The sequence below is a fragment of the Grus americana genome, chromosome 12 (assembly GCF_028858705.1).
Source record: "Grus americana isolate bGruAme1 chromosome 12, bGruAme1.mat, whole genome shotgun sequence".
NCBI classification, from domain to species: Eukaryota; Metazoa; Chordata; class Aves; order Gruiformes; family Gruidae; genus Grus; species Grus americana.
Genome location: NC_072863.1, coordinates 19,224,698 through 19,346,593, shown reverse-complemented (window position 1 = coordinate 19,346,593; position 121,896 = coordinate 19,224,698). Strand labels below are relative to the sequence as shown.

The 121,896-nt window shown below is 41.9% G+C and overlaps 2 protein-coding genes across 6 annotated transcripts; one reads left to right on the top strand and one right to left on the bottom strand.

The window, feature by feature from the left end:
- Nucleotides 1-1,094: 1,094 nt before the first annotated feature.
- On the bottom strand, nucleotides 1,095-81,525 carry GAB3 (GRB2 associated binding protein 3). 5 transcript variants are annotated; one of them, XM_054839730.1, is made up of 11 exons: nucleotides 80,963-81,525; nucleotides 79,068-79,132; nucleotides 22,620-22,923; nucleotides 15,295-15,511; nucleotides 14,362-14,840; nucleotides 12,214-12,269; nucleotides 10,831-11,086; nucleotides 9,589-9,670; nucleotides 8,056-8,158; nucleotides 6,694-6,807; nucleotides 1,095-5,682 (listed from the first exon to the last, which is right to left on the bottom strand). In XM_054839730.1, the coding sequence occupies exons 3-11, from the start codon at nucleotides 22,882-22,884 to the stop codon at nucleotides 5,566-5,568; spliced, it is 1,689 nt and encodes a 562-aa protein (XP_054695705.1). In that variant the 5' UTR covers nucleotides 22,885-22,923; nucleotides 79,068-79,132; nucleotides 80,963-81,525; the 3' UTR covers nucleotides 1,095-5,565. The 5 variants fall into 5 exon arrangements, with proteins under 5 accessions (XP_054695705.1, XP_054695702.1, XP_054695703.1 ...); XM_054839727.1 differs by lacking the exons at nucleotides 79,068-79,132; nucleotides 80,963-81,525 and adding an exon at nucleotides 67,673-69,070; XM_054839728.1 differs by lacking the exons at nucleotides 79,068-79,132; nucleotides 80,963-81,525 and adding an exon at nucleotides 67,673-67,936 and having other exon boundaries at nucleotides 12,214-12,266.
- A 106-nt stretch (nucleotides 81,526-81,631) lies between these two features.
- On the top strand, nucleotides 81,632-116,373 carry SMARCA1 (SWI/SNF related, matrix associated, actin dependent regulator of chromatin, subfamily a, member 1). Its single transcript, XM_054839725.1, has 24 exons — nucleotides 81,632-81,823; nucleotides 86,190-86,276; nucleotides 88,870-89,036; nucleotides 89,949-90,049; nucleotides 90,165-90,265; nucleotides 90,558-90,737; nucleotides 91,186-91,341; nucleotides 91,593-91,724; nucleotides 92,480-92,548; nucleotides 93,311-93,420; nucleotides 94,108-94,334; nucleotides 94,897-95,018; nucleotides 95,417-95,569; nucleotides 96,931-97,063; nucleotides 98,042-98,190; nucleotides 98,795-98,914; nucleotides 100,099-100,209; nucleotides 100,409-100,522; nucleotides 102,645-102,767; nucleotides 104,337-104,469; nucleotides 105,447-105,565; nucleotides 105,752-105,964; nucleotides 111,164-111,274; nucleotides 111,943-116,373. The coding sequence occupies exons 1-24, from the start codon at nucleotides 81,728-81,730 to the stop codon at nucleotides 112,012-112,014; spliced, it is 3,099 nt and encodes a 1,032-aa protein (XP_054695700.1). The 5' UTR covers nucleotides 81,632-81,727; the 3' UTR covers nucleotides 112,015-116,373.
- The last annotated feature ends 5,523 nt before the right edge of the window (nucleotides 116,374-121,896 follow it).

Genomic DNA, 121,896 nt, shown 5'->3' with positions numbered 1-121,896 from the left:
GCTCCCACGAGCCGAGCTGTCCCTGCCAGCGGGGATGCTCTGGGTGCCGGGACCCTCCGTGACAACCACCTCTGCTGCTTTCTTCCCTCCGAGGGTCTGGGAGCTGGTGCGGGAGAGGGAGGTCGCTTTTCTGGGGAGTACTCCCTGCCGAAAGGGCCGTTCCCATCTCCGCTGGCCAGAGGAGATGGAAGCAGCCTGTGAACCGGCAGTCAGACTTTATCTGACCTTTTATTTATCTGACCTGCCCTCCCTATAAGACTGAACACAAAATGTCACGCAGCTCCCTTGTATCAAGCCCCCAGGCGTAGGCTTATCTAAATTACACGTGTCTGTGCTGCTTGAGTCGCGCAGCCAAGTTTCCATCAATGGCTCTCTAAGCGCTACAAGTCCCTCGATTCACGCAGTGGGTAGCCAGCCAGGATTACAAAGCACGCAGATCCAAAAGTGACACTTGCCCGAAGCAATAAATAAACTATTTCCCAAACTACCTTGCTTGCTAGCAGCCAGACTTGCTCAGCTCTGCTCCCATGGACTGCCTCGTTTCATCTTCGAAACCCCGAGACGCGCGTGTTGAAAGGATCCCACATCCCCAGCTCGCCGCGTGTGGAAATTACATTAACAGCAACCACGCTCCTCAGCGCAGAGCAATTAAAGGATGAGGTTAAATAACAATTAGTCTTTGTATCCAAGCCCGGAGCATATGCTGAACAAATCTGGGCTCGTAGACGACGTCTTTGGTCAGTAAGCGCTGCCCCTTCCTGCTCGTTGGCTACAGCTCGGGGGGCTGCGACTTGCCCAGGCCCCCAGAGGATGCAGGCACGAGCCCAGGTCGCAACGTCATCGTTCTTTGTTTCTCAAGTCACCTGCAAGTAATTTTCCTGATACAAAAGCATATGAAATTTGCTTGCAAATTTGTTTGAATTTGCATCCAAATAATCTATATGAACAAGTCACAGCCTAATAGGAGATTAAAAACTGGAAAAAGCATGAAAGGAAAAATGTGGAAGTTTTCCCCATGAGCACTTTTGCTTATCAAAATAATTAAACATCACAGCTACATTTTATATTAATTTATTAAAAAAAAGATACACAGTCTAATGTGCAAATATATACAACAAACATTACAATGAAACATCAGGAAGGCGAGCCCCTTCCCTCTATCAGTGACTTACTCCTTCGTAACAGAGATGACTGTTTAATGCTTCCCCATAGACTTACAAATACAAAAAACGTATAATGCTTCATTTGCACAAGACCAAAGTTTGTTTTTATTTGAACAAAAAACATTCTGGCTTTGACATGGCAAAAGTCTGCTATTTTGGTGGCGTTTTTTTTTTTAAAACCTGAGCAATTTTTGCAGAACAGGGGAACAAAGGAAAGGCATTGCCCTGTGCTTCATTCTCATCACAGCATCTGATGGTCTTTGAATTACTAAACCACTGACTCACTTCAAGGAATGCAACTCCAAAATCAACATCTATGATGTAATTAGTGACATGGAAGAGAACGGGCGCTATCATTGGCGAAAGTGAGCTGGTTGAAAACACCGGGCTCAAGTGAAACGGCTGTTGACATTTCTCAGGTAAAGTGTTCCTATTTGCCAGTAAGGAATTTAATGCTGCCTCCTGTAATAAAGGAATTATAAACGGAAATTACAGTTTAGACCAAAAAGCAAACTAGTCTTGGATCCTGCTACACCTTGCTCAAATGCGTGCTCAGTGAAAGTCTGCAGAATAAGGCCATATTAAACCCAAACTGAGTACAGACCTTGGGAATGCGCGTAACTCCCAGCGAGTACTGAAATCCCGCTCGCTCCGGGAAAGCAGTTCAGATCAGACTGATTTCTTTACGATCCTTTAGGATGTATTTCAAGCAGGCATTTGACGCAGGCTATTTGTGCATTCAGTGGCCACAGACAATTTCAGTAAGAGACCCTGATGAGCTCCCTCCCGTGCCGTGCCGACAGCGGGGGGAATCCAGCTGACAGCCCTAACAATAACCACAGGACCAAGACCATTTAGCTTGTTTGTTTTCTACATCGTCCTGCAACCAAGCGTCATCTGGCTACTCCACAGAGCGACATTTCCAATTAAGCAAAACCTCTTCTGCTCATTTAGCGTTCCTCTCCATTTTAACCGAGAAAGCCCAGCGGTGCTAGAGAAGGCACTACAAGTCCTGAGCCGGGCAATGCCAGCTCCCCCAGGAGACGAGAGTTTCCTAAGGGACGGCTGGCCGCCCCATGCTCATTTAGGTGCAGAGCCTCTCTCTCTGCATCAGCTCTCACGATACTTTTTTAAAGAAATACATACAAATAACAACATAACAGACCCGCAGCAAAAAGACGCCGCCACCGGGAGCGTGCCTGGCTGGCCAGGGCTCACCAAGGGCTCTTTGCCCCGGCTACATTTTCAGACGTGACGTTGTCAAAAGCTGACTCAGTTTTCAGGTGCTTTCGCAGGTTTTCTTTCCTCTTTGGCCAAGGGATCAGTATTTAAGAACAGACTTAATTAAACAGTGACTCACAGGGGCTGCCGTGGTTCCGTTCACACCAAAAATCCTTAAGGATGGGGTGGCCACAGCAGATTCGGTGTTTGCCGTCCTCCCACCATCCTCCTCCTCATTACCCTCTTCGGAGTATTGTGGACTTTGACTAAAACAAACAAACACACAAAAAGCCTTGGGGGAGGACTGCTCTGCTTTTAAAACTTTTTTTGTGTGTTTTTTATTTAATTGCTCCTGTTTCGTGTGTTGTGCTTCCACAAGAATGCACGGCACGGACCCTGGAGCAGCGGGTAAAAAAAGACCTTAAATGAAAAATTTGAGTAAACCCTCAAAGTAGCTCTTAGTTAAAAAGTGAAAGTTAGAAACCAGTGAGCAGCATTTGATCAAGATAAGAGAGCGGTGGGGGCAAGCAGGGGACACGTGGAAGTTGAAAGGGGACCCTTCTCATCCAAGGACAGTCCCTGCCAACCTGTACGTTTATGTCCTTTTGGGGGGGGGGGGGAAATACCAACAGAGCTCTTTCTTTTCTAAACTTCTAAATGATCCATTAGCCAGGATTGTCAAAGTTGAAGTATTTTTTACAATAAACTAGAATAACAAGCAAGCCAGTCGTCTCCAATAATGTGGTGTTTTTCAGAAGAGTTTCTGACAGCGTGAAAAGAAACACTCCAGCCCGACATGAGCTGATTTGTATGCTATCGCAATCTGCATCGGAGGCTGCCATGCCATCGCTCTGCAATTTGGGATCTGCAGCAGCATAGCATAATTTTACCTGCCCCATGTTTTCTGTCCCCTATTGTAATACATGTCTTAGCTGGGCTTTTCACTCTTTCAGCACTGCAGCATACACCAAAAGCTTTCAGTAACATGTATTATTTGTACACCTTGAAAGAAAGGCAATTCTTTTGAGCAGAAAAGGCAAATGTCTCTGTAACTGCGGCTCTTTCTTGCTTACCTCTCTCTTAACGCCTCCGAGGAGGCGCAGATCTGCACCGCCTCTCCCCAAACCCACTTCCCCTGTAGCAACACCACACCCAGGGCACGGCTGCTCAGGGCGCTCCTACATCAGTTTTAGGACAAAACAGTTGGGTTTTCAACAAACTAAATTTCACACCAGACAGACAAGATTTATATGGATAAGTCTGAATTCTTTTCAAAACTTTTTTGAACATTAACTTTCATTTTAGAGCTTGTGGGGAGGAACAGAGTGGGAGGAAACAGCAGGTCAGCTATCTGCAGTATAAATCCCGCTTTTCCAAGCAGCTCTAGTCCAGGACACTTTATGCCCGAAGGGCTGGGTGCCCAGTTTGCCCCAGAGTCAATAAAGGCGCTGGTGAACCTTGTTGTTCTCACAGGGTAAGCCGCTAAGAGCCTGGTCACCACAGATTCCCCAGCTTTGTATTTGCTCCAAAGAAGCAGCGAGATTTGCAAGCGCTTCGGCTCTCTTGAGGTAGGAGAAAAACGGTGTTTCTGTTAGCTGCGCTGCCTCTCCCAGCAGGACGCGCGACTCGGCCGCGTCTCTCAGCCTCCCAGAGTGCCCAAATGGCTGAAGCAGAATGGGTGCACGGGGGACAGTAAGTAGGAGCCTTGAAACGCCAGTGGTTTCTGCAATAACATTTCTACGACCTCTGTTTGGTAAATCAGCATTTTTGGGATGTCAGATTACAGTAATACAACATGGTAGCAACAGGCACGTGAAGAGAGGCCACTGACTTGACACTGTCAAAGAGGAAATGTTCCGTTAAGTGTCCTGGCTGTCTGTCCTTGCGGGCAGGATCAGACCTCTTACGGCTAGTGGGACTTACCTGCACGAGCAGAGCCTGCAAGATCAAATCCAGTGTGGGTCACTCAGCGGTACTACGTACTTCCACGATTCAAGTGGCTGTGTGCCACCTTAAGATAAAGATTGCAGCCAAGCTTTTAAAGTTAAATATGTTATAAACTATACACATATGTGATCCTGAGATAGTGCCTGTAACAAGTCCCAAGGTAGATAAGCTTCCTGAACCCAGAGGTCCTCACGCCGCATAAGCGTATTGTTGTTTTATTTTGGCAGGCCTGCTAGCCTCTCTCGGAGCACGCTGCACTTCCTAATTCTCTTTTTTTTTTGGGGTGGGTCTAGTGAAACAATCAGTTTGAGGACTGCTACCAGCAATTCCAATGGCATTTCTTCTGCAGTTCGGATGAAAGCATTCTTGATCCTTTGCCAGTTCTCCCAAGACTTGCAGAAACAGGCTCACAGCTTCCCTTTCTATTTTTTGGCCAGCCAAGAGCTGCGCGCCTGCAGCCTCCTGCTAGAGGAGCAGCTGTGCTGTGCCAAAGACACTCCTCAAGATAGGGGAGAAAACATCAGTAGGAATCAGACAGAAAGGCGACAAGTATAAGCCACAACGGAGAGAAGCAGCTTAATACGACGACTGTCGTCCAGAGGGTCAAAGACCACGCGTTCCAGTCCCATTGGTACATAGTCTTGCTTTGAGTTTCTGACAGCAATAGCTCAGAGTCAGACCTTTTAAACCCAGGGGAAAAATATTTTCCAAAATTCTCTTTGCTTAAGCACTATATATTCAAAAAGTTCTTTTTATTGTTTCAGTATTTTAGCCCTTAGTTGATTAGTCACCAATACCTGTCAGATGCCCGCTGCCGTGAAAGCACTCTGAGCACCTGCAGTGTTTGAAAGAATATCAAAAAATAGCTTTAGCAACTAGGAATTATGCAACAGAGGAAGAAGGCAGGACTAACTAGATTAATGCAACATGTAGTGGATTTGTTAACATTAAGTGTATGACTCGTTGCAGAATCATGCCAGAAAATGGTACCATGTAGCTTACTGGTAAGGGCAGTAAAAAGGGTAATGCATTACTTTAATCATCAGTGAACCACTCGTTCAACATACTATTTCCAGCCGAAATCAAAGGTTTCCATTAAAATGCCATCCCTCTACAGACCGTAAGCATCTTACAACTCTCTCTCTGCCTTTGAACTCTACTGTGATAGCTGCTTCATTAACATTGTGGTTCCAGTGCAAAAAAAAAAATCCTCCAGATCTCAAGTCTTCTTCCTTTAAACTTTCGATTGCCTCTCATCTGTCCATTCCTGCTTAGTGTTCTGTAAAGCCTGAGTCTTCTGTTCATCTACCTGGACATAGTCCACTCTCTGCTCCTCAGAGAGAAAAGGTTTCTGTGGGAGAGAGAGGAAAAAACCAACGCATTAATTTTAGGGTTGAAAAGGGAGGCTAGTGAATCTTTGCTTGATTTTCTGTTTTCCCTTTCCCTTGTTCCTTGATTGCTTCGCTTCACCTTGAAGCTCACAGTGACATCCACTGACAAAAGCATTGCTTTACAGCCTGCTTTAGCTATAATTATCCATCTGTCACCCTGTCACTCAGCCCAGCACAGCGAGCGAGGGAAACGTGCTGTTCTGGCTATTTCCATGCAGATAATCATTCTCTTCTCATCCAAGTGATCCTGCTGCAGGGATAACCTAACTGCATTTTAACTACAGGGAGGTTTTAAATAAGAAAGCTTAGGGATTTTGAGTCTTTTGCATCCAGGAGTATTAGCTGATGGGGAAAGATGATACACGGGACATAAACCGGCCCAAATCGACAACAGTTCATTGCTTTGCAGTGGTACCTACCCACCACCTGGGCAGGTTATAAGCTCTTTGGAACAAGGACTGTATTTTCTCAGCATTGCTAAGGAAATTGAAATGCTTTTGGTGATGCAAGAATAAAGATGCACATTTTGCCATGTTACAAGAGATGGTACAGTTTTATCCTGTGAATTTATCATGGGCTGTAAACTTGTTACTGGAAAGAGATTTGGGGAAAAACTAGCAGGAAAGGGTTTGTGGAGACTTGATGAAAGTGAAAGAGCATGCAGAGATCCTGCGAGCACCAACAAGCTTGCCCACAAGTCCTCATGGCTGCACATCCCAGTGCAGTCTTGTGCCCTCTGCCGAGCTCGTGTTAATGGCATCCCTATGAGTCACATTAAGGACACCTTGTCAGCACTCTAATAGTGCTTTTATTATATTAATCTTGAGCCTGCCACAAATGCAGTCTGCTGGAAACACAACTGGCTTCATCACGATACTTGGGACAGCTAGCAGAGTGGTAACTCTCGGTCTTGGTTTCCTCCCAGCAGACAAAAAAAGAGGAGGCTGTGGGGTTTTTCAAATGACTCATACCTTCTGTACAGGGGATGGGGAAGCAGAATTAAAATCCAATGCTAAGTAATCAAGGTTAGATTTCCTTGTCCATGGAAAAGCACCACTGTATGGAGATGTTGCCTGTCTGTGTTCCTGTCGGGAAAGAAGAGAAACTTTTAAAGCTCTTAAAACAGGATCCTAAAAGGAAGCAGGACTACAACTGTGAGGTGGGAGACTCATCTGGCAGAATGCAAGTGAGGAGGGTCAGCACCCACATAATTTTCTCTGCCAAGGGTGTATTTGGTGACTAACCATAGTATAACACTGATTAATTGTGGGATGACATAAAGAAACTGTGAGAACCTTTTTCTCCTGGTAATTATGGCAAAAGAAGCAAACCAGGCTGATTTTCATTCAACGTTATCAGGAAGGACTTGTGTCCAGCTTCTCATCCCAGGCCCTTGGAAGGCTCGGATCTGCAGGGGTGCCCTCTTAACCATCATCGTTCTATGAATTTTAAGAAATGGCAATAATTGTTCAAATCTAGCAACTGAAAATTAATCTCAGGAAAATCACAGATGACCACAAACGTAGGGAAGGTTTTATTTGACTAGAAAAATCAGCTGGGGAGTAGTTACAAATGGAACTGCCCTCCTGAGCAGATTTTGATCTAGTAGAGGTGTGGGTTAAAATTTGAGACTATGGTTCATGGAGATTGTGGTCAGTTTTGCAATATATTTCTATAGCCATTGCCATTGGGCTTTGGCTATGGAGCCAAATCTGTAGACATGGGCTCAGATCAAGGGATTTGCGATCCATTTCCACCTAAAATTCAGAGGAAACTGAGATTCTGGTCTTTTGCAAGATATGGCTAAAGAGTGAATGAAGAAAAGGAAGCCACAAAGCCAGATGTTCTTCTTTCATGGGATGGGAAGTGGGGTTAGTGCCACCAGCCAAAGCAGAAGCAATAAGAGACTTTAATGGGAGTTCTGTTTCTGCACAATATTTGGTGTGTTTCTTTAGGAAGTGCACTAACGGCTTTCTGTCATTTCCTAGGAGATTTTGCAGGGCACACTTTTAAAAGGTGAAAAGATTTAATTTTCATTTGCATTAATGAGTTCTCATGTAAATATGGCTGATCCCTGTGATCTCTTGGAACTGCTCAGCAACATTCGTGGGCGAACAGCTGAGTTCTGCAGAGCAGAAGAAGGGCTTCCCTTATCTCTCTGTAAATTGGTCCCAGTGTCTTTGGTTTAAAACCGTTTCATCATTTTTTTAAAAAACAGAAGGCAAAGGACAAACCTCCTCAACATTTTTTCTTAGAAAACAAACTTCTGCATTCTCCATCAATGTGACAGAGCAGAATAAAGCAAAGGATGGCTGTGTGAAAATGAAGATTACCATATGAATGTAACTTTCTTCCTCTTCTCCGGAAACTGAATTGGCAAATATTCTTGCTGAATTAATACCGTCTCTTTCTGGTGAGATAAAGCTCATTCGATTGCTATGAAGAAAAACACAGGAGAGGTTAAGGAAGCATCTTACAGATGCTCTGAAATGAAGCCAAAGCCTGACACAGTCCATATGGTGAATAAACTCACACTAACGCTGCAGCCTTTATGGAGAGGATGTCAAAAACCACTCCTTAGTTCTCAAAAAAGTGTGTTATATTGCTATGAGTGGTTTTGTTGATTTTTTTCCCCTGGAATTTATGAAAGTTTACCATCTCTGGTGTGACAGAAAGCATAAAACATTGGAGCAATTCTCCAACAAGGGGCACAGAGACAGATATCATTCATCCGGGTAATATGTGCCGATGGGGCAGTTACTCAGTTGTGCGGGTATCCTCATTTTGGAGATTGATGTGAATTAATTAGCTACTGGATGTGCATGCAGAGGAACTTGTCTGGCTTTGAACACAGGGTAAACACATGCTATCTGTGCTATGGAGATGGCTGCGACTCAGCCCTTGTACAAGGAAATCCCTTCCACTAACATAACTGGCAGAGGTAAATCGTGAGTAAATTATTGCAGGCTAGCACAATGGGGTTAGTTATTAGGAAATTAGATGGCCACTTTGTGCAGCATGAACAGTATAGTTCCTTTTGCTTTATTAGTTCTGGTCATACTTCTTTTTTAGTTTTGTTAATGTAAAACATGCAAACTCCCTCTGAGCTCGTTATCCTTCAGGACTCTGCACTGTGTCAGCACTAATTAACCACAGCACTCTGGCAGGGATGCTTGGGAGGCAGGCTACTGGGTTTCCCTAACAGGCAGCACTGAAGGGCTTAACCAGCTTTGGAGTGTACAGCTGAGGGAGGGGTCTGCAGTTGAGAAACTACCCATCTCATGTCCCTTTTGCCCTCCAAATGACTACCTGAGGCAGGGGAGCGGAAATACTACCTGGGCTTTGGGACCAAAAGCATTTGTTTTACCCCACAACTAATTTCCAGCGACAAAAGGTCACACCAGCAGATCAAGTTTGAATTGCTGTGTGGCAGTACAGAAGTCTACACCCAGGATACAACTCAGGCAGATCTTTATCTTATCTGGTTCTCCTTTGCTATATTAATTTTCAGGAACAAAAATAGCTCTATCATATTAAAAAAAATAATTAAGGCATGCGAAGCTTTTAGCCATCGCAGCAGCTACACCAGAGTGCAGAGCAGCATCAGTCTTTTCAAAAGGAAACTTCAGAACAGACCGAGTATCACTGCATGATGCTGAACGCACTGGAGCTGCCCATCGTGAAAGGGAGCCCTGCTTTTTAGAGACAGCAAAAGCCTGGGGGATGCTGGAAGGAGCCCTGGGGAATTTTTGTTTGTGGACTTTGCCAGGAAACTGTTTCTTGTGGGATGTGATAAGATATTTTTAACTCCACTCCACAATGTTAATGCTTAAAAGATTGGAATGGCAGGTTTCTTGTTGACTTACTAAGGCACAGTCCACATCCTGGTCACAGCAGCATGCTCCCGGATTGTGGAGAGGTTCCTCAAGTCCAGAGGAGGTGGCCGTGCTGCAAGTAGATACAAAAGGAACTACATTTCCAATAGCAGAGCTAATGAAAAGTACAGACTGTTTAGAAAAATGCAGTTTTGTATTAACAGCAAGAAACTAACAGAGTATTTCACAGACCATAACTGATATAACCAAGACATAAATCAGTAACAAATGACCACTTCAGTCAGCACTGGAAAGTTAAGTCCCTCATTTACCCTAAAATAACAGAATAAATACAATGGGCATAAGGAGAGCAAATGCCCCACCAGGTCCATGTGCTTGCCTCAAATCTGCTCTGCATATGCTGCCTTCAAGAGGAGAGGCCAGTTCAGCCTACAGGTCTAAACAGGTTTTGGGCTGTCTTCTAAACAAAAAGGTCCTACAAGTGGAGATCAAGATCATTCCACCCCCCAGTCAATGTACATTTTCCACTCCATTCTCAAAACCCTCAAAGAAAGGACCTGAGCTTGCTTTGCTTCCTGGCAATGGTCTAAATTCCTGTCCCCACGTCACAGTAGCAGTTCCTGAACCAATTTCTGAGTAGCCCTGTGGCTCTGCAGCCCAAAGAGGTTTAATGTAGGCTTGGTTTAGGCAATTTTTCCACTGCAAAGCTAAATTTTGTCCCCAGTATATCCTCTGGAAGTGCAACCCAGATTTTGGAGATGCCATGAAAAGGAGTGGAAAATTACCATCAGTAAAAGCATCTGCAGGAAATTCCTAATTAAACCAAGACAGCTGCATCTACCCAACAAAGGTTTAACCAACAGCCCACACATCAAGTTTGAGTGTTTGAGCATCCTGTTCCTGGAAGGTCAGGGAGCTGGTGAGACAGCAGTACACGTACTTCAGAGCTGCAGGACTTAGTCTGCTGTCTCTCCAAGGCTACGTCCATTTGGTCATTTGCAGTCAGAGTGGATCTGAAGCCACGCACCATGCTAATGCAGCCACCTGGTCTTCAACTGCAAAAGTGGGGATGGACACTCTTTCTCTGCTCACAAATGACCCTGCAGATGCATCCTGTGTTACAGTACTATAAGCCACTTACACAACAATTCAATCCCTCTTCTAGAGCAGAAAGTGCTTTAAAATGTGCCAAGGACACTATCAAAGCAGGTCACCTGTGTCCCCCCTATCAGGACCCCCTGACTGCCCACTGCACTTTAGGTCTGGGCTTACATTTCCTACGAGGCTTGAGGTCTCGGTTCACCGGAGGGGGCTCCAGGTCTGAGGGAAGTTCAGGTAAAGGGCTGGTGAGTTTTTCAGTGCTGACGACAGGGAAGGTAAATGTGGCTGAGCCGGGGCTCATGGGGATGTAGCCATCGGGTGAACAGTCGGAGCCGGGCGCAGAGGGGGAGGTGCTGGGGCGCATGGGTACGTAGCTGTCCTCTGTGCCGTCCGAAGCAGTTGAGTAGAGCGGGGAGAACCGGCAGGGCTTAAAAAGCAAAGGAAGAAAAGAAAGAGAAACAGGTCAATAAATGAATAGTTAACCCCCTGCAAGCTGGGAGGTGCTGTGAGCTGGCAACAGATCTGAGCCGAGTCCCAGGCCCAGAGAGTCCTGACATGACCTGAGATGTGCAAGTTGGAAAGACACGAGACAAAGGCATGTGTTCAGATGCACGCTCCAGCTTTGGGGAAGTCCACTTCTGAGCTTTGCAAGTCACTGCTGGAAACTAGGACCAAATTTATGGGTGACTTAAGTAGGTTAAATACTCCAACTTCAGTGAGGCTGCACTTGCCTCTCCCAGCAGTAATTCTGACCTATAAAACGAAGGAGGCTCCTTCCTACAAAACGACATCTGAAAGGAGAACATCTGATCAACTAGATTTTTGCAAATGTGGAAGCTGAGAGAACAGACACATAGACCTACAAGTTGCTCCTGGTAGCTGAGAATAAACACTGAAAATTCATTTCATGTAGGTTAGTGCTGGCTAAGTGGTAAGAGGGACTGATTACAAACCTTGCAAGCTTTCAAAGGGGAGAAAAATATAAGTTGCTCACCACCAGAACTTACATGCAAGCAGCAAAGGGTCTCCCACACAGAAGGCAGTATCCAGCACCAGGCAGAAGACCAGCTACGTGATGTGTGATGGTGCTACATCTAACCCTGTCTGTCAAAGGCAGAGTCAGGAAGCTTTGGAGTGACAGAGCCCTGAATCACAGGCGCTTTGAGAGCAAAGACTTTCCTATGTCCTAAAGAGGAGATATCCCTCAGGATCATGAAGTGATAGGCTTCTCTAGACCTTTTTTTCAAGAGATAAGCAGTTTTCTCAGGTGCTCTTGGCCAACAGTTTAATTCGTGAGGCTTTCACAACAGACCTGGCTTCATCTGCTTTAAAAACTGGTCAGTGTTGTGGCCTCCTCCTCCCTCCTCTCTCAAAGGCTTCCTGCAGCCGTGAAGAAGCGGCACAGAAGTTGCCCAAAGCCAACTGCTTCTTCCATTTTTTAATTCTTCTGCTGAACGCAGGAGAGGAATGATTGAATATCAGGATGTGAAATGATTTACTTTCTGAAGTTTGTCATGTGCCAGTGTTTTAAATTTGTGCAAGCTGAGTACTTACCAAATTCAAGCTAAGCCTCTTATCCCGACTTCTTAAGGAACTGCCTTCCATGTCTGCTGCAAGGAAAAAAAAGTGATTAAAAATGTGATAAGGCAGTGCAACCTTACGGACATAATTCTGGAATAAAGCATACGGCTCTAAAATAATTAGCACTTTATAAAGATTCCATAACTCCTAGTATTTATCCTAAATGAGGAAATCCCATGACACTTAAGACCAGAACCTACTTAGTAGCATTTCAAGAGTGATTACATCTATTTTAAGTATGATGAAACCAAGAACATGTTCATGTATAATCCAGCTGTAACTTATGCTTCCTGTAACACAAATAGTTGGGAAAAAGACTTGCATGGTGAGCAAGCAACCAAGCAAAAATTTAAACCCAGCTCCCACTCTAGTCCCAACTCTGTTTTCCCATCTGTCAAAGTGGGGAAATTATATGAAAAGGGACTCCAGGGAATATTAATTCATAACTGTTTGGAAAGTTATTTAGAAGCCTCATATGTAAGGTGCCAGGGAAGCACATGTTATTGTACAGGGGGGGTGCATGGGGGAACTTAATGGTAGGAGAGAAATTCTTCTCTTTGTCACCCAGAAATGCTGATGTGGTGCAAGTGCCTTACACATGCACAGCTCATTCCCCTTCATGGCACTGCAACCAGCGTACGCTGCCTTTGCACTGGGTTAATTACATCTCTTCAGCTTTTACAGGTTGCCAAGGGCAAAAAAAATGAAGTAAATAACTCGAGTGGGCTCACTCTGGGAGCTGGTGAGGAACAGCTGCTTTCTCCCTGTTTCTTTTTCTGATCTTTCTTGTTAAACACATTTTAATTCCGACTTTAACCTTTCAAATGGTTTCAGCTGCACTTAGGGTAAGAAAAAATAGCAGCACTTATTAATTCATTGCTGCCCCCTGTCAGACAGAGATAACCTTGCAGCACGGTAGCAGAACATGACATTTGGCCACTTAATCCTCTTAAAAACATCTTGGCGTAAACTGGGCTGGAGGAACATTAACTGTCTCAAGCACATTGGCAGTGTTAGAGCTGCACACATGCTGAAGCAAGAGCGGCACCTTTCAGGGAGCAACCAAACGTAACTGATAATTAAGAATTATCAATTCTACTGATGGGTGTTTCTCCACAAACCTTCCAAGAATTCTTTGTACACTGATAAACAGGCTGGACAGAGGTCTCCTTGCTTTAGCTTCTGAGCTTTAAGAGCAAGATCTAACAGCCCTAAACACCAGTTGGTCATTCAAACTACAGGAGTCTGAAGGACGCTTGTCCTTAAAAACCTACATTTTCTTCTCCATCAAAAATGACACATCACTGCAAAACACTTGATGATTTCCAGCCGCCTCCCTCTGTTCTGTGGCTCCACAGAATAAAACCTTCTCATACTGGATACGCTGTTTTTTGACACCTTGATGTTCTGGGTTTTTGACTGTTATTTGTGTTTGTGATGATGTTGTTTCAAAAACAACTGGAAAAATCACCCCAGCTCAGACCAGAACTTGCTCTGCAGCAGAGCCTCGCTGTGCGGCGGGTTTTCAGGCTACCCTGACTGAAGTGCAAGGACAGAGCGGGATTTGCTCAAGGACACACAAAGTCCCCAGTTCAGCCGGGATTACATCCCATCCCCAGCGTCTCCCTGGCTTCCCGTTCTTTAAGCTGCGAAAAGACGTGCTGCTGCTATGGAAAGGTCTGGCTCTAGCGAAGCAGCACAGCTACAAAGACAATTCCTACGTGCAAGCCCACATTTTCACCTGCATAAATAGAGAGTTTGGCATTGCCCGATTCAGTGAGCTAGCTTTTAATTTTTGTTTTTCTACTGCTTTCTTTTTTTGAGAGGGAGAGGGCATAGAAAACTTGCAAGTCATGAGGCACCCTGAAGAGATCACAGCCAAATTGCTGCCCACGTGTACACACTGAGGGCCTTTTACAGAGCAGGAGCTAAATGTGAGGGACGAGTCTGAATCCTGCTCATAACTAATTTGAAACAAGCATTTCAGGTTGCTTTGGATGGTGAAGATTTCGCAGGGGGGAGGACAGGGAGGCACAGCTGGAGGTGAGCACCCACTCTGCTTGTGCACGGCTCCATCCCTCACACCGGTCCTGCTTCGCTGGCTCTTGGAAATGCACTCACCTTTCCAGTTCCTCACATTGTCTAAGCTGGACAAGGAGATCCTCCTGGGCACCAGAGCGACCTGAGCCCGGCTGATCCCTGCGTGCCCGTTCTGGAGGGTGCTGCTGCCCACTTCATCCCCTCTCCTGTCTGAGAAGTGGGTTGGCTTGGGCGGCCGCGGCGGGGGCGTGTTGGACAGGATGTCCAGCTGGGTTACACCATAGGGCAGCGCGTTTTGGCTCTTGTCAATTTGAAAGGTTGGTGTCAGTGGTGTCCCCAGCAGTGGAGAAGAGGAGGAAAAGTCACTGGGTGACCCACTAATGTCTATGTTCCTGGACACGGTGCTGGGATTTGCCAACGGAGCCCCATCCTGGTGCACAGTGCCAGTGCTGGACAGCTGCACAAGGTACAAGGAGGGCTGGGACTGCAAGGAGTCGACAAAAACATCGTCTGATGAGGTTTGCTCCAGAGATCTGTCTGAATTCGACCAGCTGTCACACCTGCACAGAGACAGAGGTTAAGACCCGTGCTTTCTTTTTCATCTGGTTGCAACTGAGCAAGATCAGAGCAAAAAAAACCCAAACCACCCCACAGTTGGGACAAACATCTATCCCTTCCCTGTGGCTGTGGAAGGTCCCCCTAGAGCTGGACAGGGGCACTTTGTGGAGCACCTTGGGCAGCAGCAGGCAGAAAGGGTGTCTGGAGAGATGCCGTATGTGAGATCCCCAGCCACCCTCCCTGGAAAGGGACAGGACCAACATATGACGCTTACCCACTAATCTGTGCAATGAAAAGCCTCGTGTAAATTGGATTAGGCTGATGGTCCCCTGTTGTGCCTGGGAGCCTACCCTGAGTGGCAGGGTTCAAGGACCAGTTTGCCCCAGTTTCCCAGGGCATCACTGGGCAGGCAGAGTGTGGCTCCAGCCTGATGCATCTGGCAGACCCCAGACCTACCTGTTATGGCTGAGCTTGCCCGACTCGCAGTTGGAGAGGAAGAGGTAATCAGGGAGGAAGACCGACTCTGACTCGCTGGGGGTCTCCTCTGTGGCAGACGCATCAGCAGCAGCGTGGTCGACCGAGAAGGAGGGATCGGCGATGTGGGAGGCATGGGTGGAGGCGGCTGGTGATGGCTGCGGGGACGAGGTTGTGTGAGACAGGCTCTCCACTGAACCTGCAATGGGAATGGATGGCCCCAGCTGAGGAACGGCTCTGACTCAGCCTGGTCCACTGCGCTCCTGGCCATCACCACCTTTTGCACCAGGGATACTTTACCCCAGAGCAGCAGTGGGTCAAGGCAAAAACTGATTCTGGGGACAGGGAAGCCTGATTTTGCAGCTGCTACCCTTGCCCAGGCTGGGCAAGCCAGCTGCCAAATCAAGGGGCTGCAGGAGGTGCAGACCTCCCTTGCTCTGGGGTCCCCCACTCCTGCAGGGCTGTAGCATCCCTCCTGCAGACACCCTCTGCTGAGGAGAGTGCTGAGGCAAAGCAGTTTGTTTTATCAAGTATTTTTTAGGACCTAGCACAAATAATTATTAACCTCCAACACTTCAAATTAATGGTGGCAAGGAAAGGGATTGATTTCTTCCCACCTTCTAGATCTCATTGGACAAAATTGAACTTGGCGGCTCATGGAGTAGCCAGATTTGTTGCACATCTGAACTTGTCTGCAAACTCCTTAGGCCTCTCTAGGCTGGACATCAAAGCCATGAGAGCTATGGTGTAGCTGTTACTGCCCATCTGGAGGCTTGCTGGCTCTGCTGAGAAAAGCAACGCTACTTTTCTGAAGGCCACAAGACACAGGGGAACCTGTGCTCAGAGACACCTTCCCTGGGCATAACACTCCGGTCCCCCTGACACGGAGAGGGGTGGTGGTGGGGAGAGGAGCAGGTTTGGGCTGCAGGCAGTAGGGCTGGCCCAGGCTGCACAGAGCTGGCCACCTCGTCAGCTCCGGGTTCACCTCCAGCCACCAAGGCCACCCTTCACTGGCAGCACTTGGCCAAGGCATTCGTACCCATCTGGCCCGAGCATTGCCAGGCAGCAGAGACAAGTCTGGTTCTGCTGCTCTCCCAGGCTCTGTCCCTGCTAGAGAGCTGGAGACACTGGGCAGGAGAGATGGAGTGATGGCTGAGCCACACAGAGGTAAGGCTAAGCACAGTCTCTGGCCCAGCTTTTGGGGCATTTTGACTCAAAAATAGAGTCCTCAGTGCAACTTGGATCTCCCACCATGGGTAGCTGTGGAGTGCGAAAGGCCTGGGGTGTCTTCGCAGATCAGCTCCCCAAAGGCATCTGCTCCTGGCAGCAAGCTCAGACAGCGGCACCAGGAGCACAAGCCCTCAGTTGCAGAATATGATTTTTCTAATGAAGATTCAGTTTGCTGCGTGGCAGTTCCCTCACCAGGGCTGTGCGGGGACCAGACAGTGCTTGCTGGGCACCCCAGCTGTCCCCAACATCTGCAGGGCTCGGCAGTGGGTACCCATGTCTCTGGCTGAAGCGCAGACACTGCCTGAGTCAAAGCTGCAAAATCCTTCTTCAAAATGAAGAACTCCACAGCAAAAACACACACAAGAAACCAGCTACTGCTGATAAAACCAAACCAAGCATAAACACACCTTCAAAGTGCAGTAAGGCGGCAGACTTCTTTAACACTGATACCCAGAGTTTGCTGGAAATGCTGCAGGCCAGATCCTGCACTATGCAGTGAGGTCCTGAGATCCTCTAGCAGGTTCTAGCTAGTCCTCAGCTCAACACAGCAACAAGCCTTGGGGCTGTACTGGGTTGTTGTAGTCACTTCTCAACCCTGGGAGGTGCTAGGTATATGTGCAAGCAGGTCAGGAGGGACAGAGCGAGCTGCCAAAACTTGGGTGGTTAGACAGCAACATTGCTAAACACAAACCCCTCCAGTGACCCAGACTTCCACACCAGCCACAGAGGGCTTCACCCCATCATCTTTCTGATGTCAGTCAGAAGATTAAAACAGCTGATCTGTTCTCCCTGCACTACCCCACACCTCATCCCTTTAAACTGGGGAAGGAGCCACCTCTACTAGTACTGACTTCTAGTTGCTTCCTCCTGTTGGCTTTGGAGGTCTGGTACAGTGGTGGATCCCAGGTCACCAAAGCACATAAGCATGTGCTTAAATTCCAGCTTAAGCAAAGCATTTGCTTAATTTTGAGCAGGTGCTTATAGCAGCAGGATTTCAGCAGTAAGCATCTGGAAGGAATGGCTTTTACAGGGTTTCACATTCACAAAGCAGAGCTGAGAGCTGCAGCCTTCCCATCTGAAAAATAACTTTTCTCTTGTTCATTGTGCTGGCTCAGAGGGTAACTCTGCTTTCAAACCTTCGACTCTGAGAGCTGTCTTGCAAGCTGAGGATGATCAAATATGCACAGGGCTAACTCCATAGGGATCTCAGAAAAGCATGTTCACATCACCATCTGACCACTTTTTTTTTTTTAAACCCCAACAACTAAAACCTACCACAATGCATAAGAAAGAGAAAGGAATGACATTCTGGATTATTAACACAGAGAACGAACAGGCCTGAACTCCATCTGGTACTCGCAGGGTTTAGCCATGGATTATCCCATCAGGAAAGGCTGCAAGCTGCAGACCACATGGCAACCGTTGCAAGCAGGAGGGAGGGATGGGGACAGTGCAGACCTGCCCTTTTTCTAACCTTCAGGGGCTCAGGGACCTGTAGCCAGCTCCTAACAGACTGGCCCTGGCCCTGCCAGCTCTGCTGGTAACCGAATCAGCATGCATTAAAGTTGTACTGCGGCAGCAGCTGGGTAGAATAAATTATGCATGGCCATTTTCAACAGCAAGAAGGCAGAGAATAGGTTTGGTGCCTGCCCTCCCCTTTGCCAGAGAGACAGTGGGCAGCTTCGGCTGCCAAAATAACTGTTTCAGTCAGTACTAACCCAAAAAGCCTCTGCCCTGCATTGATGGGGAAAGTGACCAAGGAGGATGTGGAGCATCCTCTGCTGTGACTTTCCCCACCAATGCAGGGTCATTGCTTGGAGAAACAGAGGGCTTCTCCCTCCTGCTACAGAATTCCCCAAGAATTATTACACTGCCACAGCAGTGCAGGGACACAGTGGAATAAGGGGATCCTGCTCAGAGCAACCCCCCACCAGGCTGCATGGCCATACCAAGGAGGTAGAAATGCCACCCACCCCTCCTGGCCAGGGGCCAGAGCCTGACAGAGCAGCTTTGAGTACATGTGGCTGAGAAGGGATTTCCTCCCATGGAGAAGGGAGCTTGGAGAGAGTAGCCCCAGTGCCTGTCCTCCAGCATGAGCTGAGAAGCCCTCACCCCTGCCCTGTGCAAGGGCCAGGTGCTGCCATGAGCAAGCCCGCCGGGATGCTGCCTGCCCCGCTTTATATGGGAACAGAGAGGGGAAAATAAAGATGCTCAGGAGAAAGCATCTCTCCAAGGAGAGCACAGTCCCTCCTGGTAGCCCCTCAGTGTGGTGCTTCTGGTTTTCCTTGCCCCAGCACACTGCCCTGGCTGGGGGAGATGCTCCCTGGGGTGACTACCACAGGGTCCTGGAGAATCAAACCATTCCCATGCCATGGCAGGGTCTGTGCACATTGGCAAAAGAAAAAAAAAAAAGGAGAAACATTTGAGGAGGCAAAGAAACCATCAGAAGAGCAGACAGAAAGGGAGAAGGTCCCAGCATGGGGTGAGGATGGGTGTAAAAAGAGTAACCAGAGGTGAGGGAGAGGTGGAAGAGCAGAAATGCTCTAATCCAATCTTGCTGGCAACCAAGAGGGACCCGAGGGTCACCTGTCACTTCAGGTGACCCTGCCAATGTCCTGGTCCATGCACCATGCAGGGAGGGCACCAGCGAGGGGGCCTCCCAGGGGACATCAGGCTCCACTGTGGCCCTGGCTGCTGTGGGAGACAGCAGAGCAACAGGGGAGCAAATGGAGATCAGCAGGGATCTTCCGGTAAGGGCTGCATCCAGAAGGAGCAAGGCATTTACATGGGATGTTGAACAATACCTGGAGCCTGTGGAAGAAGCGAAGAGGGAACCAAAGATGAAAGGTCCTTCCTGGGCTGAGGAGCTGCCTGCCAAGGCACTGCCCCGGGGGGAGCATTCAGTGCACAGCTACAGTCTTTAAAAGTAAGGCTTCCTAATGAAAAAGGCTAAACAACTTTCACAGCAGTTCCTCCAATGAAAAGCTGCTATATTGCATTGTGTCAATTAATCATAGTTTCAGCTTACATATGGATGAAATGTGCCCATGATGTCGCATAGCCACCTCATTTCATCCTCTCCCCTGCCTAGCCACTTGGCCCATGCTTCCTCTCAGTCCCCTGCATGGCCATGTGTCCCGTGGGATTGGGGAATGACTGCTCCACCGGGAGACTTCACCAGAGGTGGAAGCAAGATTTTACATAGGAATGGTAGGAAAATAGGAAGGGAGGCCTCTTCTCTCCTCCAGCTGACTCCCCTGAAGGTACCAGCTTCCCCATTGTTTTCAGCACAGCCAGCAGCACAGTTTCTTGTGGCCGTCGAGTGTCACAGCACAATGGTTGCTGTTGGCAAGTCCTTCCCAACAGCCATCCTCCCAGGTGCTTCCTGACATTTGCCTGGAGCTTGCACTTCACCTCCATCTCTCAGCCATCCCCTCTTGTTGACTAAAAAACCGTCCTCACGGGGTCAGACGTGGTTTCGCTAACTTTGGTCTGTGTCTGGCTGATTACATGTCAGACCAGAGGCCGCTGGCGACTAGGATCTGGCTGTTCATCCAGCTTCTTTGCTACTGGAAGGGACTAGCTGGGAACAACGGGACAGTGTTTACAGCTGAGTCACCGTGTAAACCTGTGGCTATAGTTTCTGTGCATTAAGCAGAGAGAAGCAGATTTGATTTTGGCCTCAAATTCACAGCAAATTTTCAGAGATGCAAGGATTAAGAATGATTGATTTCACAATATAATATTGGTTTTGAGATTCATTTTAATACACAGAGCAGTTTATTAAAGTTTCCTGCAATTGATGTGTCTTTCTTTTGATGATTCATTTCAGGGACTATTATTTTTTTTAACAGAGTAGCATTCAAGTTAAAAAAGCATATGGCATTTAATAGAGCTTTTCTCTTCTTATGTTAATTTTTAAGGGTAATTTGTTTAAACCTACAGGCTCTTGGGGGACTTACGTGCTTCCAAAAAGCTGAAGCAATTAGCAACTGTTTGAAATGTGATGTGCAACCTGTGAAACCATGCAGATTTAAATCAGAGGATCTGAATGTGCCCTGCAGCCTGACCTGAATACAGTCCAGACCTGACCGGCATGAACTGCAGGATAAATGGAAGATCTTAGGAGCTATTTGCCATTAGAGATATCATAAGTGCATGTCTGGAAGCTTAGCTTACACGGTCTGTGATGAGAGCTGTAAGTTCAGGTGCCAGACTTTATACTGAACCAAGGCAAATGCTCTGCACTGTTGAATTTCTTGGGGGATAATATCCACTTTGAATGGAGCAGAAAGCTGGGATGTCAGCTTTCCCCAACTGCCGCACCAAGAGCTGTCAGTTCTCGTCCATCAGTGTCTACGCTGGCAATCTTTGCTGGGAGAGAAATACCACTGTGTAATACTCTGAGCATTGCCCATGTGTAAGTCTTACAAGCAATGCAGCGCTGTACCAGCATAACAGAACAGACATTTCCCAGTATAAATGCATTTATCCTGGGGACAGCCGCTGCATTAGCTCCTCTGCCATGGATCACATCTCCCTGTGCACATCCTCAGCACAGTGCCAGCAGAAGTCTGCATACACATTTGAGACAAGAAATATTTTCCTCTTTTCTGTTTGCATGGAAAGACTTACCCTCATTTCAGAGTAATTGATAAAATTCTATCTAAAATAATACTGCACCAGAAGTAGCAATGCAAGAGCAACATCTCAGTGTCAATAAGGGCAGATCAATAGGCAGGGGGTTACTGAATATCCCTAATTACATCCAAGCTCCAAAGGGCTATTGACTCCAATCCCTCAAAGCTACCAGCTCTAGTTCACAAGTTGCATTCATGGGAAGTTTGTACTGGCACATAAAAATATGCCAGCACATTTTCCTGGTGGTCTCTAAAGTGAATGGAAAGAGGGCAGACATCACATTTCTAACAGGACCACTGCAGTACTCCTTCCACTCCTATTTCCCCTCAGAAGAAACTACTGAAGAGAAGATTAAAGAAGGTGAGGAACCACAATAGATTAAAATAAGACACCTCACCATAGCCTTTTGTTTCAAGGTACAAGGTAACGGTGTGGCTATGGGGCAGTCGCAGACACCAGTAGCAGTCTGAGTGCAGCAGCACAGGGACCACAGCAGGATAGTCTGCCTCGCCACACGATGATACCCCCAAACATATAACTGTCCTTGGGGTCCAGTCCCTCCATCACCACCCTTTTCTGCTCTTGCACTGCCTTTTATCACAGCAAAGGACTTCATTCTGACTCACTTCCTATGAAGCTCTCAAATTGCTGTGTATCTGCCCCTTGGAAATGTCAAGGGAAAGACAGATTGCTGTTATCTGATCCCGATTGTCTCATTTGAAAGGTAAGTTAATGATGATACAGGTCCCAACTTTAATTACTGGCTACATCCATCCTGGAGTGGTTACTTCTTGGAAGCTTTCCAAGAAATTCACCCTACTGAGTATATGCAGGTGTAGGTCCTGGCAAAACAGGCTGACTTTATGCTTCACTGGCAGGACCATCTCTTAAGTCTAGACACACACTTCTAACACTCTCCTATCCTCTGCCTTTTCTTTATTTTTCTTCTCATTAATAGACTAAGACAGCTCAGTATTTTTGTCATTGATTTATGTATGTGCATATACACCCAAGTCTGTGCACATTCCATATACAGCAAAGCCTGAGAAAATGTGAGTTTTGCAGGACACTTTCCTGGAACAGGTGCCTTACATTAAGCCAAACTAAATAAATATGGGACATGTAATGAAATAAACGGCCCCAAAAGATAACAGTCAGTCAGCTTTTCACATAAACAGTACCTTTTCTTATTAAGGATTTGCTGTTTATTCTAGCAGGAATCGCTTCATCGAAGTGAGACCAAGCGGCCAGCTATTATTTCTACCCTGATAACTTGCAAATCAGGGTCTAACAGTGTTTCAGAAATAAATTCCCACACCACCTGCCCAGACCAGCCAGCAAGGTCCATGCTCCCTCTCACCCCGGGTGCTGCTGTGGAGGAGCCCAGAGGCAGACCATCTTCCCAATCCCCAAGATGAGCATAAGCAGGATCCTACCTGTGCCATCTTCTAGATGTCCAAAGTTACAGATCTGGCTGATGTTGTGCACCCAGATCTGCATCTCCTCCTCGGTTTTGGCTACCAGGTAGAAGGTGCGGTAGGTGGTTCTCACAATGAAGACAAAGTTGTTCTGAAATTCTTTCTTGATGAAGTTGGGCCCTGAGTGCTTCAGCACTTCACATTCGTTGAGGTCGATGATCCGAATGGGCTTTTTGGAGTGGTTGTTCCTGTAGTACTCCAGCACGTCCGGGTTCCCGCTCATACGGCCTCTGCGCAGCACGAACCAGCGCTTCCGCCATGCCTGCAAATGGCACAAACAGGGCCCTTTTAGTGCCAACCACATAATATATCAATCAGCCCACAAATGCTTATTTTCTTTTAGGTTTTATAGTCGTTTTGATAAGCTGGCCAAATTGGGACTTTGATTTGAAGTGCTCGCTATCAGGTTGCATTTGTGACAGGAAAAAAGGCTGAGGGTGGTCCCTTTGGAAGTCAAGAGGAACAAGATTACTCCCCTCATCTTGCCTTCAGCCTGCCAGCACATTGTAATTGAAATGATCTGATACTTCATCTATGAAGAGATTATGACACGTTTTTCTTTGTGAAATGAAAACACCTAGGACTGCACCCTGTGTACATGAGCTAATATCTGGCAACAAGCACCTTTTGCCCAGCAAAACCAAGGGCTCCAGATGACCTGGGTGGCTTCCCTCCAATGATTTTCAGTGCTAATAAAAAGCTGTTAATGAGCTGCCACTTTTGAAAGCCCAGAACAAACCTTGTGGGAGTTGCAGTCCTAAAAAGTTAAACAGGAAACTTCCAAACCTTACAGAGGACATCTGTTTGCACAGACACTGCTTCGAGTGACCGTCAACCCAAACCAAACCTGGTAAGCACTGATGTCTTTTAGACCCTCGTGATTGAAGATATGGGTCCCATTCAGGCTTCAATGAAGTCCTGGCAGGACTAAGGTGCATCATCACTTTTTATAAAGCTATATGCAAGTTTCTAGGAACAAAATAACATATTTTCCCTTTTTTTCCAGCAGCTGCTTTTGTTCATCAACAGCCTCTGTGTTGATTACAGCTGTCACCAATGCACTTACTCTGAGGGCCAGAAGAAATCCACCTTGAGCTCTGTTCCACAGAGAAAAGCTGAAATAAGACATTAGGAGATTCCTGCTTACTAAACTCCATAAAAACAATGTTGGATAAAGTCATGCCCAAACCAGCAAGGCCTGGGCAGCTGCCAGGGAGCAACCAAAACTAAGGCTGCAGCTGCCCCAGCACTGATGGCAGCCTGAGAAAGGTGCAGGGGCTCAGCACTGCCCAGCTACCTGCAATAGTGATACAGCCACTGGCTATTTTAATTGCCTTTATAAGAGTTAAAAGTTCATTAACGAAACATCTGAACAACCACCTCCCTACCTGAAGCTTATTCAAGTGCTCTTTGCAAAATGATCTATCACAACAACATCAACCTGGGGGATAGCTTATGCCCAAGTTAAAAATCATGCTCATTTTGCACAGAGCAGACCTATCTGTCAGTTTAAAGACAGCCAACCATTCGGCTTTAAGGCAAAATAACAGCTCAGGATATTTTCAGTAAGATGTAAGAGTCCTTACTGGCAGGGTTTAGGATCAATACAGGCACTACAGATTTCCCTGACACTGAGTTCCCATGGGCATGGTGATAGTTAAAATAATCAACAAAAAAATAGCAGCAATCATTTGTCAAGAAGAAGCATTTTTTTTTCCTACTCAGAAGATACTTCCTTGTAGTACATCAAGGCTTTCACAGGCTGTTAATATTAATCCAAAAATTTATCTAGAACTAAGTCTGTTCAGCCTGTCAGTACCTTGATCTATTTTGAAAGCAAAAGATTCTTCGAAAACAACATACAGGGACCAGAGAATGAAATATCATAGAGGGAGCTCTTGCAAGGCTGAACAAGCACATATCAGCCTGTGTAAAGGACGGGTTTACATCAGAAATAAGCAGGAAGTAGAGATGAGGTGCAAATTGTATTGCATAAAGAAAATTAAGTCTTGCCCTTATGACCTGTTGAGGTTCAAAAATGATTTGGTCTTTACTGAAAGTAGCTAGAGGTAACAAATTACTAAAATCTCAGACAAGTCCAATTTGTGACAGCCAGGAAAAAAGACACACAGCCCCAAACATGAAATAGAAACACAGGAAAAATGTTTAATGGAGAAAACACTTTCTTCACTAGCAAGCTCCAACTGTGGAAAACAGCCCAGCAGGTATCTCAGATATATAGTCCCAAAAAGAGTCCGCACCTCTACCCCTGCAATCCAAGTGCTGCACAGAGTTAATACACACCCCACAGAAGCATCAGGACAGAAGGATCACCCCCTAATGCACTCTCAGCCCTACACAACAAACAAGAAAGGCTTCAGAAGGTCTAAGCCAAACAGGACCTGCTCCCTTGCCTCCAAGGAGAGCAGGCCACTAAAGCAGAGAGAAGAAGGAACCACAAAACTGCAAAACCACACCTCACTCCTCTTCCCAAAGCTGCCAGCCCTGCAGCTTAAATACACTTGGCTCCTTCTGATGGAAATTGGATGGAAATCACCTGCATGTGAGCAAGCCGAGGGGATGGGATGGGGAGCAGCTGGGGACACTAGCTAGTACCCACGCAGCTGTGGGGAGGTGGGAGCTCAGCCCCAAGACCAGGGCAGGATTGCCTAGTACCTGTCACCATTTCTTCAGCATTTTAATTTTTGTGAGTCTAAAGGGGTCCGTAGTTTCAGCACAACCTGGGCAGTCAGTGAGAGGAAAGAGAAAACTGCAGCTGTGCTTTGTGGAAAAGCTGATGGTCCCTCTGCTTGGAGATATGAAGGCTGGCTTTGGCATGGCGTGAGTGGCTGTGGCTCTGCTGGCTTTGGTTTTGTCCTAGCCGAGAAGCTGCCTGATAATCTGTTTCCCTGCAGATACGCAATTGCATCAGGCTTATCGTCTGGCTGACGCTGTGAGACTGGAGACGGAGAGGTGCCCTGTCAGTGCTGCTTATGATGGGAGAGGAGAGCAGGGCTGAGGCTGTGTGAGAAAACACTGGCTATCATAGCTGGGCAGCCATGAAAACAGGGCTGAGGGGAAATAATGCCAGATAGCTGCCCAAATCCGCACTGCCCTTGGGAAGGGTGGGCCTCTCCTCTCCACCTCATGCACGGCTGCCCTCACTGCCTTCCCCAGGCTCGCAGGGGGGGCTGGTGCAGCCAGCCAGCCCCCCTGTCCTGCTGAAAACAGTTGGGTTTTTTTGTGGGGGTAACACATGAGCTGTAGGAAACATGCAGGAAGGTGAGGGGCAGAAAGGGACAGAGGAACTGCAAGCTCAGACAAGCTAACAGCCCTCGGCTGCTGCCGTTCATTGCCCCAAATATTCAGGTGCTCTGAAACCAACGGTGGTATCTCGCTCTGAGCTGCAGGGACAAGAGCAAATGCCCTGCCCGTGCCGCTGACGCGCCACTGGACGGCAGCCTTTAAATAGGCACAGCCTGAGTCAGCAGGGCAGGTGAATCAGCGCTTGCAGGCTCAGACATTTAAGCACTCAACCCCCCTTGAAACCAGTGCAGGTGCCACAGCAGGGTGGCAGTGGTGCAGGGCCATGGATGGTGTAGCTTGGCCGATGGGGAGATTGCCAGTACCTCCCAGCGGGCTTACCTGCTGCCCCGTGCCAGGGCTGCTCCTTGCCTGCCACCAAAGGGAGCAAAACTAGCGAAAACCACCTCATCCCACACTGGGAAACAGGGAGCACTGACAGCGCGGTGCCCCAGCACTCAGCCTTGCCCGGGCACAGGCAGGCCAGCACCAGGAAAGGGGTAGGAGAGTGGGAGAGGATGGGACCAGCTCTTCCCTGGGTGCTCGCTGTTAACATCAACTTCATTGTACCATTAAACTGCATCCACACATACAATGCACTTGCACCTTGCCTCCCTGGGCTCCATTTTTTTCCCCTCCGCTCTCCAGGAGGAAAGTGGCATCGGCTACTGACATAGCTACCTGCATGGGTAGGGCTGAAAGACCATCTTCTGCACCTCCTCTCCCATTTGACACATCCAGTCCCATCACTGTCTCCACTCAACGGCTGATTCCCATTCTGAAATCTTCACTGATATGCCTTTACTTGCAAAATGTTGTACTCTGAAACATTTTTGCTTATCCTACAATGCTGAGTGTACAATGTGCTGAGTTTCTGAGACACTCGCAGCTCGCCTGCAAATCGACACTCGCAGGTTTGTCATTGCCAACACGCAGGACTCACCCCACTCCGTGGCATAGGCAAAGCAGGGGTTTTGACACACCTTTCAGCATGAGGCTTTTATCTCCGAGAATCAAATATCCTCTCCTCATTTTCCTGGCATTTGCTTGCAATGAGCTACGTGTCTCCTTTCCCCAGGGGACGGGGATGCAGCACACTGGAGTCACTGGGAGCCCAGCTGTGGCACGCCTTGGCCAGACAAGACGGCGGCAGCAGCTTTTAGCTCGCAGGGACCCAGGCAGCTCGTGTACTACCCAGTTCACTCTCTGGAGCAGAAGCTGGAGCTCCTCAGCCCCGGGCCAGAGATGCAGAGGGTGCCTGGCACCTCCCAGCCCCTGTCAAGTTCAAGGTGAAAAATTACGCTCCCATGGTTGAGATGAAGTAACCTATATCCTTAAATAGGAACCAATTCCTGGGATTCAGCCTAGGCTCCTCACTTACACTGTGGAAAGGATCTATGCATCCAGAAGAATTATTACATTTATTTGGGGACCTCTTGAATTTAGTTCTTTCTTGAAGGAATGATGCGATGATGATGCGTTTACATGTCCTCCAAAGCTTTGCTGGCATCAGAGAGAAGGCTTTATCAGAAAAGCACAACTACAATCAGAGCCAACATAAATCTAGAACAATTTTCATCTGCCCTTCGTAAGTGGAATAGATTGGTGCCAAAATGAAGAAAGAATTTGCAGCAGTGTTGGTTGGATGCCAGCACGTTGCTTTGTGCAACACAAGCTATCAGTGTTTTCGTCTTGCTGCTGAATTTTTCACTTTGGGAATTCCAGAGCCACTTCTGAAGGGAAGAGGAATAGCTCTGTTTCCATTTCAGTAGGGTTTCTAAGAAAGCAATCGCTACTTCCACAATCTGACGCCTCTGCTTCTGCTGAATAAGTGGTGTGAGGTTTAAAAAGGGCTGCTCTCACATGCAAACGTTTGCTCTGCCGTGGCAATGTCAGCTAAAACAGGCCACGAGCAAACCTATTATGTGCTGAAAAAACAGCTAGCTGTTAAACAAGGTCAGAATGAGAGCCAAGCGCCTGCCTTGAAAGGTTTAGCCAAGGACCTTTATCGCTCACCTTCTGTCTGAGGACCATGTTTTCATTTGTATGTACAAAATATCCAGTATCTGTGATCTAAATAATTAATTAGAGCACATACAAGCTAAATGAGGTAAATTGGCCTGAAATATAATTTGTCCTGTGGGGTTTGAATTTTTTCTGGTTTTAATAACAAAACACAGAAGAGCCAACAAACTCGAAATTCTTTACCAGCTAAATTAATGCTCACGACTCCCCCATGAAGGTAATCTTCATTTTACAGAATGCAGCAAAGGGGATGGCAAGGAGAAGCAGAATGCACAGCGGATGTCTAGCGATTCCTGTGCTTCTGGGCAAAGGACATGTCCTCGTCCTTGTCCCCAGGCCTGCCCTGGGGAGGTCTGACACTGAAAGAAGAGTTTAAGAGCTCAGTGATGGGAAGACTGGGAAAGGTTGGAACATTTTGGGGTTGCACTCATCCTGCAAACTCCCTTGGAAAGAGAAAACAGCAAATCCCACAAGAGAAGGGTCTGGCATGGCTTCCCTCCTGTGGCTGGCTGAGGGCTGGCAGCGCCTGTGTGCACAGTGCTCCTCCCGCTACTCACTGCGGTTCTGCCACCTTGAGCTGCAAGGCATCCCTGGGGCTACAAAACTAGCAGAGCTGCAGGATAATAGTCCCGCAGGAGTGCCAGCACTTGACACACAAGTTTTCAAAGCTTTTTTTAAAGAATAATTTTTAAATATTTTTTGGGGGGGGGGGAAAATTAGGCGGAACTTTATAACATTTCCTATAAATGACTTAAAAGAGGAAGTTAAAATTCCTATGTAGACAGGTTTGTAAGCAGCCGATGTTTAAGCCCATTAAGACCATCTAAGAGTCTCCCCAGCCTGCACAGAGCAGGAGGTGTTGGGACCGCAGAGTACGGTCCCTGCAAGAGGGACCTGTGCATTGGGAAGGAGTCAGGACCAGCTCCCAGCAAGCATCCTTGTGTTCAAAGAGCCGAGGACGTTGTTGGGAGCTCTTTATGCCACTCCATCAAGAGAAAAGGGCCAGCCCTGTGCAGCTGGTGCTCCTTGGACTGTAAGACCCTTGCAGAAGGGCTCACGTCTTCTGCTCCGCAGCCTGCATTGCTCAGTAATAGCGCTCAATAACTCACTCGCAGAAATCTGAGATGAAAAAGACCTCTTAAACCACCCAGCCTGCCTCCCAGCTGGAGTTATGGTTTTGCTATTTCAGTTTGTGGCTGTTGGTTTGCAGCTCCCATCGGCTCAGCATAATAAACCTCTCCCTAATAAGGCTGCCTGCTTGTCCCTTCCAGTGAGTCCCCGTGCAGGGCTCTGGGAGCAGCTGAGCTCATTGCCCATCACCCACTGCTTTAATGCTTCTCTTGGATTTTTTCTCCCTTGCTGTCTGATTTCCCTTATTTTCTCCTTAGATATCACAAACTTCTTTGTTGGTGAGAGGCTGAAACTCATGGTTTACGGTCCGGAAAGAAAAATCAATAAATATTCAATTTCAAAGAGGAATACTTCTCCCTTAGGGCCTTCCTCTGCCTCCATAGCCATGCAATTCTATTTAACCTGGAGAATAGAAGGAGAAATTTTCTGTAGCAGTTTTTCTCCCTTTGCTTGGGTGCCTGGAAGCTGAGGTGCATTCTTCTGGGTGCTGGAAAGGCATCAGCTCTCCCTTCCCCTGCCTGTTCATGCCCGCTACAGCTTTGTTTTCTCAAGGTTAGGGCTCAGCTATGGTGGGAAAAAGCTCTGAGCTAACCAGTGTTCCCATACAAAACAACTTTCAACACAGACCAGCACAAATGGTCGGGCTCATCCTGTGCAAAGGACCATCACACCACGAGTTCAGGACAGACTACAGTGTAACACTGTATTTCCATCTGCTAAGTCGTGAGTCATTTATTGAGTCACTTGTCTTTCTGACTGTGGTAGTTTCAGTATGACTCTAAATGAAACTTGTTTCAAGAAAGTCACCACGAGTCTTCCTTGGAGGAGATGCAACGGGTGCACGGTGGAAGGGGAAATACCTTCTTCCTTTCAAGGTGATACAGATACATTAATTGACTAAAAACACTAACCAAAAAATTTCCTGCACTATAAGTACAATGCAAGCTTTGTAATAAAGCATCTCAGATGACGTGCTGTAGAAGGAGAGAGGTTTCCTTTGTTTCTGTTTCTCACAAAAAAAGAAGCTTGTGGTTTGTGAAGAAAAAATTACACACACTAAAAAAAGGAGAAAAGGTCCCAGAGTTGTGTGTTGCCTGCTAACCTACACACATTCCCATTGCCTGGCCTACTCCTAATCCATAATATTTATGGTGCTTTACATATACAAACATCTGCAACAGAATGAGTCATTACTATTTCATAAACATGCAGATTCTTCGTAAAGCTAATGGGTTCGTTTGGGCATGAAGGGTCAAAGTCATAGTGACCCAAAAACTTGGGAGTTCTAAATTCTTAAAAACCTTGTGGAAGATAAGAAAACAAGTTCTGGAAGTAAAATTAATAACACCACTACTGCTTTTTAAGGAGGGAGGAAGGAGGCAGATGCTTGGATAAAGACATGTCATTTCGCTCATGTCCCCCAACCTTTAGTAAGAGCAGCAAAGAAATGAGAACTGTGCTTCTCACAAACATTTTGATTAGAGGTTTCCCCCGAGGACACTGGCAAGTTGACAGAGCATCTCCTTGCTGCTCATGCAAGTAGGAATTGCTTGACAAGATGCTGCTGGCTGGAGTAGAGCAGCGCTGCTGTCCGCTCCTCACTTTCCCCGTGGTTCCCGGCAGGTGGGTCTCAAGGGGCTCTCCCGCAGAAAAGAAATGCTGGTGCTGCAGTCATGCCTGCTGGATGGGTCCCTGAGCTTTGCAGGGGAAGATGCTGATGGGGCATCTCATCCCACAAGATCTTGCTGTGGGGAAGAATTCCCTGGCTTTGCAACAAACCTTGCCACACCAGAAAAACACCATGGCTCCATGTCGCCTGGGGGGGACTGAAATGCGTCAAATGGCTTCACAGCGCTGCCTGCCTGCCCTGCCCTGGGGCACGCGGTGCAGGCAGGACCGGACTGTCCCTGCCAACGCTTCACAGAGCTCTCTGCTTCCTAGTGTCCCGCAGCTACAGAAATGCCTCTGGGCCGATAAAGCTTTACCTTGAAATCCATAGCAACAAAACACAGAAGAAGAGACGGCAGGATAGCAGTCCTAGTTCAGTGGATTCATCTAACAGTGAAACCCTGACACAGGCATGAAGTAAATAAGCTGCCCTCCCCACTGTCAGCCCAGGGCACGACTTCTCTATTCTTCCTCCTATTTTGACAGCAGTGGTGCTGAAAGCTTGGAGCTTTTCTTGTTAACAGCTGCCCTGCAAGTATGTGCAGGCCCCTTTGAGCTCATTTATAGAAAGCATAAGGATCAGCCATTCTGAAATTACAGCTAACTGCCACCACAGGGAAGACACCGAGCCGTGTCCTGGAGGGCTGCACCTCCCAGGGAGAGACTTGTGGCCAAGTGGGGTTTGTCAGGAGCACCAAGCGACCAGGGCCAGCCAGCAATCTCGACAGATCTGCAGGGCGCCAGTAAAAAGACACAGTTGATATTAATAAATATAAATAAATAAATAAAGTAACTCCCCCACTGCGCTTGGCTGTGTTTCATTGGGACTACCAAGATGGTAAAGACAGTCTCACACGCTTTCAGGAAGCAACCGAAGTATTTGTGACTCGGCATCATTATAAAGCAGTACCCAAAGAGATGTGGAGAACCGATGAAAAATCAAGCTAAAGGAAAAGAAAGCCAGCTGCGGTGCGAGATCCACACGAGCTCGGGAAGGCTCCAGGTGGGGCAGAGACGGGGCAGCCACAATGCCCTTAGTACAGCCTTGGTCCCGGGCTGGCCACCCGCCACTGGGCTGCCGGCACTTCCACCGGGCCACCAGCTCTCTCAAAATAATCCTGCGATGGGTGAGCAAAAGCCTCGGGTGGCGGGAGGCTGATTTTGGCCTCGCCCCTGTCCGAGGCAGGCAGGCGGACCCCGTCCCACCTGGATCCCTGCATGCTGCAGCCCGAGCAGCCGTGACGCCGGGTGGGGGGTATCAAACTGCTGGGGTGGCCAGGGGTGGACATTGCCTCACATTGTGAGCATCCTCATACTCTCTGTTTCATTTTGTCTTTTTCATTTTTAATAGGGATGTAAAGTAGGTGGCAGCTCAGAGTAGAGGTCCCAGCAAAGGCAGCACTGAAATGATCTCCTCCCACCAAGAGCCCTCCTCTCCTCTGGCACATGTTTTCCTTCCTGAGGGCAGGCACAGTGAAACATTAATTCCTTTAAGCTGACCCCCAAATTACACCTTCTGACTGCTGCTACAGTTTTTCAGGCATTTAAGCTCCCTGACAGTGAAGACTTACAGGCAAGACTCTTTACATGAGGATGTTTACAGCCTCGCCAGCTAGCCAAGAGTTTTAGTTCCATATTCCCTCAAAGCAAGTTTATGTGTAATATCTAAAATGACATTATTATTATCATCCTGAATGCAGCTTAAATTTCTGGAGTGCTTTTTTTCACCTTTAAATTCTAAAGCACTTGACAACTGTTACCTGCTCATTACATGCCACATATGTTGTGATTCATTCACCTGCCACAGGGATACACCTGCCTCTGAAGTTACGCTGCGTTCCTGATAATCAGGATGCTTATCCGTACGCCCACAGGTATGGAGTCACAGCTGTGCGTTTGGCTTCAACCAAGCTGTGGTGCAACTTCTTCATCTGAAATCCTTATTTACCTGTTTAAGGTGGCAGAGGTCGATGGACAGAAAACCGCCGGTCTGGCTTAGTGCCACTCCTCTGGTCAGTTAGAAAATAAAATTCTGATTTCTCAGGATGCAGGATTGGGCTTTTTACAGAAACGAGTTGAAAACAGGGAAAAAGGAGAAACTAACACATGGACACACGTCTTCCTGGATTTAACAACCTAACTGTGTTTTCTGTTAGTGGGAAAGGTGCCACTGAAACCAACCTCATGCCGCAGGATAGGGATTCCTGCTGTTACATGAAAACTGCTTGTGTAAAATGGCCTGGAAACCCAGGGCGGGCAGCGCTGTGAAGCCATTTGACACATTTCAATCCCCCCCAGGTTGTTTAAGGAACAACAGTTCTGACATACAAATGCTGGGTATAATCATCTGCTAGATGACTGAAGCTATTTAAGTCTCAGGCGTTTTCAGTAATTTCTGGAAGCAAGTATAGGAAAATGTATATACCAAAGGGACTTAAGTTTGGACAAATTTTGAGCAAATTTGCTAAACTAATAGCTTTTATGGAAGGACTCCAAACCTGCTTTGCTAAGGAAAGAAACAGAGTCGGGGCTAATCCCCTTTCTTCTAACTCGCATGCACGATGTAAATACAGATGTGCAAAGCAGTTAAAGACCAGAAAGAACTGCCTGGCGATTGCGCCCTGCCTTGGGCTATCGGGAGTCCCTCTCCCTCTATTTTACTTGGAACTGGCAGTTTTCTCAGTATTCTTTACACAAACAGAACAAATTTTGCTGTTTCACCTTGTTAACTGAACATGTGGTGTGAGGTCAGCAACAGTCACGCAGCCTATCTATAACTGTCTGTGCTCACATGATGCGACGGCTCTGAAGAGAAGGAACATAAACAGGAAATTGGGCAAAGTGACTCTTTTAGTAGGGGACCACAACACCACTTTTCTTAATTTTATTTTTTTTTTTAAACTAAACCCTTCAACAACACCCTGTCAGATCCTATGAAGAAAACCAGAGTAGCCCGCAGGATCAGAATAAAAGCCGCAAATGTTTACGCTGTAACACTTTTGCCTGATCATAACAATGTGGTTCAATGTAGGGAAATAAACCCGCGTTCAGGGTTTTGCTCAGCAGCTCAGCTGATCTCTCAGCTCGGTGCACGCAGGAATAAAAAGACGTATGCTCCACATCCATTTCTGTCCAAATCTGGATTGTTCTTTGTTACATCCTTGTTGAATTGACGGCTACATGCTGCAAAGGCTTTGACCTTTGCACTTCATTTCACTCCTAAAATTGCCTGGAGAAAGGAAGTGTGCAGGAGGCACGCAGAAAAACAGGGAGGAGGCGCACATGTGTGGGAGGACTTGTCTTAGAGAACAGGTCACAGTTGTTGAAAAGAAGAAGCAACCTTTCTGGACATACGTACAAAGATAGAAAGAAAAATAGAAATAGGTCCAATATCCTAACAGCAATTATCTAGTATGCAGATGAGCTCTGGATTTAGGCATGTGGAGGGGAGCACTGATTTCACCGCATGCTCCTAGCTATAAAGACTCTGAAGATCTCTGCTGGGATCTGTACGTACTGGCTTGAAATCAGTCCCACGGGAACCACCCGGACTCTGCGGTGACATTTAAACTCCACTGATGCAAATGGCAAAGCTCCCATTTGCTCTGAGGGGACCAGGTCCTCCTCTGGACAGGAAGCTCTGAGAAATGCAGAGATTCCCAAAAATGGAAACACGATATGAAGAAATTATCTGAATAAAGAATATCTGCCTCTGGACTGATGAGGAGCCTTTCTATCAACCACATCAGAAGATGAACTCCCCCTTCATGGTTCTAGCCTGGTTTTTGTGGGTTACACACAGGCTGCCCTCAACACCGAATTTTCTCCAGCCAGAGAGCAAACATCTGCTGGTGGCTTCAGGCATGGTAAAAGACCCTGTTTGGGGGGAAGGCAGGCTCCCCCCATAGCTGTTAACCTGGCCGTGCCTGGACAGGGCAGGCGGCATGCAGCACAAACACCGACCAGCTCTTAGAGCAGAGCCAGTGGGGCATTTCGGCTGCCAGCAGCGCCGCTGGCTTCAGCAGACACGTACCCCCCGAGGCTGGGCACCATGGGCAGGCCGCCCGGTCTCCAGCGGGAGCAGAGAGTGTCTGGCACATTGCGAGGGCTGTCAGAATATGACCAGTAAATGAATTATGATGAAATAAGCTGGAATTTGGAAAGGTCTGTATTCATCACAGAAATCCAATTCAAGAAATTGGGTCTCTCCAGTCTGAAACTGGAAACAGTCCTGGGTGATTCAGATGCTCAGCTGAAGCCAGTCATCACCGGCCAGATTCCCTCACTGAATATTTACAGAAAACAAACCAGATTATAAACTATGAGTTATTTGTCAGGCCTATTTTGTAAATATTATAATTGCATTAAAGAGTACACTAAGAGTGTGGGTAAGACACAAACCAAAACACATGGTGAAATGCACTGGATGAAGTCTGTCCCTATATTGCATGTATGTAAGCCTGAATGCATATTACTGGTGGGTATATTAGGTGGCCCACACTAGCTCTAGAGGGGGTTGAGCTGAACCTCAGCAACACTGAAAGAGGCTGGAAGTGCTCAATATCTGGTTTTACACCCATTTGCTCATTTCAAAGTACAATATTAGAAAACCAGCTACGCTAAGGAATTAAAACAATCTATTTTGATTGCAGTTCTGTTTTCAGCTGTCTTCTCATCAACTAAATTGTGTTGGTTTACCCTTAAGTATTCTGCGAGGCAGTGTTACATTTCCAGAACTGGGTTTTCTTCTTCTTTAAAAGCTGTCTTAAATTAATCTCTGCTTTACACTTAACAGGAGGCTGAGCTGGCTTTTAAACATTTTTAGAATTATTTTTTCATTCTCCTTAGTTTGTGGAAAAGTGGTCATCACTCATATGGCTCGTAATATACAGCATCCACTGCCTGTCATTTTTTATTTTAAAATACATAAACGTTAGGAAAAATATAAACAATGCTCCCTGTGCCAGGTTTTCTTTTGTTTGTTTAAGAATTCTCTCTGACTTGTCAGAATTCTTTTTTTTTTGTTGCCGTTGTGCCTTCAGTCTCGTCCGAGAAAACAGGGTTTTCAGAGGTAAGGATTTGAAGAAATAACACCCTGTGAGCACCACTTTCCTTCACGTTTTAGGTGCATTTCACAAAGTCAGCTGGTTAAAGTCAGCTCGAGTATCCAAACATTCATCATGTAAACTTCCCATGCTTAGGAGATAACTGCGCATTTCTCCGCTCCGCTGTGGGAAGGCGATGCTGCCTGTGAAATTCTGCAGACCTGCGCTTTTTTTCTCAGTGTATCGTTTCATGCTCTGCCTACTTCACACCGACCCGTTGGAGCACAATGCTCAGACCTTTTTCTTTTCACCTCCTGGGACTGATCTTTCCAATCATGAGTCACGTATACGTTAAGTTTTTTCAGTTCCCCGTTACTGCTGCAACTTTTGTCGCAACGTAAAGACATCTATGTGCCCTGGGCTGGCATACCCTGTGTAGCGCTGCTATAGAAAAAACTCAGCCTGGCAAATAACGTACTAACAGCATATTTAATGTTTATCTTAATTTGCATGACTTCTCAAACTTCCCTTGCTGAACCAAACGATGAAATCACAACATGTTCAGAAATATTAAATCATTTCCTCAACATCTGAATATAACGGGCTGCAAAAGGAAAACAATTACATTTGGCACATTGCACACTTTATCCTTAACACTCCGAATTCTGGTATCCCTTCGTATTTACGGGCCGATCACAGCGGCATTAAAAACAACTATGTGCCATGATTTATTTCTTAGGAAATCCCCTGGACTTGCCAAACACCAGCTTTGCCTGGACAGCCTGGGTTTCAGGTGGCCACAGCAGTGCACAACCCAGACAGCAAGAAAAAAAGCGCTCATTTCTGCAGAACCCCAAGGATTTCACATCCAGAGCGGTTCGTTGCCGTGAGGTGACCGATGGCACGATGACATGTCTGCGATATCAGTCTCGTGACAGACTAGAGTCCCGGAGCAGCCCAGGCTGGAGGGAGCTGGCAAGCCTGCCCTTGCACGCTGTCTGGCTCCTCAGCCACGGCCAAAATGTCCAGGTTCCTCTCTGAAGCTGCAGCTTGCAAAAGGATGGGCAGGCTTTCCTGAGCAGGTGCCTTCTCTTTGGGGTTACGTTCGGCCAGTTGTCAGTATTTTGTAATGCAGATTTTTTTTGTGAGTACAGCAGGAGTAATACTCTCTGCCAAACTCCACAAATAGTGGAACAATTTGGGAGTAAAAACAGATTTCAGAAATAAAAGTTCAGCTTGATCTATTGGGAACAATGTGCAATTAATGTGCTCAGCAATATCTTAAATATGAGCAATGTGGGAGAAGGGTAATAGCTCCCTTTCTATCATTTTTCAACCTGTCAGCATGCTAATCTATGAAACAGCAAAAGCCAGATTCTTAGTAAACGTAAACTGGTAAACGCAGTTGAAGGCAGTGGTGTTGTGCAGCTTATCCGGATCTTAATCTTTTTTAAACCATAAAACTATCAGAAGAGTATGTGCTTGTGGGATGGTGAAATAGGATCAATGTTACTGTTACAAAAGTGAGGATAATGAGCCAGCTGGGTTTTTCCACAGTCATTTTCAAAACTACAGCATTTATTTCTGCTTTTCTGCAACTTCTTCTCTATCTCTTCTCCTCCCTTCCCTATCCCCTTTTTTGTGTTTTTTTTTGTACTCTGAGCTACACCCAGAAAATGAGGTCACCAAGGAGCAGTAAGGATGTGGATGCAGCGTGTGACTGCATCATTTTCTGCGTGTGTGCTGCCGGCTGCCTCCCCGCTGCATGCCCCGGTCAGGGCGGGAGCACCAGGGCTCTTGGGAGGTGGTGAGGGAAAGGACCAGGGAGGAGGAGAAGGCGTCCAGACTGGACTGCTGCTGCGTGGGGATGTTCACTGCCTCTGCTGCTGGCGCTGAATGAACTGGCATTGGAGAAACACATGGCATTGGTGCTGCCCAGAGGTGAACGGGGTGCTGCTGCAGGGAGAGGTGCCTCCCGGTGCCCTCCGGGTGTCTGCTGCTAAAGAAATGAGGGATCCTTCGGACCCAGGCAGCTATGCCTTCACAGCCCCTTGCACCTTGGGCAGCCCCTCATAGCCAGTCACGGCAGGTTAGTGCCATCAGCTCTGTGCAACGGCCACCTACGTGTCTTCTGCCCTGGTCTACATATCTGTACGTTTGCTCCCCCTGTGCCCTGAAATGGTGGGAGCATCTGAAATACATCTGGGCCACGTGAAGCACATCTGGCTCTAGCCCTGGTGAGGCTGCAGGGACGACACAATCCCAACCAGCTGGAGAGGCCACGCGCTGCGTCGGGGTGAAGGGCCCCCTCTTGACCTTGGTAATGACCACGAAGTCTGCGTTCTGCTTTCCTCTGATGGGAAGGGTTTGTTAATTGGTCTTAAAACCATACCTCGCCCAGCCCAAACTTCATAAATCTTCAAAATTGAAAGTTTACAGTCCTCTGCATAGTCTGCAGTGCTTGCATATGCTTCAGAAGGAAGCGAATGTGCTAACATGACGCTGTCAACTTGAACTGCAAAACAGGAGCTGAAGTGAAATTCAGGCAGGCTTGGAGTTCCTTTGCTGATTTTTGAAATCATGTAACCTCATTTTCAGTTTTTAAGTGGGTTTTATTGCTTCTAATCCCATAGGAGAGATCCATGAGGACAGAAAAACTAACAGCAGAAATGCCAGGACAGCCTTATACACTGAGATCTGCTCAAACCGCAAAGTAGACACATAAAAACTCCAAATTCTCCACAGATGGAAACATTTCCTGATTAGCTGAATGTGCAAGAGTGTTAATCCACAGGACTCTCCTGCCTGTGTGGAGGGCACTGCGCTCCCCAGCCAAGGCCAAATTTTCCTCCTCCTCCCACCAGTGATGCTGCCGCCGCAGAATAGTTAAATAACTGAAGGTTTGTGCCTAAAAACTTGCTTTCAGCTTGCATCAAAGAGTGCAGATCCTTGACAGTTGATACCTTCACACGGCAAAGAAACCACTGATCAGAGCATTCGTCTTTGAGGGTGTGGAGACAGATTTACACCAAAGAAACCGTATGAAACATCGTCGGCTCCGGGGCAAACCCACAGTGTTCAGTCTATTAGAGAAAAACAAGTAAGACTTTCCCTGTTGCTGCCCTCGCTTGATATGTGGTGTTCAGGAGCCGTGCAGATCAGCTCAGCGCTATTCATAAAGAATGCAGTATCCTGGAGGAGAGTAAGCTGTCCGGCACTGGTGGGGAGTAGAGCTTCGAGGTTTTTCAGCAAGTGATTAAAACACATTTCCAGTCCAAACGAGGTACCTGGGTGCCAGCAGGTGACAGTGTGCCACACCAGCGAGGACAGCACAGCTCACGGCTGTATCGGCACCAATGCAGACCTTAGCCACCATTGGTTTTAAGTGCTGCTCTCTATGGCTCTGCACATGCACACAGGAGCTGTAGGTCACTGCAGGTCTCTTTTTTTAACAGGTCTCAAATCCACTTCTATTTTGGCAGGCAATGTTTTACCCCCTGGTTCTGCTATTTAAGACTCCTGCCTGGTTAATTTAGGAGCGACAGCATGTGGGTATCACAGGCCTGTTAATGCTTGTAGGTAGTGATGGGAGAAAGGATGAGGGCTGTGTTTAAACAGGGGTCGTTTCAAGAGTGTTTATGTCCTAGGAGCAAAGCAAGAGTAGAGCAATAATAAGTGTTTTCAAAGGGAGAGTTAAAGTGAGAGCTACAAAGGGAGAGAAGGGGAGCCACAAATGGGCAAGAAAATTGGAAGGACAGGAATGGGAGGAGCAGGAAAACTGAAGGAAGAAGGACAAATAAAAAATGAACTGCAGGGATCATACAGAGAAAGGACTGGGCTCTTCAGCTCAGCAGGAAGAACCTTGGTGAGGAGCAGCTCGGTCCCCAGTGGGTCACACAACCACAACCTGCAGAGTGCTGATAGCAAACCCCTGCCCCAGGGATGAGGGAGGTACAGCCGGCACCGGCACAGCAATCCTCCCAGCTCCTCAGGCAAAAGTTTCTCAAAATCACACCCAAGTTTTTACTATGGGTGGAGTAGCCCCATCATGCTCTGAATCATCAGGCCATGGGCTGGCCATTGTACGCATTGTTATGAGGTATCTTCTTTGCTAAAGCCAAGCAGAAGAGCCAGCGAAGCAACAGGAGGGAAGAGGCCGTTACTGAAATCCTATGAGAACAGTGAGGAACGATGAAAGGCTATGCCTCATGTCCCTGCTTTGATTGCAGGAGCAGCCACTGCAACAGCAAAGTGGCCAAGCGCTGTGTGGTGGGAATGGCCAGGCCAGGGCAGCTCAGAGAGCTGACTCTGGAGCACCTGGCTGCTGCCGAAGAATTGCAGAGAGCCCTAAAAACCTCCTATTTTGCCAGTACACTGCAAGCAGAGGGCAAGAGCTAATCAGAACTTGTGCTAATTAATTATTGCTGGGAGAGGATGGGGATGTGGCTGGACGCCAACAGTAATATGGTAGGCGGGATCAGAGGACTCCGCTGACTCCCAGACAAAGTCTGCTTTGGTAACCTGCTAGTTATGCTTTCCTTCTTCCTTCTCCTGGGGTTTCTTGCAGACTGACACAGCCTGTGAAGCCCTTTCAGAGCCCCAGGCACCTCCACCTCCTCCTGGAGACGTGTGGGCAGGAGCCACTGGGCCTGCCAGGAGGGCAGAGCCCCGGTGGGACGCAGCCGCTGGGCTCTCGCTCCCCTCCGCTCAGCCCCGCCGAGGCGCTGTGACGGCTAGGGCTGCTATTGCTGGCAGAGCTACAGCCTGGTGTTTTTTGACCTTTTACTCTTCCAGAGATAGAAATGGGATTTGTCTGAGGCTTGGAATAACTTCCTGCGATTGTGCTGGAGAGGGCTAGTCTGGCTTGCTAGATAGCTGTGTCTGTCGGGCTGGCTTAGGAACGGAGAAAGCCTCTGCGCTGTGACTAAGCCGAAGACAGATTTAAAGATGCCAAAGACACCACATGTGCCTTAGAGAAAAATAAGCTGATAGCACCCTACATTGTCTCCAGTAGCACAACTAGGCCTGGGCTGCTTCTGGGTTTTGGCATTAGCCATTACTGGAGAACCGCTAACAACGCCTAAAGCAAATGGTGTCTGTATATTGATAGTTATTCCTCAGATGCTAACTTATAAATCCTCTCCAGATCAGTGAAGTATGTGTGTCTGCATGTGTGGGAAAGTAGGTAATGGTCTGGAAATTGATCCTTTGGGATGATGAGAGCAAGTAATAGTTGTGCAAGCTTCCCCCTCCTCCTCCTCCGGTTTTCCTCTGCTTCTGGAGCCAGCACAGTCGGTAATGCTGGGCAGATGCTGAGGTGAGGGAGGACTGCTCTGCTTTCCTTGCATCTTTAACAGTCTCCTGCATCTTTTTCGTTACATCTTTAACTGACTTTTAGCAGCCTTTAAAAGTGACATTGCCAGGTCAGATGTTTTCAGCACAACTGTTTGGCTGAAGAGGAAGAGGAGCCTCATAACCTTTGGTAGGCTGGTGGGGGGACACCTGGAGAAAGGCACTAGACCGCTCTCTTGCCGACCATGAAAGAAGCTATTACCTACAGTCTGACAAACCCCTGCATCCCTGGGAATCCAAAAACGGGCTAGATGCAGGTATGGTATTGTAATACTCGTTGATGGCCTTCATCCATGACCCTGTTGCACTAGACAAAAATACTAAAACCAAAAAAGATGGGGCTTGATCCAAGGAGTTTACAGTCACAACTAGTGCACTGGAATTTGTAATGGTGCTTGCAAGAGCTCCAGTTGCTCCCAGGTAAGTAAAAGCCAGCCTGTGCAACCAGGACATGCTCCATCTTAAGCCCTAGATAAAGCTTTTACCTAACTGTTTGGCACTTTAGCTGTCATTACTGTTCTTCCACACACCAGCTCTGACATACGGTGCCACTGCTGGTAAAGGTAAGGAAGGACCTAACCTAGATGGTCTCTTGTCCTTCAGCAAATCTGTTGGGAGCTCCCAAAGAATTAAGGAAACATGTTCTCAGACAAAGGCTTTTCAGAACAAGCTTTTAGTTGTTTCTTGTATTTTACTCATCAGTAGGCAAAATCACTATGTACAAGTCGTGTGTGCTAGTGTTTTCCTGTGTGACTCTCCCGCAGAGTGGCTGCTTTCTTAAAATTTGGAGTAGGAATGATCTTGGCCTTGTACTGATATTCATTTGAACAACTGAACATATATCACCTGGTCGGCAGGATCCTTGGCTGAAAAAAGGTAATTTTATACTCTTCTGGCCAACAAACTCCAAGCAGTGCCAGCTGGGGATCCCCTGGCACTGGGGAATGCTCAGGCCATAGCCAGGCCAGCCCAGCTATAAGCCCTGTCTCCTCCCTGGTTGTCTCTCTTGCAGTTATTTGCTGCTGGCATCAGCCCTCCCTGCTTGGCACTCCTTGGACAGGACTGCAACAACAGCTCTCCCCACCTCGGCAGTTGGTGGTTGTATCTGTGCTGTTTCTGATCATGAGCGTGTTTCATGGTGGATAAGAAATTAAAGGTTCGGCTCTTCCTGCCCAGCAAAAGCAGAGCTGTCCCAAAGCCAAGTCACGTTCCTCTTGCAAATAAGCACTAACACACAGGTTCAATGTACTTAACACTTCTATCCACGGTCACTATTCACAGGTTTTCAGCTTCAAGGGAATTCAGGTGTGTTATTGATATGTAACAGCATATGTGATTCATAATATAATTGCTTAGTATGGTAAGAAGGGTAACATCACGCCTTTGAGCTTCAGTGCACAGCAGTTCTCTTAAACAGCAGAAGGAAGCGGTACTGGACTGTGCAGTTTATCAGTTTGCATTAAAGTTCTCACTCCTACATGTGTTTCACTTACTGCTTTCTAAATTGATAGTGTTGAAGAAACTGGAATTTTGTATTTGAATATATTTTAAAAAAAAAAAAAAGAACAGCAATCAAAACAGGGTGAAAAATTTAACACAGAAAAAAACCCCATCTAGCTTATTTATAGGTAATTTCACATAATTAATTTTAAATACTTTTAAAAATTTTTTAAATGCTTTTGTGCATTTTTACTGAATTCCAATTCCATTCAAATGCAGCTTGTTTCAAATCACATAAAATAATCCCTGCTAGGGGAAAGAAAGCTTTCCACAATGGTACCTCTTTAATATCAAAACTATAACATAAAGAACATGAGTAATTATATATTAAGCTACACAAATGCCTAGACATCTATGGATGGACATAGAGTATTCCTGTTAGCAATAATAAGTGCCACATTTATTCTAAAAACTCCATTTAGTGGTAAATCATTACACAGCAACTAATGAAAGTGTATTTCAAGGAAATAAATGAAAAAGTATCTGTGGAGAAAACTGAGATTAAGAAATTATCATTTAATTCAAAGATTTCTACCTTCCCATTTAAATCATTATAAAAATCAGTGATATCACTGTTCTACACGAATTAATGCTCTATATCGGAAAACTTCCTCAAGGTGATTGAACTAGTTTAGGGAAGTATCATGAAGGGAGCCATTGAAATTAAAAATAAAATTACTAGTATTGCCAGACGGAAAAAGCCTTGTAGCCTGTGATCAGTGGTGTTGCATGCCATTGCCATGCTCTTTTTGTACCCTCAATCACGTACGTCAAAACTGCAGTGACGGACCGTCACAGCACGGGGCATCTATTCACCCACACTTTAAAAGGTATCTGAGGGCTGAGTAATTAGTCTTTCTCACCACACCTTAATTCCAACAATTCGACCCAATAATTTTGCTTGCTCTACAGTAAGAAGCCACCATACATCTTCACAAGGACCGTGAGAATAATGCACGGTAACAGATTCTTTTGAGCTTCTCATATGCGTGGGTTTTCCCCCCTGCTCTCAGTCTTAGCAGACTCTGAGCTGGTGACTACAGTTACAATTCAGACACATGTAGAATTTTATTTAAGAACAAATATGCAAATATGCCTGACATAACTTTATCATTAAAAAGACCAGGTCATAGTGTATATGTAAGAGTTCACACTTTGGTGAACAAGCATAAACTAGGCCAGTGATAAGGGTGTCTATCTAGGCATAAGATAATTCAGTGCGTAGGTGTGAGAGCAGTCTTACCAAAACCAATAACAAATCCCCAAAATAAACAACACCAAAAAAAAGATGCAAAACACTGCAGCTCAGGTCTCTGTAGGCTTTGGCTGTTTCTGTATCGTACCAGAAAAACAAAGCCCCAGAAGAGAGAGCCTGTTACTCAGACTTGCTTCAGGCTTTACCTCTTTTTCTGCATGGTTTTGCTGCTCATCATGAAGCATCCCAGGCTTGTTTATTTTTCCATCCAGAGCTCTTCGTCCTCTGACACAAATGCAGATATGCACACTATACTGCAATACAAACCCAGATAGGCATCCCACACCATGGCACTGTGCAGTCCTTCCACATTGAGATGCACTCTCATGGTAACAGACAAATTTCATGTCAGAGAAAATGTTAGATATTCTGAATTTCTATGTGTATTCTCATGAAGTTCCTGGAATTCTTTGCAAAAAATGGTCTGCAGGTTGGCTACAGAGCTGAGAGCCCCCTGTCCCATTCCTGCAGATACACATCTTCTAATACTTCAACAATTATTTGCTTTTGTTGTTTGACCTAGTTCCAGGCTTGCCCACAGAGCAGGAAGCCGTGCCACTGTAATGCCACTCTATCTTCACATTGACGACAAACTCAACACGATCTGCTCTGTCTTCAGAGCAATCATCGTGGCAGGAGCTGTAAGCAGAAGCGTGAAGTTCACAGTCACTGGTTTTGCTAACTGAATCCCACAAAAAGTGATGTGAGATAAGGGCTGTTTGAGTACAGAGCAAACCAACAAACACCCTAGAGCGCTTTGATCCTGAGACTTCAGCACAATTAGAAAAGACTCTCTCTCTCAAAAAGGATAAGTGCAGTAATTAACCTCCGAAATTCAACCTGACAGAAACTCTTCTGTTGCAGGCTGTTTCCTGAGGGTACCAAAAAAAAAAAAAAGCCAAATCATTTATAACCAAATCATTTGCCCTGCAAGTTTAGAACCCGGTTCCAGAAGGTACTTAAGCACACGACTCGCAGCAAGCTCAGGAATAGTCTTTGACCTCATTTAAACTAAAATACTTTAAGGAATTGAACCCACATTTTTGGGGGGCTATAGTCCAAGTTTTCCCTGGCTTTTTCACTGCCCAGTCTGAGCAGTGCCTGGGAAGATAAAGTGAGAATCTTAACTCCAACTAAGTGACGTGCTCCTATTTAACCATCTTCTCACTTCAAAGACAGTGAAGGTTTTCTTTCTGAAAAATGCTATTTCACAGCAGGTATTTGAAACATACACATTGTGTATACTACGAAACTGAGAGGACACTTCCTCTTCTAATGCAAAAGCCATGCACCACAGAGAGGCAAGTAAGCACCATACATCAACATGTGCACGAGAGGTGCATGGAAATCTTGGGTGCTGAACGTTGGATGCACACTAATTTTGATTTGCAAGTGGGCCATGCAAAACCAGCAGGCACGGTTAACCTCTCCGTGTCTGGGAGCTGTCTGGGACGAAGTGTCCCCGGGGCTCAGCAGCGAACACGAGGCAGGGTTTGCTGCTGCAAGTATTTCTTTGGAAGTGGTTGAGTCACCATCCTTGGAGGTATTTAAAAGACGTGTAGATGTGGAGCTCAGGGACATGGGTTAGTGGTGGACTTGGCAGTAATGATTGAACTCGGTGGTCTTAAAGGTCTTTTCCAACCTAAACGGTTCTATGATTCTATGATACAGGGATCTTGGAGTATGGGAGCTTGGACTGTATAAATAGAAGAGCTGTTTGTGCTCTGAGTAAGGAAGTTTAAATTTGACCTGCAACGAGCGTGTAAGGCTGCACAGAGGAAGGGCTTTCTCCACTGCTGTACTCAGAGCAATCTCTCTTTTGTCTCAAAGGCCACTGTGGCTATGACTCACACACAGCCGTCAGACTATTAACACTTTTATTCCAACTAGTTATTTCTGGCTTTCGGCAGTCAAAATACCTAAATGCCCAGAGTGCTTCCAGTGTAACTATAGAAATTACAACAACAAACAACAGCAGCTCGACCCATGGGTCAACTGAAGCCAAACTCTGAATCACACGCTTATTTTTTACCTATAGTTATAAAAAGGAATTTAAGTCTGGACAACAAGGCAGTACATTTCCCAGGTAGCCAGAAGATGCTCAGCCAGACGAGCTCAGTGCAGATGCTGTTAAATGCTCACCCCTTGTACGGGAGATGCTGGCTGAGGGGTGGGCTCTGCACAGCTCCCCTGAATAACAGGCAGCCCCCAAACAGAATATCATCAGCCACGCTTTGTAAATCCACTTGAGGCTAATGGACTGTACGAATGTTGTGAACTGATCTTTCTTCTTCTATGTATTCATAATCCATATGTTTCAGAGAACTCTTTATAAGATTTCTCACTATTCTTTTCTTCAGTTAGGAGAAAGATTTTGTTCAAGCTCTAGACCTCCTTTACACTTTCAGTCTTTCTATGCCTGTAGCAGCAGTCAGTTCACTATTAGCTGTGTCAGCAATTTGAAATTTCAAGTTGGAAGGGGTAGGCTCTTCTAGAAGAAGCCAGAATGCAGTCAAATTAATCACCTTGTGTCTTAAAAACTTGACATTTTATTTTTAACCAAGATACATTTCCTTATGCAAGACTGCGTTGTGCGGCTGCTTCAGCACAATGGGTTTCTTCAACTGTTCTCCTCCTCTAAAAATAGTTAAAATTTACCACATATTTTGTTTTTTTATGGTATTATAAAGAAAGGCAGCTCACTAACCAAACACTTGCCAAGTACGTAAACCAAAGGCTGAAGTGCAATGTGAGAAACCAGATCAATCACAAATGAAGAACAAATTGGTTTGAACTTTAGAATGCTTAACTCTTAATTATATAAATGTCTGACCCAATCTCTGGAGATCTGTAAAAGTGCAAAGAATGCCTAACAACTCTGAATATATATATTTTAAACAAAGAGAACCATCATTGATCCTTCAGTTGTGTTCCTGTTTTATTTATTCTCTATAAAACCAATTTTGCTAAACTAGAGGGCCATGAAGTATGTGTCATCAGTAAATAAAATAGATCAGAATACAGTGGAGCAAGACCTTTATGATTCACTAATAAACCATGAGAGAAAAACACCAGTCTGGAAGCATCAAACCTTCCAGCAGAGCAAGGACCAAGAAAATGTCTAACAGGAGCAGCAAAGCTAACTTGGTGAGAGCTCACAGTTCGCTAAAGCCATGTGCCTCATCTTAACTGAAAACTATCTAAGCTAAATTAAATCCAAAAGCTCAAAGTTGACCAAAAAATACACTAAATGGGAAAAGTTTTTGTTTTCTTCTGGCTTTCATTAAAACATACCAATGAAAGTGCTGTCTACAGACTTGAAGTCAGAGTTGCCCAGAGGGAGAAATTCTGTCCTGCAAAGGTTGAGATAATTCTTGCACATGATACCCCAAGAGAGTGGCCCTGAATCAGAAGAAAGATTTTCTTTTAAGGTGTTGCCCTTGTTGTCTGGGTGTTGCACACAGCAACAGTGCAGAGAGCAGCGCGTAGGAAGGACGTCTGTAAAACAACGGACGTTGTCAGGGGAATTCAGGGATGGGCACTGTGTTTGAAACCTTTACCGCTTTCTTCTATGGAATAACTGACATTTTGAATAACAAATCTTCCGTGTTCTGTAGGGAACTACAGGGTTCATCCCTGTGCCATTCCCCAGGTCCTTGCTGGTTTCCAGGGGAGGGATACTGCAGGACTTGCCTTCAAGGAGAAAACCAAACTAGTAAAATCCCTTCCTCTGATCCCTCCTATCCCAACCACACAGAATATTTTTGAGTAAAAATGGAGCCATAGTGACAGGCATTAAGAGATACAAAAGAGACATCTGAAAGCAGTGGTTGTACACAGAAAGCAGTAACTGCTTTCCTCTTTTAGGCTTCATGGCTTATTTGTTTAAACCACAAAGAGACATTTGCATGCTACCCATTTCTGGTCAGATATGAAAAAATAAAGTAGAAATAAATGCAGAGCAAGTAACACCTCCTGCTAACTTTCAAGGCTAATTTTAACTCATGAAACACTTTAGCAAAGGTCCATCACTTGAATTTACATTTTTAAAGAGGTAAAGAGTATGATCAAAAATGACTTTCCAAAGAGGTGGAAAGAAACAACAGAACCCCAACTATTATCTTTTCTTATTTTAAACTTCATCCCACACTTGATACAAATTTAGATCTGAATGCGGAATTACTCCTACTCTTCTCCTTCGCTTATGACTCTTTCTTACCATGCTTTTCAGAGAAGCAGTTTGTAAATGTGACTGGTTAGGATGCAGTGTAAAAAGTAACACGTATGCCGCAGCCAGTAGCCCAGCCAGGTTGTGTGTTGCTGATGTTGTTACTAAAATGTTAAATCTAACTGCTAGATTCAAATGAAGCCAACTGGGAGGTAAAATACCCCCTGGTCAGGATAAAGATTTGTGTTACAAAAGCACTCGTTGCTAAATCAGCCAGAACTAAGTGGAGTCTAAAATACAAGTTTATGGACGTTTTTCAGCCAAAGAGTAAGTGTGGCTGTAGCATAGATGCGGGTCATTCAGAGGACATTGGCATGGTGCTGATGGTTTTTGGAAGCTTTTAAAAGACAGGCTGAGAGAGATGGGAAAAGACAAGCAAACGTGAACTTGTGAGAAAGTTTAATGATTGATCTAATCCTTCTGCAGATAGAAAAGCCTTTCCTAAGTGGGAAAAAAAAATTATTAATATTTTACAAAGCCCAGGAAGAATCATATGGTGATGCTGTCTTGATGTTTGTGTTAGAAGTCATTGAAAATTACTTTGGGCAACCTGGTCTAGTGGAGGGTGTCCCTGCCCATGGCAGGGGGGTTGGCACTAGATGATCTTTGAGGTGTCTTCCAACCCAAACCAGTCTATGATTCTATGAAAATACCAGGGAGCCGTTTCCCAGGTGTATGCCAAGGCAAGCGCCTCTTCTGTTCCCGAAGACTCTCATTTAGAAGGGAGACCGTAGAGGGAGAAGACAGTGTCCCACTGGAAGATGATGAATGGCATCCTGGGCTTAGTGAAACAAGGGGAAAAATTCCTCTTCTGATTCCAGCAGGTTACAAGAATAATCAGTCACATACAAAACCCACAGGTACTGTGCATAATAAAAATAAGCGATACAATGTAATGTCTCAAACTATGGAAGTATGCTGAAAACTAGTCTTTCCAGAGAACTCATAGATTGACTATAAAATGTGGAGGAAAACTGAAAAAGCTTCCAAAGAAGGCAAGGGAGATTTTTACAACACGACTCCTTGCCCAGCAAACTGTATTTTGTTGGGGAAATTTCAAAGATTGCAACAGACTGAAAAGCCTCAGCCACTTTCTGGTTTTGCACTCAATGCTGCCTGAAATTTGTGGTTTCTGATGGTCTTGGTCTACACCAGGTACAACTCACAGAATTTTGCTCTGACTTTGATCCTTCCTGTGGCACTGCCATAGCTATTTTTGTGTGTAATCAGAGCAGAAATGGGACAGATGAGGACTTGAGGTGGAACATGAAACATTACTATTGCCAGCAGGCAGCTCCAAAAGTTACAGTATTTGCTCAGTTGGGTTCCAGGAGATTTTATGGAAAAAGTAACCTTACTGATTCTTTCAGCATTCCAATGTGCTTCTTGTTTTAGATGAAAGAGTCCTAGTGCCATTATTTAATGTTCATATCGACAAAAGACTGGGTGCTGCCGATTTTCATTCACCCTATCAGCATGGATTCTCAGTCTATATTTGATATACCAATTTACTTTTTATTGTGCGATTAAAACAACACCGAAGAGCTGACATAGGAAACAAAATGGATTTAGATGCTTAAATAACTTATACAGTCTTACAAATCTTAGAATCTGGGGCCTGGGAGCAAAGGGATATTTGTACCTTTATTACTCAAGAGGGCACCTCTAAACCAATAATGCAGCAAACTAATGATGCCATGCTCTTCTGCATATTTCTACCCTGCTTTGCAAAAATAAGAATTTGGATTACTTTTTTAACTTCTGAAAAAAAGAGCTTGAAATGTGTCTTCCAATAATTTATTCATGCAGTGTAATCTAGCACAGAATCTGACCCATCTTAGCAGAGGCATGATTTCCAGCTCTGTGGTTTTCACCTCTGAGAGTATTTACTATTTGCTTGCCAGTAATTACCACAACCATCTCCTGCTTTGAATTCTACTGCAGAGAAAGGTTTCCAGTTTGTTTCTTTAAACTTGAAGGAGACTTCACTTTAAAACTCAGGTGAATGGAGAACTTCCGTGAATTAGGTGATAAAACCGTTTGCAAGTATTTTCTTCTTGCTTGTTCACCAAGTTAGGCATTATTGGCTTCTGTCTAAAATGCCCTGGCCAACAATTCTTTTCTGTCCATGAAGTATTTTTTGTTGTTGTTGTTGTTTAATACACCCTGTGCCCAAAGGGACAAATGCTTGGAAGTGTTTACATTTTTCACTCGTTTCTTGGAAATCATGACCCGTAGATAAAAAGAATACTTCTGCAACAATAATTTGGCACTTACAGAGCTTCTGGTCTTACTGATTGTTTGAATTCATTTTTTTAAACCCATCACATATGTTCATGTTTTATTCTGTGCCTTTCTTATTACTTAACAAAAGTTGAGAATTATAGTGCTTACTAATGTTATTGCATTGCTACTGTCATGAAGTTACAATATACATAATTTACACGATGATTATTTAAAAAAATTAAGACAGATTTTTAAGCCTATCTAGGAATTTGGGGATGTTTGGGTACTCATCTTTCAATAAATCCAGTAGAAGACTATCCTGCTGGTATTTCAAATATGCCATAGGACATCTATGCTAATTTTGCTCCTGTAACCTGAATCTCCTGTCCATTATAGTTTATTTCAATTCTTACTAAAATCAAGCAGAATGACCCAATTGTCTTGAAAGAGAGCTGGGTTAGGACTTTGCATTTGTTTAAACCAAGAGTCCTTCTCCATGGCTGAGTCTGTGTTCATTCCTATTTGACAGCTAAAAGGGGAACTCAGGATTTTCTTGTGTGCAAAATCAGACCCATGACCTACAACTGAAGTTGAAGATGAATGAAGCACTAAAATAATCCCATGCCCCTTCCCCATACCATTTCTTACATCCAATGCGAAATCTTTCTTTTTGCAGAGCCAGAGATACAGTACTCTTTGTTTTATTGTTTTTCAGGATATTTTCACTTTCATTCTTTTGCTGTAAAGACTCAACATCTTTAGAACTGGACTGTTGCTATACATACTTTCTAATCCACATTTAAATCAAAACCCATGACATGTACGTATGATTAATGTCACTTTGCAAATTGCTTCAGCTCTGTGTTAGAAACACTGTTTTGTCATGGCGTTATGTGATAGATGTCATGTGCTCTGTGTTAGAAACACCTTCCGAGAAAAGCAGCTCTGCTCGTCTAGAGCTCCAGGACCACAGCCCTACTCGCAGGCAAAATGACCCCGCTCCACAATCCAGTTTGCAACGTATGATTAAAGAAGCTGCAGTTCAAGGGAGAGAACCAGCAACGAGACAGCATTCTGATGTTTGTAATTTCCTAAGCTTGTGGCTACTTTGCTTTTCTGTGGGCTAGTGGGGGTTATAGCCACCCAAGGAGGCCAGGGAAGCACTTCTATGGATGCTGAGGGTTAGCCATGAAAACCACCAGAAGGAAGAAAGCGGGCGAGGTGGGGCTGGCTGGATGTAGTCAAAAGCAGCAAAGCCAAAGGCTTCTAAGGAGACCTTCAAGTCTTGGGCAGCACTGAACATAAGAATTTGTGTGTATGTGCATGTGTATGTCTTGCATTCCCTCACCACAAACCTGCTCCAGAGTTTCATGTGTCAGACACAGCTGAGCACAGATCCGTGACTCATTCGGTGGCTGTGCCTCGTCTTTGTGCAGGAAAAACGTAGCAGCACTGCATTTGCAGCCAGAGGAATGTGTAACTGGAAGGCAAGTTCCCCAGTCATGGCCAGGCACCATTTCCACAGAGGTTTACTATCAGTGACTTTCAATACCTAAGAATCTTCTCCACAGTGCTCTGCTTTTGGTTTGGTCCTTGATTCATTAATGGCTTGACAGTGTGAAACTAAGAAAATTTCCCACCAGCATCATATTCAGGAAAGAGCAATTACAAGCTAAGGATTGAAACCACTAAATGCATTACACATACACAGTTGGACTCTCTCTTATTCTACTGAAATAAATTAGTAATTAATGACATTTTCACCAAAAAGCTGAGCAAATCCAGGAATAATAGTAAGCCAAATATATAACATAGTCAGACATGGATTTCAAAATGGGGTCAAAGCTGCCAAGGCCTTGTGTAGTGAGATAACTATCTGGATAGCTCAGCTCTTCTTTCCACCCAGCTGAGATGTCCCCAGCTGTATCACAGTTATACCCCTGACCTTAGGAGCTGAGCATTAGAAGAGTCCCCTTCTGATAGAACAGGTTTTTGGTTAGAAGTTCATCAAGTCAACATTTATTTTTAATAAGTGAATTATCAACAGGTGTTGGATGTGTCTCGCCCTCCCCGTTCCCTGTTGGTGACTCCCTGCCCTGGGGCTCTGGTATTTGCTGACTAAGGAGAGCGGCTGTAGCCCATTCCCAGAACAGACCTCGTCTGCGGCTCAGCATTTTTACTGGGAAGAGAAGAGGCAACACCCTGCACTAGCAGAGTGATAACTGGCCGTTTCAGCCACAGTTTTTAAAAGAAGTTGCTGTGCTACAATTATAAGTGCTACAGGCAGACAGGGTATCTGCAATGGCAGAGCACCTGTCAGAAGTGGTCAGTACGTCCTACGAGATCTTCCTACAAAAGGTTAAGGTTTTTTCCAGCACTTGGGCATTTCTCTTTGCTGCTCTGGAGGCTCCTCCAGTGCCTTTACTAGAAATGCACCAGGCCTGTTGCCACCATTCCTATGTGAGGACAGTCCCTGGACAAGTCAGGTGCCTGCGGAATTGGTCCGTGAGCAGCATTAGCACCCCGGTGCCGACTGACACCATGTCCAAGGAGGAATGGTGGCAAACAAGATTTTATGTCGCTTTACCCAAACACATAAAACTAATTTTAGTTTCCTTGGAGGTGACTTCCTCGCTCAAGCCAATTCACTGAATATAGGCAGCGTGCAGTTTTCCAGATGGCCACTAATGTTGAAGCATGGAAAAAACATAGTTTGCTTATTGCATTCTGACTACTCTGTTGCACAAGTATGTTATGAAAGAAAAAGTTATGTAAAAATGATACTGGATTTCACTATTTCCTATTTAACTGTTTTACTGTAAGCATGTACAATGCCCAAAAATTCATTTATGTAGAAAAAATGTGAGCCAGCATAAGATAGTTTTTAACATCCTTCTGCTTCTTTACAATAAGATGATGATGTTTAATTTTTCCTTCACTAACATAAAACCTTCCACTTTGATTCACAATCCTTACGCTGAGAGACACTTCAGAGAGTTTTATTTTACAAACAGTGACTATAGACCTGGATTTCTTTGTTATTGTTTGGCTGCTGTACATACAAAATTTAATTATGGAAGTTCAAAACATTCTCCTTGCTAAACACACTTTGAAGGTCCAATAGTGAAATATCCTCAACCATGTCTCCTAGTCCACCACCTGATCTAAACAACCTCCATTGGGGGCTCATAGAATTGCTCTCGTCCCAACGACTGGCCAACCCACAATGGAAATGATGGTCTACCCTTGGACGAGCTCAGTGCTCGTGGTAGGCTTAGTGCCAGCTCCAGGGGACCATAACAAAAATAGGAGGGATTAAATAATCTCTTTGTTTGCAATTTAAGTAAATATACCAAGGGCAAAGGAGACAAAAACCCTGAACTATGCTCTTAAGACTGCAAGATGATAAAAGGAATCAGACAGGATAGCATGTGGGAAAGCGGGGATTACCACTGCTTGTGTCATTGCAGCTTGAATCTAAGGGTTTGTCTGCAGTTTTACCAGCATAGCTGAGCTGCCGTGGATCTGCTGGCATAAGTATGCCATGGGAACATGCTGATACTGGAAAAAAAGAACATTTCCCCAGTTTAGTTTATATTCTTCCGAAGCAGTTTAAGATAAAGAAAAAAGATGTCACTCATCCCAAGAACATCTGAGAAGATGTTTATCAGCATAATTATAGTGATTTTAATTCATGCATCATTATACATCTATGTCATTCTCCTGTAGATTGCATTGGAAAGGGAGCTTCTTGAAAAAACTTAGTCGTAGTCATTTCATCAATGTTGCATGTAAACTGGTTAGTGAGACAGATTTACTTCGGATTACTGGAATTTCCAATATGAATATATTGCTCTGGATTGACAGACGTTGGTTAGAAAACCACTGGAAAAAGCAAAGCTCCTAACTCCATTACGCTGAGCGGCAGTGTAATGTGGCCGTGAGGTGGCAATGGCTACTCTAAGCTGTTAGTGGTAAAGATGCTTTTTCCAGGATCTAACTATAAGTGCATACGTGATTTGCAAATGGAGCCCAAAAGTCTTACAAACGGTAAGCAGCAAAACAGATCCCCTGGAGAAAATCAGATGCAAACTGGTCAGTTCTTAAACAAAGATTGGATTTTTAGAGATTTTCTGAAGGTTTTCCCTAAAATTCGCAAAGAGTTGCAGTTATCAGGGAAGGTAGCAGTCACATAGGATGCATGTGAAACCTCTCTGGCCACTGGACTTCACTGCTGGAGGAATTGGAATTGTAGGAAATAAACCCAAAACATCCCAGTGAGGCTGTTCTACGGCCTGAAGCAGGAGGTCTTCCACGCCGAGAGACATGCCAGCTCAGCCTGAGAGCTGCAGCCTAAGGTAGAGGAGGAGTTAGTGATGTACCATCGGTGTTGGTGTGACTGGCAAGGACCTACGCTGCTGGGGATGGCTCGTGCGCTGTTTGGAGAGGGAAGGCAAAGCACGGGGCAGGAAATTGCTGTAATGCAGAACAGCAATATGAAATAATGTTGTGGAAAGCTCAGTGTGCAAGCCAACAAAGCACCCCGATGGGGGACGGAGGGCCCAGCTGGGGTGAAGAACACGGCATCTGATGTTACCCCATACCATGCACAGGGCAGGGCTACGTTTCTGCACGGAGACTCGCCATTACTCTCATGTTCTCACACGTACCGTGGTGCATAGCAACTCATCTGCTGGGCCATCTGCTGAGCTGCCTGCGTACTCGAATTAGGACTGCGACTCTTCATTCCTACGTGCAGCCTTTCAAATTTTACACCCTCCCATTTGAAAACTTTCTCCTCCTGCTTGATCCATTACATCACCCATCCCCACCAGCTGGGACTGACTGCTACAATAAATAGTAGGTGTTTAGCAGCCTTCACGCTGTCTCTCACCCTTCAGATTAATAACCTCACCTAGGGGAGAAACATCATATGCACTTGCCTCATACTCCGTGCATTGCCCCATCAAACAGGATCATCATTTCAAAGATGGTACGGGAATTCCCCAGCCAGTGGCCAGCAGCCAGTGTCTGCTTTTGTATTATGTATTTCTAGGTCCTCAGCATGCTGCTGGCTGTGAGTCATGCAAATCTTATGCCAGGCAAAGCAAAAATGGCTGCACCATGCGTAGATTTTATCTCTCAAACAGAAAGTGAGATTTTTCAGTGACAGTTTACTCTTTTTAAGAAGTTACCAATTTCTCTGCAACTCTGCTTTTATTTTTCACCATAATTCTATATAGCTGTAATCTCTTTGAGCGGAAAGTTTTGTGTGAAAGATGTTACACAAAATAAAGTGAAATTGTTCATTTTAACATATTCTTATCCATTCATTGTCTTTCCAATTACAAGCTGGTAAACAATGCAGTTCCCATACCACGTACCACCTCTCACAGTTACACTGGAGCTACCAGGAGCTCTGATAATGGCAGATCAGCAGGAGTTTCCACCAGGAGACAAAATCCTCCTATCTGCTTTTTTCTCCCCATTCCCTTGTTGCTGAGGACGATGGCTCTATGCTTGATCTCTGTCCAGTCAATTGATACAAAAGCTAAAGAGAAAAGCCTAAAGCTTGACTCTGATATGCAAATTCAGTGTTTAATGAATACAAGAGATCACCAGTCATAACGTACTGTTGTTAGTAGTAAGGAATATGTAGGGGAAACAGCTCAGATTATTTAAATGTTCCCCATAAATATGGACATAATGAGTTAGAATTTGAGACTGCTGCTTTTTTTTTTTTTTTTTGTTTTTGGCTTCTGGTTTCTCCTTAAGTTCCTATATTGCTAGAGAACATGAGGTACCATTTCTATTTCAGGATATTTTTTTCTGATGAGTCTAAATACTTTATATCTGAAATCTTTTCAGAGAGGACAAAGCAAATTTGTGCAAACTGATAAATGCAAATGAGAGCTTCACATCTAACCTTCCAGCCTGGCTGCACACCTGCCCAATTCCAGCAGCTTATTAAAGCCAATGTTTACTTGGACTTTCTGTCCATTATGGGTGCATTTTACTTTGGAAGGGAAAAGTTTCGTGCTTGATGGTATAGACTCAGTTGTGCTACATCACCATACTTACTTGCTGCTGTTGCTGTGTAGGGTCATATGTCTTTTCTTGTCAGTTCTAGTAAGGAACCATGAAGATTGTGCTCTAAACTGGCACCATTAACTAGATCTGGAGTGATTCTGCATGACCATGTTTCCACTCAGAGCAGATACCTTGACCGCAGCAACCCTAGGTGCAAGCCAGAAGTGACCAGTTGCCCCACAACAAAATTACCCTAGGCCTTATGAACATTAATAGGACAAGGTCTTATATCTGAGTGCTTTCCTCTGCTCCTTATCTTTTATTCCTACGCATAGATGGCACATAAAACAGTTGCTTTCTTAAAAAAACCTCCAGTCTCTGAACTGTAATCTACCATGATATGCTCATTTAGAGATCCCAGTTCAATTTCCAAATCCAGTAAACCCGAGGAATGAGTCAAACTGAAACCTGTCTGTGGGTGCAAAGTTCTGAGCATATGAGAATTAGGGTCACCGCTGCTGAAATCTTCACACAGCTCAGGTTGCTAAACTACATGCAAATCATTTTCTTGTTCCTGAGACATATCACTCGGTGCATCTCCATGACTATCCCTCTCCATCACTGTATTCTGGAAAGGACTGCACAGCTACCACTTTGCGCAAGCTCGCTCTGGCTCTTCACCTCCCAAACTTGTGTCGCCTGTTCTCGAATGGCAAGTTTCATGAAAGCATCTCTGAACTCACGACTAGGTAAGTGCTACGGTGAGGGGAGTCCTTAGGAATTTAAAGCAGCAGTGTAAAGATACTTAATCTTCACCTAGCTAACTATAGCTTCTCTGAAACCTGGCCGTGTCTGCCATCTTCTGCCTCAACAAAATTTCATTCAGTTTTAACAATCAAGCTGTTCGCCCCAACAAAGAGCGCAGGCAAACGTCATTACAGCCCACTGTGAATACTCTAATGGGTAAATAGCTTTAATTTACCAGCCAGCAAACCAAGTTTACTTATAAAGTTTAGAAGATCATTTCAAGCATAAAGGACCTGGAAATACAATGAAAGACAAATAGGTCCTTTAGGAGGATAACATAACAGAACTGCAGAGGGTATAATTCATCCTCCTTTCCATTTAGCAACGCTGCTGCTGCTGCTGGTTAAATCTGGGCAATTTGCTGAGCATGGGCAACAAAGCCCTGGAAAGGACAGGCTGTAGGTTGCACTTCTCCCAGCTGGAGATTTCTGTGTAGAAAATGCCTGGTAAAATCTTATTCACTCCAAAGACAGATAAATCATAATAATTGCTCTTTAGGGTCTGAGATAAATGCAGTCTCTGGCAAGGGTAAAGGGTTTGACAGAGCCCAACCAAGGGTTTGAACTCCACAGGGGACAAGAAAGCCTCTAACACCCTCTCCTTCAGTCTGAGGCTGAATACTGGTTGTGCTAGAAAACAAGAAATGTCTTCAATCGCAGCAGCAGCAAACTCCTAATGGAAGTAAATAAACAACCCTAAAGTACTCGTTTGTTTTCTGACACAGAACCTCAGACATTCTGCGGACATGTCTCAAGGTCTAAGGCACTAGGGGCTTGTGGCTGAAAATTAGGAAAGTTTCTTATTAAACCAGCTATGCACATCCATTGTGTTAGGAAATACTACTAGCCATTCAAATTCCAGCCCTCCATTCAAGGACTGTTAACAAATAAAAGGAAAATTTTAAACCCTCTGCAATTTAGGAAGGAGAATAACTGTATTTAGCATCATCGGCTCTTGTTGTATCCTCTAATTTAATGCTCCTCTATAAGTTTTATGGTAAATGTGGGATTTTCTGGAATGCCTCAGATCCAAAAGTCTCTTGGGCATGGGGTACATTTACATTGTTTGTGTAAGAAAGTAACATATTTGTGGAACTAGAAAAATACCACAAAGAAATCTCTAATGGGATTGAATGCACCGAACTGGTTTAGGTTATGGCTATGGGCTTCTTCCCTAATTCACAAGAAAATTAGATGCCTCATATTGTGCCACATTAATAATTTGTTTATAAGTAAACATATATATTTAAAGGAAGATCTTCCAGATGAATTACAAATCTGCTAAATTAACTTACTTACACATGAGCGAGCTTGGTTGGCGTTCCTGTGTCCCACGTCCTGCTAGCAGGAAGGTCTGACAGCTCACAGCTGCTTTGCTCTGTGCCCAGGGCTGCCGATGCTCACGTGAGAGCAGCGAGGCCAAGGGCAAGGCAGGACCGGAGCATCGGGATGCTCTGCCCGCCCGCAGCAATGCCTGCAAGGGGCTGGGAGGGGGCTGAGGAGCTTTGTGGCTAGGGGAACACAGACCAGAGCATCCAGCATCTGTGATAACATTTTGGAAATAAAGTCAAAGGCTGCTGTCTGCCAGTAACAAGGCTGCAGTGCTCATTCCTAGGATAAGGGCTGCTTCTACTCCAGCTGACATGGATGGAGGGAGGACTGGGCTCTAGTTTTCACATTAGTGGCTTGCAGTTCCCACCATTTACTGAATCAGCCGCTGGAGCTTAAGTGAGAGCTTGTTGTGCTAAGGTCTTTACATGAGCACCATACGCAGGCAGCAGAGGAGGGATAAAAATGACCCTGCTGTGCAAACGAGGCACTCATGCACGTTCACAAGCCAGGTTTGCAAAGATGTTTAGGCAGCTGAAGGTGCAAGCAGGTACGTAGGGCTACTCGCACAAGAGCCTAAGCAAGTTTTTGTATATCTGGTCCTTGGTAACCTGCCAGACTATCCCAAAAAGGACAATGGACTCAAATTTCCTGTTTCTGGCTTCACAGGAGCACATTTTCTCAAAGCTTGTTCCCTCTGCCAGATTTTCCCTTCTGAGCACACCTTTGCAGAGTGAATTTTCGACAGTTCCCCATGCCCTTTAATACCTTGAAGCAGCTATTCAATTCATGAGTGAGGTGCCACGGTTTCACCAGTTTCCCTTGCAAATTTGATCTTGCAAAAAACAAAGCCAAAAGACTTAGCAGAACTCCAGAGGTGTCAATTTTTAGTACTCTTACAGGTCCAGAAATTCTGTTGTAATTTCCTTCTAAGTAGTCTGGGGTTAATGAGACTGAAGAGAATGATAGGAAGGAAAGAAATAATTATATATTCTTTTTTTTTCTCAACATGTCCCAAATGTCACCTCTGACCTGGCTTTCTATTTCTGGCATGGACTAAACTCCCTCTATTTATTTAGCAGCCTACACACCATTACAGTAACATAGCAACAGTACTTTCAGTTGTGAATTTGAAAAAAAGAAAAGAAAAAAAGAGAACATATTTTTCATAAGAAAACTGTTAAAGCATTGCAGTCTAGTAACACTTCAATAAATGCTTCTATTTTTCCTTTTAGAAGCCAGTATTATTAGGTTTCCAGTCTGCAAACCCAACGCAGAGGGATGCACAGGGGAACCAAAGCAGTGTCACCATCACGAAGCCTGTTCTTCCTATGCCGATCAGACTGTCCCCTAACCTTTTTGTTTGTTTGTCTTAATGATGTTTCAGCTTGAATATTTCTTAGGCTCAGCACAGATGAAAGCAGGAGTTTGGGGAGGATACTGAAATAATGATGGCATTTATCTGGTGGTTTTCCCTCACTTTTCAAAATCAGTTCACCATTAGTTTATAATCCATAGCTCAAGGGTGATGCGATGCTCAGACTTATCTGTCAAAAAGGAACACTTTAAAAAGCACAAAGTGAAGTTGGGGTAACAGTCCCATTTGCAGTTGACTGTCCAAATCCCAGTTTTACAGAGAAAGCCAGCCAGCGAGGACCTGTAAAAACAGCCCTGGAGTCAGAGGAGTACCCAGTGAAAACCTTTTGCAAATCCTATTGCAGTGGGAGCAATGCGCCCAAGTATCTCAAAAAAGCAATTCCCCGAGATACTTAAGTGCTTCTTATTTTTAAACCTAAGGCCTCAGTGAGAACTCAATCATTTTCTTAGGATGGGTTCAAAATGTTGAACTTATTAAAAATAAAACTTCTTAAGCTTGCAAAGCTTCCACTATAAATATTAGTAAACAATACAGATGTAGTAGGCTGGAATAGCATTGAGCACTTCATGAAGCAGTGTATGACTTCTGAAACTGTTTCTTCATCGCTACTGTAAACTCAGCTGGCATCTCTTCAGATGCTTTTTGTCATCTCACAGCGATTTGATCAGCACACAGTCACCTCTCAATGCCCGTGGCTTTTCTGTGGAATCGGCAACAGATCTTGGAAGCGCAGCTTTACAGCAGGCATACACGTTCAGCTTTCCAGCGTTTATAAACGCAGTACTTCTGTAAACTTAGTGGCTTTACTGCACAGTTTGTAAAGTCTGCAAGTAAAACATAGTTCACGCTTGTTCCGAACTATTGGCTTCGCCTTGGCACGACCAGTTCATGTCAGCTTGAAAAAAATGGCTTCACAACTGTAAAATCCTTGAACTTCTACAAACAGTTTCCAAGTCTGGTATGTAAAAACAGATTGTTCACAAACTATGCAGTCTGCTGAGATTACAACAGTTGCAAATTTAGAAAGAGTCCTGTTATGGCCATTATTCTGTCCAAAAGAAATATGGATACATAACCCACGGTCCCTGAGACTTGGGAGTCACAGGATTAATAATATTTGTCACTAACATCATAGAAACTATTGTCTTTTAAAAAGCGTTGTCAAAAACGAGTCAGAAACTTTCAGATGACAATCTAAGTGCCATTTAAATTAACACCTTCACTTAAGTAATTTTAAATTCATACTAAAAATGACATTTTACCGCTTTTCTGCAAAACACTCTATATGGAAGGATATTGAATAACCGAAATGTGCTGTTCGAGGCTTTTGTGGGAAGCTACAAAGCAGTTTTGACTGCAGGGGTCAGGTGGGGTTTCTGGCATCGGAAGGGAAGGGAATAACAAAATCTCTAAGAACAGTTGTCTCATTCTAACAATTACAAAGCTACTAATGAGTTAGCCTCAAAAAGGGAGTATTTTTCTGCTGTGAAGACTAGACATCAGTTTTGGTTTATTTCTAACAAATACCAACTTGCAGCAGATGTTAAAACTGAGTTTTGCATGGCTATATGTTTGTTGTTTGTTTGTTTTTTTCTGATGCAACACAAACTAAAACAAGTCAAGGACATTTTAAAGCAGAAAAAATAAAAAGTTGAAGTATTGCGTTTTATTCAACAATTAAATGAAAGAGAGGAAAATGTATTTTATCTGGCTGGATGTAATGTTTTGACATGCAAATTTCATTTCAAGGATGGCATTTTTTCCTTGTCTTATCACATTACTAATTCATTTCCAACTCAAATGAAAAGGATAAGAAAGCAAATAAAACGACTCTTTCTCTACTGAGTAACATTCTAGGAGTAAACTTGTTCCTTTCTCTAAAAACCTATTAAAATTGCATAATACAGATTCATAGCATTTTAATGCATTATTGGTAGAAGAAATGTGTTTATCCATATTATAATTTTCACCAAAGTACTACTCGTAATGCTTTTTCCTCTAATACACGTTTGATTGCATCACTAGTTTAATTACCCCTCAAGTTAACATTTCCTTCTCTATTTCAAACTAGCATGTTTTTTTTAAGTCTTTATTTTTGAATGCAAAGACCTGATAACTCGCGGGTTTCTGTTTTGAATAGAAACCAATAGCTGGACATTCCTGTGCACTGAAAACATGTAGTCTAAGATTAAACTGGGGCTTCAGGGCTATTGCAGCTCCACCCAAATAAATAGTCCAAGGGAAATTATTCTGCTTAACATTCTGATACACAGGTTGCCAAGAACAGCAGTGTTTTTTAGAAATTATTTTTGTTCTTAGAAGTCAGCCTATCTCATTAAACATTGCATTTAAACTACCAAAACATGGTTAAAATGGAAGAAAATGGTCTAGAATAAACATCGCACTTAACCTACCAAAACAAGGTTAAGTGGTGGAAAATGGTCTGATTTGCACTTAGCTAATTACAAATCTTTAACACCAGTGATGGAAACTCCTCCCTAAAATAAATTTTCTGCTGTTATTTTACCAATGAGATCAATTTGTTCACGATTTCACATAGAAGGGAACATGTAGTCTGCAGCACAGAAGCTTCTGTCTTCATTTTCTCAAAATTGAGTTCTTCCTTAATGTACAAACCAGATAGAATATATGCTGGATTTGAAAATGAAGTAACAGCAGGAAAAACATAGGGACAACTAGAACCAGCTAAAAGGCTCTGTCAACTTTCTCCATCATGCGGGTCTCCTATTCCCGGTTACAAAACCTGCACAAATTGGTTGAATAAACTCAGTTATTCCAATGAGAGTTCGGGATGTTGATTCCAGCAGAGTATGAAAGGTGGCCCTAAGTCTCTATTCAGAAGGGACAGAGCTCAAGAGGTGAGGCTTTGTAGGAAGCATTTGGAAATAAAAAGGCTTACGGACAAATATTAAGTTCAGATTTCTCTTTGATAGTTATTCTTTGGAAACGTCCCCCAAATCCCAAACCAGCAGAAGTACTTGACCTCACTTGGGGATTTCTTTTAGGTGAGGGTGGCAGCGTCCTCTGCTGACACCAGCCCAATGCTAGATCAGAGAGCAGCCACTCTGCATCCCACCCACCCTTAGCAGCGCTGTGGGACTCTTACTTGAACTTGTGGTTCCTATTACTTGAGCAAACTCTTCCATAATTCTACTTTACTTTTTCTTCTTAGTGGCCAGTAACTTCCCGTTTGTTCTCCTGATAAATACCAGAACTTCAGCTAAAAATGGAGAAGTCGTCTAGATTCTCTTATCTTGTAAAACCCTGGCAATGGGGTGCTGTGGTCAAGTTCTGGTAGATCCCCCCAACAGCCAGAGACGTCCATCTGCAGGAACTCACTGCTGTGCCTTTCTGGGGGTGCTTACTGCCCCTTGCACTGAGACGTCAGGAACGGACACTGCTTTACTAGCTTTTTGAGTCTGGTACATTAATTTACACCTGTAATTGTCTTCCCAGGCCAGACACTTCAAGGAGCATGGTAAAAAGTGCAAGGCTAAGTTTTCTAACACAGGGTCCATTTTGGACTCTTGTTCTAGAGATGCTGACAAGGTATTTTGATTTTCAATAATGTTTGAAGGATCCAGTCAGTCAAGTAAAGTGGGAAACTTGCCTTTTTTTTGAGCAAGTGGTCTTCCCTCATCAATTTGTATAGTACTGAAGATTAAAAATAGCTCTTCAGCTGGGGTACAGCTGTGCAGCATTGACTTAAAAGGAGCTGCACTGACTCAGAACAAGCAAGCATCTGTACATAGTCCTTTACTATTGCAAACCACGCAAATTAACACAAACAGTAAGTAAATACTGGCGTGGCATTCACCGGAGCCGGTGGGCTGGCTAACTACCACTGCTGCTCCTCAAAGGTGTGACAAACTACAGGTCAGCGATTTGAGGACAGGTTGAAATTAGTTGCCTGTTAAAAATCCCATCTCCTTCTGCTCAGCACATGAACAACGTGTCTTCTCAGTGGCACTAGTCTCTTATTTCATTAGACATCCTCTGTACCTTCTTCCAGGTCTTTTTTCCCCTCGTAGCGACTTTTTGCACTAGCTGCAGTAATTCCTTTGTTTTCTAGGCCATGAAACCATTCTTCCCCCTCTCCAACAAACAAAAAACAAATATTACCAGTCAGTGAGCAGATATATTTCCATATGAAAAGTATCAAAAGCCAGCTGCTCCAGGCTGATATTACAGAATTGGGATACGTGAACAACACCATCCTGAGCCTTCTGATTTTTAAAAAAAATTTTAACAAACATAAACTCTTTTTTCCCTTGTGGCTCTGCATGCCTAATCTAAATCCCTGGTTGGATGTGTTCAGCACTAATATCAGGTACTGTGAAACCCATCAAACCTGAAGCAGATTCTCCCATGACATTTAATTTCCTACAGAGGCTGGTACTCCTGATCCACTAATATCAATACCAAAAATCTCCAGTGGGACCATGTTTTCCTCCCATGGGACTGAATGTCAAGCTGTGCTTGAAACTTAACATTTTTGGTCTAGAGCATGATGGACTTCACCTCCACCAGAACCACTTCCTAGTTTTTCGTAGCAGCTTCTTCCTCTCTCGCGCCTGCCCCATAGTCAGCTCCCCCAGAGCTCCTGGGGTTCCCCGGCACCCCTCAGACCCACACAGCCCCAACTGGTTAGAAAAGCTGGAACCAAGTGGGGAAATGAGAGCAGCACAGCTTTCGGGTCACACTTACAGGACAAAGAACTGCAACACACACCAAATGCTCTCCCCGGAGACTCCTTGCACAACTGCGTCTTTAGATAGGCTGACGTGGTGGACTCAGGGTTCAAGTATCAGGCAGAGAGGGAAAAGCACTGTACATACTATTAAACCACTATTTATTAGAGTATTTGCCTGCTGAAGTGAAGCTCCCTGTGCTTTCTAATGAATTCTCTGCATTTAGCATTAAGCTCTCTGTTTTTACAGCAAGTTACACTTGGGTAATTAATCTCATGTTCGTTTCCTGCACGTGTAAGAGAGCAGCCTTTGTTAGGGAATGATAAGACACTTCTAAGAATAGTGCTACTAAGAGCATCAGCTTTGTAAGACATTACAGGAAAAATATAGACTCTTAACACCTGCTTTTCGCTTTTCAAAGTTTTGAAAATAACGTTCTGCTTACCTAGAGCCAAATTCTGACTTGTTTATGTGTAGAAAAACCCAACTGCTTTCATCAGAGCAGTTGCAGTAATGAGCATAAATGAAGGTATACTTTGGTCTTTAGGGTCCAATCTGGTAAAGATGTATTTCTTTAATTTTATAAACACTGTAAATATTCTCAGTGGCTTCAGTGGGACTATCTGCAGTTCCCAGTCTCGCAACCTGAATTCATCACTTTGGTCTCTTAACTACAGATTCCACTGAAATTAATTGGATCTTCTTAGCGGTTGTAATAGATTGAGGATTAAGAATTTATCTGTGTGTAACACAGGAGACCCTCAAGCTGGACCTTACAAAGGTGGGATGCTGAACTCAGAAAAATGTAAAATGGGGGACAACCCAGTGAGAGCAACTGAGTCTCTCCAGTATAAGAGGTCCCAATGCGCAGCAGACAAGCCGGTGTTTGAAGCTCCCTGGAAGCTTCAGCTCAGACCCTGGGTTTTGCCAGCTGAACACAAAGGGTGGTGTAAAGCTTGGGGATTTATGTTTGTTGTCAGTTCAGAACCAGAGCCAACACCATTCTCCCGAAAGCGGTTGACACTTGACACCTACTGAAGTCAGTTTAAACAGTCATTGTTTTAAGGCTTGTCTTGTTTTTAAGCAGTCACTGGTTCAGCCTGAGCTATCTACCACCCCAATGCAAGATGCACAAGCCACCATGCTGGTGAAACTATATAAAAAGTGGGGAAAAAAATTAGTTTACAGCAAGTAAAGGACAATTTCCATTTGGTTTGTAGCATCCAGCGTGTAACCAGTCATACGAGAAAGGACATTAATCTTTGCTGTACATGCAGCAGATTTCTTTCTGCTTTATTATGTACAAAGGAGTAGTTTATCCTCCTAACCCGAAAACAAAGCTTAATCTGCAGAGATCTGGCTAACTAGTGGTTGATGTCTGAAGAATAACATAGACCCAATTTCCCTCGGTTTTGTAGTGCAAAATCTGAGCAGACCAGACTGCAACTAGTCTTGTGAGCTGATCAGAACCCCTGTTGTGACTATTATCTTGACTGTATAAAGGGGGCTTTCAAATCCCAGCTTTATCACATTCTGTTTTCTCTACTTTGCCCTTTTATGAATATTGAGTCATCAAAAATAGCTTCACTGACAGAGTTACTAATGATACCAGCTGGGTGAATCAGTGGCTCTTACATTGTCTAGTGTCTGCTATACAGTGCTATTAGTACATGCGTTACAAAATAAAACAAAAATTAGATATCCATATTTTATTTGCAGCTCCCTTGAGACACATCATAGTGGTTTTTTTAGAACTGGAAAATGCTAACTGAACAAAGCAAATATTCAGCCATTTAAATGCAATACTGTGATCTAAAAGAAGAAACTCTGGCTTAGAATAAGTGAAAAGTAAATTCTAACATCAGTAAATTATCTTTCCTCCTAGTTTTTAGTGCAAAGAAAAAATACACTACCAAATGATATCTACCACATTCTTCACAAGACAGTTATTCCTCATATTACTAGAAAAAGCTAACATCAGCAGTCCAGAAAAAATGCTGATAAACAGAAGCGAATACGACAAATGATGTAAGCTATGTATATGGCTTGAGTGCGATAGACACATATGGTGGCATCCTTGTAGTACAGTGCAGTGCTCTGGGGTAAGTTAGGTTAGAAGTGCGTGACTCAAACGAGTATTACCGATTCCAAAAGTGTAACAACAGTCACAACATGCCTGATGAAGAACCATCACAAATGAGTATGCAAAATGGCCCACGATGGGCTTACGTTTTGAATGCTGTCCCAAGCAATTTTTTAAGGGTCATTTATTTCTACCCGGAATGCCTTCCTCGCAGCCCCGCAATGATACAGTTTCCTATGTTTGTAACACACACCCTTTTTTTTTTTTTTCTTTCAGAAAAAACAGGCAGGCAGATACAGAACGAAACAAGGGGCCCCTTTACACATAATGCAGTTGCAGCTCTCCATGCAGGCAGTGCTCGCTTCTTCTCACCAGCTCCCTTCACCTTTCAGCTATCAGGAACTTTACAGCGTGGCATCTCCTAGCACCTCTTTATCGCAGACAAGCAGTAAAGCTTTCTGCTTGCAACTGCATCTGGGATACTAAATTGGTAAATAAAACTATTGTAGATGTTGCCTTTAGCAAGTGTCATAGAAATTACAGAGCATCTTAACAAAGCAGAGCCTCAGAATTTAAAGTATTAGTTTTTTTCGGGAGATTCTTGCCCTTCCCTGGAAAAGTGACATCTGAAATTCTGTTACAACAATTCTGTTAGTTACGGCAACATTAACTGAAACCGAAATGTGGTTTTTAAACTAAGATATGTTGCATAACAACTGAAGTACTATAATCTTATGAGCCGGGAAAGGTTAATTCCAAAGGGCATAAGAATATCGGTGGAAACTAAAACGCTCCATAAGAGCACGGACTTGGAAATCTTTTTGTTTTGGTCCAAGGCGAAGCCGAAAGAGGCGAGACATTTCAAAGGAGGAGTAAGACACCGAGCACATGCCGAAATCCCTGTAGCGAGAAAAAACATCAGCAGAACCTCTGCACTTACGTATCTCTTGAGTTTCTTCTCGGGGGGTGATTTAATGAGCCATCCAGTGCAAACGACGTCCCCTGAGCTCATCTTCCCCCCCGGCGCGGAGCGGCGACGCGGGAGCCAGGGTGCGGGCTGCGTGTGCGTGTGTGTGCGTGTGCGTGTGTGTGTGTGTGTATTGTTCCCAGCCAATTTGAAACCAGCAGTAATCAGCTTCCTTCAGCTGTGCTCTGATACTGCTCCAGCCCGAGGAGGAAGTCATGACATTGATCACTGACACGGCCAGCCCTCCCTCCGCCGCAAACACAATGCAACACACCGAGCACGTGATGGGCGGCCGGGGCTCGCCGCCACGCAGCCGGCGGCTGCGACACCCACCGCCACCGCCACCGCCACCGCCACCGCCGGCGGGCGGCTCCCGCGCACGGCCCCGCCGGCCGCCGCAGCACCCCGGGGAGCTCGGCTCCGCGCCCCGGTTTGGCGGCGGGGGGAAGCCCGGAGCCCCGGGGATGCTGACAACCCCCCCTGTCCGGGGGGAGCGAGCACCACGGCGGAGCTCCGGGAGCTCCGGGAGGAGCGGTGGCTGCGCCGGCCCCGATGAAGTACTGTATCGGCGCGGTGCCCCGGGCGGCAGGAGAAGGGCTTTGGCCTGGCGGTGGAGGCGCGGGCAGCGCCGGCGGAGCGGCTGCGGGGCCGGCCCGCACATCTGCTGCGCTCTGTCTGCACCGCAACGTCCACTTCAGCTGCCACCATCTGCCCGGTCCACTACTTCCAAACTTCTTCAGTTTGTGGATTTAAAGGTTTGGGGTTTTTTTTCAGTGGCATTTGGTCCCCTGTATGAATTTACTACAAATAAACTTGATTTTTCCGGTCACATCATTGTAGATTTTTTAGAAACAGACTTTTTCAGAAGTGACTTCAGGGACACAGGTTGCCATTCCACTGTCACAACTACAAAATATGACCACAGAGTACATAACATTGCTGATATCCTTGGAATTAGTGCCCCTCTCCAGGATGGGAAACTCCTGGCTTTTCAAGGACAGGGCAGCTTGTGTTCGTTTTTAAGAAGTTGCTTATAACTTTGACTCAGATTTAAAGTGGATGCAGTGATTCTTCACTGGTTTTTATGAGTCTGTAATTTCTGAAAAGTCTCATATGCCTCTCCCCTGGCACAGGACACGTGGTGGAGGCTCCTCTGCAAGGTGTGGTTACTGGTATCTGGCCTGGCTGAGAGTTTCACATTTTCACAGAATTTTTCAGAGCTGCCCTGGAGCTCTTCGGCAGGGCAGGCTGACAACAGCTTGCAGTGTCACTGCTGGAATCTGACAAACTGGAAACCATGCTTGTTTTTTTTTTTCCAAGATTTTAAGCAAAAATGTTGTGGCAATATGTATTTATTGTATTTAATATCATATGTACTATAAATGGCATATAATATATAAACATATGCTCTACATATCTTTATGTAACCATAAAAATAAATCTTTGTAAACTCATAGCATCCCTGTTGCTAGCACTTTACATTATCACTGGTCTTAAAAGAATCTTACCATGAATGAAAACTGTCATGAATAAACTATAAACGATCTATTTAAAATGTGCTCTACCTAGATAGGTTTGAGTGTAAGTGAGTTTCATGCAGCCTTGCAACATTATTTCATTCCCAACCTGACATTCTAGTACCACCTTCACCGAGCTCCATGTATCCTTTACTCACGGTGATGTTTTAACAACTTCACATGCTTAATAGCAGGTTTGTGAACTAGGCTTTGTAACACTTCTGCTTGGAGAGATGCATCCAGCCATGGAACTTATTTAGGGGAGGAAAGTCACACTTTCCTTCCACATGTGACTCGACTATGTCACTCTGACAGATCTGATAGCCTTAAACCTGAAGGCATTAAAACATTAGTCTGCCAAAATAAAATGAATTGTGATATACTCCATGTGTTACCCCTGCAGTGTCATAACAATACCCATTTTTTACTGAATTGTTCTTCAGGCAGATGGGTTCCCCTGTGCAGCTGCATAACCACTTGCAACAAGGCAGCAGAGGAGATAGGGAGGGGGCAGGACAGGGTGCCAAGGAACCGGTTCTGCCAAATGGATCTAAACACTGAATCCCAAACCACAGCCTTAAAAAGAGCTCCGGCTCCATCTTTGCTTGCGCTCAGTGATAATGCTGCTTAAATCACCACTAGTCTCCATCTCTTAAGTCACTTGTCCCTGCCCTTCTGCCGCCTCCTCTGTTACACAGGATATTTGTGTGGCTACAGGAGGAACTGAATCAGAAAACTGACTGTTTCGAAAAGAATGAGTCAAAAAAAAGAGATTATTTTCCAGCTGGATCAGGACTAGTTCCTGATCTGATAAATGCTGTGGCCTACTACACACTCGTACCTGACCAACAGAGGGGGAGATGCAGGGGCAGTAATAAGAAATCAGCAGTTGCTTAAATTGGCGCTTCTACCCAAAAAATGCCTGCTGAGTGGTAGCCATGGTGACGGGGAGGGGTACACTGATTTTGTTCCCTGCGAGATGTGTCGCTCCTCTGTCAGACGGCTCCTGTCCTCACTGCTGGAACAGCTCAGTTGCTTGTGAAGCACCTGCTGAACTACTTGCACGTTGCAGCTCAGCGTAGTCAGAATAAATAAAACCTGTGCCAGTTTACTTATGGTGCCAGTAGCCTCAGGGAAAATACAGGAAGCCAGAAATCATAATTAAGCAGAGCACGTGGGGGTTAACATGTTTGTTATGAAAGCTGCCATGCCTTCTTGGTAGTAGTTCTCCAAACATTAAAAGAGCAAATAAAGTTATTTTCTTACCCTAATGAATTTCATTGTGCTGATAATATGTCACTCACGTATGCGTTTGACAATAGCAGGCTTAAAAATGAATGGTATGTAGCCCTGATGGAAGAAGCGGGATTTCACTTTTTTCCTGCTCCATGCACATATTTTTCAACCACTTTTACATTATAAAATTCTTTACTTAAATCCTTCATCATGATGGTGAATGACATGGTCTTTGTTTTAAAAATCTTACAGTTGAAGACATATGTAGAGAGTGAGCTGAGGTTGGAAACAGAATGGAAAGTGAAGGGAAAGAAGAGCAAAAGAAAGATTGATTTTGGCTGAACATTTCCGCGAAACCCTTGGGGTGTTCTATTTTAGTTCCAGCTTTTGCATTTATCCATTAGCATTTAGTTTCGGACTTCAAGTATGTCTTGAATATATACGCTGAAATCACTGGCAAAACAGAAATTATTTTCTTAATATTATTGCAATGCTGAAAGGTTTGAAAGTGTAGAATTACCTATGTTTGCTTAGGTTTATTTGTCTCGCTTTTTAAGCTTTTACTTTATACATATTGCAGTTATCTTGAAAGAGATCAGGTTTTGCTTGGTAACAATAACATCAGCCAGTGGTGCCAGCCTCCCCAAATCTGCTGTAGGGAGAGTGACAGGAATGTTCTCAAAAATGACCGACCGCTGAAAATACCCAAACCAAAATGACTCGCAGTTAGGATAAAATTCTCTTTCTTTCTATATGAGATCAGAGCCAGTCTTAGCAAACCTTCAAAGTTTGACAAGAGATATTCTTTTCTTGATGTGACACTTCCTAGAATAAAGTAATAAGCTGAGAAGCCTTCATGGATATAAACTGTAGACATGATTACAGAGAAAGTAAAAGTAAATAAAACGTAAAACATAAAATTGAAAGCTCAGAAGGTAAAATCATTCTCTATTCTACACAAATTGTACAGGTCACTCATGTTCTGATATGTCTAAATCAGATTTCAAGAATCTGTCTTTATCTGGATCATGCCAGAGAGTTTGTCCTCACCAGACTAACCTCATATGTGCCACTGGCGAAGATCAGAGTAAGCAGGATTGGTTTGACCCTGACTGTGTGTGCAATTCATGTCAGCCAGGTACCTAAGAGGAATTCTTTGCTCGTCATGAAAGTACTGGTCTACTCCTCTCCTTTCCTAACTTAGGAATGTTTCAGAGAAAAACAACACTTGACTACTAATAAAACAGAAGAGAACACATTGGCTAATTGCATTTGATGAGAAATTCCTTCATCACCCTACAAGCAACTGATTTAAAGAAGTAAGTGTGCTATTTAAGCCTGCCCATTTCCATGTTGCAGAGCAGCTGGTGTTGTTGTTATTAATACTGAGAGCAGTGAAAGTCGTCTTCTGTGGACAGAAGAATAATCAGGATGGAGAGGATGGGAAGAATCAGGAGGATTTATTTTGTTCACAAATTTATAGGTATCAAAGCAGGAAGAGACACCAGAGTTATCTAGACTGACATTCCCACAAGCATATATTTTCCCCAGAATCTAGCCCAACATTTAATTTGCAAAACCCTGCGGGGGTTATGAAGGTTGGGGTGCATGCAAGAGACAGCCACAGCCCTGGGAGAACAGCCCTTTTCCCTCATCTAGTGACTGATCCCTGTTTACATATGGAGCTCGCACCACACTTACTCAGCAAAATGCTAACATGCCTCTGCAGCATTCCCACAGCAAGCAGAAAAGCCCAGTACCACAAAAAGACATGACACAGTATATATGTTCCAGCTGTTCCTGACAGTTACCACTCTGCTCCCCCCTGCAGACAAATATTTCACTCTCTTTCCATTCACAAGGACAAATTCAGCAAAGTCACAGGGGATAATTCAGCCCCTTCTCTTCCTTTCAGTAGCCTGTCCTCACCATACAAATCAGGTCTAATAGAGGAACGCACACATCATCAGAGCAACATGATCTGTTGTTGTTGTTTAAACAATTAACTACAAAAATTGGAGCCTGACCACTGGCGTAAAACGATGCCGACCCTGTCTGCGCTACGCTGCTTAACTGACGAATATATTCTGCCTGAACCGTGCTGTGTACTCAGTCACCCACAAGCTCTCAGCAGCAGTGGGACCCAACGGCCAGATACCTGCTTTCGAAGCAGGAGCCATTGTGAAAATAAAAAAAGAAAACAGACAGTTGAACGTTGCTGTGGTTTTGCTCCAGGAAGTATATGAACTATGTAAGCTGCATGTGGGTATGGCCTTTATTGTTATGGACAGGGCAGAATCTAATTTTACCAAAAGCTCTCATGACACATAGGGAGAACTCTGTCAATCCGTTTCAGAAAACAGACCAACGCCCTCTGGCACTAATCTCCTCTGGGAAACAGCAGCAGACATGCAGCATCTCATAGGAAAGTCTCCCGTTCAGACTCACTGGTGGCGTTCTGCTGAATAGAGTGTTAATTTGCAAATGTACAACTGCTTTTTTCTGAAGTGGAGGTGGTAACAGACAGAGGCTCACTTTGGTACAAACCTCTGGCCTGGCGCTTTTGCCAGAAGAAAGGTTTCTCTCTTCTCTGTCATCCACGGAAGCACACATTAAAATTTGTGCTTTTGCTACTTTTTGGCTTCTGTTTGCAGACTAGAAAGCAATCTTAGGATGTCTACATAGCTGGTCAAGCAAGTTGTGGCTCTTACTCTCTACATATGCATTGGTATCGACCCTTTTCTGAGGATTTCCTTGTGGAGTCATTTTATCAATTGCCCCTCAAGGTCAGCAAATAATCTATATGACTGTTGGAGGAGATACAGAAGCAGAGAAAATGTTTTTTTTTAAAGAGCCAAAATTTCTTTTTTAATTGTTTTATTTACTTTTAGAAACTAAGAAAAATCTACTTCGTTTTTCACTTATAGCAATGATGAATACTCAGCCCACATGTGAGAGGGTCTACTGATTAACTTTATATGGCAATTTGGAGGAATTTACCTGTGCACAGCTGATAGATTCTGGCGATATGACACAGTCAAATCTGTAACAGCCAGAAATCCAAAATAATCTATTTGACATCAAGATTATGATATGCCTCTTCCAGATCAGAAATACCAAATTATTATTAAATTTTAATTTTAATCTCCTGAAAGCAAGGATTTGCTGAAACCAGTTTACTCCAAACTATCCAGAGCAGCCTGAAATTTGGACGTGAAGCTTAAAGAAAGGTCTCAGGAAGGCCTGCAGAAACAGATGGAAAAAGAAGTCTGCAGTTTTATGTTTAAGTGAAAAAAATCTACCTAGCTATTTTCAGACTCACGAATGTAGAAGGCTTGTCATGAAGTGCAGGATGGGTCTCGGCTTCCCTAAAATATTCTTACTGAAACCAGAGAACACTCCAGAGTGATGAGAAAATGAACACAGGAAAATTAACAGGGGGCACTGTCTGCCTCTGTTCTCTATGTTGCCCAAAAACGCATTACTGAGAGTTATAGAAACCCCACCTCTTCTATTGTGATCTGTGAGAAATTTTCATGCAGATGGCAAAACAGTGGGTGAAACGGATACCCTCCCCTTCTAGGTAACTGAAGGAAAAATTAAATACTACTTTATTTAATTGTGATTGAGTTGAGGGTATTACAGCAAACAGATTTCTGAACTACGTGTGTAAAAGGTTGCCCTGTGTGAAGACTGTAAATGCAGGAAAGGAAGAATTGTTTTGATGGCAGCTGTGTGTTTGAGACTGTTACAAAAAAGGAAGAATCATTACAGGATGAGGAAGAAAGAAGGCCCAGGCAGTCAGGGAAGCAAAATAGCAAAAAAAATGGGGGAGCGAGGAGAAAGGCAGAAACAGATTCTGTGTGGACTAGGATAAACTAAAACCAGCTACTCTAGTTTAACAGATCCTTCAGCAGAAATGGATAATACTCTGGAAAATATAACAGGCTTGGTCTAGTTTTCCACAGTGAGTGGATATTGGCAAGTAAAAATGGATAAAAAGGACAGGATTGAAAGTATTTTCACAGCAGGATAAAGCCTGTGGCAACTGAAGTGATGGGTTTTGGCTTATGCAATGCATCTGCCATGTTTGCAAAGCTAATGGAGGCAGTACTTTACAGCATCCTTCTGCGCATTTCCTGTATTTAAAAGAAATCCTACTGCATGCTAAAACCTTTGAACAAGAACTGTTACATTTACAAATAGTCTGTGATCAGCTTAGGTATATCAGTGCAAAATCAAGCCCACAGAAAAAGGCTTTTGCTTAAGAAAGAGGTAATTTATTTTGGGCAGAGAATTTGTGAAGAAAGAATTTAAACCATCATTAAAGAGAGTTAAAGGCTATACTGCACTGGTCTGCTTGCTGGATACTCACAAATATTCCAATTTTTCTAAGATTCTTTTATCTCTTTTATGGGCAGGTTATTTACAGGTTTTCAGCACTGCATAGGTTAGGGGAGAAAAGGATGCCACTGTAGTGAGCAGCAAAGTATGCTTCAGATTTATTTCAGTTGGAAAAACCTTTTTTGACAGCTTTTGCTTTGATTTAAAATCACTTTTAAAATGCCTTTCATTTTCAACAAAACTAGTCTCTTCTGGCCAAGGGCTGCCTTGACACAGCGCTGCAGGTTTTGGCAAAGTTGCAGTTTATTACATCAGGAATTATTGTATAATCTCCAAAGGAACCCCTGATCATTGTTAAATCCGCATGACATCATTATTTGCAGGTGGGCAAAATTTGGAGTTTACGACAGAATACACAGTTGTACCGTTGTTTATTAAAGTCTGGTTTATGGTAGCTTAAACTGCTACAAATTAGTGTGGCTGCAATCCCACCCTCCATCCTGCCATGGATCTGTTTTGCTGCTGTATTGGCACTGGCCCTTGTGTGTGTGGGCAGTCGAGTTGTTTTGCTGTGCTGATCTGAGAAAAAAACTAGTAACTCTCTTTGTTGGGCTTGTTGTTTTGCTTTTGAGAACCTTGAACTAACCCCCTGCTCACCTGCAGAAACACCAGTGACAGTGCAATTGGTCAGGAACACAGAAACATGGTGTGGGGGGAAGGAGCCACTATGTTTAACTTTGAAGTTGCAAAGGCCTAAAGGTATCCATGTAGGCAATTACAGTATCTCTGCAGTAAGTTCCTGATAAGGCTCAGTAAATTAACAGATGCTAATGTGATCACATAAACCTGGCTCATCACGTCCATGAAGAGATGACAGTCTTCTCACTTTCATAATTCACCAAACTGTGAGAGTTCCTGGCTCTCCCACTGAGAAAATGAACACACGGCCAAAAAAAAGTGGATACCAAGTGAAAAAATGTTTAGCAAAAAACTTGTGTGGTTGGGAAATACAGACATATTAGAAGCCTTTGCAGTGTCACAGTGAAGCTTTGGTTGCTAAAACCTGGAATTAAAAATGCAATATTGCATACAAGATGGGAAAAAACAATGAGTATTTGTACAGCTATGGGCTCTGTGAACAGATACAAAGGATACATTAGCTATTTTGTTACAGTTTTCAATGCTGAATGAGGTCTTGTATGTGCAAACCCTATGGGCAACTCCAGAGACTGACTGTTGGGTAAAATGAACGCTTAATACAGAAAACTGCTGCATGAATGTGAAGCCTGCACCAAAAAAGAAAAAAAAATTCCTTTTCTATTATACTTAATGTCAAGCTTATCAGAGTACATTGCTTGGATGTGCTTGCGCCTGTACCGGAGGCAGAATCAGGTAATCACTTGTTGTTTGTAGCCATGAACTACATCATGCAGGAGCTGGACTGCTCTTTTCTGCTCAACTGCTGCTCTGCAGCAATGGACATCCTCGGAAAAGACATCTTCAGCAAAACCTGGGTGACAAATGAGGGATGCAGAAACCAAGAGCTCAATTTAGGAGTAGTTTCTGTATTGTAAGCTCTAGAGGTGGAGGCCTAGGTTTCTTTCTAATCCTATGAGGAAGGAAAAAATCTAGGACCCTAAAGTGGATAAATTTTGGAAGGGAACCTATAAAATAAGGATCTGAATGAAACACGGCTGCACAAGTAAGCATAAGAATGCATCGAACTGTGCCGCTGGACATAACCAAAGTTACTTGTAAGGACGTAACCACTGACGTATGAACGGAGGCGGCATTTCTGAATTCTTAGCAAACAGAAGATATGTAATAATGGAATCTAGCAGAGATGGTTTCTCTGCCAAACAAGCCACTCCAGCCAAGCAGCAGACTTCACAGAAACAACAGTCATTTCTTCACTGAAGGAAGTCCTTCCTAGGAGATTTGGAAAACAGTTTCTCCATACAATGTTCTCTCTTAGCTTAGGCCAAATGAGGGAGCAGGTAAATGGTTAAAACATCTTAAACACTAGGAGGCGCATATTAAACCACAGGCCATAAATAAAACTGCGCAAGAGATGTGTGGTGGAAGGCTTTCACCTTGTGAGTTGACTTGAAAACCAAGAGACAGAGATAGTGGTGGTAGATGGAGTTTGATTATGTGCCAGGGTGTGAACTCAGTCCAGGTTTACTCACACCCAGCAGCCAGCTGCTGCTGGAAGGGAGGCCTTGCTCTCCTTCCTGTCCGTAGCTGTGAACTCCTCCCACCGCTTTCCTTGTATCACTTCTGGCATTTTTATGACTATATAGCAAGTCTGTTTAGAGCATTAAACGAGTAGGAAAATTATAAAAGATGGGAAATAGTTTTCTGCTGGGTCAGCCTTGCTGATGTTGCTCACCTTATGTTGAGATAAATAGCACAAGACAGGACCGAGTGAGATCCCACCTGGAGCAGAGTAGCGAGACCACGGTTTTCAAACTGCTGTTAGAGTGGTTGTGTTGTAAACTACATTTTGGAAGAGATGTAACAGGCAGAAACACCATGTAACAAGACAAAGAAGATACAAGGAAACCCCTGACATTCATAGGAGCCTGCACGAACACCAGAAAAAGCCTAGGGAGAGCTGTTTGAGAGCAGTACTGTCTGGAAGATGCTTGCAATACAGACAAGGAAAATATTGCCTACTTTCTGCTGTTAAGAGACGTATGATTTTGTTAGCAGCCTGAGTGCACTAATAGGCCTTTATAATCCCAGCCAGCCTCCCCTGGGGCCTTCGCTCACACTCCCTGCCCATAGGCCCAGGACCCCCATTTGGGCTCAGCCCTGGACCTTCCGTCCCTGCCCGAGTTGTGCTGTAGAGGGACTGGTCTCCAGCTCAGCTTGATGTTGGACCTGCCTGCTGATCGCTGTGGCTGAGCCTGGTTGCCCTTACCAGATGTGATTCTGACCTGTGGAGTGGCTTGACCTTGGATCTGCTTTGTTACCACAAATTCATCTGGACTGTCGGTGGAGCCTGGCTATCATTTCCAGACCTGCCCTCCTTGCTCAGGTGCTGTGGGTCAGGACACTATCTGGTGAGGCCCCTGCCTTGGTGGCCATGTTACTGTACTTGGCTCCTCATCCTTCAGGGAGCAGTTGGCCTTTGCTGTGCCCTGAGAATTTTGGACTATGGCACTTAATGGAAAGCCTCCTGAATATGCACAAAGGAGTTAAGAGATCCCAAAGTCAGAGGATACTACCCAGCCAAGGCCCTCCTTAACAAGATACTTTAGCTGTTCTGGGGGAAGGTACTGAATGTACGATACAGTTCCAGAAATAATTAAACAACAGCAGGTACGAGATGGTTTACAAATCTAATGTATATAATTTTTTCCCTATTCTTAATCAAATCAGCTTTACGACTGAGCAGCATTCATATTAAATAGTACGTAGGCTGCAGGATCACCTTGAAGTCCCGACTCCCACAGTACAGCTCGGTGTGGCCACCTAGAGGCATCTGACAGCGGTACTGTCACTTGTAAATTGGATTTTCATGTAGGGAAGACACAAATCGCAAACGATATTTAAGACACCTTTTATTAGTTAAGCTGTTCTTACCCATAGATTCAAGTTTTTACTGCCAACAGCAGATAACTATCCACTCAGTGCATTCACATGGTTCAATTACACATACACATGCTAAGTCACTTGGTTTGTGCAACTGCTGGGAGGCCAACCCATCTGCTTACTAAAGTGCTCAGAAAGTCTTTGAAAGGCTCCTCTTTTTTTCAGCAGGCACATATATATAGTCCTATCGGCTTCATTTGTATTTAGCAGTCATAGCCACCACTTTCTGTGACACAGAGTGACACAACCCGTTGATGCTTGTGCGCGCTGGTGGCCTTGTATGGATTTGGCAAACTCTTGGTGTACTGAGTTTAACTGTTCTTGTGAATTCAACAGGTCTACTGGTCTCTAAAGCCTATCAGTTCTTGGGGGATTTTCACACGCTATCTCTCAGCATGTACTATTTCTTTTTCAGCCTGCTTTTGGTAACATTTCTCCATCCACACCCATAGGTAGGTACCTGTACAACTCATCCACAAAACTCACATAAAAGGGGCTTTTATAGCAACTTAGTTTATGAAGTAATTCCACAAAATATTAAGATTTATTTTAAAAAGTTACCCAAACCCAATATATCTGTGCTACAGAAATTAAGATCACTACAATCAGTTCCCTGTTTGGGAAATGTTGAGCAGTCACAGTCCAAGAATTCAAAAATCTTACGGTCTTACCTAGATAGTAACGAAAATGTCCCTGGATCCATATCTCATCAACTCTTTACATATTTCAGCAGTGTCTGAAACATAAAAGTTGTTAACGGCAAGTCTAAGTATATGCAATTTCTCTTTTTGTGTCTGACAAGAAAATGTAATTCTCATACAATATGTCAAGTGCCATCTTTCTGAGTTGGACAGAGGAGGCCTTCTTAATTGCTGTGAAACCTTAATGTGGAGATTATACATTCAGCCCTGGTGATTGTATCTGGCAGATTGTAAAATAAGGAGTAATAAGCCTGGGAAAACAAAGAGCTAATACCTAAATCTACAACTTTAACATGACAACCAGCCCCCTGCCTCCCAACCACAGAAAGAAAAACCAAACAATTGGAGAAATTCTGTGGAATTTTGAAATATATGAGTACAAAAAAATAGTATATAAAGTAAGTACAAATAAGCACTTCACTACTTTTTTATAATTAATTAGATTATCACATGATAATACTGTTGTATGACAAAGTTTCTTTTTTCTGTCTGTAGATTCACAGGAGTACACAAAACAGTCTAAAAGAAGCAACTAAGAACATCTATGCAAAATGCCAAATGCAAATGTTAAGCACACAAGCAAAAAATATCCAAAGGGGATCTTTCATGAAAGCAGCAGCTCGATTGTTTTGTACAGCATGTAATGTTCCTGTGAATTTCAAGTAAAAAGCAAGCTGTGACAAACACTTGAGAGTGTTTTGCATAAAGAGAAGCTACAGGCATTTGAAACTGAAGTAGGAAAGTCAAATATTAAAAATGGTTAGCAAGCTATTTTCTGTAAAGGCTAAGAACAAACATGCTGTAGACTGGAATTTTCCCACCTTAGAGACTTTTTGCATAGCTAACGGTAAGCTTCATTTTCTAGATCGCCCTGCTTGGAAAAGCTATTTGGAGTACTCTTTCAAAACCAGTCATGTCACTCTGCTCAATTGTGCTATGAAAAATGTACTTCCCAAAGCTTTTAAAAATAAATCATGTGGAAGGGCTACTGCAGACACTGTGGGCTTTGCTTTGTTGCAAACTATGCAACAGACGCAGAAAGCAATAGGGTGCTAAATAATTTGGAACAGCACTGTTATTGTTTTGCAGCTGTTTCACAACACGCAAAAGGGGAGTTTAGAGCTTAAATCTTATATGTTGGACCATAATTTAGATACTGAATTTCAGAGTAATCAGGCAGTCATGGAAACAGTTTAGACGTACAGTTACTCTTCACAAAATGGCACCTTATTGGAGTCAGTGTATGGATGGAGGTCAGAGGTCTTTCTAAATGCGGTGTATGTGAGCTGCAGCTTAGTTGTTGAGTTGTGCAAAAAAAATCCTGATAACAGCTACTGAGTTTTTTATTGGGATGAAAAAGCTTTTGTTGCTCATTCTGCCTACAAAGCTAGGGTTTCATCTATTTGGACAAAATGCTCAATATTGCCTTTGTAAGTAATTACCAGGTAAAATGGCTGATTTGGAGCTTTTGGCTTTTTAAGCCTGCCATCTCAAGGATTGTTTTGGAATCCTTTAGCAGTATAAACAAAGCTACCGCTCAGCAGCTGAGAATCTGAACATCTTGCATGGACAGTCAAAAATGCGTGCATTGACAGTAACTGAATCGAGCGGCTTCATTAGTGCAATTTTCAATATGAAATACACAAACACTGCTGAATTTGAGATGGCTTAAGGAAAAAAAAAAATTCCCATAAACTGCTCTTGCTGTGGGAGCTCCACTGGTACCTCTTAGCCCTGCAGATGTTAAGAGATGATTTTCTCTCTCAAATACAGCCTGGGGCATTTAGGAAAACACACTTGCTATTTGCAACAGAGTTTGGAATCAAGGAAAATGAACTGCAAGTAGAAAGTTTTCTGACCCGTACCATTCTGGTTGTTTTAATATCTGGCTCCTGCAGCACCTCATGCTCTTGTCAGCTCTCCATGTCAGCACCCATGCTTCCTTCTTTCACAACAGGTGCTCTACGTGGCTGCCAGGGACTCTTGTCTGGGAAGACACGGGAAGGAGAGTGCATCCTGCCCCTTGATTACAGAGGCCGCAGGTGGGACATGGAAGGGACCTCAGCAACGGTTGCACCAATTCAGGCCCCTCTAGTCCAGCGTTGTCTCTGAAATACAGTGGATGCCCGGGAGGCCCTGAGACAGCACAGTACATCATAACACTGGCCCTGGGCATCTCCAGAGCTGTCGCTTATGTATGTAGCGTCCCTGACCGCTTTCTCTTCTGTGAGCTGTGGTGTCACTCTAGAGGACAGGAGGCAGCGAGGCCACTGATGGCTGCAGGCAGCCCTTTGTGCAGCGCCCGGTGGGGAATGGCCAGGAATTGGTCCCGGGAGCCTTCCCAGGGGCCCCGCTGACTCCGCAAGGGGAGGCCTTGCTTTCTTCCCCCGCCTGTGGCGCAGCCGGCGCCCCGCCATCGCGCCCCGCCATTAGAGCCCTGCCCGCCTCAGGCAGCACGCACCCCACCACCACTCCACGGGAACGGCGCGACCCCGAGCACCTCTCGCGGAAGTATCGCGAGATGCGGGCGGGGCGGGCCAGCGGGAGGGGCGGGGCCGCGCGGTGTTTGGGGCGGAGGGGCCGCCCCTTGCCCCCCCGCCCCGGTGGCTCCGGTACCCGCCGCGCACAAAATGGACACCGGCCCAGGCGGCGCCGTCCGTGCGGATGGCGAGGTGCCTTCCACCTCCGCCGCGGCGGCCTCTGCACAGGAGCCCGGCACCGAGGAGGTACTGCTCCGGGGTGGGGGGGGAAGTCCTGCGGGCGGCGGAGCCTCCTAGGACGAGCGCGTCTGACCCCGCCGCCCCCCTCCTACAGCCGCCCCTCGGGCCGCGCCGCCCCAGCCCTGAGGCGGCCGCCCGGGCTGCTGGCAGCGCACCGGCCCCTCTGCCGCAGTCCGTGAGGGCCCGGCCGAGCCGGAGCCGCGGCCCTGTAGGCCGGCCCCCGCCCGGACACACCCCCCCGGCCCCGCCGTGCAGGCCGGCTCCCCGGTCTGTCCTTCAGCATCCCCGTGGCAGCTGCCGCCATCCGTTCGGTTCTGGTGCCCCCTTCCCAGCCGCGCAGCCCGGGCACGCCGGTAACTGGCCGTTTAGGCTGTCCTCCCGTGCCGTGAGCCGGCTGTGCCCCGTATCGCCCCGCAGCCTGTGCCCTGCTGCGGGGCCCGCTCCCGTATTCCTCCCCCGCCCTGTTGTTCCCCTTCCCCTGTCCCGGAGCGGGATGGCGGCCCTGGGCCGGGGGTGTCGCGGCGGCGGCGCGGAGAGTTCGGGGCTGAACCGGTCCGTCCCAGCCCTCAGGGCTTCAGCCTTCCATCTGCCCGGCTAAAATGCAACCGGGATGCAGAGTAAACCCTTCGGAAGAGAATGTATGGCTGCCAGCCTCCTCCCTTTAGCTTTTTTTGGGGAAAAAAAGATTACAGGCCAAGAGCCAAGGAATGTAAAAAGTGACGTGTTTAGGTATCCTTGGAAACGGAACAAGATTTTGCCTGAAGAACAAATATTATAAAAACTTAGTGATAATGATGACTGTGTGTCATATTTTTATGATACTTGAGAAAACAGCAGAAATATTGATATCAGTGCAATCAGAATTTTAATTCCAATCAATGAAAGTCCATTTTTGCCTGAAAAGAACGCTTGATTCTTTATTTCATTACTTATGTATAGAAACAGCTATGAGATACCATACAGTGTAATTCTGAACATTACCTGATTGTTAAGGGGAAAAAGTTCAAGGGCTATTGCTGTATTGGCTGCAGTTTACTCTGCAAAATTTTATGCATGTCAACTGATAAAAAGTCCATACTAAATGTTTAGACAATGCCTGTCTAGAGAGATCGTATGAAAGCAGTGAATGATTTCAAATATTATCAGTGTTGTGCTACTGTGCCATACTAGTCAATATGTTTCTTAAAAAAAAAAAGTTTTGCTCTTGAGTTTTTATTCAGACTGGAATTTCACTTCACGTTGGGCCACAGGTCTGTTATGTAGGTACACAGTTAGTTACACCATTGGCATAGTAATGGCATATAATACAACCTGTTGTGCTCTGTTCCCCTCTCACTGTTTTACTTCACTATAAAGTCTTCCTTGTAGTAGTAGTACCAAAACAGGGTGTTAGTGGCTATTTGGAATGTATTTCCACATTGTATATGTGAAATAAACACAAAAGGAATCCTTCTAATTCTTAATGCATCTGTTTAAAGTTCTCAGTAGCACAGTTCATAAGGGTAAAGTCAACTAAAGCAGCAGCAGTTCTTATTCCCAGTCATTTATTTAGGTGTTCGGGTGACCTACCCAATGCAGGACTAACTATTGCACTTAGCAGATAGCAATCTTTCTCTCAGCCTGAAGTTAGTAGCTCTCTTTAGTTAGTAGAGATTTCAAGAAGTATTTTGGATCTTTGGAATACTCAAGGTCTGTTGTTTTTGAAACTGGTCCTGTTTCTTGTAAGGTGTCTAAATGACACCAGTTTTCAGGGGACTCTTATCTAGGGTTTACTCTTGAATGGAAAACTTCTGTAGGGTAGAGGCAGATTGTTACCAGCTAGCTCCCTGAGTTGAAAACAAGAGTACTTTTTTGCTGGTTAATTAATGGTTTGTAGTGAGGCTTCTGCTGATCCTCCTGTTTCCTGTTAAATCAGCCCTCTAGATGCATTGTGTAAAGTTTCTAGGGTAAAACTTGATGAAATATTTTGTGGTTCTGTGTTGTATTAGGTACATGATCCAGTTGGTAGTGAGAGAGAAGTATTATTATTCAAATCAAAATTTAGTAATTGACAAGGTCTAGATTTTTAGAACTCAGAACATTATGCAGAAGTAAGTTTGGATGTGACATTCATCCTTACTACCCATCTATCTCCACCAGCACAGAATAGTATTGTAGTGAACCTACAGCGTATTCTTTTTCCTTGTAAGTTGTGAGGAAGAGAAAGGGTGTTGGGATGCATGTGTCTTAAGTTGTTTGTCTCCTTCATCAGCTTTTGACAGTCTCCTGTTTGTTATTTCTAATATTTGGGGCCATCAATGTTCATTATGCAGAAACACTGCAATGAGGAGTGGGGGGACAGGGAAACTGTATTTTGCCTTGAAAGGTAAGGTGTAAGATGTAAAGTTACTGCAGCCACAGCACTATAAAAAATCACATCACACTGTTTACTTCTTTAACTCAGTGTGTTATTCACAAATACTTCTTTCTGAATAAATTTGATTTTTATGCGACCATAAGTTGTTGTCTTCTGGGGAAATCTGAGTAACAACAGAACTGGCATTAGAGCTGTCTGCCTTGGGGCTTAGGAAGATATTGCATTACATTTTACTTGGAAAACTTGCAGTTAAAAGGCATTCTCATAATACTGAGGAGTTCTGCTTTGTCCAGGAGAAACTTTAGACAGACAGCTTCTTACCAGTAGCATGTATCTATGTAATTTATTTCTAGGGGAAGCGAGGGAGACATCTGAAATGGCCTACTGTCAATTCTGTTTTCCTCTGAGGAGTATTTTGTCACTTGAATAACAAGGATTGGGCCTGATATTAGCACTGGCAGTCTCTCTTCTTGGGATGTATGTTATATAGTACATTTGTATATTAACACCTCCATTACATTATATCTGACCTGCTCTTTGGCATGTTGGCGTAACAGTCTGCTCCTAACACTGTGTTCTGAGATGAGCTGATTGTTAATGTGATTGAAGAAGCTGTAAGTTAATAGAACATTTCTAATGCTACCTATTTGCAACATGATCACTTGGCCTTGCCAAGCTGAATCATGCATTTATAAAATCATTAAATTGTCCAACAACTTCATTATATACTTAGTAGTGTTCACCTTTGCAGATAATTATGCCTTTGGGCCAAAACTTGAAAAGGTGATCTCTGACTTCAGAAAATATGCCTTCCATTTGCACGATTGTGCTTAAAGTTAGAGTAGGTTGGCATATATATTCATCAGTAACAGTTCTGAAATTTTAAGTGTAATGTTGCTTGATGGACTTTTACATATTTAGTCCCAGTTTGGTCTGGTTTTGCTACTTGACCCTGAATAGTTTAGAGTAATTATTATTTCATTTTAATGTATTTACAGTAGGCTGATACTTACAGTGCTTGTCAGATTAAGACTCTGCTCTGTTACATTTTATACAAACATGCACTTTGGCAGTTCCTTTCAGATTATTCAGTGCTTATCAAAAACTTTTTTATAACTTAATGCATTTCGAAAAATATTTAATACTACTTTTACTTGCAGGAGGTGTGTAAAAAGGCATACTTCAAAGACTGAATTAGGGGAAACAATCCACTAAATATTTCTCCCATAGTTCTCTTCTTAAAAAAGATATTTTGTCAATATCATGGCTTTTGCCAGCTCTTTTTTTTTCTTCTTTTTTTTTTTAACATAGCAATGTAGTGGTTGAAGTTGTGGAAACTAGCTTTGAGCTTCCCAATAGAAGACAAAAATGAATCTCTTAAGCTACAGAAGTCAGCCATTTTTGTTACAGTTTCTTAAATTTTTCATTTATAGTAAACAAGGTAGTTCTTTTTTAACTAAGAGCATACCATGCAGTTGTTGCATGGTTGTTTGATTTGGTTGTTTAATTTGTGTTAATTTTGTAGTTACACCTGTGTTTCCAAATTAACTCTGACTGTTCATCTAGAAGTGAAAACAAACAAAACCCAACCAAGATGCAAGTGCCAGAAATTTGCAGTTAGGAATTTTACATTTAGAAATCACATTTAATTTTTTTAAAATATCTTTTCAAGATAGTAAATTCAATTATGGATTTAAAACAAGATCTCTGTGAGAGATTAAACATCCTCTTTCAGTAGTTTCTTTCAATGCTTTCAACTTGGATCCTATTTGTAGAGATAAACATGAGGATGAGACAGATCTTCAGCTTACATTTTATCTGGTCATACCTCCTCTTTAGTTTCATCATGGATATCAGGTTCTGGTTTGGGTGAAATAATATGATTAATGCAGTCACTTCATTTTGAAATAAATATTTTTTAAAAAGTAGTGTGCTTATCTTGTTCAGTTTGATGTCTTTTTGCTTTAGTAAGTAAAGAAGCTGATATTTATAAAGTATTTAAAATTTGAATTCCAGAAAAATGATCCCCCATTTCAACTCAAACTTCCTCCAAAGGCAGCTAGACCTGAAAAAGAAGTTGACCCAGAATATGAAGAGAAGATGGTAAGTGTTTTCATGACAAAACATACTGTAGTTTTTTATAATGTTTGTTTACTTGAACTAGAACAACAGTTACAAGGAATTATTGTGGACTGGATGCGTCAGAAAAGAAAAATCAAGATTCATTTAAATGGCTAGTCCAGTGTGGTGTTTCCCACAATGGCTAACAAGTAGGTATTTAGTGAAGAATATGAGAGCAGAGGAAGCAGATGGTGATAGTTCTGTTAAATACTGTTCCACTCTTCCAAGTATTTTTGTCTGCTTGATTTCTGGAGTTGGAGGCTGTGGTTTTTAAACTCAGTAGTTGTCAGTGGGTTTTTTGGTGGTTTTTTCTTCCCATGAATTCGTTTGCTTGTGTTTTTTTTTTCCTCTCATGTAAGTTTAGTTACCCACACTCCAGTGGTAAAGAGTTTCTATTCAATTTAATATTTAGAACTTTCCCCATTTGATTTTGAATCCATCTCTGCTAGTTTTATTTCATGACCCCTTGAATCATGTCAGAGGCACCCTTAACCTACTTCTTAAATGAGAGAAATATTGAAGCTGCTGGTTTCTCGTCATATAAAAACATAAAGGTTTTAAATGTTGATATGCCCCATAATATATTTGCCATAACAATGTAAAAGAGGATCTGTGACACAAATGAAGGAAGCTTGTAGTGCTGGAGAAGAGAGATAACAGGGTAACTTCTGTACTACAGAGAAGAGGCAGAAACAAGGAGGACATTGTAAGACTTGTTCTTGAATCACACATGTAGCAAGTTCTTGGTTGAAGCTGGTATCTATATCTTGCTGCTTTTTTTCTTAAAAGCTTTAACATTAAGTAGATGCCTAATAATTACAGTAGAGTCTGAAAGAATTGGATACTGTAGAAGCCAGGGAAGAGTATCACTGTTAGACATAGATAAATTGATACCTACTTGTAGGAATACTTAATTTTTAGCCAATGAGAAGACACACAAGTAAATCTGTTCATTGAGAATGAGTTGAGTAAATAACTAAACTTGGTTTCACAGTAATACATGGTGAATTTACATCTTTCCTCAATCAGAGTGTTAATTCAGTTATTCTAAGAGGCAAAGGGACTAGGTTTCAAAAATATCTACCTTTCATCAATTGTGCAGTTGTGAGCTAAACCTTTACTATTTATCAAAGCATGCTGCTTATACCCAGCCAGTAATATTGCAGGCAAAAATGTATATCGTGAAATTCAATATAGAACCTTACCAGTTATGGCTAGCTTGCCAAAACCATCGTGTATTATTAGTTTAATATAAATCCTCTGAATGGATTTGTTCTTATCCTGTATGTCCATAAACATCCATGTCTTTACTCCTCTTTTAGATTTTTTTTTCCTAAAAGTTTTACTTGATAATTACAGTTTACATGGTTTTCCAGTTATTTACACAAATGGTCCAATAATGAATGCAAGGGAAAAATAGTAGTAATATTTTTCCAGGATGCAAGATGTTTATTCGCTGGTAAGTGGTGCACTATTAAAAGAAATGCATTGCCCTCATGTGGCAAGATCATGCATTGCATGTCAGGTTCATTTTTATTGCCCTTTTCTTTGGTTTGTGTTATTGCTGTTAGAGCACTTTTTTTGCATATACGTTACCTGCAAAAAAGCTTTCTGTTTGTATATTTCTTAGAAAGCTTATGGTACAGAAATGCAATTTCACTTTTGTAGTTTATATCAGGATATATAAATGAGGTCCCATGAAAATTGCTTTAAGTGGTACAGTGTTACATGATGCTTAGAAATGGCATAGAGAAAGAGCTAACAACTGCAATGTCAGATAGTGTTTGCATTTTATAGTATTTTTCTTAAATCTGTAACATGTTGTCTTTTAAATATAGAGGACATAAGTTTTGCTGTGTTTATATAGTGAAGTGCATATGCCTCATTGATATGGCAAATCTGAAATGATTGAAATTTGAAATCTCACAGCAAAATTCACAAACTTCAGTGAAAGCAATATTGAGCTGGTGCATCCATTACTTTAGTCATACTTCTAAAAGCAGAGCTACCACATTATTTTCTTGGATCAAATCCAGATAGCCTTGAGGCTGATGGAAGTTTTGCCTGACTTGACCAAGGTTAGGATTTCATCCCTATGTCAGAACCTTAGTTTTTTCTTCATCTTTTGTAGACAGTTCTTTAAAGCATTCCTTCAGTTGCCTGTGTGCCATGCAGACTTAAGCAATCTATACAACTAAACTGGTTTTGGGTTGTTTTACTAATCTTTGGGTTTTGAGTGGGGATGAGTTACTGCGATGAGGTTATCAAGTCCTGCCGTGTCTCCCAGATTGCTGTGGTATTCATGAAGGATCATTTGAACTACCATGTGTTGCCATTGGGTGCTCTAAAGCAATCCATGCTTAGCTGTAAGCTGAAGCAGCTCAAGAGCTATTTCATGATGCTTGTAGCCCTCTGAGTTGGCTAACAGTAGGCAGATGGTTTTGTCAATCTTTCCTCATGTAAGTTGTTCTCATGAGCGTCTGAATTCTGTTTCTTAACTTTTCATCATAAAAAAACTGTATTTTTATTATTGATTTTTCTTTTTTTTTTAAATTCTCCCCACTTTGGAAACTAGAAAGCAGATCGAGCAAAAAGGTTTGAATTCCTCCTGAAGCAGACAGAACTTTTTGCACATTTTATTCAGCCTGCAGCACAAAAATCACCAACATCTCCATTGAAAGTCAAGCTGGGACGGCCACGGATGAAGAAAGATGAAAAACAGTGTTTGATTTCAGCTGGGGAGTATGTTTTATTTTTATTTCTGACTTTTTACACTTCTAAATGAATTACGTATTTTAACATATCTAGTTAGTTGCATAGAGATTGTGCTTTAAGTAAGTCCAGAACTTCTCCTATCATAATTTCTTTAAAAGCTGGTTGGTGTATGCATGCTTATCTATCAACTTTAGTATGACCTTGGATCAAGAATACATTTTTAAAGTAAATTGCCTGATTCTTGCCACTTATCATGCTTTGGTCCGTATTGTGGAGTGATTTTGGAGCACATGAATTTCTTTTGCATGATGCTGAACTAGATTATGCACTCCAGAAATGCACCTGATGTGCTCCAGCTGCTAGTGGATGTGCCAGTGGGACCAGAGTGGAGCTAGAACAAGTTGAAACAAGACAATGTTCATGTAGCGGTGGATCTTGGATACTCTGCACCCGTTGTCTTGCTCCAGCAGTCTGTCTGTATTAGTCGGTAATGTAGGCATAGCCTGCATCTAGTGTTTCTCAGGGATCTTGTAATAGCAAGCAACTGTTTTTTGGAACACTTACAAAATGGCATTTTCTATTTCATAAATCTTTTTTTTAATTGAATATGTGATTCTTCTGAATGGTTTAGTTATCAAGTAATTGATTCTAAGGCCACCACTGATACGTGTCTTGTATTTCTGTGTTGCTCATTAAAAAGTACCTTAGAGAACTTATGATACTTGTCAGAGTATAGTTACGGCTGTGGAGGACAGGGCTTCATATCAGCTTTTCTAATTAAAGGGAAAACTTATCAGCAGGATATGATTTTGGTCAGGTTACCAAAATGCACACATTGTAGATTAATGACTGTTTCTGTTATAATTTGTCTCTTTTGATTTTATGGTCAGTGTTTTGAAATTATTTCACATAAACATAAATCTTGGATTCCTTCTTTAGTTACCGTCACAGGCGCACAGAACAGGAAGAAGATGAAGAGCTGTTGTCAGAGAGTCGAAAAACATCTAATGTGTGTATTCGATTTGAGGAGTCTCCTTCATGTAAGTATTGTATCGACAGTTTTCTGATTGCTTTGATGTAATTAAAATCTGAGCAGATTGCAATTAAAATTTTCTACTTAGTATTTTTCTACTTAGAGGAATCTTACATTTACAGATGTGAAAGGAGGAACACTAAGAGATTATCAGGTTAGAGGTTTGAACTGGATGATCTCATTATATGAAAATGGTGTTAATGGCATTCTGGCAGATGAAATGGTAAGCAGTAATCTTTTGTAATTTTTGTGGTAATTATTGAGCAAAATTCAACATTAAAGTGCCTTATAGTATTTAATGTATATGCAGCAGTGTGCATCATTCTGCAACAGTTAGATTTTTCGCAACTGGAATCGTAATGTAACGAAAGAAATTGTATCGCAAGCATTTGCTGTGCAGTTTGCTTTAAACAACTTAAGTGGCAGAATTATATAGTAGGAAAATTGTTTGAAACTATTTCAGCATGGTATTTCATTTCAGCAGGTTTCTTTCCCCCTCCTCTTTGTCAATGCAGGGTCTTGGTAAGACTCTACAAACAATAGCATTATTAGGCTATCTGAAGCATTACCGAAACATTCCTGGGCCACACATGGTCCTGGTTCCAAAATCAACTTTGCACAATTGGATGAATGAATTCAAACGCTGGGTTCCATCATTACGTGCTGTTTGCCTTATTGGAGATAAAGACGCCAGAGTAAGTGCTCTACATTTCAAAGATGTGTGTGTTATTTGTCAAAGCTAGCATTTGGGGATGTGGAATTCTCGCTAAGCTACTTCCTTAATTACAGTGGTTTTTAAGTAATTACAGTGGGGTTTTTTTTACACATGGTGTAGTGGGGGACTTGGCAGTGCTAGGTTAACGACTGGACTGGATGATCTTAAAGGTCTCTTCCAACTTAAATGATTCTATGATTCTATATTTAATTTTGAATAGGAGAAAACTTTTGTTTTGCTTAACTCCAGCTGGTGATCTGTCTGTGCCTAAAGTACAAAGGATTGAAGGGTTTTGTTACATAAACATGTTTCAGTCCTTTGTGTGCTAACTTAGTGCATCAGTAATGTTGGTGGAAATAGGTTTCACTGAATTCCATATGAACTGTTCATATTTATAAACATTTATAAATTCAATTGTTCTGCTTCAGGCTGCTTTTATCCGTGATGTAATGATGCCTGGTGAATGGGATGTTTGTGTTACATCGTATGAAATGGTAATTAAAGAAAAATCAGTCTTCAAAAAGTTTAACTGGAGATACCTGGTAATTGATGAAGCCCACAGAATAAAGAATGAGAAGTCTAAGGTAAACTCAAAATTATTTGATACTTTGAAGATAGTTTAACAAAAAAGATAGCATCTGATTTTAGCAAATTTAAAGTGTTAGGTGTGGTGTGGGTTTTTTTTAAATATAAGCCATAAGCTATTTAGTGGTAAATATGAATTTCATAGGCGGCTCACTGTCTTTTAAGTCTAGTTGACACTGTTTCAGAAACTGATCAAAATTCATTATGCTTAAGTGTATATGATGATGATAACTATTGGTTGTATTTCTAGCTGTCAGAGATTGTACGTGAGTTCAAGACGACAAATCGCTTGCTGCTTACAGGAACTCCTTTACAGAATAACCTCCACGAGTTGTGGGCATTACTCAACTTTCTTTTACCTGATGTCTTCAATTCTGCAGATGTAAGTTGAGGTTTGGAAGTACAGTCTTGTTCTTGTTATTTTGATTCCCAGACTGCTATCTGCAGAAGAGAAGAATGACCAGCCTAATAAGAGACATATGATGTGGAAGACCTGGATTCAGTAGAAGCTCTGTGGCTTACCTAACTGTAGACTACTTTTTTTTGCTCTACCTAGTTAAAACAGTGCATTCTGTTAGTACAGATAAGGCCTCAGGCCAGTAACAGCAAATGTAATACTTCAAATAGTTCAAGAATTATGCAAAGTGGAACAAAATTTGAGAAGGCAATGAGGAATATGAAGTATCCAAATAGGCATAAGTCTTTTTTCACTTAGAATTTGAGTCATCTTCTCTTTTAGTGTTAGTATTTCCTTGTACTTGTATTTCTTGCTTCCATTGTTTTTGCTCTATTGTCCATCTCATCTACTTAAGGATTCTGGCTTCTTTTTCTTACCTTCTTGCTCCATCATTACACAAGCGCTAAGGGGAAGAACTCTGACACTGCAGTGATGAGCGTGGAAAACCATTGTAAGTTAAGCAGAGTAGTCGTTGTTTGTGGAGTTAGTCAGTTGACTTGAATATTATAACATACTGGAGAGCTTGCACAGAATTGTAGACTGATTTTTCTTTTGCTTATAGAAGTCATTTGTCTCAAGATTTATGCCACTCCCAGCTGGAGTGGAAGAAAGTCAATATGTGTCTGTTAAAACTACAGATGACAAACTATTCATACCAATTGTGCTGTTTCTCACCACAGGATTTTGACTCATGGTTCGACACTAAAAATTGTCTCGGTGATCAGAAACTTGTAGAAAGACTTCATGCTGTAAGTAATTAAAGCTGTAATCACATGTCATTGTTAGCATACACAGTGTAAAAAAAGAAAAATAGATTTTTTTTTTTCCCCTTCATCTTGAAGGTAAGGAGATGACCGTGATGGTATTTAGCTGCAGAATTGCCCAGCAGAATTTTCATGAATTAAATATTGGAACTTACTATTATAAATACTGCTTTTTGTAACATTACTGTTTGAAGGCAGACAAAATCTATACATAAAATGTGTAATGGTGGATTTTGAGATCTTTTTGAAACCATTTGTTATTGTGAACAGTATACTCATACACATCATGCTAGCCTGAATAAAGGCATACCTTTGCCTTTGTTTTACTGTACATGAGATAAAAGACGCTTTTCATCATACAGTAACAAAACAAATTAGAAGGAAGTACAACATACACTGCTTATCTTTTGAAATGTTGGTGTATTTTGTATACGCTGCTAGTGGAAATGAAACAGCTTATGTTAAAAGGTAATAAATAGATTTTTATAAGCTTATGGGTTTGGCCCTTGCTTAGGATAATTGGGATGAATATGGTAATCTTTATGTAGTGTTACATATTTATGTGTGAACTGAGCTTGTTAGTGGACAACTTCATTTGGCAGACTAGCAGAATTTTTCTGAAGGAATCACCGTGACAGCAATATTGATTAGTTCTGAATAAATATCAGATAATTGAATCTGTTAATTTTGTATTTGAGGCAATCAATTTCATAAATCTGTCTGTGGACAAACTCTTAATTTGTGTAGGTTTTGAAGCCATTTTTATTACGTCGCATAAAAGCCGAAGTAGAAAAGAGTTTGCCTCCAAAGAAGGAAGTAAAAATTTATCTTGGGCTCAGCAAAATGCAGAGGGAATGGTGAGTTATTTACATCAAAGTAAGATATTTTTTTTCCTGATAGCCACTACAGCTCTTCACACTGATTTTTTTTTTTTTTCCCCCCTTGTAGTTGCATGTTAAGACAGTCAGATGGAGCAGCCTATTTATAGCTGTCTGTGGGGCTTTTTTAAAAGATGCACAAGTTACAAAGAGCTCAGGAAGGGTAATGAAAAGAGTTGGGAAGAAGAAAGCAGAAACTTCTTTTCCTTCCTTAATTTTTCTTGAACGTAGGCCTACTAAGTTTCCTCCTTTTGATCCAAGTATATATGCACAGGTAAAAGTCTGAGCTGAAATTAAAACAAAACCTTGAGGAGCCACATACCCAGAAGAAATGTGAGAAAAGGAGCCAGGTCAGTGTAGCAGCTTCAGTCAAATGATAGCTTTAATCTGCTTTGTAGTGCTAAAATGGAAGTATAAGATAACCCAGTAAATGACAGATCATTGTCACTCACAGACAAATTGACTTTCGTATTTTGGTACCGATTTATAAATCCTTATAAGAAATCAGATGTTTTTGTCAAGTTTCATAATAATATAGCTCATTATTATATAAACAAAGCAAGCTCCCACATCCAAAAATAAGTAATTGGGATATTGCAGGGTTTCATTCATGTTTTAAATACCAAATAAAAACTGAGTTGTTCAAAATTGCCTGTAAAACTTCAGGTATACAAGGATCCTGATGAAAGATATTGATATCCTGAATTCAGCTGGGAAAATGGATAAGATGCGTCTGCTGAATATTCTGATGCAGCTGCGGAAATGCTGTAACCATCCTTACCTATTTGATGGTGCTGAGCCAGGCCCTCCTTACACCACTGACACACATCTCATCACTAACAGTGGTAAAATGTTAGTTCTGGATAAACTGCTAGCAAAACTCAGAGAGCAAGGTGAGTACCGTTTATGAACAGGAATGATCTGAATGCTTGTTCTAAGTAACACTACTTTCAATAAATTGCATAGATTCATTCTTGTCTTTCCTCCAGTGAATGCGTTCATTACTTTCAGTGAAGTCTTCATTGAAAATAACTTTTCTGTAGATCTTAACACATAGAGGGAAGAAAGTCTTACAGGAATGATGAGGAAGACTAATAATATGGAGAAGTAGAAGGAAAGGAAGAGCAGAGCCTCCCTTCTGGTGTCTTTAAGAAAATTTCTGATGAGAGGATTAGTTTCTTAATGTCAGTCATCAGCTAATTATCCTACCATGGTTTTGAGTGTTTTGTTTTTTCAGCTGTGTATTTCTTCTGTATAAATTATGAAATAATCCGTCTTTAGAAGTTAAATCAATACCAAAACAGTAACTTCAGAAGAAAGATGTATTTGAGTAAGTTAGGCATAGTACATAATACTTCGCACAAATTCTTACTTGTGCTCTATAGTAGGCTCTGTGATAAGATTAATGTGAAAACATAAAACCAACAACAAAAACCTTTTGTGTTGCTCTGTCAGGTTCCAGAGTTCTACTTTTTAGTCAGATGACTCGCTTACTGGATATTTTGGAAGACTATTGCATGTGGCGTGGATATGAGTACTGCCGGCTTGATGGACAGACACCACACGAAGAGAGAGAGGTGAGAAAGTTGTATACAAACAAGAAAAGTCTGTTTTATATATATATATGTAAGTAATAACTTGTAATCTACTATCTAAAAGTAGCTACATCATTGTTTAAAGTAAAGCAAAAATGCTACAGTTCAAAAAGGCTGCTAAGAGTATACACTTTTCCTAACCAAAGTCCACAGTAAAGTAGGTTTCATTAGTTCCTCAACTAAAGGAAAAATGTCCTATTTTGTGGACTCAGAATGGATTTTTTTCTACCTATGCAAACCTACAGTTTCTATAAAAAATTAATTTCGATATGAAAATTCTGTAAATTTCAAAGAAATTTCATTGAAAAGCCACCAGCATGTTGGAATCTTGTTTGAAAACTCTGATACTTTAGTTACCCTTTTTTTTTTTTTTCTTTTAGGAAGCAATAGACACATTTAATGCTCCCAACAGCAGTAAATTCATTTTCATGCTGAGTACCAGGGCTGGAGGTCTTGGAATTAATTTGGCAACTGCTGATGTGGTCATTCTCTATGATTCAGATTGGAACCCTCAAGTAGATCTGCAAGCCATGGTGAGTTAACTCCCTAATACACATTTGTTTAAAGTTGTCATTGTGCTATTTTGTATAAGTGTTTCTAGAACTTGCATTCTTGTTTATTTTCTTTACTTTTTGTGTTTAATACTAAGGAACTAAGGAATTGAATAAAAGGGACATGAACAGAATTGTGGAAGAAACTGTAGATTTTTCTTTGTAAATATCTGTCTTAATTATTTTTATAATAAGATTACTTCTGTCAAAATACTGTATCAGTACTGTTTATCCATAGAATTATCCTTAACTCTGTCTTTCCAGAAGACATCAGTAAACAAATAACAGAGGGCGGTTTCCAAAATAATAGCAAAGAATTAAAAGCATGCAGCTTTAGATTCTTCCCTTTTGGGAAGCTTATGCTTTTGCAACCCACCTTGTTTCTGCATAAGTGTAAAATCATTTGGTGGCGACGCCAGGGAAACAAACCCTTATCTTTGGGTTAAACATACTAAAATCTTCTGAGTGCTGAATATCAAAAAAATCAAGTCTAGTTTTTCATGTGGAATAAAAATCACATGATTCTTCTTGCATGATTGGGGAGGTCGGATATTTGTCCTGTGGTTTGTGGGGTTTTTTATTTGCTTTTTTTAAATGAACTTAAACACATCAAGTATTTACTGTAAATAACTCATCCTTTCACTGTGCATGCTGGCCCAATAGTAGACCGACTTTCTGGAAACTGCTGAGTGTGATTTGTGAGCTTTAGTAGGATTTTCAGGAAGAAATGAATATTATGCAAGAGAGTAAAAGCTTTAACAACTCATGTTTAAAGGCTAGTCAGAAAATCCTGGTACTGACAGCTTGAAGGCCAGTTGTTTATTATTTTGTCCTCTTAAATAAAGTTATTTTTATTCATGTTTTCCAGAGAGAATAAACACAAGTTTTGTTACAAATAAGTATAGTATGTTAGTCATACAACCTCATTTTCTGTGTATTGTACCTGTAGTACGTGAGCTGCACATGGAATTAATATACTCAAGCCAGGGATGCCAAAGCTTCAATACTTATCTCAAATGAGAGAATTAGTTTGAAAGCAGTGCAGATGTGCATATGTATATACTGTTGTATCTCCACTTTCCTATTGCAGCCTAGACAGACATTCAGTTACCTTAATTTACAGTGAGGTAGATGCATTTATTTCTATAGAATGACCCAAACTTAAAAGGTATAATAGCCAGATATAAGTAAATATTACTATACTGGTTTTATGGTTTTGTATACTCTTGAGTAAGCAAGGAACCAAGAAATATATGCTAGTTTCAGTCTGCTGTTTCTGCAAGCTAACTGTCTATTGCTTGTGAGTTTTTGTTGCTGAACACTCATTGATTTATGTTTGTTAGGATCGTGCGCATCGTATTGGTCAAAAGAAACCAGTACGGGTGTTTCGACTAATCACTGATAATACTGTTGAAGAGAGGATTGTAGAAAGAGCTGAAATAAAACTGAGACTGGACTCTATAGTTATACAACAAGGTATCAACTGCTATATATGTTTGTCTGCAACAGAATTGTTCAGTCCCTTAAAGTATGGGTTAAATAACTGTACAAATGTACAGTATGAGAGAAAGCAGGCCTTGTGTATAATAGCAGTACACTAAAACAACCTAAGAAACCATGATGTACAAGTTATTCATTTGTTCAGCTGAAACTTTTGAAAAAAAAAATTGTTTTCCAGATTATTTAATCTGGGCATAGATCAATACTAAGACTCTAAATGAGGAAAGCAAACTAGACCTGAATAGATGTTACTTGTTTTTTGTGATATGTTAAAAAGGAAAAAAAGAAAGATGTGTTCTGTGACAGATAAAAATATAATTATACAGATATGCTTCTTACCACATATGAATCTACTGAACATGAAAACTGCTTTGTGTCTTTGTTTAGAAGCTCTTGGAAGACTAATTTGTCAAAACCTAAGGTTTTTCAAGCTAAATTTTGAAGGTTGTTTGTATTTTCAAAAGGGTGGGCTAGTGAAAGGATGATAGTCTGTGAAGAGATGAAGATGGGATAAGTGAAACTTTGGGACAGAAATTAGAATTTTGGGGAAAATATTCAGAGATTTGAGTTGAAATCAGTGAAATGAGTGTTAAAAAATTTTAAGTACTTCTTAATAGTCATTACAGGATATTTTGTCATTTTTCATCTTGAAATAGGATTTTGGTCTTAAGAGTTCAGCTAACTTTGTAAGAATAAAATCTTAAATACAAAATTTGGATTATATGAATGTGAAGTATTCTTTGTTACAGCTTTATCCAAAGCTGTTATTTTTTTATTTTCCCTCAAGTTCCCGATTTCTGTTTGTCTTCAGCTCAAGTGAAATGCCATTTTTTCTGTACGGTTCTTCAGTTTTTCTTTGCTTGTTCTGCCAGTGAACTGAAAAAAATCCACTGTTTGCATGGTCTTACTAGAACTTCTGTGTGATAACTTTCAACATGTTTCTTCTAATTTTAGGAAGGCTCATAGACCAACAGTCTAACAAACTGGCAAAAGATGAAATGCTGCAGATGATCCGGCACGGAGCCACACATGTTTTTGCTTCCAAAGATAGTGAGCTGACAGAAGAAGATATAACCACTATTTTAGAAAGAGGTGAAAAGAAGGTTAGAGAACAGTTTTGTACAGAATTCAAAATGTGTCAAACATTGAATATATATGCACAAAATATAAATTAAATCTGATTATGTAAATCTATTTTTATGCCCAACTACTGCTTTACTATTCGTAAATATTTTAAAGCTTGTGAAAGTTTTGAGTTATAATTATTTTCAAAGTTCAGACTGTGTACACCATATCTTAGGTACTGTTTATTTTGTGAGCTTTTAGAGAGATGTAAATTTTATGCCAACAGTTCTAATAAACACAAAACCTTTATGGAATTGTATTAGGGAATGGGTAGCTCTGGAAGAATGACCTACCATTTCAGCTCCAAGGAGTTGGGCATAAATTTCATTTAATTTTAAAAGTTAAGTAAGTCATACAGTCATAGGGCTACATTCCAGCATAATAATTCAGTTTAATGGAAAGTCTTGGAGTCAGATTGTTCAAAATTGAAAAGCACTGTGGGCGTCTCTCCTTACAAGAAGAATTGAAATAGAAGTCTAACACAAAAAAAAAGACACAGAGAATGTTTTAATAATGATCAAAGTTGTTTTTTTCAGAAAAGGTAAAACAGCTTGAGCCTAAAAGTATCTTCCTGTATTTTAGACAGCTGAAATGAATGAACGATTGCAGAAGATGGGGGAGAGCTCCTTACGAAACTTCACTATGGACACAGAGATGAGCTTATACAACTTTGAAGGTGAAGATTATAGAGAAAAACAGAAGGTAATTTTTCTTAAAGTCTTTAAGACTTCAGGTTAGAGGTGCAGGCGTAAAGGCCATAGAAGAAATGTTGTGGCTATAAAGGTTATGCTAGAGAAGTAAGAAGCCACTGAAAAACTGACTTAGCTCTGCAGAAGAATCAATATTCTGAATTTTTGCTAAATTAGTTTTCTGTTTTTCTTCATGGTAAAATCTGATAATATCACTTTTTATCCTTTGCAGCAAAAATACTGTGGGGCATCCTACTATACTGCTGCAGTCAGTATTGTTTTGCTGTCACATAACTGAGAGGAGAAACAGGCCTGATGATGATTTTATGTGTAGAACTTGGACTTAAGTCTTTTTTTCAGTGAAGGTTTTAGTCACAAGCATTAATGCGAACTGTTTGTACAATGATTTACCTAATTATAGAAGGATCATCCAAACAAAGAGGTATTACTCTGGGTCCCACAACGTTACCTCTGTCTGTTTTGTACAGGACGTATAGTCAAGATATCCTTAAGGTCTTACCTGGAATCAGATACGTGAACGCTTGTTAATTGCAGAATGCCCTTTTAACCCAGGTTTCTTATAAGTTTTGAAGAAACATTTAGAAAAATGAAATATGTAATGAGAATAGTGGACTGTGTATATGTACATAAGATTCTTTTTTCATGTTGATAATTTCATTAGAAGAAGCTAGCTAAATACAGCATAGTCTTGAAATATACTTTAGTAAGTTTAATTAATTTAGTTAAGATTAATTAGCTGCTAATGGATTCTTTTGCCAATGTTGTAGCCTCTGTAGAGGTTATTCATTTTTTATATTTAGAGAGAAGCAATTAATTCATTTCACAAGATATTATAGAATTCAGACCCCAAGTCCCCAGTCCTTCCATTGTGTTTTGGTAGATGGAATCATAACCTTAGTCAGGTGTATGAAGTAAGTAGAATACTGTAAAGGGATTTATCCATGCCACTGCACTCCCTTACTTGTGTATTATCTTTTGTTTAAATACGTGCTATAATCAGCTATAGTTTCTAGCTTATTTTTAAGCTCTTTTGTAGTATCTAAATTGTTGAGGGCAACCATTAGATTTGCCGTGCAAAAATACGTTCCTGTTTTGCAGTGCCACATTAGTCATTATTTTTGCGTCTTCAGGAAAGTGTAGTTACTTTAATATCTGTTTATTCTATTCTGCGTGTAGCTGAGCATGATGGAATGGATAGAGCCTCCAAAACGAGAACGCAAAGCTAATTATGCAGTTGATGCTTATTTCAGAGAAGCTCTTCGTGTTAGCGAACCAAAAGTCCCAAAGGTAAGAAGCTGGCAAGTATGGAGGGTTCTTTATGTTGCTCTCTTGCTCTTCTTCTCTCCTACGTTGCATCCCCTGATCCCACCCTATGCTGATAATAAAATGAATGTATTTACAAAGTGATACGTTGCCACTGTTATGGCGGTTTAATTGCACAGAAGTCAGGCTTACATAATGTTAATGTATCTGTGTATTTTTGAAGGCTCCACGACCTCCAAAACAACCAAATATTCAGGATTTCCAGTTCTTTCCCCCACGGTTATTTGAACTTCTGGAAAAAGAAATTCTGTATTATCGTAAGACTATAGGATATAAGGTAATGCTTTTTTCCTTTTCAAATTAGTGAAATGTATTTGTATTCCTCTCTGCAGATGTAATGCAACCTTGACAACGGCTCAATGAAGTAAATGAGACAGCAACTAAAAAATATATCATTCTGGTCTTATTTTTTGCAAAGTGCTTCTCATTGTGAAGGAAAATGGCTTAAATCCTCTATTCCCCTGTTACTGTTCTACTGCAGAACAGAAAATGTAATTCCTTCCTTCATTAAAAATTTTATATCTGTAGCTTTGTGTTTTGTAGTGTGTTCATAACAATAAAATAGAGTAGAAAAAAGAAAGACAGTTCTTGTGCTTCATGTACTTCTCAAAAACAAAAGTGTAATATATGGTCTAAGGTAAGAAAATAATTCTCGGCTAATACAAGATCACCTTCCCAGGGTATGATTATTTTTCATTATAGCTTTTGTATATCTTGTCCAGAAAGTAACTTCAGGTGATATTGAAGTTGATTTTGTGTTGATATGATGGTGAGCAAAATGACATCAATTTTCCTTGCATTTTGCTGGGATATAAAATGTTTTAAAGGTGTGGAGAAGTCTAAATGTATTACTACTACAAAAAGAAAACCAGTCAGCAGACTTACCTTTTCTTTTTTCCCTACTATGCCTTAGCTGAATTTCTCCCTCTTCCCTGCTGACATGACTGGAGAAGCAGTGAACACGGATTCTGTTTTGATGTTGATTTTCATTACTTGTGCCAGTGTTGGCTGAGTAAATCAAATGGATCCCCTACTTCCAGACATGTAACTTATTTTAAAAAGCCCCATGTTTCATGGCAAGTTGCAGCAAGAAGAAATCACATATAAAATGTGTTGGAGAATATAAACTTATCATACAAAGTAACGGATAGGAAATTGGTTTTGCAAAAGAGTAGATTTAATATTAGCAAAATATATTTTTTTTAAGAAAAAGCAGAAAGTGTCTTAGAATCTAGTTTGAAGCAAAAAGAATTTTATGTGGATGGCAGGATAGAATTAAGAATTAAAGGAAGTATAACTAGTTTAGGAAAGAAATTACTCAATGCACCAACAAATAAGGATGAGAGAATTGCTAATGTTGACAATATGTATGTAAAAAAAATTCTGTCAGACTGGATAGGTCTTGAATACTTGTTATGTTAAAAACAGTATGACAGTTTACTGGTGGTGAAAGTGATAATTATGATTAAGTTTGTTCTGCTTTGAAATGGAAGCATAACTTTCCCTGTAAAGAGAGTTCGTTATTAAAACTGAAGACTACCATAGTCAGTATCAGAAGGTATCAAATAGGTAGAGACTGAGCTTTGTGTCGATCTTAACTTAAACCGCCAAAGCCAAGAAAATTTCTTAGCCAGATGTTAAAAACAGCTGTTAAGTTCCTTTGCCTTTTGATGCAGAAATATGTGAGGTCTACAGAATCTTTACTGGATAGTGGTTTCTGACTTGTTTGCTGCTGTGTGGTATGGAATTGCAACACGCAGTTTAAAGGTCACAAATATTAAATTGGTGTCAACGTGGAGAGGGGTAGATAAAATGTTGCTAGGCCTTGTCTACATCATGTTGTCTGTCTGGTCTTTACTTTGGCAGTAAGGTAAAACATATTTGGTAGCTGTTGTACAGATAAATGCTCTAATATTTAATAGCTGAAAAAATGTAGAATATAAGTAAATGGTAAAATACAGTGTTTTCCCCTGAAGTTTCTTAAAGAAAAAGTGAATAGGATGCTCTTGTTACTTGTAGGTGAAGATAAACGTTACATTAAGAGCTTGTGAGACAAGAAGGAACAAGCATAGATACATGACAGTATTTGATAAATCACCTTGTCTTGGAGGATAATATTTTCAGTTTTGCAGATACTGATGAATATGTTTGGTACTTATTTTAAAAATATTTTAATTGTAGTTTGGTTTCTTCAGGGTAGCCAAGGTGCGGGGTGGTGGGTGTTTTTGTTTTGGGTTTGGTTTTTTTCATTCTGTGACAAGAAACGCTTAGTGACTGTGGACTGTATCAGTCCTCTGAGATCTAACGTGCTTATAAATTGTAAAGCAAGGCTGACAGAGAAGTGTAGTCTCTTTAATAACACTGCTGCACCAGGGCTTATTGAAACACCTGATTTTTAGGTACCCAGGAATCCTGACCTCCCAAATGCAGCTCAGGTACAAAAAGAGGAACAAAAGAAGATAGATGAGTCTATGCCTCTGAATACTGAAGAAACTGAAGAGAAAGAAAAGCTTCTAACACAGGTAAAATAAAAACAGCTGAACTATTTCATCATATATTTTTTACTAGTATGGAATATAAATACTGATAATGATAAACATGCACAAGGAAGCTACACTGTTACAGAAAGAAGGAAGCGCACAACATGTAATGATTTTGCTTGGTTTTGCTTTGAGGAACCTTTCCTGACCTTGAAAGAGTTTGTCTTAGTCACCTATTATTTCCTTGAACGTCTGCAATGTTTCGGAGGCGAGGACTTGTCTAGTAGGTGCGCTACCCAGCAATACATGCAGAAACCCAGTCAGTGGGTTTCTCATATATGCACCTACCTTGAATGTTTTTATCAAAAAAGGTTTGAATCGCAGGACAAGCCTCTATCAACATGTATGGTATAAGACACCATGTCACATTCGTTAATTTTGTTCCAGCTGGGTGGTTAGGTCTGTTCCTTTTATACTGGGACTGTATCCCTGTCACTGTCTAGGTTCTTGACTTTTTGGATTGATAACCTGCTGAGTAAGCTTATTAAAAGCTAATTGTTAAGGCGAAGGGTGTGTCTCAAAAAGTAACAGGATTTTCTGATACAGAAAATTTTCTGTAAAAGAATTGGGGGTAGTGTACCTTGATAGGAAATTTGCAAGGTCACAGTTTGACTATTAATTTGACCTGTTTATGACAGAGGAAATATTTAAGCTGGTGCTAATATGCATTTCAGTATTGCTGTTAATGATTAAGAAAGAAATATTTGTGTTGTGTATATTAGACTTCTTGTAAAGATGCTATCTAGTTGTGGAGTGAGCTCACTGAGCTGTAGAACTGACAGAGTTGCTTGTAAATGTATTTCTGTGATGAAAGAAACTCAATGCAGTACAAATTGCTGTTCAGGCATGTGACGTTCTCGTTTGTTTGTTCGTTCTTGAGGTTTTCTCCTTTCCCTGTCTTTAAATTGTAATGTCTCATTCTTGGATGATGTTTTTGTGCATTGCACCTCACTTAACTGTACAGTTTTGGATTCATTTCTTTGGTACATAACAAATTTTCTGTTTGACAGTGCTATAGAGTTTCCATTTGATTGCATCTTTTTGGACTAGAGATTATTTCTTGACATGCTTACGCTTTCATCCAACTGTTTGGTTCAAGGTTTGTAAATGTCTGAAGTAGGAGCCCTTGCTTTAGATAATTACACTACTTAAGATCGTGTAGTGATGCTTGCATTGGTGCACCCTATACTCCTAAGACATTTGTTGCTTAATTTCTGCTGATGGGTGAAGTAAATAAAATTACAGTAACTTGTAATTGAGATTACTTTCTTTTTAAACTTTTTACATAGTATTTCTCCAAAGAAACAGAGTAAAAAGCTCTTATTAATGCATGTGGAGTCATGCACAAAAATAACTCTTTAGACTTGTAATGATTCAGTAATAAACCCTGGATAATACAAGTTTATGGAAATCCTGAAGGACCATTAGCCACTGTAATTACATGACATTGCAGAGGCATTGCCAATTGGAGCAAATGACACATAAGACAAAATTTTGCAAAATGCTTCCCTTCTACCTAGTAATGCCTTCTTGGTCTCTTGCTGCTTACAGGGTTTTACAAACTGGAATAAAAGAGATTTTAACCAGTTTATTAAAGCTAATGAGAAATATGGTCGTGATGATATAGACAACATTGCCCGTGAGGTGGAGGGAAAGTCACCTGAGGAGGTCATTGAGTATTCAGGTTTGTGATATTTTGAAATGTATTTCTTAATCGCGTGGTATCACCATCACTTTTGCTACATATTCTTTTAAAGTTACAGGGTGTGTAGAATTTAGATGTCTTAAGAATATTTTTTAAAACGTACATGATGGTTCTTTTCAGAAGTCTTAATTCTGTTAAAAAGCTTGAATTTGCAGCATATAAAGATGCCTTCAGCTGCCTTTATCCCTCCTTAGTCAAAATTTAGAACTTGGCATAGTTAATTTACATTGACAACATGGTCTTGTGGAATCATGAAGTTGCCTTATAGTGGCAACATGATTCTTTATGCTGTGAGTACATATGCTATTTTAGCTAGTACGCTGTATCTTTGTCTTTTGTATTTACATAGTACTTTTTAGTTTGTACAGAATTTTTCCCTTTTCATCATTGGATTTAATTTTACTAAACATCTTCATAAAATTTAACTTTGCAATGTTCTTGCTATAGCTTAAGGAAGAGCTCCACAAGAGTTCCCTTCAAAGTGTTGAATTTATCTTGGTTTTGCTAAAAGGTGTCACTGGAGAAGACACAAATGACTGGGTTTTATAACAGCTAGACTAAGTAGTCTCTTAGGCTAGACATAGCTAGTGAAAACTGAAATATGAATGTTTCACTGCTAGACTAGCAGCTCTAACCTGTTTTCACCATTGTTATGAAAAGCTATCCTTAAAATTTTTTTCAGAGTTTTACATGACTATAGTTAATTATGTTGAGTGTAAACTTTGTTACAGTTGTTTCTAAACCTTTGCTCATAGTTAACTTTTAAAGACATTGAATAAAGGGTCTGTGCAACTTTGTATCTTGGGTAGCATAGTAAAAGGGAGAATATTGGCAATCTTTAAGATTTAATGAAACCACAAACTGTGTTCCTTTTTTTGCTGGAGTGCCTCAACTGAGTAAAGTAGTAAGAGTAGAGGAAAAGATTTTATTTTACAAATTATATTTTGCATTTTTAGCTGTCTTCTGGGAACGTTGTAATGAACTACAGGACATTGAGAGGATTATGGCTCAGATTGAACGAGGAGAGGCAAGAATTCAACGGAGGATCAGTATCAAGAAAGCCCTCGATGCCAAAGTAATCATTGCAGATTTTTTGTTTTCTGTAGCTGATTTCTTCGAAATTCCTTCAGAAAAGGAGTAGTTGGGGATGGGAGTTCGGTCTTTTTATATAGCATATATGATGTACCACATATCAGTAATCTACGCTAATATGTAATAAATCCTGTATGTTTAATAGTCCTTATTTTTGTTTTGAATTCAGATTGCAAGGTACAAAGCACCTTTTCATCAGTTGCGTATTCAGTATGGAACAAACAAAGGGAAAAATTACACAGAAGAGGAAGACAGATTTTTGATATGCATGTTACACAAGATGGGCTTTGACAAAGAAAATGTGTACGAGGAACTAAGGCAGTGTGTACGCAATGCTCCTCAGTTCAGATTTGACTGGTTTATCAAATCTAGAACTGCAATGGTAGGTACTGGTTACATGGACCAAGTCACTATATGAAACATCTTGTCCCTTTTTTAAGCACCATCACATAAAGTTTGGATTTGTGCCAGAGTATTGGAGTCCAGGAAACGAAGTGCTGAAAAACATAACTTCTAGTTTTTAATAAAGTAACCTTTTCCCATAGTATAGCAAACAACACAATACAGGTGAAACAGATTAGAAAACCTGCCAAGCTCAAGTCCCATGTTACCCAAAGGGATTAATGCAGAGGTAGACTATCCTTGCAAATATCCTTGTTATTTTTATTGAAAACCACAAGTTTTACTAGACACTGTCACTTAAAATATGGCTGCTTTTCAGAATTGTTGGACAATGTCAAAGACTGAAAACATCTGAATTATATACTGGGAGGAAAGAACAGCTTTTCTGATATTGGTACCTAATTTCTAAAACCATGAGGGAATCTAGTGAGTCATGTAAGAATTAATTATTGAAGCAATTGGTTTAAAATGCACTTTGTAATTGTGAATAAGGATTTTCACATGCAAGTGCTTAAATTTTTTTTGGTTACACTTTGCTGAAGATTTTGTTCATACTTAAAGAACATAATACAAGTTTGATAGCAAGTAGACTAGTACGCTGAATTTTAGCTGTATTTTGTTTTCCTTTGTCGGAAGAGCAGAGCTGTTCTTTTTTTAATTCAGTCATTAAGTGGTAAGTGATAACACTAACAGAAACTACTGTGGTTGCAAATAATAAGCTATGTAGGTACCAACCTCAGAATATGGGACTCTTTTAGTGATTAAAAAGCAGTTAGTTCTGCCCTGGAATTTTTGCTCAGATTTTCCCTGATTCAGTTTTTTCTTAGAAGAAAAAATTGTAAGTCTGTGCACCTTACATAAGAAACACACATGTGTGTTTTCATGTGAATGTATTATATGGGAAAAATGTACTTCCAAATTTTTTTTATAGTACTGGAAATAACTTTCTCATACTCACTTGTGATGGGCGAGAGCTGGAACATGTTTTTTGTCTGCTCGAGTTACAAAACCGTATTGGTCGTGGCCGATACAAAAGAGCACACTGTCCCTTATACAGCTCTCATAAATTCTCCCCATTGTCTTGTAAGCAAATTTCTAATTAAATGCTGTGCTGCAATGATGTAACTTAAATGTAATTTCTTATACAAATCTGGATTATTTTTTTTAGCAATGTAGTCTAGCAATTGTAGAACCACTGTGCATTATTGTTCACTCTTAACTTCCTGGCCTCAGGATTTGTTTATAAAAATGCTCTTTCAGAGTTCTGGGTACTGTACTATAAGAATAAATAAAACGTAAGTTAAAATATTTAAAATGTGTATTTGAACAGGTGGGAATATTTGCTTTTCCCAGTGCTACTTACAATTATGCAATACAATTTCTACTTGGTATTTCAGCAATTAAAGTGTTTCTGGATAGTGTAGCAGTTATCCCTTAATTAAAAAGAATTACAAGCTTTACTTGCTAAAATGTCTTTCTGAAGAAATACTGGATTTTAAAATTATGTCTATAAAGAGAAAAGAAAGGTCCAGTATTTAGTCTGTTATGAAGTTTCCTTTAACTTGTCTATGGAGGAATACATTTAAGTAAATCACAGAAATGGGTACTAGAAATTAAAAATGTAGCTCAACATTTAATATTAGTTGATGTATAGTGAAGTCAGAGGTAGAGTTAAATATTCAATTTAAATCTTGTAGATCTTTGTGTTCAGCATAATTTTGTTTTTAAAGGGGATAGGAATCTTTTGCTAAAGTGTAGAAATATATTCTGTGGTGTCTAAAGCTGAAATTGAGGCACTGGGAATATAGTGAATCTTTTGGCTTATGTTTTCTCTTAAAATGCTATCCATTAATATTAATATTTTTAGGTTTTCTGCTGTTAGACAATTGAAAAAGAATAGTATGAAAATACAAAGATAAAGTAATCTTTCACTTTCAGTGTGCATTTAATTTTCTTAAATGTTTTAAATTGTCATATGTATGGTTTAGTAGTTTATAACTGCCAATCACTGATATATTTTATGTATTCAAATATCCTGACATTAGTGGAAGTTAACTTCTATGGGTCTATTTTGCACTAGCTTGGTAACTTTTATGAAGAAATGTGCTGGAAAGTCACTTGATACCAAGAAAAAAGAACCAAGTATAAATGCAAATCTTTAGAAAGAGGCTAAATAGTAAGTTCGGTGAAAGTGGATAAAACTTCTTAAAATACCGAAATTCACATGTGATCTCAAAATTACCCTTTATTACATTCAAACTAATATGAAACAAGATAGAAAGGACAGTGTAATTCTGAAAAGGACTTATCAGGCTCTCTGAGAAAACTTTGTGTTCTACTAACCACTAGATGTCTCTTGAATTCCATGTAAATAGCTAATTTATCTTCCATCTATTTCTGCTTCTTCTACTTCTGAAGATTTCTCTTTGGAAAACAAAAGTTCTGCTTCAGTTATTTATTCTAAAACTAGATGGTTTACCCAAAATGTAAGTTTTCAGAGATTGGGAGTGCCTAAAATTGTATTTTTTTTTTTTTAACTGGGCACAGAGGCTTAAAAATTTAAGTTTAGTTGTTGTTCTCTTTTATTTCTGTCCATGCTGGAAGAATGTAAAATATCATGGCAGTAGTGACTCATGTATCTGTTTTCTGAAGTCATAAATCGTGCGTATTCTTTTACCTTTCTGCAAACCCTACTCAGTGTAGGAGAAGTGACTCCTTTGTAAATACAGGAACGTACGGGCCTGTTGACAGAGTGTAGGACTACTTTCACTCCCAAGTCAGCATCTCTGCCTTCAGTCATGCAGAAGGTGATGGTTCAGTGCTCCCATCTTATTTATTGCAATAGTAGTCCTTATAGCTATGAAGGGGAGAGCAAAGTACATCTTATCTCTTTCCATCCCGAAGAGAAAAGTATCAGGCCACACTGAATAAAATCTCTAAAGGTGCAAGGCATTTAAAACTCTTTAAGTATATTTTTATAGTAATAAAATGGAATGGATCAGTCCACCTTGAAATTTCAGTAGCTCAGTGGAGGATTTAGGTATAGAAGAAACCTGTGTGCATGTCACATCTTACTGTCAACTGCTTGTGTGATTCTCTAGAGAAGATTGGTTTTGAGTCCATCCTCTGTCCACAGCATGTTGTTCTGGAGAGCTTCATCAAGAAGTCTAACCATAAAGCTGTACACTTACATACATTTATTAATGTAAGTATTTATTTTTCCCCAGGAAAGAGGAGGATTTTTCTTTGTACCTTAAGCAAATGGATCAAGGTTATTTCTTAGTCCGTTCTGATTAATTCCTTGTCTTGAATCTAACGCAAACCAATTTCTCGTATACTAGAAAAGATCTGGCTGATTGTTATTATGGAGCAGCTTGTCATCAGTCTTTACCCACAGCTCCTAAGTCTTTGAGTGCAATGTACACAAATTTAAATGACATAAAATGCTTCTGACATACTGACAATCATCTTTCTACTTCTGTCTTTTCCTTTTTAATTATCTCTGTTCATCTATAGAGCGTAGGTTTTTGGGACAGAGGCTCTCTTTTGTTCTATGTTTGGGGATGCAATGTACGTTGGGATGGCTTGCACTTAAGTTTTCTCAGACTTGGTGCCTTTTTATCTAAAAACTGTTCCATGGGTGGAATTTGAGGGTTTTTATTGGTTGAAGTGAGAGTATTGTAGCTCCAGCAGGACTGTCACATCCCAGGGCACAAGCATGGGGCCTTAATTTATGGTTGAACCTGTACTGGGGAGCGTGGGGTTACTTTTACATGGATGTGGTAGAAATGACTCGTTATAATACTTTGTTTGCAAAACTACATATATGAGACGAGAACGTTTCCAGTAGGGACTTGTAAAGAAAAATGTCCTGAATTTTTTTGCGGTAAAAAAAATCAATCATGTGGCAGCAGGATACTGCGTGCCCATTCTGAATTACACAGCTTTAACCTGAGGCCATGGAGCCCCCTTTTGTAGAGGAATCTGTAGAAACTATAGAACTTAAGGAATGTGGTTAAGCTCAAGGATATAAATGTCTCAAAGATGAGTCATATGCTTGACTGTTTCAGAATGTTCAGGATCAAGAAAGCGTGCAGGCTGCATCGTTTTCCATCATGTAACATGATGGCTGAGGCAATATACAGATTACAGATGCTGAGAAAATAGAGACTAATTCCTGGGCAAAAAGGTCACCTGTTCATTTCATTGCAGATAGACCAGGTGCAGGTTAAGATTTATGCTAGTAGGTAATTCTAGGGTAGCTTGTGGTTCAAAAATTGCTTCATTGAATTTAATAGAGATAAGACATATTTTTCCGGCTTTTTTTCCTCAAAAGAAAGCTTCCTGCTTTGAGTTGGAAAGAAAAGCCCATGGAATGACAGTTCTCAATATACATAGAACATACTGAATAATTATAATTAAAATGAATACTATTATGTATTTGGTAAGAGATCTATTTTTTGAGATGGGATACAAGAAACCGTCCAAGTCAAATGAGTTGTATTAACCAACCCAACTGTTATTAATTGCAATGCAGATACTTCTAGAGTTGTATTGGAAATATTTTTAATGTAGAAATGATGTTATGGCATTTAATCTTGATCACTTTCAGATGGCTTGGAAGCCTTGATGCTAAAAGCCTTTAGGGCCTGCTACCTTTTGGGTGATGTTTTGAAAATACAACAGTGAGTTCACAACTTAAGACTGGATAGGTTTTTGGCAGTTTGGAGCTCTACAGTGTCTTATCACAAAAAACCTAGTCTGTGTGCCACAGAAAAATACTGCTTAAGATAGCTTTGATTCCTTTTCTCTCTGCTTTAAAGATACATTTGAAGGCCTCTTTTCCTAAAATCTGGCATAGTATGCTGGCAGGCTGTAATTTGCATCAGCTAAAAGAGATGAAAGATCAAATCAGTCTTTTTGGGGTGTCAGTTTGGAAGATACAGACAATCCTGAGAACTCCATGTCAGGCAGTTGACTATTTCAGTAAATCTGTCTATAAAGAAAGTTACATTAAGGTAAAGGCAGGTGAACAATAACTAAGCTAATCTTATTAGTACATGAATATTGAATGTTTTTAGAAAACCTAAGAATTTTGGAATTCAAGAATTTTGAACATATTTATGTAAATGAGAGACTTTGTATTATTTAGATAATTTGATGTTTTCTGTTTCCTTAGGAGTTTCAGAGACGCTGCAATACTCTCATATCATTAATAGAAAAAGAAAATATGGAAATTGAGGAAAAAGAGCGAGCTGAAAAGAAGAAAAGAGGAGCAAAAGTTACAGCAGTATGTTTAGCAGCGCTTACTTTACTTCTACTGTGGCAAAATTCAATTATATTTTGTTATAAAATGAAAAAGATAATTATAGCCACTGATTCTTTAACCCGTTAGTTGAGCAATTAAACTGTAATATCTGTCTCTTCACAGCTCTCCTAGATTTTATGTAGGTATTCCCAATTCATAGTATTTTGGGGCTTTTTTTTGAGAAGAATCTTTTGTTTCAGTAGCAGAAGACAACTCTTTTTCAAGAAAATGTAGCACTGCCCTCTTTTTAGATACATATTAACATCATATGTTTGCTTTAATCTCAGATTGTTATTCCTCCCTTACATAGTAGTTCCTGGAAGAAGAAATAAATGCTTCTTTTATTTTGAAGAGTTGTGATCTTTAGAAAAGAACTGTGTATAAGTCAAGGTCCTGAGCTTTTCATCCAATTCATGGTATGTGTGGTACCTGTACCATTGAGACCATGTAATGATTTCAAGAAGATGAAAAGGGTAGCAGAATTGAGTGTCTAAATCTGGGATTCTTGTTTGCGCTTCCATGATACCCTACAAAGCCGAATTGAAATATATAATACATTAGGGTCACTTTTCTTCTTCTTGAATAGTCACATACTTATTTTATAATGCCACCATTTAATTGAATTTATAAAATATATTTTTCCTTTTTAGTCACAGAAGAGAAAAGCAGATTTGGCTGCTGACAACTCTGGAAAAAAAGATGCTAAGAAAGTGAAGTCGTGAACCTGAAAACTGAATGCTAATTTTAAAGCTGGCACTTTCTTCTCTCCACTTACAAGTATTAATTGCCAACTTCTTTGTATTCATGGTACTCTCCCCCAAATCCCGTGGTTTAATTTTGCAAATTTTGTACACTTTACAATGTCTTTCTTTACCTAAAATGTGTAGCTTTGTATCTTATGCATTCCAGTATTTTTGTGTACTGTATCTTGTGAGTTTCATGTCTCTGGCAAAATTCACTCAGTCCTTGTTTTTTCTGAAGCTTGTGCTGAGGTTTTAGCTTTTATATGTTTTATAAGCTGCTGCTTTGAAAAAAAACCTAGATTCTATAGCTGTATTATTGTTGTTTCATATTTTAAATTTATATGGCTGTTGGAAAATAAACTGACTTAATCATTTGAAGAGAAATATACTTCACCTTTGTTTTCCCTACCCTCTCACCCTTTTTTGCATAGCTACATTTAGAGTAAATGTTAAGGTTTGTATAATTGTGCCTTCATCATCGATCAGATTTTTTTTTTTCAGAGGAGTACTTAGATAGGATCGGGAGCATGACAGAACAAAAAAAATCTAATTAGACTGACATCCTTGTTTGCTGTCAGCATTAAATTGACATTTTTCTCTGACATGTTCAGAAGGAAAGCCAGCAAATACTTAAACTTTTTGTTTTCTTCATCACTGATTTCTGCTGGGCTTCTTACATGCTTTAAACACAGCGTGAGATGTTTTTCAGAATGACCTCTAGATTAAAACTTTTCTATACCTAATAAACTGAAGAGTCAACCAAGAGCTTCTTTTTTTTAAGTGGCAAACAAAATTCATCTGCTGGTTGGTAGGCTGCTATGCTACCTTGTGCTAAAGATCTTTGTTGCTCTAATTATCCTGCTAACTTTCTGCTTTTACCTTTGATTCAATGTGTCAGTCAGAAGCAATGGGGATATGTTATGGAGTGCTCCTTTTTAGTATTTCTATTTTAATGAAGGGATGAAAGTGTTGGATGTATGATTTTTTTGACTTTGCAAGAATGGCCTTTATTAAGCAGGTTCATAGTTTCTCCTCACCTTGGAGTCTCTGCCTTTCCCAGATCAGTAGAACAGTGACTGTGACATCTAATGTTTTACTTTAATCTTCTGTCTCTGATCTGGTGTTTAGTATGGACCTTGCTACAGTGAGACATGCCCTCATAATGTCAAGTCTAGATTAATGCAGTGTGCTTTACATGGTACTTCCCCTTGAAGACTACTTGTAAATTTTTTTCTAGTGCAGTTCGCTTCCTTTTGTGGTTTGAGGTGTTTTGAGATGGAAAAAAAACCTCTAAACTCTTTGTATTTCATGCTTCGCGTTGGCTGCCTTCTGTATTTGTAAAATTTGGGGCTTTATAAAAAGTCCTTGAGTCTTAGGACAGAGTTCTGCCCCTATTCTTTTATGTCATTTAAAAAATATTGGAATGTCTTTGAAGTTTTCTGGGATTAATCTCTGTAAGCTTGATGAGTCACTTCCAGCCTTTCCTGATAGTCTGTGTTTAGGATTTGGGGCAAAATGGATGTGATGACTTGATTGAGCATTTTGAAAGCTTACTATTTTGATTTCATATCTTGGAATGGAGCTTTTGTTTGGGGACCAAGTTACTAATTATTTCACTGGGCTTCTATTTGTAAGACTTGTGTAAAAAAAAAGTGTATTCATCTGTTGAGATTCATCTGATGAGTTGAGAGCTACATCTAATAAAGATGGGGCACAACTTTCAGACAGAAGGTTAGTGATGGGTGTCAATGCATGCTTTTAAATGAGTATGCAATCCAGATGGGATAGGTCTCTTCGGGAAGGAAGGATGTCTTTTCAAATAATATTTTTGGCATTGGAGTAGTTGACATCCTGCTTTATCCTTGGGAGAAGGACATCCCGTGTAATTATTGGCTGGAAAAAGGCTGTGCAGCTACATACATATATAATCACAAATCCCTGGAGCTTTGCTATTAATAGAGGAAGATGCCTTATTTACATTTGCTTTTCAGGTCCCATGTCACTCAGTAAGTTTATGGTCTGAAATTATAAAAAAACAAGTAAAAAGAAGAGGGAAATAAAAGCTGGAAGAGCCAGTTGAATTTTTATTGAATTACATGACTAGACCTTATTCCATTGCTCCTATTTAGCGTTGGGTGAATATTTTAATGTTTTTAAGTCTTGAAATAAGTGTACTCTGGTTTTGTTTATTGTAAATTAGCTTTGACTTGCATGTTTTTGTGTATCCAGTTTCTCTGTGTTGCAAAGTGTATGGTAAGTCTTTAAATGGTAATATCTCAACTTATTCTTTTATGCAGATTTCTCAGTTTGAGTTAACACTTGAGTTAATGTTCACTTTTCTCTTCCTTCAATGACATACTAGCTATATAGCAAAAGATCATGCAATTGTTCTTCCAGATATTATCCTCTTGATCAGACAGCTTCTCTGAAGGAATGATAGATGCTCCCAGAACTACCTGTTATCTCTTACAGTCTGTAGTTCCTGGTTAAACTGAATGTGCTGTTGAACAACAGTTCTTGAGAGCACTTGTACACTACATACTGGTTCCTCAGCATATTGAGTCTTCCCATCCATCATGTCCCACAGTGATAACTAAAGAAAATTGCTAACAGCTGCTGGTCAGGATTAAAGTAAAATGCATCTTTCTTTTCCTTTTTTGTTCTTCTGGTTGCAGATACACGCACGGTATGTGCCTAGCAGTATCTAAATGATATGCTGCTGTGACTCAAAATTAGATGGACTGAAATAAAGGAATCCTCCTACGCTTAACTACTATTTTCTTAGGTGAGGAATACTGTTTGTAAGAAATTTGTAAGCATTGAGTGTAATGTGATACAAAACTTCTGAAAAGTCTGGGTATTTTGGCAATTTGATAGTTGCCAAAAAAATCACATGATATAAAATTTTTAAAATTTGTTTCCTTTTGAGTAGACAACTAAAACTAGCATTAGGCTTGAAGAAAGAAAAAGTACTCATCTAGCACCTTTCACACATCAAGCAGGACACGTAACAGCCTGGGAGAGGTCACAACAGTTGTGTTCTTTTTCTTTTTCACGTATTCATTGCTTTCAAATTATCAGGCCTTTTATTTTTGAGTTCTGTTAGTGATGGCAATAGAAACAGTCACACAGCTGACCATCTTCATTATAATGAATTTCAATTTAGTGTAATGACACAGAAAAGAATGAAGCTTTCTTACTGCTGGTAATATTAGACCATCTTCAGATACTGTTTGCACAAGTAGCATTACTATACTAAAATATCCAGTAAGATTTTTTTTGTAGATAAACATTGCTTGTTTAATTTAGTGCTAATGCTGGTTATGGTTTAAAAAACCCCAGCTTTCACTCTGAGATCACAATCAAGGGGTACAGTATATGGAAATCAATCAGAGTCTGTCTAAATGCCTGGCGGAAGTAACTTCCATTACGCAGCTCCTGCTGCACACTGCTACAATGCAGGTGCTCTCTGTGCATGCCTCTTCCCCAGGTTCAGTGGAGGGATTAAGTACTTTCAGTGATCACAAATTAATGCCAAAGCTAAAAAATGTGGGCCTTAACAGGTTGAAAAAGCATATGGGATTTTGCAGTCAGCAGCGGTTTATGTGAATGTAAAATGACGTGATTGGTGCAGACATTGGCACTTGTGATGTTGGAAGGGATTGATCGCTGACTGTAGTTCTGATCTGGTTAAGATAACTTGACGGTTGTTACATTTTACTTAAGTTTATTTAGTCTGTGTACTTAGCTTCAAGCATGTATGTAAATGCTTTGGTGGGTCACAGTTACAATGTTTATGTTCTTTTTCTGAAAGAGTTAAAGTTGAACTTTGTTTGCATATTTTGAAATGTAATGTACTCTTTAATTGCATTTGCATGATATCCATCCTTTCATAAGAGCCTTAATAGGAATAACATTTGTTGCCTCAAAGGTATGTCTACATTGTGCTGTTGAAAGATAACTTCTGAACTTTTTCAAATTGAGATTCGTTTCTTAAGTTGTACATACATGAAAATAAAAATTAATATGAACCTGATGTCTTCTGGTAATTATACTTCTGGTACAGATGGACCCATGCACTTGGATTCTGTTCAAAACACCTTGATTTGTTTTCGTTGCTCTTGTACCACTCATAACCTTCAGGCTGTGGTAGCTGAATGTAAGGGTGGTGTGTGTGTGTGGCTGTTCTACATCTGCTTTCAAGCTTTCTAATTTCCTGTAAGCTAAAATAAAATAACTAGTAGTGCCTGTATTTTTGTGACAGCCTTGCCTGTGGTGTCTCTTAGTACCGTATGATACAATGTATGTTGATCCTGTATTAAAGTTATATATTACTGTTCTTCTGTTACTCCATACCTCTGGTGTGTTACTAAAAGAAAATACTTGGGAGCTTAGGTCATAAAGACTTAAGACATAAAATGTCAGGGATCAGGAATTTTGTCATTGCAGCTCTTGATTGCTAGTAGACGTGCTAGATATTTTGCTTGGAGAGGTGCACACTCTAACTGAATGCTCAGTTTTCCACTTTTTTCTCAGAAAAAAAGGAGAGACCATAAGGAGCTCTGGAAGACCATTTTATCCTGGCATTGGCTGGTAGGTGGAAGCAGTCTGCTTCACAGTGGCTATTGATAGACCTCACTCTTTTTCAGGTGAGGTATTTCAAATTATTAAAGTAATCCTAAGGATGACAGTCCATAAACTCATTAAATTGTAGTTGAGATTTTGTGAAGATAGTGCAAACTGTGTTGCACGCTGGTGGTTTATGAATTTCATGGAACTTTTTACAAAATTCCAAGGATATTTCCATGCTTTTAGCAGTCAGTCCTCACTTGTAATAAATATAATAGTAATGAGTTACAGTTTAGGGTTCTTGGCTGTTGCAAATTTTTAATCGTTCACCTTGAACTGGCTATAAAATATTACCATCTTACAGTAAAGTCAGCAATATAGTAGATAGTCATATTAGTAAACCATAAACTATTTTCATATTTATCTGTGTCAATAATTGTTTCCTTTATGTACATATGGATAAAATGTTGACAGCTTTGCTAATTACTCTTATTTTTTCTGCCCAAAATATATTTTCATTGACTAATGTCTTGTTAAATGAACTCATATTCCATGGTAGTAGACACGATAACAGCATAGAAAAATAGAAGTTAGTATCAGTGAAGAGCTGAAAATTGAGTCTTAGCTTTTATTTAGTCAAAATATCTGACCAGGTAGCGTGAATGAAGTGCTCTTCACATCTTCTGAAATAACAGCTGCTCAGTATAGATTTAGACACCTTTTGTAGACACACACTTTCCTAGTTGAGTGCTTCAGTATCAACTAACTGGGGGCCTAACACAACGCATTGGTAAATACTAATATCTTTGATGCAGCAGTATCAAACTAGAGCACTGGTTACCTGATTTAGGTGATTCCACTGAACAGTTAGATATTTCCAGCTATGTTTTCTGGGTGTTTGTTTGACTTGGAAGGCTGTTTCAGCTGGGTGTGGTGTAACCTGGGCGAACATGTGGAATGATGTCTACTTCAACAGCCCTGATGCTGCAGGGACCTTTTAGCCTGGCTGTTGGTTCCCTTGCCTACTCTGCATCATCTCCTCTCTCTTTCAGTCACCACCTCTCAAAAAAAAAAAAAAAACCAACCCTGATATGGCTTGTGCCTGCCTAGTTCCTGCTCTGGGTGGCAGGAGAAGCCCTCTGGGCTGGTGGCTGCCCCTTGGTCTTGAGGTGACTCTTGTGCTTGGTCCTGGAGCTGAAAGAAGGCCGTTCATGGGCTTGGAAACCTTGAGTGCCCTGTAGGATTTCGAATATGTGTATTAGTATTTTCATTCAGTACCTTGTACTCTGGCACAAAGGAGGCTGTGGCTCATCTGGTTTCTTGCCCTGCAGCCTGTGAGAGGCCACCATTGGTTGTGCACGTCTCCGGCCGGAGGTTACAAACCCTCCTCAGAGGCACTTGTCACTCCTGTGTGGAGTCTGCTGTGCCGCTGCATGCTGAACTGCGCTTGCGAGCCTGGGAAATGGAGAAGAGACAAGTTGCAAGTTATTACTGTAACCTGCTTTAAATATTGGTTGGTATTTGGATAGGAGGGTGGTCAGGTCCCTGAGGTAAGGAGTGGAAAGATGCCCAGCTATGTGTGATGCACTTAATAATGCAGCTCTTGGTTGAGAGGAAGCCTTTGCTTCCAGGCCTTACTTCAAATCCTGCTGGGTCAGTTGACATCATGGATGTTTTCATGAGGAGGCTCCTTGGAAACCTGTCCAAATTAACAGATTGGGTGTCTTGGTGTGATTCCCAGTTATTGTGCAAACGCTGCTCTCACAGCAGGCTGCTCTTCTGACATTTGAAATGCAGAGGGAAAAGGTTGAATCTTGGAAACAATTGCCCACACCAAGCCGGGGTGAGAGCTGGGCTGGGAAACTATAATTAGCTGGAGATTGATGGCTAAATCTATCTATTTTTATTGGTAGTAAACCAAAATTTAAAGTAAAGCCACTGTAATTTCCTGCTGAGTGAGTGGTGTTAACACCGAAGGCACTGGAGCTGTGTGTGTGCCTCAGGATGGAGCGTAGCTTGTGGAGGCGGTGTTAGGCTTTCCTCCTCTCTTGCTCTCCCTGTTGCATCTGCTCGTGCTGTGCCCTGTTCAGAGCCCAGGTGCTGGTGGATCCAAAAGGAGGAAATGTGAGGACAGAGCTGCTCTTTGGCCTGTGGGTGAGGCCGGTGGCGTGGCAATGCTGAGGTGCTTTCTGCAATTGCTTAGATTTTTGTCTCCACAGGGCTATAGTCCTGCTGTCTCCTCAGAGTTTGCCAGCCCTTACCAAACTACCTGCAGAGCGTGTGGCTGACTGGTTACCACACAAGAGGTGATTTGAGTAGGCCTTCCTGTCCAAAAATTGCATTATGTTCAACTTAAGGCCTCTATGAGTGTTTAAGTTATTGATTGTGGCACTTGGTGCAATACTCGGAGCTGGCCCTGAAGAACTGTGCTGACTCTCCATTCCCCTACATTCAATTGCTGCTTGAAAGCAGCTACCTCTGCACCACAAAAAGCAGCATCACTTTGTGCCACAGGATTTTGCTTCGGTGACTTACTATCAAAATTATGTTGCTGGAATTTAAAATAAATACTACCCTTTCAAAACAAAGTGTTTCAGCATTAATTTATAGCTTCTGCAGGTACATATCTCTGAAATTATTTTACTTATTTACATTACAAAGTGATTTTAGTATATGCTGAAATTCACCTTTCTGTGATTCACGTTGCTTGAATGCATGTGTGGAAGAGGTACAAGAAATGTCTTTTGCTTAAACATCAGCACTGGAAATGTAATATTTTCCTTCCATATTCAAAAATAAATTTAATTTTAGCTTTTCATGGTACTCATTGATAATTAACTGCTCCGTGCACTGCATCTTATTATTTTATGGGCCTGAAGATTTTCTGTTGGAAATAAAAGGAAAATTGATTTCAACAAATTCAGTTGTTGCCGCCTTATTAGGTTACGGTACTCAATGTAAATTAATGTTTTGAATTTATGTCATCGATCAATAGGTGCAATTATTGATTTGGGATGTATGAGGTAAAAAGTGAATAAATAAGTTTTGGTCTTTGTTTTTATAACATGAAAACATGTCAAAGTTTTTATTGAGCTGCAAGTTACTTTGTAGCAAACCTGAGGCAGAATCAGAAACACAAGAATAATGTTAGTCTATTTATTTCTCGGATGCTAATAGGATTTTCTTAAAATGCTGACTGACAGGCATCCCATTTTAGAAGTTTATTTAGAAACCTGGGCTGTAGGGGTTTGCTGTCTGATCACAGGTCCTGATGCCCATCCAATCTTCTGTGGGACTGATTGAAAAGTGGGAAGTTCTCTTCTGTACAATCCTTTTAACTGTGGTTTTGTGCCTTTTGTGTAAATTTGCTTAGTTACAGGTGCTGGTAGAGCCATGACCATGCTGTGCTGATTCAGTAGTTCAGGGCTGATTTCAGGCTCTTGCTCACCTTGTGGACAATGATGTCTCAACTTGATATTGGCTGAAGGAGATAACTATTTCCACAACAGCTTAAAATGCTGTAGCTGTGAGACTGAGAAAGTCAAGTAGTGGTGAAGACTGTTTAAGGTAAGCTGTTGACCTCACTCTGAGGTGCAGATACCTTTCTGCTGATAGTGTTGGAGAGCAACTGACTGCCCATCAGAAGTATGAGGGTATCCTTACCATCACCTGGGGCTCCTACCAGGTGGAGGGAATGTCCCAACAGGTGAGCATGGCTATTTCTTTCCATGGATCCTTGCAAATAGTGGTTTGATGGTTGAGTAAGAAATCAGCTAAACCCAACTGAAAAATAGAACGCAGTTGCATAATTTTTTCTGATACTAAAAGCACCATGTCCTGTACACTGTGCAGAGCCTGTTCTCTTCTGATGCTCAGTCTTTCATTTAAATAATAGAGCTGATCTGAATTGGCAAGACAGATATAATGGTTCTATGTGGAGACTGAACCTCTGGCAGGAGGTAGAACGTGAACATCAGCTTGATTGCTGTAAGGTGGCTTATGGTATTCTGTGTGCTGGTAATTTTTTATTTTCCTGCTGTAGAGCTACCTCCAACCCTAATGGTCTTTCTGTATTGACCAATTGCCACAGTTGCTTTATGTTTAAAACTAACAATGTTGATTCTACTTCTCTGATAATGTGTACTAAATGTGTCTACTAAGGACTCTCTGGAGTCAGACATTACCTAAAGCAGGGTGCTGTCTCCATTTTTGTACCGATTCCCGTAGTTCTGCATCAGATGCTTTGCTCCATGTTGCCCACCATTTCATTTTTACTGTTTGCAGAGCCCCATGAGCATTTGTGTGCCCTGTGTACAAACTGAGGCTTACCTTAATCTTAGGTGCAGAGGCAGACAACAGGGATTATGGGCAATAATTCACTGTAAACAGGAGCACAATACTACCGAGTTGTAGTAGGTGGAAAAATAAATGGACTATTAATAGCATCTTCTGCATGGTTATTTTCTGAGTTACGTGATTTTCCAAAGAGTTTTGTATGGTGATACTCAAGTGGCCTAAAGTTCACCCAATCGACTTAAATATTTACCTTTAGCTCACTCAATGTATCTGCCTTTTGAATATTGTATGTAGGCTGACTGCATCACTTTTCAGAAATCAGCATCTTTTCTGCACAAAGGGCTCCATGCAGTGTTGGTTATAGTCTATCTTAAAATGATCAGAAAGTCTTCATCAGTGGAGGAAACTAAAATTAATATGGAGCTAATAACACCTATTAACACACCACATAGAAATTAGTCCTATCTCTTTCCTGGATTGGAATTAAACCATTTCACTCTTAAGTTATTCTAGGAGTTTTGAGTGGCATGTGGTATTCCTTGCTCAAAACCAGATGTTCATGGTCTGGACTAGATGAAGCAATGTGGGTCACCTGTCATTCAGAGCCTGCCTGTGTGAGCCAAGGTGCAGGAGAGCTGAGCAGAGAGTCTGCTTTGTACTTAGTGCAGCAGGATGAGTTTGTGTTAAAGTACAGCTTTGCTAAGACTGTGTTAGTGGATTACATACCTGGTTTTTCTGTGTTGTTTTTGGATGAAGGAAGGTGCCTACAACCTGCGATCAGCAGCGTTGCCAGCTTGTCTACATACATAATTTATTTTGGATTTAAAGAGCTTTGAGACCTTCATTTGAGAATTGCTATAGAAATTATTGTTCTCAATGGGAATTAGCTATAGTAATAAAAGTTGAGAAAATACAATATTTTTACTGCTTTCATGGATTTGGAAAAATGCTTGTAAAAATAGAGGGGGGAAAAAACCCAACCCCAAAACCCAAGGA

Coding starts and splice junctions, on each gene's coding strand:
- GAB3 (XM_054839727.1), bottom strand. CDS start 67,744: ATGAGCTCAGGGGACGTCGTTTGCACTGGATGGCTCATTAAATCACCC. Junction 14,841..15,294: donor GGCAAGCTCAGCCATAACAG/GTAGGTCTGGGG, acceptor GTCTCTGTGCAG/GTGTGACAGCTGGTCGAATT. Junction 5,683..6,693: donor CCCCATCCCCTGTACAGAAG/GTATGAGTCATT, acceptor TCTCTCCCACAG/AAACCTTTTCTCTCTGAGGA.
- SMARCA1 (XM_054839725.1), top strand. CDS start 81,728: ATGGACACCGGCCCAGGCGGCGCCGTCCGTGCGGATGGCGAGGTGCCT. Junction 93,421..94,107: donor AGCAAAATGCAGAGGGAATG/GTGAGTTATTTA, acceptor GTAAAACTTCAG/GTATACAAGGATCCTGATGA. Junction 100,210..100,408: donor GCGAACCAAAAGTCCCAAAG/GTAAGAAGCTGG, acceptor GTATTTTTGAAG/GCTCCACGACCTCCAAAACA.